General features: G+C 52.8%; 6 protein-coding genes and 2 long non-coding RNA genes across 9 annotated transcripts; 3 read left to right on the top strand and 5 right to left on the bottom strand.

Annotated features, from left to right (window-relative positions):
* The first annotated feature begins 778 nt into the window (after positions 1–778).
* Positions 779–9210, top strand: ZNF648 (zinc finger protein 648). 2 transcript variants are annotated; one of them, XM_035537174.2, is made up of 5 exons: positions 779–889; positions 2640–2713; positions 2888–3216; positions 4859–5014; positions 7077–9210. In XM_035537174.2, the coding sequence occupies exon 5, from the start codon at positions 7189–7191 to the stop codon at positions 8353–8355; it is 1167 nt and encodes a 388-aa protein (XP_035393067.1). In that variant the 5' UTR covers positions 779–889; positions 2640–2713; positions 2888–3216; positions 4859–5014; positions 7077–7188; the 3' UTR covers positions 8356–9210. The 2 variants fall into 2 exon arrangements, with proteins under 2 accessions (XP_035393067.1, XP_035393068.1); XM_035537175.2 differs by lacking the exon at positions 2888–3216 and having other exon boundaries at positions 784–889.
* A 32730-nt stretch (positions 9211–41940) lies between these two features.
* Positions 41941–43964, bottom strand: LOC118243278 (uncharacterized). The gene is made up of 3 exons (XR_004777238.2): positions 43873–43964; positions 43016–43266; positions 41941–42233 (listed from the first exon to the last, which is right to left on the bottom strand). It is a non-coding gene; the product is annotated as an uncharacterized LOC118243278 (long non-coding RNA).
* Positions 42902–46086, top strand: LOC118243279 (uncharacterized). Its single transcript, XR_004777239.2, has 3 exons — positions 42902–43051; positions 43999–44089; positions 45916–46086. It is a non-coding gene; the product is annotated as an uncharacterized LOC118243279 (long non-coding RNA).
* Positions 46087–57206: 11120 nt separating this feature from the next.
* GLUL (glutamate-ammonia ligase) lies at positions 57207–63754 on the bottom strand. Its single transcript, XM_035537176.2, has 7 exons — positions 63655–63754; positions 62393–62583; positions 61170–61331; positions 60722–60868; positions 60175–60302; positions 59813–60012; positions 57207–58883 (listed from the first exon to the last, which is right to left on the bottom strand). Exons 2-7 carry the CDS (start codon positions 62556–62558, stop codon positions 58565–58567), a joined length of 1122 nt encoding a protein of 373 aa, XP_035393069.1. The 5' UTR covers positions 62559–62583; positions 63655–63754; the 3' UTR covers positions 57207–58564.
* Positions 63755–70834: 7080 nt separating this feature from the next.
* On the top strand, positions 70835–85985 carry RGSL1 (regulator of G protein signaling like 1). The gene is made up of 21 exons (XM_050712345.1): positions 70835–70847; positions 71359–71441; positions 71692–71766; positions 72151–72280; positions 73013–73117; positions 73414–73575; positions 73749–74692; positions 75214–75276; positions 76821–77049; positions 77205–77318; positions 77717–77825; positions 78840–79033; positions 79484–79601; positions 79946–80042; positions 80446–80575; positions 81599–81779; positions 82187–82325; positions 82942–83066; positions 83239–83351; positions 85273–85351; positions 85889–85985. The coding sequence occupies exons 1-21, from the start codon at positions 70835–70837 to the stop codon at positions 85983–85985; spliced, it is 3300 nt and encodes a 1099-aa protein (XP_050568302.1).
* Positions 85986–87741: 1756 nt separating this feature from the next.
* Positions 87742–93722, bottom strand: RNASEL (ribonuclease L). The gene is made up of 7 exons (XM_035537172.2): positions 93538–93722; positions 91562–93101; positions 91088–91176; positions 90483–90673; positions 90270–90381; positions 89385–89506; positions 87742–88606 (listed from the first exon to the last, which is right to left on the bottom strand). The coding sequence occupies exons 2-7, from the start codon at positions 93078–93080 to the stop codon at positions 88471–88473; spliced, it is 2169 nt and encodes a 722-aa protein (XP_035393065.1). The 5' UTR covers positions 93081–93101; positions 93538–93722; the 3' UTR covers positions 87742–88470.
* A 5744-nt stretch (positions 93723–99466) lies between these two features.
* Positions 99467–103202, bottom strand: RGS16 (regulator of G protein signaling 16). Its single transcript, XM_035537858.1, has 5 exons — positions 103123–103202; positions 101924–102025; positions 101246–101307; positions 99926–100092; positions 99467–99667 (listed from the first exon to the last, which is right to left on the bottom strand). Exons 1-5 carry the CDS (start codon positions 103200–103202, stop codon positions 99467–99469), a joined length of 612 nt encoding a protein of 203 aa, XP_035393751.1.
* A 9553-nt stretch (positions 103203–112755) lies between these two features.
* On the bottom strand, positions 112756–126425 carry RGS8 (regulator of G protein signaling 8). Its single transcript, XM_035537800.1, has 5 exons — positions 126400–126425; positions 124414–124515; positions 123427–123491; positions 114643–114809; positions 112756–112938 (listed from the first exon to the last, which is right to left on the bottom strand). The coding sequence occupies exons 1-5, from the start codon at positions 126423–126425 to the stop codon at positions 112756–112758; spliced, it is 543 nt and encodes a 180-aa protein (XP_035393693.1).
* Positions 126426–138254: the final 11829 nt, after the last annotated feature.

Below are 138254 nucleotides of genomic sequence, written 5' to 3'. Positions count from 1 at the left end.
GTGACAGTCACACTGAGGGTGTGACGGGGTAGTGCTCTGCTTGTGACAGTCCCTGGAGGTGTGATGGGGCTGGTCCTACGCCTGCATCAGTCACACTGGGGGTGTGATGGGGCTGGTCCCCTGCCAGTGACAGTCACACTGGGGGTGTGACAAGGGCAGTGCTCTGCTTGTGACAGTCCCTGGGGGTGTGATGGGGCTGGTCCTTTGCCTATGACAGTCCCTGGGGGTGTGACAGGGGCTGGTGCCAGGCTGTGACAGTCACACTGGGGGTGTGACAGGGGTAGTGACACTACCCCTTGTGACAATCCCTGGGGGTGTGACAAGGGGAGTGCTCTGCCTGTGACAGTCTCTGGGGGTGTGACAGGGGCAGTGCTCTGCCTGTGACTGTCACACCGGGGCTGTGACGAGGCTGGTGCTGGCTGTATCAGTCAAACTGAGGGAGTAACAGGGGCCGGTCTCCGGGTGTCAGTCACGCTCGGGGAGTGACGGGGGCTGCTCCGTGGCCGTGTCACTGGCACCGACGGTGTGACAGAGCCGTCCCCGGCCGTGCCAGTCACCGGGGGGTGTGCCAGGGGCCGGACCCCGGCCACGGCCGTCCCTCCGGCGGTGTGAGGGGGCGGGCAGCCGGGAGGAGTCTATCCCCTCCTTCACCACGATTGGTGCAGCGCGCTGCCAGTCACGGATCTCCGCTCGGCGATTGGTGAACAGAGCCGTCCGTCAGGCAGCAAGGCGGGGCCTCGCACGTCAGCGGCGGGCAGCTGCCGGGGGCTGCCGATGGTCCCGGCAGAAGATGGCGGCCGCCGGCCGGCCCGGGCCCTGAGCAGCGCCGCGCCCGCTCCGCCCGCGGGGCCGAGGCCGCCGGGGGGCAGCGCCCGGCCCGGGCCGCACGGTGAGGGGCAGGGGCGGGCAGTGCGGGCATCCCCCGGGCCGGAGGAGCGAGAGGGGGGCGGTGGGACGGGATGGGGGTCCGGGGGGCCAGGGGGGGCCAGGGGCCGGCTCGCTGCGGGCCGGGCGGAGTGCCTCAGGCCCTGCGCCTTTTTGGGCCAAAAAACTTGCGGAGAGGGTACGGCTGTCTGGGCAGCGCTAAAAATAGGCGTCTGGCGCTTAATCCGGTACTCCTGGAGAAATCCCCCGGTGCTGAATGGCTGCTTGGGTAGGTAGCAAAGGCGCTCCTGGAGCAGCCTCCTAACCCAGGAGCTGTTACCACAGGAGCAAATAAGCGCAGCTCAAGGGTATCGAGATAACCGCTCGGCGGGTGCAGGGCTCTCCTCGGACCTCTTTGTGTTTGCATTTTCTGGGTTTTCGCAGCTAAACGTGTAAGTACACGGGACACGGGCCGATAACAGCTATATGATTCATCCCCCCTAAAGCCCCAGCCCAGAGGGGTGTCCTTGCACATGCACCGTCTGCACGGCACCGCGGAGGGCTCCTGCGTGCCCAGAACTTGATCGGAGTTGTCAGGAGTTGAGCTGGGGATGTTAGCTAAGTCAGATGAATTTTGCATAGAGGTTTGCTGATAGTCCAGATCAGTACGTGCAAAGGAAAAGGGAAGTTTGAGAACCCAGAGCACGCCCGAAAGGCTGTGACTTGCCTAGCAGGCTTTTTGCAGTCCTCACCTAGTTTCCTTCAGCTAGTTGTACCCTGGTGCTTACAGCGTGACTCCGGATTTTGTAACAGTACCTGACGTTGGCTGTAGTTAGGAGTTGTTTTCTAGTTAGGAGTTGTTTTCTCAACACGTTCGCTTATCTGAATGCCTTGTTTATGGGATGATAGTTGTCTGGGACCCCAAGACCTGGAAGGCCCTGGAGAGCTTTGCAGAAAAGCCTTATGTGTCTTTAGATGGCTAGAGGTAGGGGAATGATTCCTTGCGCTGGGTCATATGAGAGAGGACAGCATCAGATCCTGAACCTTCCTTGAACTGTGCTCAGCAGGATACTGTCGGAGCGTTGGCTGTGCTTGTTCCCTTTCTGTAGCTGTAGCATGTGTTATAACCAGCTCTGGGAGGAGAGAGCTGCCCCCTTCCCCTTGATTAGGGCTTATTTTGCCGTGCTGCAATAAATCATCGAGGCTGATGGAAAATGCTTGGAATGTAGAATTTAATGAAATCACGTGCTCGTAAGTACAACGTATGAAGTAGGAGGCAAGATATGTTTCAAATACCTCATTATTAGGAGTAAAATTTAAAAAATACACAGAACTTGATAAAGCCAACTATATTAGTCTGAAAACCAACATGCATGTGATAAGATCTCTGAACTTCATTTTTCATTTTGTTCTTTTTATTTAGGTTAAAAAGGTTAGCAGAGTGGCCTGCTCTTCATTACTGAAAGCAAGAGGCTAGTGTGGGGACTGTGCTCATGATTTGCATGAGTGTATTGACACTTATGTGGGTGCAAGTCTTGGGGTGTGTAAATGCTGGCTGTGTTACCCTGACATAGAAGCCCTTTTCTGTCTTGTCTCAGAGCAACAACAGGAAAAAGTATAGTGAATAGAGTTGTCCTGGGTCCTCGGTCTAACCCGTGAGTTACCATTTGGAGTGTTCTGTGTTGTGTATTACTCCTAAAGTATTTTGAACTAAATTGATATCTTAAATCCTAGCTTTGCCTGGCAGATAATGAAATTCTTGTTTATTTTCTAAGGAATCTGACCTGGAAGAAGCCAGCCATGAAAGGTCACGGGAATTTGTACTGCCTGTCTCCACAATTACTAGCAAGTAAGCACTCTGTGATCCTATAGGCTGGAGGTGGACTTGGTTTCTGTTAGTGACAATTCTCACACAGGTGGGGAACACTTGGGTGATTCCAGACAGCCCTCAGATTTGGTGGGCTGCAAATCCAGCCTCCAGCTGGAGGTGGAGGAAAATTACTCACCACCATCTTACTCCTAGGTGCATTCCTGCTGGACCATCAATTTGAGAAGTTCATATAGAACTGCAGTCTGAAGAAGAGGAGACCTTTAAAACTTGCCACCAGAAACAGAATTCAGCCACCCCTGGGGTTTTTGACACCTCCAGTACCAACTTAGACCTGCAGCGTGAAGATAAAGATTTAGAGCGCCGTTCCTCTGAACGCTCAGAGGAACCTCAAGGAGGGAGAAGCAAGGATGATGCAAGCATCATTCTTATTAATGCTTTTGGGGAGGAGGACCTGGAACCCATCTCTAGAGATGCTTTGACTTACAGGAGAAAGAAATTCAATGCCTCTTTCCAGGATGCAAGTGAGTTGCAGGAACCCAAGCAGATTCACCTTGTGGAAAACCCGTATCAATGTTGGTAGCAAGCAGTTCTTCCTTACTGCAAATTTACAAATGCACATATTCATTGTAGTGTCAGGCCACATGAGTGTCCAGGGTGTGACAAGGGTTTCATTGGCACGGCTAGTATCTGGAGGCAGCTATTCAATGTGCACAAGATAGAGCATCCAAAGATTTCAGGAACTGGTGTGGCTGGGAACCCTTGGTCTCAGGTACACAGGACCCAGGAGGATGAGGCCAATGTCTATCAGCAATATTCAGATGACCGTAAACCTGGAGAAGAATGTAAACATACAGAAAATTGCCCCAATGTGTGGCAAAGGTTTCCATGAACCTAATGTGCTTTCCAAGCACAAGGTGATCTACTGGCAAGAGAAGCCTTACAAATGTCAGGCGTGTGGGAAGTCCTTTGTCCAACTACTCAGGTTGAAACAACACCATAAAATCACTTAGGGGAGCGCTTCTTGTATTGCAAGGAGTGTAGAGGGCCGTCCACCTGGCTGGCGTCACTCCAGTACCACCATACTGGAGGAAGCCCTACTTGAGTGCTTACTGCTCTTGAGACTGCACTGAGTCAGGTTCTCTGAGGAGGAGTGAGTGTATGCACAAAAGGAAAACACCGTAGCTTCCACAACACCATGCACTGCTGGCTTTCTGTTTTTCTTCTGATCTAAGTGGAATTTGTCCTCTGAAAAGTTCTGCTCATAAATACCTGTGCAAAAAGGTCTGTCCCCAGTTGCCATCTCTGAGAATGGCCAGTGTAACTGTAACTCGATGACTGGATGTTCTGCGGAGACTCCGTGGTCCCTTCAAGGGAGACCAGCGTTTGCTGGCATTATTGCCATTCTGTGGCACCTGTGGGAGGAAGTGCTTCCACTGCCATTGTGTCAGGTTGAAGTCAAAACAGATGTGCGGTTGTGGGATGTGATCAGTGCTAGCTAGACTCATCTGGGGCACCTCTGCTTGTAGGACTGACCCATTAAATTAGAGCTTTTGTGCATGCGTGGTCTCCAAGTTGTGGTGCTCTCTGGCTTGTCACCACCCTCCGATGCTGGTTTTGCAGAAGTCTCGCTGGTAGGCTGCACAGCCCGCTTGGCCAGAACCACTCATCATCCCTTCTTTCCATGCATCCCCTCATGTTTTAATGTATCAGTTGTAAGAACACATGATTGGTGTGCATATCAGTTTTAGGTTTTGAACAGAAAATGACCGTTTATCACCTGCACCCCACACAGACATGCTTGCTGTTGGTCCCATACATGCTTGTGTATTGCTAGAGTTTTCCTAATGAATACTGATGAATGAAGGGATGTGTTAGGGACAGTGAAGAGGCACGTGACTTTGTGTGTCGTGGGTCTAGGTGGAAGAAAGTCTTTGCTGTGCCCAACTGCTGCATTACAATAAGAAATGTCAAAGATTTTAAATTCAGAAAAAATGCTTGTTTAAAAAAAAACTCGTGAGTTTTTTTCCTAGTTTGTGAGAGTTGAAATGACAGCTCTTTCTCTGCAAGATTCTCACAGCAAAACTTAAATGCCATATTTCCATGCTAATAATGTACACTCCTGTTTGGTTTTAACTTCATCTCTCCATTTGCTGTTATTTGTAGATACCCGTTCTGAAAACCTGTGAGCTTTGTTAAGAAGATCCACCAAGACAGCTGTCCAATGTTCAACATAACTGCAATGCTGAAAGCAGGAGCAATCTCTGCAAAGTTACGCAGTGATGCTGGAGAGTGATGATGACTGCAGGAAGCACCGCACCGGTCAGTATAACTGGGGGAGGAATGCAGAGTGCTGGGGGACTGGGTCAGGGACCGCTGGGTGTAGTGGAAGAGAAGCTGTTGGGAGGTTAATGATGGGGCTTCATGGGGACTGCAGTTTGGACTCCTTGTGTTCAACAATTAGTCTAATGATGCTAATGCAAGAAAGGAGTTGTGGGAATGAAATGTGCAGACATGGAGTACGTACAGAGCTGCAGAAAAATGAGTAGAATTTGGGAAGTGGTGGTGGACAAATGGTGAAATTTTCTGCTTCAAATTGGTGGCTTATCAGCTGTGAAGGAGGGAGGAAAGGAATCTGAGAATGCCTGGGGACTGCTGTTGTCCCGTGGCTTTGAAAAAGGTAGATGGGATCCTAGGATGTGTCAAACGACTGCCATTAAGAGTAAGGAAATAGTGCCTGGTAGTGGAAGGCCTGGTGAGACATCACAGAGAACTCCATGTGCAGATCTGGGTGTTCAGGCTGAAGAAAAAACTCATTCAAACAGGAAATGAGGCACAGAAGTCAGGGAGGTGGCCAGAACCTTACAAGCACAGAGCCTGTTTCTTCTAACAAACCAAAGCCTGGAATCAAATCCAATCGCTGCTGAACTTCTGTGGAAAGATGAGCGGTTACCGTTGGCGGGGGGTAATCGTGAGCTCCCTGATAGCCCTGGGGCTGTTCCTCTGGCTGCTCTTGCAGCTCCAAGCAGCAAAGCCACGCGGGGGGTACTTGGGGGGCACCCTGCCACCAGCTGCTGTGGGCCTGGGTACACTGTGACTGTGCTGCCAGCATGGGGCCAAGCCGAGCCCAGGCTTTGATGAGGAGCCCCACAGGTAGTGAGCAGGGTGGGGAAAAGTGCGGTGTTTTCATTTTGCCTTAATTTTTCTTTTTTTTTTTTTTTTTTTTTCAAACCTGCATCATGATTTAAATATTTCCCCCCTGTGGAAACCAGACAGGCACGGTCAGGGAGCCTTATTAAGCCAAGCAGCGCCAGCCTGCTTTGAAAAGTTCTTCGACAAAGGAAATAGCGAATCGGTGACTCAACTAGGGATCTGAAGGTGTGCCACTGGCGATGCTCGGCATCTTGTAGGGAGTGAGGAATAGTTCCTGTTTTCATGCAAGTAGTATTAAATTAGTGGGAACAGTTGAAGTTGGTGGGTGAGTTGAGCCGTTCTGTTCCAGGCAGTGACTAATGAAGACGACCAATTCAGGCTTGTTTTCTGCATCACAGTAGAAGAAAGCGCAGTTTGTGTCTCAAATGAAACCGGCCTTTCTGAGATCTGAATGAGACCTTTCACTTAAAGCACATTGCTATACTGCCTTTATAACTATTTAAGCATGCTGAAACTAAATAGCCAAGCTTTATATTTGTGTGCACGTCAGTACAGAATTGTATGCGTGCATACATATGTGCTTACGTGGATTTGTGGGGGTATATATGTGCTTGTGTTCAGGGAAGTCTTACCCAGACAAAAGCAGCCATGAGGAAGTGAAGAAACAGTGAGAGTGCAGGGAATATGAAAAATGGGTGTTAACGAGAAAGCGGGGGTCAGGGACAACCAAGGGAGTCATCAGGATGGGAAAAAAATGTGCTTTCTGAGGTTAGATTAGCAATCCAATGCAAACACGTTTTTAAACCAGGTGATTGAAAGCTCCCTGTGGAGCTGCTGTCATCAAAGGGTGCTGGGACAAATCTAGAAAACCTTGCAAATCCACAGCTTGGTATGGCATAAATGAAAACATCTTCCTCACAAGACAGTTTGTGACTCATGCATTTTGGACCAATTACCTTTGCATATATTCACATTCTCTGTTAGCAAGGTCAGTTTGCAAGAGGAGGCTGAATTGTGACAGAGGATTTAACCTTATTAAACATAGTCTGTGTGTATTCTACATGCTGAGTGTACATATTTTACATCTATAATAGTAGATGATTGTTTTTCTCCTTCCACATAAATGATTGCCTGTCCCATTCTTTTAATAAAAAAAAAATATTTACTGTGTTAACTTTACCTTCTGTTAATACCAGAAAATCACTGTTGAAATGGGTCTTTTATTTTCAAGGGAGGACTGTAAGAAGAGCTGAGAATGAGATGGACTTACCATGAAAGACTTGACTCTCTTGGCATACGCATCATCAACGAGCTGCAGGTGAACGCAGTGTACACATCAGAGGATGGATGTGAAGGTGGACTGGGGCTCTGAGAGGAACACTTGTGACACAGGTGAGAAGCAGTCAAATTATTCCAGAAAGACCACTGAGGAGGTGGGCCACAAACCTAACCTTCAGGAGGAGGTAGACATGAATTACTCAGAGACATCCAGTCCTTGTTGCAACTCTGCTGGACTGCCAGGTAAGCAGGAGCTTCCAACGGAGTTGCAGAGTGAAGACAAGGAAACCTATGAGACCTGCTACCAGAAACGAGGTGAGAGCACAGCTGGGATATTTGTCCCCTCCAGTACCAACTTTGACCTGCAGTGTGAAGATAAAGATGCAGAGCGCTGTTCCTCCGAGCGCTCCAAGAAGCCACGGAGAAGAGCGCGTGGTGATAATGAAAATGCCATTCTTGGTGGTGTGTTTGATGAGGATGTGGAACCCATCTCTGGAGAAGCTTTGCCATATCGGTGCAAGAAGTGTGGTGCCTCTTTCCAGGGTATGAGCGAGCTGCAGGAACATAAGCAAACTCACCTCGTGGAAAACTCCTATCGTTGTCCTGTCTGTGCCAAAGAGTTCTTCCGCGCAGCCAATTTGCGAATGCACAAGCTGATCCATTCTAGTGACAGGCCGCACAAATGTCCGGAGTGCGACAAGGGTTTCATTCGCACGGCTGATGTCTGGAGGCATCTACGCAACGTGCACAAGATAGAGCGCTCCATGGTGATTTTGGGAAATGGCATGGCTAGGAACCCCTGGTCGATTGTGCACCGTAACCAGCAGACTGTTGAGTACACCGACCAGCCTTGTGCAGAGAACCACAAGGCTGAGGAAGAAGACTGTAAGCCTTATGCCTGTCCGACGTGCGGCAAAGGTTTCGATAAGCCTAACCTGCTTTCCAAACACAAGGTGATCCACCGGCAAGAGAAGCCCTATAAGTGTCAGGAATGTGGCATGGCGTTTGTGCAGCTGCTCAGACTGAAAAGACACCAGCAGACTCACTCCGGGGAGCGCCCCTTCTACTGCGAGGAGTGCGGAGGGACGTTCACCCGGCTGGCATCGCTCCAGCGCCACCAGCGCATCCACACCGGGGAAAAACCCTACTCCTGCGACTACTGTGGTCACTCCTTCACTGAGTCGGGTACCCTCCGGAGGCACGAGCGCACGCACAAACTGGACAAATCGTAATTCTTAGTTCGTTTGTGGCTGCGGTCTCCTTTGGTTGCTTCTTAACCTGAACGAGGCCTGTTAAAGAGGCCTGGGGAAAGCACTCCACTGCATGCACTACAGCCAGTCTGGACCCACTTGAGCGAGGAGCTCAGGAACTTGTGCTGGTAGAGCTTGCACTTACTGGCTTTAAACTGTCTTTGCGTGAATAAATAGCTAAATTACCACTGAGTAACAAAATGTGAGACTTGTGAAGACTGAAATAGCTCACATGTGCCGGCACTGTGTCACCACTGTGAATCGGAGATGCGTCTGCTTGAGCTTTTTGCAAGGATGCATGGGCTATGAAACTTCTCTCTGCAGTCTTGGTCACTGGACAGATTGGCCCTGCCCTCTCGAGTGTGATGGCTCCTTGGCACTGGGTCTGGAGATCTGTTGTTGCAGGTCTTTGCTAAGCTGTAACAGTCCATGGTTGTCCTTGCATCCTCCTTGCATTCTGCGGAGTTTTTCTTTCCATTATGTATTTTTATTTGGAGGGGAAGTATCATGTTGGTTATTTTTAAAAAAAACAAACAAAAAACCTACCCACAAAACTGTTCCTTAATAAACTAAACACTTTATCAGCTGTATTTCATAAATGTTTCGATCCAAGGGAGTACCAGTCCCTTATGCACCTTTGTGTTATTGGTTGAATGACCGTTAATAATGAAGAGAGTTCTATTTTCGTTATGACAGTGCATGTTCTTGGGGTGAGGGATTTGAATTCATTTATATTTATGATGGAACTGTGCGCTCTGTATCTGTCCAGCTGAGTACTACAGTAGCAAAAGTTCGAGAACACAAAAATTAAAAGAGCAGGAGAAAGACCCAAATTAAGTCACCTTTGCTACTTGTTGCATAGGAATCTTTTCCTAAATGTTATTTCCTAAACATTTTTGGACATAAGGAAGCTTCTCCTAACAAAACCATCGTTTTGTGCTGTGTCTGTGTACTACTCAAAGTGTGTGCTAGACTCTTCACCTTGATTTAGATTCAAATGATCAGTGAAGAACAATTTCCTTAGAAACTAGGCAGGCAGAGTCGAGCAGATGTTGCCAAATACCCCAGGACTATAACGTTGAAAGAGGTATGTATTGACACGTTATGGCAGTGGGGTTTTTAACTTTGAAACGTAATTATGGCACTTAAAGTAGTCTATTGTTGAACACTTTGGTAGAAGCATCCAGTTTGTCCTTAAGTGACAGCCCAAATTTCCTTTCTGTGTCAGAAAGCTTTGCTTCCTTCCCCTGCCAGCTGCTGTAATTTCACTAGTTTCCATCTAATGCATTCTGCCTTTTCAGCAGGAGGCTGTGCAGCAGGGTGAAAGTAAAACTTCAGGGTAATATACCTTTGCATTTACTACCAGGCTATTTCATGTAAAGAACTGATGTGCCATTTGTTTGCATATTTCATGGAGTAAAAATGACTGACGTTCCCCTGGATTTTGGTGCAGGTGTGAAGTCCAAGTTCCACGTTTCTGAACTTGGGCTACCTGTGATGCTGTTTGAGGGGTGCTGACTGTTTAGTTGAGCAGGAGAGTTACAGTCATGGTTTCTGTAGAGTAAACCACCACCCTCTGCAACACTTTAGCTTGGTTGTGAACGGGAGACTAATTCTCCCAGTCTCACTAGTGGATCATTATAATTTCATTCCTCAAAGGAGTCTCCGGATAAGGGCTCTGATCTGCATTTCAGGTCTTAGGGATGTGTTATGCTGTCTCTGAAGTGATGTAACACAGATACCTGTGCTGGGATGGATCTGGACCCTGGGTACCATTTGCATTTACTACAGGTGCGAGAGAGACTTCTCCCACCTCCCCCCTGCAGGTAGTTCCAGTATCAAAGGGCTTTTCAGAGAGACTCTCAGCAAAGGGCCTTATCTGAGGGCTGCTTTGTCTCTGTAAGAGGAAAGATCTTCACACAGAGAAAGTTCTGGCTAAAAGGCAATAGTGGGTAAATGGTCTGCAGAGAGAGGTCTGTTCTGGAGGAACCACGCTGTTCGACATAATCTGGAGTGACCCAGAGAGAGGGAGGATAGCAAGGTGACAGAGCTACCCTAGAAGCTGTCATGCACTCAGTTTGCACCCTCGTCCTCTAAACCCGTTTTTAAGGTGTCAGCTACAGTCTCCCTTTTTCAGCATCCTCCTCTCCCTTGGGTATGCAGTACTCTTGCCGTAGGGGGTTTTAATATCCAATTAAGCTGCACCAGTATGCACACCTTTATGTTGTGTGACTGTTCTGCTTAGACAGCTGCTGTAATTAGGAACATCTAGTTATTCTGCTGATTGGGATTAGCAATTGGTGGGATTTGTACCTGGAAAAGCGTAATGGTGAAAGTGTTTTGAACAAAGGCCTGTTTAATGGGAAAAGTAAATGGCTGGTAAAATGGAAACTACTAGGCTTAACTAAAAGGTTATTAAAAAGATACTTGCCTGGAAGGTTGACTTGGATGTGTGAAGAGAGTAATTAAAATGTACAATGGTTTCTGGGAAAAGTCTCTTGGACCCTCTTCAAAGAAACTTCCACAAACTCCTGCAGAAGCTACAGGAAATCCCTTGCAACCTAATTTAGCCCAGAGATCGTCACTTCTCCGGTTTACATTTTTAATGTGAAGGTTTGGAAATCTCTCCCAGGCGCTGACCTGCTCTCAGTGTCAACGTGAGTTGCAGGTAGACTACAACAGGCATAGCCGGTCGCGATGGTGATCAAAATACACCTTGTCTGCCCTGCAGCCCCTGGCCAGTCCTTGCCCTCCCTCTGCAATGCTCTTTTCTTTGTTGACAAAGGTGTTGTGTGGTAAGGAGGCCTGTGCTTGTGGAATGAAATCCAGCAGTGGCTTTATGCCTTTGCCAGCTCTTGAAGTGCATTCAGTACCAGGAGCAGCTGTGGCTGTAGGTGGGTGTCGCAGCCTCGCACAAAGGAAAGGCTGCTGTAGTACAGTCTTCTGCTCCTCTGCGTGCCATCTTCCTCCTCTCACAGCTTGCCTTCGAGTGTGGAGGAGTCTGAAGCAGCAACCTTTGATGTAAGCAGGGAGCGCTAAGCAATCCATCATTTGTCAATTAATCTGAGCAAGGGGGATTGAAATCTCGGGAGCTGGCAGCTCTAATTTAACGTGAGGCTTCGTCACGTGGTGATCTGCCTCTGATCTTGTCAAGTTCCTGGTGGCGTAAGGAGCCCCCACTGCGGCTTTCCCGTTCGCAGACTGAAAACAAGCAGAGGCAGAGATCTCACCGACAGAACAGCAGATGAATAGCATTTCACTAGTATCATACGCTGGAAGCAGAAGGGAAAAGTGGAGGTTTTATTGTGGAGACTCCAGTTGTGTTGGATACTCGAGAAGTCAAAAATTCATGCCTCTGCACAAGGTTAGAGCCATCTTAAAAGCAACCACTGAATGGGAAGTAGCCCGTGCAGCAGGTAGTATGGATCTCTGCAGGTTTACAGAGTGCATCCCCCCTGTAAATTCACCATAGGGTGGCTGTGCCTCTGAAAGTTGCTTTCCAACGGAGAGTGTGCTGAAATTAATGTGCTTGTGCAGTTCACGTAATGGCTTTCCTCTTGTTTATCTGCCAGAAGAAAACATCGGCACCATCAACTCCCCTGCGCAGTAAGGGTTTTATCTGAATTGTTGCTTGCACGCTTCAGGTCAGAAAGCAGGAGTTGGGTCCGTTTCTGCACAAGCCACCAGCACCCATCTTGTTGGCTGCAAGGACTCGTTAAGAAGCAAGTCCCTGGGCTCGGAGCCATGCACAGGTAACAGCAAGGTAGTCTGGCTGTCGACTTGCCTGACCTTTCTTGAGGGACTTCTTGGGAAAATCGCTGGTATTTGTGTCTCAGTACTTGCATTTAAAAAGCTCTTGGGCCAGTTGTAGCTAGATTTCATATTTATACCTCACTTATTTAAGAAGTCTGGCTGTGCAAAACATTTTGCCCCAGGAAGCTGAAAAAAGGCAGCCTTTTTATGTTGAGTCTGCTGGTGCCGAGTGCAGTGGGCTGGGGATGTTTTTCACCCGTGGCAGTGTGCTTTGGGTGCTTCTCGGAGCGCTTTGGGGTTGGGGGATGCATTTCCTGAGCACAGAGATGGTTAGCTGGTCCTGTCTTCTCACTCACATCAGCTCCTGGTCACACTGCAGCATCGTGCAAGTACATTGCAAGTGGTACGTGGAGGAAGGTACGTGGGGAAGGCTTGTGCTTGTGGTCCCACAGGTGAAACCCCTGCTGAGACAAAGCTGCCTGCACACTGTCTGCGAAGCCTCCCTCCAGCCTTGTGCACCGTATTCCGAAACTAGGGATACCTGCAGGCTTGAGCTGAGGCCCAGGAAGACATCTGTGAGTAGATGCAAGACCTCAGGTCCTGCTTCACTTCTGGCCGTGTGCAGATGCACACCCATTGCCTGCAGTTACAGACACTGAAATGTGCTGTGTCTCTACAAATACCCGGATTTGCTCAACGCCACTGCGGCACACGTGAGCTAAAGCACAAGAGATTTTGTTTTAGATGTGGCAAATGAGTAAATAGAGAGTATTTACTTTCCAGGGTATTCACTTGAGATATAACAGCAGCTTTAAAATAGCTCCAGGACTAGGGATTTTGTGTGAACACAGAGTATCCCCGATTTTAAGTACATTATTTTCTTCTCTGTTCACATATAGCATTACGCAGCATCCACTTTGTAATAGACAGTAATCGCTGCGAGACTGAAAGACAAAACTGGGCTTCCCCCCCAAGGCTGGCCAGTCACTGGCAGTTAAAATACTTTCATACTGCAAGCACGTTTATTCTAAGCATGTTTATGTATCAGTTGCAGATATATTTAAGTGCATTCAACAGCACAGCATGGCCAGGTGGTCTGGGACCAGGGCTCAGCTCTGCAGCAGGTTTTTACCACGGTGAAGGACGGAATAAAAAATCGTGGTGTTCTGCACAGCTCAGATGGTGCTTCCTCTTAGAGGGTGTGTAATATTGGCAGTGATGTTTTTCCAAAGCTCTGACCCACCAAGGAAGCAATGTCAAAGACCTCTGCTCCTCTCCAAACTGGAAATGAGGAGAGTGCTTTTTAGATGTGCTTCCTGAAACTGATGTGCTTTCTTGGCCCAACTGAGATAGAAGACAAACAGCTCTGAGCAAGAAAAGGCCTGGCTTGACCTGTTTTATTCATACTCTTAGAAAGGAGAAGCAAATTTGGGGGGGTTTTAGCAACTTTCATTGGAGAACCTTGCTGAGTGCACTGTGCACTCTCCTGTCTTTTGATCTGACTTTCTTTTTAATTCACAGGTAGCTGTAATTGCATTTTTGCTCCTCTATCCTTGAGGAAGAGTTTTAAGTGACTTCCCTGCCACATATTGTAAAGATTTTGCTGGCTGACTGGGTACAGGCCTGTAAAACATGACCAGCACCCCTAACAGCGGCAGTGTTTGGAGTCAGCATAGCATGCACCTTCCTTACTCTTCCAGACTAGATCCCAAACCCTTCCTAGAAGAGCCTCACACTGGAGGTTGGACGAGCTGAAGCACAGCACTACCAATGCTGGAGCAGCTTACACCCACTGTGGTTCTGGGTTTTATCCTTGTGGGGCAAGGGGCTGCTCATCCTAAAACCACAGTGAGCACTGTGTTCCTTTTCAGAAGGTTAAGCAGTCAGTCTTCTGTGCAGGAGACTAAAATCTTGGGATGGTCGAACTCGGGGAACGTCAGAAACTTCCCTATGCTGCTGTTGTCTCCTGCAAATGAACCTGGAACATGGAGTTCACATGAGAAGCATCGTGGACTTGGCTCCTGATGAGGCTGGCTCATGTGGGGCTTGCATCGGCACATGGTGAGCAGGCACTTAATAAACACCACTTTTTTCTTCTAGCTGATGAAACAGGTGGAAGGGGCTTTTTCTCACATGTGCCAGGCTCTGAGCCCTTCCAGTGAATAGCTGGGCAGAGGAATCTGGCTGGCAAAATGCTTTTTTTGTGTGTGTGTCACCAAACAGATAAACCAGTTGTTGACCACTAGATATCTCTGCCATCATCTGGAACACCCCTGGGTTCCAGCATCTGGGGAGGCAGCAATAGCTGCCAATTAATTATCAAAAGAGAAGGAATTAAAAAAGTCAAAAATGCTTCTTGCCCTTTTGTTCTTTACAACAGGCTGGTGAGAACAGGATGTTCCCAGCAGTAACTTTTAATTATTTCACCACTGCACATCTCTCTTATTCTGCAAGTTAGAAATGTCAGTTTAATTTTCTTTTAATTGCCTCAGCTCTCAGGTACTTGAGAAAAGCCATTTTTACCAACTGGCTGGTCCCTGTTCGTGGCCTGAGAGCAGCTCACTGCTGCGCAAACACTCAGAGCATTTCTGCTTTGGGAAGGGGCTGTCCTGGGAGGAGAGCGAAGAGCGTAAATGCCTTGCTTGTAATGACCTTATCCAGCGTGTTCTCGGTGAAAGGAAAGGGTTGTGGTTTGCAGTGCTCAGCTCGGGGGCAGACAGATTTTGGGCTTCAGTGTGATTTTCTTCACCCATTTCTGCACGGAATTGAAACCTGGGACGTGGCCATCTCCAAACATGTTCCTGGAGCTGCTGCCTGGGCTCACTGCGGTGTCCTTGGTCCCACTGGCTGGCCAAGGTGGGGACGTGGTGGCTCCCCACGGCTGGGCTGGCTGCAGAGGCTCACCAGCAGCTCCAGTTTCCTGGCCACGCTGTAGGCCTTGATGATGGTGAAGGTCTGGCAGAAGATTTCACTTTTCTGGCATGGCACATCCCTGGGTGTTCCTCCTCTGGGCCATTGCACTTGGGTGCCAGGCCACATCTCTCACCGTGCTTCACCAGGCTATTCCCCAGGCTGCTGCGGTTGCTCTCCTCGGTTTCTCCCTCATCGGTGTTGCCATCCTCCTCTCCAGGCAGCACATGCTGGCTCCCCTTCTTCTCCAAGCTCCTCCTGGGCCAGGAGCTGGTGCCTTGCCATGCTCCACCTGTGCAGCAGGCACGGACATTGCTAAAGATCGCGGCTAGGAGCTGTTGCTGAGCAGAAGCTGGGGATGGTTTAAAAACCAGAGGGCAAGAGAGAGACACTGGAAGAGATCCGTGAAATGGGAGCCAGCCTCAGCTCATCATGGCGTCAGGAGCAGCATCGCTGGGGCCAGCGTGGTCCCCTGGTGAGCCGGCATTGCCGTGCCCCCTCCAGCCACACTGGGTGTTTTGGGGGGTCCCTCCCCATGCACAGCTCCCTGCCTAAGGCAGGCACGCTGCTATGGCCAGCTGAAAAGAAGAAGAACTATTGCAGAAGGAAAAGGTAACGCTGATGAGCATCCTTTCCCTTTCAGCCCCTTGAAAGAAGGGCTGAGCATGTAGTCAGGGAAAAATACAGCAGCCTGTCCTCCCTGCTCCCGTCTGTGAGCAACGTGCTCCGGGCTCATTTCTAACTGCAGCAGAGCTTTGTGCTGAAGATGCAGCCAGAGAAAAGCCTTGTGAGATGCCATATACTAAAAAAGCCCAATGCCTGCACCCTGGGTGGGAAAGCAGCAATTTAAGAAGACATCACAAGATCCCAGGGCTGTATCTCGCAGTTTACAATCCTGCAGCAAAACTGTTGTGGCTGTTCTGCTGGTGCAGCAGTGCTGCTTTGTTGTTTGTTTGCCTCTTCCTCCTTCTTGAAATCAGTCCCAATCCCAGCCGTGGTCTGGGCTGCTTTCCCCAGCTCGTGGTTTGGGGATGGCAGAGGAGACGTACGGCCTTGCAGTGTTTTCCTGGTCTCTCCCTGGGGGAACCTAACTCAGCGTGTGTGAGGATGAAGCTGAAGTCTGTTTTGTGTGGCCCGCCTGCAACACTCACTTAAAACCTGCTCTCCTTTTCTCCTTACATGAAGCGGAGTTGTAGCAGTTGGGGCAAAGAAGAGTTTGGATGGGTGTCAGGGAAGGATCAGTGACAGCTTCAGGGTGCAGCTTCCCATTCGGAGGAGCCTGACGTGTTACAGGGAGCAGAGGAGCCCTGCTCTGCCTGTCAGCACAATGAGGCAGCGCCATTCTGTAAGGCAGGATATGCGGCAAGGAGCCAGGACCCGAAGTGCCGGGGGAGCTCCAGAGATGGGCTGAAGCCCTCATTCTGCAGAACACAGGTGAGAGCATTCGTTTATTTGTGAAGCCCTCCCTTTTCCCTTGTGGTCTGCTCTGAGATCTAGGTGTTTGCACTGGTTACCAGCCTTGGGCTGTGGACAAAAAACGCATTGCATGCCTGGAGAGGTGCACAGAGAGGCAAGGGGAGCCCAAATAATACCTTGTCCCAGCTGATCCCGGGCACATGGAGGGCACAGAGGAGATGGGAACCAAAATTCCAGGCTCAGAGGGGCCACCCCAGGAGATCCCACTTACAAAGTGCACAGCTTAAATGCTTTTAAGAGGTATAGCTGGAAACCCAATCCCTTCGCCGTAGGTGAAGCTTCCAAACTGCAGGTAATTAATTACCCTGTTCTCCCTTTGAGGGCTTCTTTTGTTTTGTTTTTAGGCTGTAGAGACAATACGTAGATGCTCAAAAGTTTGAAATAAATCAGTGTCTCTTGTTTGGCTGTGAGTTACAAGGGAAGAAAAAAAAAAAAAAAAAAACAGAGAAAAAAGCCCAACACCTTTATCAGGCAGAGGGGGACAGAGGGGCTTGGTGGCACCCAGAGCATGGGTCACCAGGGCAGCACTCGGTGCTAGGGTCTCGCTCTGAGGAGGCTCAGGGCACTGATTTGTCTCCAAAGCAGCATTTATTTCATCCAGATCAATTTCTGAAATATTTTGGAAGCCATTTATTGCCCATAAAACAGGCTCTACAGTGACATTTCGCCACTGACCACCACGGGGTGACACCAGGCTGCAGGTACGCTACCCACCGGGGTGCTGGCGCTTTGCTTGACTCTGAAGATGTTTTATTTTTACTTTTCAGTGCAAAACCAGCACAAAGCGCCCCAGGTTAAAAAACCAACCCCCCCTGGGAGGAGCAGCAGCACGGGTACCCGACCTGCAGGCATTTACCGGCGTGTCCTGGCCGGCAGCGGGCAGCAGGTGGCATTGTCGCCCTGCGAGAGCTGCGGGCTGCGCTGGTGGCTGGGGACAGGGGCGGTGTGACCCCCCCCTTGGCAGAAGCCACAGCTGGCGACAGGGGCGATGTGACCCCCCCCCCGCCTTGGTAGAAGCCACCAAGGCTCAAGCAGCGCTGGGGGCCGGTAGGGATGCTCCGTGGCCCCCCCGCTGCTCCATGTGGGGACCAGGGTGAGCAAGGGGGCAGCAGGGGCACCTCCTTTCTGCCTGTTCCCCTTCCCAACCCCCTTTCCTGCCCGCTCATCCACTTGAAGTAGCCCCAAAACAGCCCCAGGTGTCTTCCCAGCTGGATTTGGACAGCTGGGGAAACTGAGGCAGGGAGCACTATGCCTGGGAAAGGGCACTGGAGGCACCACGGGGCTGGTGTCCCCCACTCCATGTCCCCCTCCCCGGGGCCACAGGGCACCCCCAAGCCGTACCCCAGGGACTTTGCGCGGCTGCGCTCCCTATCTGATGGGAAGCCAGCCAAAACCAAAGCGGTTTCTCCTCTTTTCTCCGAGCAGCTCCGTCGCATCTTTTATCAGGCAGGGCTGCTGAGCTCAGGGAAATGGGAGCTGTCTGCGGCCGGGGCAGGATCCCGAGGAGCAGCTGTAGGATTTGCTCATTCCCCCGGGATAACAGCATGCCTACGGCTGCATCGGTGGCACGGGGCCTCCCTGCGTGCAGGCAGCAGCTTCTGGGTGCCATCACCACCCACTGCGGGCAACGGCAGCAGCCAGGGCGCCTGACCACTGGTGATGTGATGAAGAGGCCAGCTGGTGTTGGGAAATAATTTTTGAGCTGCTAGGAGCTTTTCTGTGGGTCCCCTTGGCTTCCCCATGGCTAAAACGTGTGCCATCTCGGCTTGGGGCTGCGCTATTCCCAGGGAGAGGGGCACTGAATGTGGGCTGTCCACTGCTCCCTGCTCACAAGTGCTTCAAAAAGTGGCATAAGGAACTGAAAAATAATTAATTTCTTCCAGCTGAGAGCTGCTGATCCAGCACTTCTGCTTTACAGCGGCTGTGAGATAAGAAGAAGATGCAGTGTGGCACTCATCATGGCCAGGTATCTCCTGATTAGTGCAATTCAGTGATAGCGGCTGTGCACTCTCAGCAGGCTGGGGACACAGGTGGGGGTTAGCGAAGGGTGTGTGGGTCATGGAAAGGGGGCTGGCACCTTGCGGCTGCCCTGTCCCCAGCCCTGAGCTAAGGGATGTGGGCACTTCAGAAGGTGCTGGTTGTAGGATCAGGTCTGTGTGCCATATCTTGAGCCTTATTTCTTCCTCTTGGGAGAATTTGTGTGGCTCTGATTTCTTTTTTTTCTTGTTAGGCTGGGACTTCAGGCCCCCACCTTGGTGCTGAGGGACTGGTGCCTCTACCAGGGCAGTCCCAGAGTGGGGTCAGCACCAGCAGAACAGCCCCAGCACCAAACACCGTGCTTTACCCAGCAGTGCAATGTCCCAGCAGGGGAGGCTTTGCAGCAGGGACCCCCTGGGAAAAGGGCATCTCCAAACGGGGAAATCTGGGGGGGATCAATGAGATGTTTCTATATCGGGCATGCAGAAAACAAGGCAGAGGGAAAGAGGCACAGCCCCACAGGTGAATGCATTGCTCATGGAGGCTGTGGATATCCCTGCGTTGCTGCTGTGTGTCCAAGGCTGATACCTCCATGAAGGTGCTCGAGTGGGAGAGATCAGAGTGAGCGAGGAGGTCCTGAGACAGGCTCTGAGTTGATGCCATGTGTGATTTCATGTGCTGTTCGTTTAATTTTTCATGCATTTTTAGCCCTTTGCCAAGACACTTGGCTCGGCAGCACCAGCAGCTGGGGTGCGGTGTGAAGGCACGAAGTGGCTGCGGGGTGCAGGGGCTGGAAGGTACAGGAAAAGCCATGGCTGGAAGTGGGGTGGAAGGAAACCCTGCTTTGGCATCGAGTGCAGAACTGAGCCAGATCCTTCACCGCTTGCTCTGTGTCCTGATCGTGCACAAGTCCTGGAAAAAATCTCAGAGAGGGGAAAACAATGAACCCACGAATGCACTGCATGCTGTCAGTGACCTTCCCTGCAGCAGAGATAAGGAATATGCAGGCTTTGCAGTCGGGGAAGGAGCCCGTTTCATCCCAGCAGCAGATGATGCCTATCTCCTGGACATTGCCTGTGCCACGTAAACCTGCTGGGGGCCAGATTGCTGCCAGCGTTATAAACCTCGATCGTTCTCTGGATGCCGGTAGGCCTTATCTCTTCCAAGGAGTCTTATTAACAGGGAGTGGACTTTGCCACCAGTATTGTGTTATAGAAACCTTCCTCAAGGTTCTTCACAGCCAAACAAACTGGGGAGGGTTTGAGAGGATGGAGGAAAGGAAAAACGAAGCGGTTTCTTCTAATGCCACCCTGGGTGGGCACTGCTCCGGGAGCAGCTGCAGCTTAGGCTCACACTGACCCCCTGCTTGCAGGGCTGTACCTTGGCAAAGGAGAACATCACGAGGGCCCTTCCTGGGTCTTTGATGAATTAATGTCCATCTCTGTGCTCCCAGGGAGTCATTCACTGGCGGCCTGGGAAGGGAAAGGTCCCCATTTCATGCCCCATCTGTGTGTGAGGACAGGGCGGCCCTGCAGCCTGCCCTCCCCATGCAGCTTCAGGAAAAAGCAGCACGTTTCTCTTGTGCTCGCTGCGTGGGATGGAGAGTGCTGCTTAAACCCGGCAGCGTGCACGGTACAGGGCGCTGAGGGACCACGGAGGGTCGTGGAGACGCCTCGGTCCCTCCAGGTGACCTCAAAGGCCTGGCGGGGAGGCCGGAGCCCTGAAGGCCTGTCAGGGAGGCTGTAGGCCCAGCAGCCATGCTCAGAGATCTGCAAAGCTTTGTGCTGCTCCGTCCCATGTCCCCCTCAGCAGAGGGCACTGCGTGTCCGTGCACAGCCCTCCCGGCCACGAGGGGATGTCCTCTCCATGGCTGGAGCAGGCATGGACCAGCTCCCTGCCCAGCAGCCCTCTCCCCCTGCTCCCCAAGAGCCCCCGGCTCGGGGCGATGGAAAGCTCGGGGCCGGTGACGGGAAGGAGGAGGCGCCCGCTGCAGTGGCTGGCAAATTTAGATCAAACGGCAGGAAATCCGCTCTCGGCCATGCAGGAGGGCCGTGCTTGGAAAGCGCCGGTCTGGCAGGAGGTCGTCCAAGACAAACAGGGAGCTGCCTGACGGGGCGGCCCAGCTGGCCAGCAGGATGGGCGAGCGCTGGGGAGCTGGGAAGGCGAAGCTGTAAAAGCAGCTCGGCTTCGTGCCTTGCTGCCGTCACTGCAGGTGGTCAGGGAGGAGCTCCTGCCCTGCCTGCCGTGTGCAGGATGGTGCCCCTGCCCATCACCACCCCCTGAAGCGGTCTGCTGGGTTTTTTGTACGTCAGAACAAGATATTTGTCAGAGAGGCATCAGCATGGGCCCGTGTCCTCCTTGGTGGGAGCCTGTGTTTGGGGACAGGCTTTGGGCTCTTCCTGTGGGAATGTTTATGTACAGATGTAAAGCTAACCATCCCAAAGGGGAAGCCCGGAAGTATCTGCTCCCCAAAGTGAGCAGGCAGCCAGGAGCTACCTCTATCTTTGCTGTATCACAGCCAGCTTTGATGCGGCAGTGACTTGTCCTCGGTGGAGGTCTCTTTGGCCACAGAGGCAGAGAACAGTCTCGTGAGTGCTCCTGGAGGCATGTCCTTCTGGCTTTCACAGGGCAGGGAGGGAGAGTGACAGAACTGGGGAGTGTTTCCTCTCCAGTGTCTGTGCTGGTTGAAACCTGGGCTTGTCCAAGCACTCCGGGAACCTGCCCAAGAGTTCACTTCTTCACTGAAACCTTATCAAGAGAGTGAAAGTGATCGTCCAGGCTTGCTGTCCTCAGGAGATAGCCTGCTTGGGGCTTTCCAACACGCTGCAATCAGCGGCTGCCCTCTGACAGCAGTGAAGATAAAGGCTCCTGCTCAGGGAAGCTCCCTCCTCCTCCCCTTGAGGTTGGTGTGCTGTGGCATGGCCAGATGCTCAGTCTCCAGCAGAGGCTGCCGGGGCTCAGCTTGCTCCCTCCAGCTCCCTGCTGGACACAGGAAGGGGAGAGGAAGGGGAGAGGTCCTCAGGTGGGTCCAGCTGGCGGCCAGGAGGCTGCTCCAAACTGAGATAAGGGCCTGTGGCTGTGCCAGCCCACCAGATGGAAGCGGAGGTGAGCTCCAGCGAGCTCTGGACTGTGTCCGTCCTGCAGGAGCTGGGCTCGCCAGCTTGCCGTTGGGATGCAGCCTGGGAGGCTTTCCTCAGATGAAGTGTTGGGAAAAGTCCTTGGCTGCTGGGCTCACAGGGATTGCACAGCCCTCGGGCTGATGAATGTAGACGAGACCTCTGCTCGCCACTGGCAGTCGGCTGGTGTGAGTGCTTCCAGAAGGCAATTGTTCTGTGCCTTGCAAACAGGTTGGGGTTGGGTTATTTAGTGCCCGTCGGTCCCCTTAGGAGCCTGCCTCAGGGACCTTCCTTCTCAATTGTTAGCAGTCTTCCACCGACTTCCAGCACAAACGCATCCGCGGCCGGCTTTTTGCTCATTTGTTCTGGAGCCAGAGGCCAGTGCTGGCACAAACAGCCCTTCTCCCTGCCCGTGCTCCTCGATGTTGATTTGAAATAGTCTTTCTTTGGCCTTGGATTTCAGAGGGATGCGTTTCAAAACCAGAAATAAATGGGCTTGAAATATTTCCCATAATTTTTGCAAGATCTTGACCCTCTGATAGCAAGATTAGAGTAAAGATAACAGGAAAATCAGCATTCAGGCTAGAACCACTGTTGTTAAGTAGACAACCCAGCAAAGCCAGTACTTCTTGTTTACAATTGAACTCATGAATTTTTAGATATTAATGTATGAAGGATTGAGTAAACAACCATTGTGCCTCTAAGGAATGAGTCCCAGGCTGTCCTGAGCTGGAATACTTTGTACTTTCCTGATTGCCTTCCAAGAATTTCAAATTACTTTGTAGCAGAAAAACAAGCCTGCTTCACGAGACGTGTGCGAGCTTCTCGGGGCAGCCTTAATTCATCCGGGCTGTGATGTTTTTGGGGCAGAGCTGTGCATCAGGGCACGGGACACTGAGCATGGAGGTAAGGTGAGGACGACGCATGGACAACAAACCGTAGCAGAGCCAGCCAGGATCTCCTTTCAGGAGTATCTGGGTTGCTCTCGGGCTTGGGTGCACAAGAGCAGCCCCAACGACCAGGTGACAGGGATGTGTGGCCACGGCATGTCCCCAGTGCCGTGCCGAGCTCTCCAGGAGGCTGCAGCCCGTGTTACGCACCCACAGGCTCTCCGGGCTTACCGGAGCATTTCTGAGCATGGTGACCCTGACCACAGGCTGTGGTGTGCTTGCAAATTGCCCCATGTTTCTGGGTTTCCTATGCGATTGCTCTTCAGGAGCAGCTAGCCCATTTTCTTCAACCAAAAATAATGCTTGGGATTGGAGACCAGAGCGATTTAATGTCCCTGCCCCTCCTGCACTGCCCCAGTGCCATTTGCTTAACGTTTGTACTCCTGTCAGTGCAGTCCTGTCCCAGCATCGTGGCCACGCTTTGGCAGAGTGGGCTTGATGGGTCCCTCGCTACCTGGGTCGTGCTTGGGTATGGTTTCAAAGTCAGCAGCCTGGAGCTGTGGAAAGAGTCATGAATTCGGGTTACCAAACCATCTGCTGGCTGCATTTTGAAAAGCAATTAAAGCAAAATTGTTTCCAGCCCTTCTGTTTGCAAGATGTAGTTTAAAGAGAGCTAGCCAAGCCAGGATTTGCCTGATCCTGCCACAGCTCCAAGTACCAGTTAATTTGCTCTGATACCTATGGTGTGAGGCGATGAAAGCCCTACCGAGGAAGCGTGCAGGTAAGGGGCTGTTAGCAGAGAGGCTCCAATGGCATGAAACCCATGGAACCCGTTTTGGTTATTGTATTTATTGCTTTTAATCAGAAATCGTTAAATAGGGTAAAAAGTGTAGGGCGCAAGAACCCTTCTGTAGGGTGGAGGATGGCAGGGAGGGGACTGCATCGAGATGCCCCTACAGAGATGCCCTGGCCCCCATGGGACCCAGACCCTGCGTCCAACATGCAGGAGTGGCTGCTCAGTGCTTCCCTGATCCCAAGCCCCTTGGCTTTACCTTCTCTTGGACACTGAAGCTGGTCCCCTATGGGGACAGTTTGCCTTGGTGGCACTGGTGCCCAGCCTCTTGTGACTGCTCCTGCAGTGCTCTGGGTGGAAGACGGAGAGAAGAGGTGAGGTCTGATGTTATGGAGGTATTTTTTGGGCTGAAGCATTTCTTTTTTTCCATCAGGAGAAGGCAGCAGCCTCAGCGCTGGGCCTTGACGGATCGTGGGGTGGCCTGTGGGGTGGCACGGTGGTGGCTTGTGGTGTTGTGGGATCCCATCATCACTAATGGGCATGACCAGCTGAACTTAGCCTGGGGAGAGGCTGTGTATCAAGGGGAAAATAACCTCAACAGGCTCACAGTGAGGCAGGAGAGGGGGCTTTCTTGGCTGGCGGAGTGGGATGCTGCTTGGTTTGCAAGAAAAGAAGAAAAGAGCCCCAAGAACAGGGCCGAGCTGAGCCGGCTGCTTATGCAAGAGCTGGCAGCGGGGCCGGCCGCACCGAAAGCCAGCGGGTGCCAGCGGGGCGCGAGCGGCTCCGCGTCCTCCTGTTTGCTCAGCAGCTTTCGTGTGGCGGGGGAGCGGGGCGAGGGCGCGAGATTCCTGCACACTGAACTCCTCTGTTCCTCTCGGCGGGGTAAACAGGACACGAAACAAAGCCCCGAGCCAGTGCTCGCCTCCGAGGTAGTGCCCTGCCAGCCCCCCGGGGTGCACGGCGGTGATGGGGCCACGCTCGGCTCCTCCAGGGGGTTTCTGGATGCTGGTGCTGTGGATGGATGGATGAGGGTTGTCCACGGGTGAGGAGCCAGCAGGAAAAAGGGGGGTGAAACACCCCAGAAAGCGTGGGCAGGGATTAGACAACCAGGCCAGCATGTAGGAGAGCTGGGGACGGGTGCTCCTGCTGTGAGTGCGGGCACCGTGCAGATGCCGACCAGGTTGGGTGCCCCCTGCAAAGGGTTTCACCATGCCCCAGGGGGACCGAGCCCCATCCTATGTGCCATGGGGTGCAGCAGAGCGAGGAGGGAATGAACGCTGCCCCTCTCTGCAATGAGCTCCCTGCACGGGGTGTCACTGCTCTCGGAAAGCCGTGCTGCTTTATTTGCAATTCCCCCTCAAGAGTGGTTTCCGGGCTCCCTTGTCCCCATGCGAGATGCCTGTCAGTGACAGAGGGTGATGGGGCTGACCTCAGCCCTTTCCCAACGCAGTATTAGCTAATCCGGCTCCCCAGGGACGCAGCTGTGGGGCTGGGCCCCCGCCAGCCCGAGCCTGTGCCAGCTCCCCTCCATTTCCACAGAGCCACGATTGCACCACCGCAGCCTTGTGCAGGGCAAGGTGAGAAGGCAGGGAGCAAACACTCGCTCTTCCAAACACTTCTGAGAGTTTCCTTTCAAGAAGGGTTTGAACCAAAGGCTCCCGTAGCTACCTTGAAGTCACTCGGTAGGGGAAAAGCACTGGCCAAGCGCAGGGCAGCAGCAAAGCTGGTGGAGAATGCTATCGCTGCTGCAGCAGCAGGATGGGAAGGTGTTTTGATGCCACACTCTGTCCTGCCTGTCCTCTCCGCAGGATGCTGTGGGCGCATTATCCCCAGCGCCCTGCCCAGCCCTGCCTCGCTCCTCGCAGCGCCTCGTGCAGTGGCACCGCTGACTTCTGCCCCCCAAAGGAAGAGGTCTTCTGCTCTGAAAGTTGTTTTCCTTGCCGTGACCTGGGGGCTGCATGCCGTGCCCATGAAAACCTGTTGGAAATGCAGAGGTAGGAAGGGCAGGTGCTGCCTGATAAAAAGCTGGGCTGGGGTGGCCTTCGGGTTTCTCTTTTTGCTTGGAAATGGGAAGAAGGAGCCCGTGGATGGAGCTGAGCCTCTGGTGGAGCTGTACATGGGCTGGGGGGCATGGGGGGCTCTGGCTGTGCTGGTGTGGGGCAGGGGAAGGACATGAGGGGTTGTGGAGCAGCGTGCCCAGGCTGCAGGCAGCAGCAGGTGCTGCTCCTGCGGGTACCGAGCTCCTCCAGACCCATCAGGATCTCGGTGTGGGGAGCCAAACCCCAGGGCTGCTTATCCAAACCTCTCAGCCTGGGGCTGGCGAGAGCCAGCTTTCTCATAGGATTCCCACCCTGGGCTTGATGGGTTGGAAATACTGCAAGAGCAGCCCTTTTTCTGTTTCCTCCCCCCCTCCCCCCCGGTGTTTGTGTCTTCTTTCCACTTCCATCCCTGGCCAAGGCGAGCGGTGCCAAGGCACAAGAGGCAGGCACACCCACGGGGGGCTGAGCACCCTGCACCCGTGGGAAAAGGGGGGGGCAGAAGGAAAACCCCACGGCCGGCAGCAAGGAGGAGGTTTGCTGGCTGTCCCCGTGCTTGTCCCTACCTGGGCAGGGGTGTCCCTGCGGGGAGCGGGGTGGTGACCGCAGGATGCCAAACCACGGGGATGCAGCAAAGGATGCAGGAGCGTGCCGGGGGTCTGGTGGCTCAGCCCCCCCCTTCACCCCGCTTTGAGGCGCAATATGGTCACAAGCTGCGCTAGCAGGAAGGGATCAAGCACTCCAAAGCAGCGCGGGATCAAAGCTTTCTAAACACTCAGGGCATTTGGCCCGGGAGGTTTTGTTCCGTCTATTTATAGCAGTGGGGCCAACCGAGTTCAGAGTTGGAGGCAAACTTTTCCAAAGCTGGGGGACGTTTGGAGCGGGGAGGGGGGAAAGGGAGCTCGGCCAGGCCCGTCTCCAGCACGCGTTGACTCCTTCCCTTAGGTATGCGTTGCTCTCCATGACACACCAACAACAAGCCCGCATAGCAGCGCCTGGCCGAGGCTGCAGAGATTGAAGCAAAAATGTGAATTGGCTGGGAACGGGAACATGAAATAGAGAGTTTCCAAACAGCAAAGCCATGGCGTTTGAAAGTGAAAATGGTTTCCCTACCAGCATGTTTCTGCCCTCGGGTCAACATCCTTCAATTATGAATATACTGGTATTGTTTTCCAGGGGAAAGCTGGTGATGATTTCAGGGCAAAAAAGAGAGAGAGGGCTTCCTGAAGCGTGTGCCATGCTTAGAAATGGAGGGGAGGGGTCTTCTAAATCTTCAAGGTGACACTTCAGTGGTGTAACCAAAGAACATGTTGTTTTTCTGTGCTACTCCCTGTAGACAAAGCCAAGCAAACAAGCCCACGAGCCCTGATGTGAATTTGTGCCACGGTCACACCACTGCCCTTGCAGGGCACGCAGGCAGGAGCTGGGATTTTCTTGCATCCACCAAGTGAATGGTGCTAGCAATGTTTCACAGAGAGGGGCACGAGCAGCACGCTTTGGATACACAAAACAGCTTTTGCATGCCTAGACCCACTCTCCTGCTGTTAAGGCTCACTACAGGTTATAAAAATATCTCGCTAATTACCAGTAGCTTCCTAGCACACTGCCAAATCTCCACTGCTCTGTGGGAGCAGCATCTCCGAGCTCGCTCCTCCATGAGGAAAGGGTGCAATTAGGCTTGCAGGTAATTATAACCAGCGTATCTAGGGGATGGCTTGAGGAAAGCGGGTTTGGCAGCCAGGTGGTGTCCAGCCCAGGTGGACGATGCTGTGCTCTCCTGGCCAGGGTGGTGCGGGGGTTTGGCACGCTGCTGTGGGTTGCAGGAGCTGGGTGCTACATAACCGTGTTAGTGAGGCACACAAGTGTACCACGTGTGTGCCTCGGGTTGTTTTCAGAGAGAGGAATGCCACAGCTGGAAGGATTCCTTCCATCTCTGCCACCAGAGCAGCTCTCTGGAGGCAGAGGATGCCCACCCTTGCTGGGGATGGTTGGGCTGCGCTGGGGAAGCCAAAGTGTTCTCCTTCAGGAAAAGCTGTAAGAGCTATGGTGGGTTTTTAGAGGGAATTGGATGACCTGGAGGGTGGGAGCAATGACAGTGATACAGAGCTCAGTGGTGTAAAACAAGTCTTTGAGCTTGAGGAGCAAGAACGTACGATAAGATAGGACTTGACATTGTCTGAAGGTGGCAGAGAAGAGCCTTGGACTATCCACGGATCTCGCAGTGACTGTGAGCCACTGCCTGAATGCCATCATGTGAAAGGCGGATGCACTTTTAGGGGACTCTCATTACAAGGCTTCTCCATTGACATCAAAACCTTCAGGGCAAGCCCTGCCAAGACCTCTGCTGGAGCAGCGGGTACAGACCTTCCCCCAGAAGATCATCCTCCAGATGATCATCCTTCAGATGGTCTTCATCCTCCTACAGATCTTCCTGCCCCCAGGAAACGTGGGGCTGGAACGAGCGCATGGCCAACCAACTGACCTGGTTGCTGGTTGTCCTTCCCCACCGTAGCTCTCCAGCTTAGCAGCAGCAGGCTCTGAGCCTGGTTTCCACCCCTACCAAGCAGAATAAAATGTTCTTTTTTCCTCCTAATGATGGTGATGAGCGTTCACCTCTCACTCTGTACGTGTCCTTGCTCTGAAAGACCGTCCTTGTGCTTGGTGCTGGTGTTCCCAGCTCTGGGCTTGGGAAGGGTGCACCAGCCAACTGGACAGTCCTCCGTTCTGCAATTAACAGACAAAATGCCCACCACTGTGGCTGGAAAGAGGTTTTAATTAAAATCCCTTGGTATTGGCCCTGGCCGGACTGTGGAGTGAACAGGAGGAGGGCAGAAGGCCTGGGTCATGTCTTGGGTCACCCCAGCAGAGCATCCCTGAGCTGGGGCTGAAGACAAGGCCTGGTTTTTAATTGTGTGCTTTTTTCTCTTTTCTTTTTCCTTGGGTGACCTGCCCAGTGGACATTTGCAAGCTGATAGGAGCACAGATACTGCCAACCGACAGTTGGGACAGGTCCACAGGTCATTTGAGTCCTAATGAGGAACCGTGAATAGAAGCTCACATCACACTCAAGGGAAAAACACCTCGCCCTCTTCTCTAATGAGCACGGCTCTCAAAATCCCTTTGTCTTGGACTTTGCTTGGCTTGCAGAGATGCCCGGGGCCATGTCTTCCAGGCTGCCATCACCTTCCCTGCCTCCCCTTCCAGGGCCGCCAGGACAGTGCCTCACTGTGCTTGGTGGCCAGGGAGGACTCGCAGTGGCCCTGCAGGGTGAGAGAAGTACGGGGCTGGTGGGGGTCACAGAATCACAGACCAGTTTGGGTCTGAGGCACCTTAAGACCACCTAGTTCCAGCCCCCAAAGTCCCATTCGGTTTGGCCTTGGGCACCTCCAGGGATGGGGATACCCCCAGGTGAATATTCCCTCCGTGCACTTGCCCGTGACATGGTGGACATGAGCTGCAGGTGCTGCTTGGAGCGGGTGTCTGCTCCCCTGGGAAAATTCAACAACAAAATCCCCCAACAAAACTCACGCAGACATCACCCGAAAACCCCCGGGGAAGCTGGAAGCAGGACAGGGTCCTGTGTCACCCCGCTGGCTTCCACAGTAGCCAGCCCCCGGGCCTGTTTGTTCCCGCTGCTCAGGACAGTGATGGATTTTCTGGCCTGCATGCTAACGAGCAAGCAGAATTAAGAAATAACAGCAGCTGAATGGGTGCCAGCCCCACAGCTTGTCACTCAAAGGCCAACACCAGGGTCTCACCATCCCGTGTTACCCATCAACACGGCATCGGGGTTGCTCCAAACGTTGCATCAAAATATATTTTCTGAAAACTCAGGCTGCTAAAGTAACTTTTAGGGGTGAAAGCCCCCCTCATTTTCATGATCCAGGCCTGGACTCCTGTGCAGTTCCTTCAGCACGACACAGACGTTGACCAGTGGTGCCCAGAGCCGGCCCTCGTGCAGCAGGATGGAGCGGACATCGGGCACCGTGAGTGGGGAGAGGGTTGTCCTTTTTGCTTGGTCTCTGGCCTAGAGAAATCAGTGGGGTTTTACACGTAGAAGAATAAAATCAATCCTTTCCTGCTGCCACTTCAGTTTCTCTCCCCTGCTTTGGGGTATAATTTGGGGTGTAAAATCCTAGGAGATTCTCAGCATGCACTGCTGAAGGAGGAGATGGCACCGGGACGAACCAAGGCTCGTGGCTTCAGCCGGCCCCACAGGACAGGTGAGCAGTTGGCGGGTGGATTTGGGGTGGATTGTGCCACACACAGCACCACGTGTCCTCCTGTCCCTCTGCTGCCTGGGGATGTGGCACGGAGGAGGACAGCACAGGACCCCAGTGCAGATGTCCAGCAGGGCACGCTGCCCCAGTGCCAGACCCCGGCTTCGCCGGCCGCTGCCATCCACGCGGGCATCAAGGCAGACCCAGCTTTGGGGATGAAATGTTGGGGCAGCAGCAGGGGGACTTTTTCCTCTTCCCCTAGAAAAATGCCATTTTTGACACCAAAGTGTAGCAGACAAAGGGGTTGGCCGTGCTTTTCCCCTCCCTTTCAAACCCCTTTCTGCACGGTGACATTTTCCACTTCCAAACCCTGCTCTTTTATTTCCCCCCCCCCTTTCCTTTTCCCCTCCTATTTCCCCTCCCTCCCCCAGAGCCCCCCCGGGGGCAGCCCCTGCCCTGGCTGGGTGCCCACAGCAGCTCTTCTGGGACAATGGGGACATTCAGCCGGGCACCTCGCAGCGAAGAACAACCCTGGAGGGAGAGCGGGACCCCCCCCCCCCCCCGCCGCCATCCCCGTCCCCCCATCGCCTCCCCCAAATGGCAGCACGGGAAGAAACAAAGCGGCTGACGCCGTGTCCCAGCGCGCTGGCGGAGGCGAACTGGAATCCAGCACCACAAAACGAGCCCTGTGCACGCTCCACTCGCGACGCAGGCGCACGGGTGTCCCGGCCCCCCCTCCCTCCCTCCATCCCCCCCAAAATCTCCAAATCTGCCCGGTAACACCAGAGCGGGCTCCCTTTTTTCCCCAGGCCCTGGCCAATGTGCGTGCTGCCAAGGCGGCGTCGCAGGGAACGGCATGTTTTCTTTCCCTGCTCCCTTTCTTCCTCCCGAGCCGCTTGTTTTTCTGCAGGGACGGAGGTGGGGGGGGCACAGGGCTCAGCTCGGAGGCTGCCCCCGCTTTTGCACACGCGTCGTTTCCCGAAAAAAAATATAAACAACAAAAAATATATATATTTCAAGGAAGCCTTGTTTTTCATCACAGGCAGATCGGAGATTTTTTTAGGAGCTGGATAAAGGAAGGAGGGGGGATAAGAGCAAAGAAAGCAGGGCTTCACCCTCCCCAGGTCCGACCAGATATTTTCTGAAAAGCCCCTGGTTGTTTTCCACCCCCCCAGCTCCTCTGTTTTTCCTCTCCTCGCTTGCAGCAGCTGCTGCGTTTGCTGGAGGCTGGGCTGCTGTAAATCAAGCCGTGCCGAGGCGCCGGGAAGTGGTTTTATAGCGGCTGCTGGTGGGGCTCCAGCCCTCCCCAAAGTGCCCCGGGAGCAGCCGGTGTCGGTGCAGGGCAGGGCACCGAGCACGCGGGGTGGCAAGGACGGTCACCCCATCGTGTCCCTATGTGCTGTGCTACAGCCTGAGCCCCCCAAACCGTGGCTTTCCATAGGTGCCTCAGATTCAGAGGATAATGGCAAGGTGAAAAATAATAATTAAATACGGTTTGGGGTTTTCTGGCTTGTCTGTGGGTGATTTTGCCAAGGAGGGTGTCAGCGGGCAAAGCGTGAGCTGTGCTTAGAGCGCAGCGGGGTTGGGACGGGGAGCATCAGGTCCCGGTGCCTACCCCTGACAGAAATACAGGTTTTTGGCTCTGTGGCCAACTTGTGGCCAACTTGCCCCACGCTGCCTGCTCACACGCACGGTTTCTCCAGGTCGCAGCAACCGATGAGAGCCAGAAGCTGGAGCCGGAGGAGCTCTGTGTGCTCAGCAGCAGGTTCGCATCCTGCTGCTTGTCCCAGCAGCGGGGGAAACTGCAGGGCAGGAGATGGATTGTGCCAGTCTTTGGGAGATGTCTGCAAGAGCCTGGCGAGGGCACGATGTCCCCGTGGTGAGCTCCACCCCAGGGAGAGGCCGAGCCCAGGGCTGCTTGCACAAACTGTTTGTGCAGGGTGAGGAAAGCCACGGAGCAGCTCGGGACGTCCCGTGGCAGCTGCCCTGCGTCAGCTGCCAGCTGGGCCGTGCTGGGTCTGCACCCAGGCGGTACTTCTAGAAAGAGTTTTTGGGTCTTTTGCTCCTGTATTGTCTGTTTCTCAGCATCTGCCCCTCTCCTTCAGTCCACCGAGTTATATCGGGATGCGAAGCAGCTGAAAAACACACGTGGTGAGCAGCTAACCAGCACCACTGGTCGCCTCCTGGCCCTGCACACCTCCAGCATGGATGCAGAGGAAGACACAGGCTTTGGGTCGGCGTGGTTGCAGGAGGAATAAAGATGCACGCAGCGACACCGCTGCTCCGGGTGCCCGTGGGTGCGGAGCTGGGCAGAGGGCAGGTGCTGGGCGCCCAGGGCTGGTTATGGCATTCGACAGGGAAAGTGTTCTTCCCTGTTATCTGCTCACTCAGACTCCCATGGGAAGTGGGATACAGGCACGGTGTGTAGGGGATCCTATAGGATACCATGGTACAGGATACAGGCATGGTGTGTAGGGGATCCTAGAGGACAGAGGCACGGTTTACAGCTAGCTGTAGCAAACATCAGGCGAACCACCAGCTCAAGGGCTGAATTTCATATGGTACGTGTCACGAGCTGCAGTGGGAGGAAATGGGCTGGTTTTGCCCAAATTTAAAGTAGAAAGAGGAGGATTTCATGGGTTACGACCAGGCTTAGCAGCAGGCTGGGGGCAGCAGGGGCTCTGGAGCAGCGTGTCCCACCTGCTGGGCACTGCCCAGCCCAGAGCTGGGTCCCTCACTGTGTGCCAGGGGATGTCTGGAGCACCGGGGGTGACCTTCGCATCACGTCTCAGACCTCCAAGGAGATTTCCCTCGCAGAGCGACTCGGTTTTCTTTGCGGCAGAGATAATCCTCCCCTCCTCCCCCTGCCAAATGCCCTGGCGTTGCACCAAATAGCAAAGCCGACATGAAATACACCCTCGTTTCCCGGGCCTCCTCTTCCCAGGCGTCCTGCAGCAAAGAGGAGCGGCGGAGCATCTGCTTTTCTGGCTGCAGCCCTCTTCCAGGGCCGGGTCTTTGTGTCTCTTCGGAGCTTTGAAACCCTTTCAGGCAAGGAGCAGCCACGGCCTTGGACGAGGGGGCACAGCCATGGCTCTGCTGCACCTTCCCTGCACCAGCTCTTCATCTTGAGGTGGCCTCACCTTCCTCACACACCGTCTGATCCAAGGGGGGAACGCAGGGGATTTATTAAATCCGTCAGAAGACAGATTTAGAGGCTGCAGGGCATGGCTAGTCAGGAGGAAATTATTTCGAGGGAGGCTGGTATTTTTTCCAGCCTCGGTGTCTCGTGCTGCCCATTCCTTCGCACTTCATTAAGCTGCTCCAGCCCCAGCCACGGCAGCAGGAGCTGTAAATCACCACCACGGGCCCTGTGGCCCCCACCCCTCCCGACTGCCACCTTTTGCCACGGACACTCGGACACGAGCCAGCCCGAGCAGGGATCAGAGAGGAGAAATAAGATTTACAGGGGGGTGAATCTGGGAATGGCGCTGGACGGGACTCAGGTGGGAGTTACAGCTCTGGTTATGTGGCAGGGCATATTCCAGGGGTCGGATACCGTGTCTGGGTGTCAAAGTGCAAAGAGGTGAGAAGGCTGGCATGTGGATGTGCACGCAAACGTATTTATTGCCTCTCCGGGGCTGCCTTACGTTTAAAATTTATGGTGCAGCCTCTCTTCCAGCAGCGCTTCCAGGACCCAGCACTGGTTTCCAGGACCGCGGGGATGACTCTGGCAATTGGCATGCAGAGGGTTGCTCCTCGGCCCCCTCCGCCTGGGGTGAGCTTTTCCTCTGATCCCCGCTGCTCGCATCCCTCCTGCTCGCCTGCTGCATGCTGCAAAGCTGGCCTGGCGCTGAGCTTGGATGTTTTCTTCCAAATGAAGCTTCCTACAGTAGTAAAAAACAAAACAAAACAAAACAAAACAAACAAACAAAAAAAAAAAAAACAAGGGAAACGTGTTTTGTGTTGCAGCCAAGAATTATCCATGCCCCGTGGCTCTGCCCCATGCACGTGGTTACCTATGCAGGTGTGGCAAAGCCCCCGGCCCCATCCAGCCCCAGGTACCCTCTGCTCCAAGTCTCCTTTGCACGTTTCCACTCTCACACCCCCAAGGGAAGCCCCAAAGCCCCCCAAAAGCTGATGAATTCAGGTGGTCAGGCTCACCCCCTTTGCCTACATGCCAAGGAAGGCCGAATGCTCCAGCTCCTTAGGGCAGACACTCCCCGTTGCTGTGCAATGCAACTCTCCTGGCAGCCAAGGGCTTCCCCATCTTTCTTCTTCCCACTCCTCATGGGCACTAATCCTCCCCAGCACGTGGGTGTATCACCCACAGAAACGGGCGAGCGAGGCTCTTCGGAGGGCCCTCGGTGGCAGGGGGACGGTTCTGCCTGGAAAACAGCTGCTGCTGAAGGTTCCCCTGCTGCTTTGCTCTGCCTGGGGCTACGAGCCCTCTGTTTCCAGCAGAAAAAAATAAATAAAGAGGCTTTGAAATGTGCCTTTGCAACCCCTTTGTCCCCCTCCTGGTGCCATCCGTATGGTTTCACATCGGCGACACAACCCCCCTGGGCAGGGCTGTCTGATGCTGACCATCCTCTTCCTCGCTCACTATCCATGGCCAGCTCGTCTGATGGATGACAACGATTTTATTTAACCAGGTTAGGGGACTATTACTGTTTTTTACATGTTTTTCCAGGGCAGGAGCATCCAGTGGCATCGCCAAGGGCTCCTTTGGCAGAGCCGACAGGGAGCCCAGCTCCCCAAATGGCGCGGGAGAGCTGGAGAGCTGTGCTGAACTGGTGCGGGGAGCAGGCCTTCAGCCCTTCTGCCTGAAGAGGGGGCAGTTCGCACGGCCATCGCTCCCACCGGCCTAGAAAATGGGAAAAAAGAAACCTTCAAAGCAGCTTATTACATCTCTGGCGCCTTTGGGGCTGGAGCCCTTTTGGAGACAGGAGCCCTTTTCTGCTACAGCACTGCTAATAAGGAATAACCCAAGCGGTAGCTTGCTGGCAAGCTTTGCACAAGCAGGTGCAGAGCCCCGTGCACGCCCCAGCCCCACGGCAAGCTCAGCACCCCAGGGCACCCCGTGCACCCCCATTGGGTAGGGGCCCGCAGGCAGCTCCGTGCATCCCTCCCCTTGCACCAAAGCCGGTGTCATCCCCAGGACACCTCTGCTGAGCCCAGAGGGTGCGCGCACAAAGGTCCTCATTAGCTGGGGAAAAAGACGTGGAAAGGCATTAAAAAATTTAGCACCTGCTCCAGGATCTCCAAAGCCGAAGCTGAGAAACCACACTGCAGGTTTGGATGAATAAAAATAAACCATGCTCCCGTGCAAGTCTCTGGAGGAGCTGGGCTTGGAGCACAGATGCGCTGCGAACTGGCTGGCTGCTAGGTTTTAGTGCATGGCCAGACACATCCCTGTGCTGGGCAGCCTGTCCCAAAGATGTGACGTTGCAAAAGGAAACCTGCCCAGAGGCAAAAATGAATCAGGCTGTGCAATGGTGGAGGCACAGGCCCTATCCTCCAGGCACGTGGAGCTCCTTTCCTGCAGCCCAGCACCTGGGGATGCCTGGGCATCCTCCAGCCCCGCTGCACGGGGCATGGCAGGGACTGAGGGAATAACGAGGTGCTGAAAATAAGGAAGCAGCAGGCGGAAAATAAATCACTCGCAGGAGCCCAGGGTTGGGAGCTGCGTCGGGAGGCTCTGGCTGGCTACGCCCTGATTTGTGGTCTGACCTCGGCCGCGCTGATTGAACTGCTCGGGCCCTGGCTTGGCTGGCTGGAAAACTGAGAGGAATAAAAAGCCGGATGGCTAGGCTGAGCCCGGAGTTTTCTTCTGCAGATAAATTGCCAGGAGGTGAGGAAATTGGCTGTGCGCTCAAACAGCCTGTCCTGGTGGGACGGCCATAGGGAGGGAGCTGGAGGCATCCGCTGGAGGATGCTCACACTCCAGAAGGTGCCTGTATCTACCTCTCACAGCAAAGATTTTATCTCGAGGCACCTCTGGCACCTGCCATGCTTCTTTGGGGGGACCCCAAGTGATGAAGGTCTTATTAAAGTTCACGGGGATGGAGCAATAACCGCACCCTGCTCTCTCTCATTTTTTCCACAGCCCCCAGCAGCAGGAGCAGGTTACTTCTGCTTCTGTTCCCATCTCTGGCCTTTCTGTGGCTGAAACAGTAAAAACAAATGGAGAGCTGTACGCTGAGGAACGGCGTGGATGCAAGAAGCAGAAAAAAAAATCCTCTGTTATATATAAAAAGACATATATAAATGCTCATTTAGTGTTTGCCTGGATGCCTGCCAGAGCTGCATCTGCTCTTCAGACGGTCGAGTGCAAGACCACTATCTGGCTATTAGATGAGAAGAATTTCAACAATTTTTGGCACGTGCAGGGAGAGGGGGTGGGTACCTTTCTGGAGAGCCTTTCTGCACCTAAGCTCACATCCACTGAACGTTATGTGAAAGCTACCAGGACATGCATTGTTATTTCTATTTTCTAGTGCTTTCCAAAGCTTGCACCATTTCGCATGTCGAGCACCATGGCCAAACCAAGCGAGCAGCAGCTACCACGAGGTGGGCTCATGTCCTTGGCCTCGTGCTGAGGGCACTTTGGTGAGCCTCTGCAAACATGCCCGGTGTGCATTTCTTGGAGAAAACCTTCAGGTTTCACCTTCACCTTATTGCCAAGTGTTTGCAGGGATGGGAAAACAAAATGTTAAAAAAGAAAAATCCTAAATGTTGTTTCACCACCACGCCAAGCAGGTACACGTGTAGCTTTTCATTGCAGTGTGCTCAGGCTAGTTTAAACAGAGTTACCTGACTGATATATGCTCGTGTGCCTCCTGCTTCATGTTCAAGAAGAGAATAAAATATCTTTAGTTTTGGTTTTCACATGAAATTTCAGGGATATTTTCTTCTTTCATGTACTTGTAGTTTCCCAAGAGTTTTTCACTCTGGAAAGCAAAGCTCAAAAGGACTCTTGGGCTGTGGGCAAGACACCCTCAAAAGCCCTTTAAAAGCCCACAAGGCTGTATTGTGCAGAGCCTAAAATGCTACCCCTGGTGCCCCACAGCACCAGCTCAGCAAATTAGGATTTTTGTGGTGAACTGCCTCAGGAAGCCCTCGGGACACCGCCAGCTCACCTCTCTCCATGGGCTGGCAGAGCCCTTGGCATCTCTTTCTCCCTTGTTCCTTTCCATCTCTCTCCATAACCTCTTCAGAGAGCTTAAAGCCATTTATTCGAAGCCAGGGAGGGAGAAATACAATTAGCAGGGCAGAGATTTATCTCCTGCAAGGCCCCCAGCAAGCACCGTGTCTGCTGAAACAAAAACCTCCATTCGTATCGCTCCCATAATTGCATGAGCAGCCCCGGATCCGGGGATGAAGCATGGCCATTCCCAAGGAGTCACCTTCGTCGTGATGGGTCGTGCTGCTGCGTCCATGCTTGGTTTGCTACGCCCAAGGCTCATGGGGCAGGATGGACCCCAGAAGCTGGGGAAAAGACCCAAAAATGGGCTTTTTCATTAGATCCATCCCGGAAAAAGGCACGGGGTTGCTGAGCAGAGCTATCTCAGCTTTGAGGCGGGATGTTCGTCTGCAGTGCCTGGGATGGGAGCAGGGAACTGGGAGGGGAACGCGTCCTGCTGTGCCCCGCTGGGTGCTTGTGTCGTGTGTTAAACTGCATGGAAAACACGGTGTAAAACACAAAATAGTGCTTAATTAGGAGGCTCCCAAGCCCTGCTGCGCTCAGGTTTGGCCTGAGCTAGGGAACAGAGATGGAAGGGGGATATAGCAAGCAGTAAAACATAATCTGGGGATTACAGGCAGCAATTAGCACAGCTCACATCACCCCATGCTCCTCGCCTGTGGGCTTGGGGAGCAGGGCGAGCACCTCCGGAACCAAGCTCCCCAGCTTTGGGCAGGATCCATCCCCTGGGCTTGTGCCGTGCTGGGATGCTGGCAGCACGTTGGCATTGCCGTTCCTTAAGGAAATTCACACAGCAGAGCCTGGAGGACTCCAAGAAGTGCTGGCCATGACCTGCGAGCAGGGGGAGAGGTGCTGGGGGCCGGGATGGAGCAGGAGTTGCACCATGCCCACCCGCCCAGCCCTGCCCTCGCCAGGGGGAGCGGGCACGTTGCGGGCAGCTTTTCAGAGCTGAGAATTAATTACAGGGAGCGCTTGCCTGCCAAGGAGGTGTCAGGAGGCAGCGAGCAACGTGCATTTCCCGGCCCCTGTGAGCCTGTTTTCCGAGGAAGACAGCTCGCATGATAAATCAGCACAGAGGTTTCGCAAACAGGCTGGGCTGAGCTGACCCCCTCGGACAGCTAATCCTGCATTTCTCAAAGTCTGGGCCGCTTCCCAGCGAGCCGTGTCCAGGAGAGGGCAGGGCTGGCCACGGCCGCGCAGGGCAGCAGGCATTTCGGGAGCCGGCTGCTGCCAGGATTTCCAGCCAAGGTCAGCAGAGAGTTTCACCTTTTTCCTTCTTGCTTCGGGAGCAGAACCCCTTGCGAAGCCTTCAGGCTGCGCAGTTTGTTCCTTGTCCTGGTGCTGAGCCATCGCCCAGGCTTTTCCATGTGTGCCCTGGAGAACACACCTGACGTTGACAGAGGGATCGTTTGCGAGAGGAGCTGCCCTTCCAGGAACAGGGGCAGAGCTCTGGCTGCTGTTTTGCAACGGGCTCTGCCCCTTGGCGGGGATGCTGGAGCCTCACCAAGCAGCGAGGGAGCAGCAGGGCTGGTGGAAGCCCACCTTGGTGCATCCCCAGCAGCTCTCCCCTGGCCAGACCGAAGGCAGGAGATGCAAGAAGTGCCCTCTCCACGGGGAAATGCACTGGGCAGCTCAGCAAGCGCCTGCTCGACCACGAGAGATGGAGAAAGCAGCTGGGGAGGAAGAGTGGGAGCTGAGGAGGGGCCGGAGGAGCGGCCGGGTGGGAGATGACGACCAGCGCATGGACAACCAGAGCGTGGGGACACTTTCTGAGCATTGCTTTCTCCCGAAACAACACCCTTCCCTTACCCCCTCCAGTGACTCCCCTGGCCTTGCCCTGGCCGCAGCCCCTGTTAATGTTTAACCCCCCCGGACAGGACAGCGGGCTGGGGCCGCCACAAGGGAGGTGTCACCCGGAGGTGTTGTCACAGGGGGGGACACCTCCTGGCACCGGTGGGGGGACCTGCGTGCCCGCTGCCATCAGCGTGCACCTCCGTAAGCCTCCGGGCTGAGCCAGGGCCAAGCAGCTTTGCCTGGGGCACGCGAGGGCAGGTGGCCACGAGCCACACGGGGCTGGTCCCAAGGCAGCTGCTGGCTTCAGCCCCCCCCGGGAGGGTCACAGCCGAGCCACGGGGTGATGCATGGCACGAGCTGTGGGGTGCTCGGGGCCGGGGTTCGTCCAGCGGGGGGAAAAATACAGGTTCCTTGTAAGCAAACAGAGCTGGACTTTATTGCCTTCAAAATGCAACCAGCACAAACAGAGGCAAAAGTGCAAACACTGATAATGCCCAGAACATTTCGAGCTGTGCAAACAAACCAGGGGTGGAGGGGGGGGGGTGTTGAAACGAGGGGGTGATGGGGAGCAAGTGAGGGATTTCTGCGATGCTGAGCCAGGGCTGGGGGGTGGAGGCAGCCCCCGTGCAGCCAGGACAGATGCACTGCATGCACCTTGTGCACCCCAGCAGCTCGCTCTGCCTCTCCCATCCCAGCCATCCGAAGTGGTGATCCCTATGTCGTGCCATATATCCTGGCCTTTCCCTGCCAGCTCCTTGCCCGGTGCCCCCAAGCCCCGTGCCTAGCACCTGTGCTCCTCGGGGCACGTTTTGCAGAGCACCCTGTGCCGTGCACGGGAGGCTCAGCTGGCGCCGACGGCCACCAGAGCACCGTAGGTGGGGATTAAGGTCCTCAAAGGACGTTCAGCTGTCGGCCTCCTAGGATTTAGGATTACCCAGCAAATGGGGAAAAGTCGGCCACTGCAAAGTGGGTCAAAAGAAAAAAGGGAGAGACCGTGGGCTGATCCCCGGAGAGCCAGGGAGGGTGCACGGTGCTGAGCCTTCATTTCAGCCCAGTCACTGTGTCCCCAGCCCTGCACGGATGGATTACCTCCTTCTGCGGCTGTCTGACCGACTTGTCCCTAAGCCAGCTGGGGGGGGGGGGGGGGGGGGGGACACGACTTTTCTTATCAAACCCACGTCCCGCCCCTATTTTCACCCAGGCAGTAAGACCCGAATACTGGGGGGGATTTGTTTCTTTGCTGGACCTACCTGAAATCAGCCAGTTTTGCGTGCTGTTGCAGAAGGGGCAGGCAAACGCCGTGGTGACACTGGCTTCTGGAAGGCTTGAGAAAACAGGCTAGAGCAGAGCACATAAACCAGCAAAAGAGACATACTGGGGTGCATTCTCTTGGTTTCGGACAAAACGATTTATTTGTTTTTAATCTAAACCTTCCTTTGCCTCTGCTCCTAACGTTGCAGTCTCTCCTGAGTGAGGATTTGGGAGATTGTCCCAGTTTGCCTCAGTTTGCTGGTAGGGGAGGCCAGCGTGGGAGTTCCCAGCTGCAGAAGAGAGGTGCTACACATCCCAGGTGACACCAACGGTAATTTCGTCCCGGCGTGGCTTGTTGATACCCCTAATACTAGAGCCCAGAAGATCAGAGTCTCATGTCTCAGGCAGGGGAGCAGCCAGACAGAACACATAAAACCAACAGTGCCCAAATTTTCAGGGGGCTTGGTTCAGCCCAGCTGCGCCCCCGGACCACCTGAGCCCCCCGACATTGCAGAGGATGCGAGGGGTGCTCGATGCCGTCGGGTTTTCAAAGCAAGCCCAGCTGTACCCACCCCTCGGGGCACTGCGAGCTGTCAGGCTAAAAATTCACAGCTCCCCGGAGAGCAGGGAAGCTATTTTAGTGGCTCCAACACTGTAGCAGCCCAAATTATTTCCTGAAGCCTGCATCAAGCTATTCAGGCATCTGGCTGTGCAGGTATGAGGCAGCTCGCTCAGCACTGCTGCTCTGTGATCATTTTGCTGTTTTCCCACATTTACATTTCTTCTCTTTGCTACCAGGATGCAGGGAAATTATTTTTTTTTTCTAGTTCAGCATGGGGAAAAAAAAAGGATTTTGTGTGTGTGTTATGTATTTGTGGCACCCGTGTGCCCATCCTGGCCTTGGAGCACAAAACAAACTCACCTGTAGCGATGACTGCATGCACCCAGCTTTTGGGCAGAAAGTCCTGCAGAAGGTAACACTCGTGCCTGGCTTACCTCGGGAAGAAAACCGCCACGTTGCTGCCCATGCAGCCCGTCTGAGCATGCTTGGGTTTCCTCCGAGGGCAGCTCAGTGCCCTCTGCCCAGTGCCAGCCCCACGGCGGGGTCAGGCGGCCGCATCACGCGCCCGAGCATCGCTGCCGGCTGGCACTCGGCAGCTGCTCCCCGCGGGTGCCAACAAATCCGAGCCTTTGTGCCGAGTCGCTCCCCCCCTTGCCTCCTGTTAATGGCCCCTTTCTGTGCCCTGGGAACGTGATCCTGCATCATCCCGTCCCGCTGCAAACCCCAGCACTGCTGGGTGCACATCCAACCTGGCCAGAGCCTTGGGTTTGGTAGCAGAGCCAAATTTTGGGTTGCTCGGTGGCGGTGTGTTCAGAAAGGTCCCTGCGGCTGATGGGCAATCCTTCTGCATTTGGCTTCCACCAAAACGGGCATTATTGAATCACTGCAGAAGCATCTCCCCATGGCACGCGTTTGGCGACCAAAGAGCCAAGTGGGCACAGGGAGCAGCCGTGCACAACTTTGGGCATCCCAGCACGAGGGCTGGAGCAGGACTGCTATTTGGACGCTGTCCGGGAACACTAAACACCTAGCCAAGCTGTTGTTCTTGTTTGTTATTCAGCGTTAAGGAAATCTGCACCATTCTCCTGTCATCCTCCCCATCCCGGAGGATAATTGATGCTAACGTCATTTCTTTCTGGTCCAGCTGCCAGGCTCGGGAACAGATGTTTTATTGTTCGAGCCGAGCACAAAACAAAAACCAACCCCAAAAGCAACAAAACCCAGCTAATTTGTGCTTGCGGTGAGGTTAGCCGCAGCTTCCTCTCCCCAGAAACACTCAGAGAGGGAACGACAGCCCCAGAGAAGCCCCAGACCTCCAGGAGAGGCAAGATTTATACCCCCAGCACAGATTCGTGCTGGTATTGCCAAGGAGGACCACAGAGCAAGGATGCACATCCTTAAGCATCTTTGGGAAGCTACCACCAGGCAAGCTGTGGAGCAAGTGGAAAATGCTGCACTGGCTGCCAAAAAGAGATGTATTCAAAAAAAAATTGCTTAAAAAAAAAAAAATCCTACCCAAACCAACCCTCAGGTGAATGGATATTTAATATTCATGTTCTCTGTGGCACGAGCGCCCCTAAACGTAAGAGTGTTACTTCTCCCATGCAGTAGAAGTGGGAAATGCTGGTACCTGTCACTCGAAGCGGGGAGGAAGGGCACAGCTCTCTCCTTGCTGCTCCTGCAGATGGTTTTGCCGTAGGTGAGAGCTGGCCCACGAAACAAAAGGCTCCAAAAGGCAAATTGCTCGGGTGCTCTTCCCTATACGGCCAGGGCAGGAGGCACGGGGCTGCTGGTGAAGCTGACGTGAGCATCTTTTGACACCTCCCGGTGTGTGCCACATGCCTGTCATTGCTGCTGGCAGCATATTGGGTTTTCTCCCTGTGCCACGAGAGGGAGGTGGTATGGATCTGGTCCTTTTAATTCAGCTGGGTGAGCATCAAGGCTAGTGAGTCACTGCGTCCCCTCCTTCGCCTGGTGGCAGCTGCCCCAGCTCCCAGCACCTTCCCACCTCTGTCCCACGGCTAGGCTGCCACATATTCCCTGCGGAGGGATGCTGAGGGGGTCTCTGAAGCCTTCAGGGTGTTAAAAATCTGCAGGGACAGCCCGCTTTGGGGAAGCTTTGGGTGCTCCAGAGCTGCCCCACTTCTCCAAGAAGCCCACGGCGAGCTCCGTAGGTGCGCAGAGGCTGTATGTACATGTGCACAGCTGAAGCAGACAGCTTTGTGAGCCCCAGCAGCCAGGCAGGAGCTGCTTTCAGCGGTGATTCAAGCACTGGGACGGCCGCCTGCCTGAGTCACTCGCCGTCCAGCCCCAGCCCTAGCGGGATGTGTCACGTCGGTGCTGGTGACGAGGTCTGTGCACAGCCAGTGGTGTCACACCGCTGGCCACGCATCCTTCCCGCATCACACCCCAGTGATGCTGGCACCCAAAAGCCTCCCCACAGCCCACGAGCACCCTGCCACTCGGGCTGCAGCCAGCAAAAAGTGCCAGTGCTCTGCCCAAAACCCTCGCAGCCCACGTGGCTCTCAGCAGAGAGACAAGAGACCTTAGGCGAATTGCATCAGCAAGCCCTGAGATGCCTTCAGGAGATGTGCTGGCCAGCTTTAACCCCCCTGCATCCCCCTCTGCTAGCTTTCTGCCCTTCCCAGCTTTTGACTCACCATGCTGCCGACTCATCGGTCCCTCCAGCGAGCACGGTACGCTCTGGCCTTCTCCTTGACGTCCCCGAGGTCCCCACCCCTCCCCGGGACGGGGTGACGATGTTTCGGCACCCGGAGCGTGGCCCCCACCTCTGTGCCCCAAGACACTTGAGCCCCGGCTCAGCTGCTGGCTCTCGGAGGAGCGGGATGGGGACACGGAGCTGCGGGCTGGAATTTCACTTGCCGCGGGGACCTCGTGCCTGCGGCGCACTCTAAAAATACAAATAAAGCGGCGGGTGGTGAGAAACCCACCCTGCTCCTGCGGAGGGTTGGCCAGCCCCTGCCCGCTGCTCCTGCAGCAAAGAAATCAAGCTGAGGGCTTAAAAAAATTGGCCTGATCCTATCCTTCCCCAGTGTGAGCTGAAGAATATAGCTGGAAATCCACAGCTGCTGTCTGAAATCCTCCTCTCCCGTGGCTGGGACAGGCTGTGCCGCCCAGCCTGTGCGCTCCATCTGTGCCCAGCCAGTTTTATTTTTGGGGGGTCCCCCTCGTGCTCCCTGCTTTGCTCAGCCAGAGCAGCCAAGCTCGCCCACCCCTGCCAAAACGGGTTCCCCCATCGCCCCACGCCCCACATCCCAGCACATGGCACCCCGTGCCCTGACACCCCGAGGAGCCGCCAAGGTCCCCGGGCGGGGAGCAGCTAACGCAGGGCGCCGATCGAGTTACAGGCCAGCTATTGTATCATGTTTACTCGCTCCCCGCCGCATATCCTGTGCTCGGAGGATTCCTGGAAGCGGGAGCCCATGTCGCACCCTCCCTGCCCTACAAACACGCCGGCTGTGCCGAAAGCAGATCCCCGCACGTGACCGTGGCCGACCTCATCCCTCCTCCTCCTCCTGGCTGCACGCTTATCGCTCCGGGCTCCAGCACAGGGCTGGCTCCATCTCTTTTTATTGCTGATTCTTTTCCCTGCCTTGCCTTCCCGTCTCTTAATTCAAAGCAGAAAGGGTGACTCCGGCAGAAGCGAGGCGAGGGAGCTGGAAGAGCCCAGCCCACGCTGCTGGTCGAGCCCTGCCCTGGGATGAATCAAGGATGTGAGTCAGGGGCGAGCCCCGAGTGGCACCGACAGCCCTGGGGTCTGTGGGGTCAGAGGATGCTGCAATGTGTCCCCTTGCTGCGCCAGGATCATGTTGTTGGAGGAAGGCTGCCGGTGGGCATCACTCCCGGGGAGGCCCTGAAAAAAGCAGCAACTTTCATTTCTCCCTCTCCTGCATCCCTGTTACCCTCCAAGCGTCGCTGCTGGAGGGAGGAAAGGTCCTGGGAAAGGCTGTCCCAGCCAGGAACTGCACTTTGTGCTTCCATTTTGAGACCCACCTCCTCCAGCCTTAATGCTGGCACAGGATGAGGCCCCTCTCCAGCCTGCCATCCCCAAGCCCCTCTGTGGTCACAGGGGGAGGACGCTGGGTGCTTACAGATGCTGCTCAGAGGGATCCTCAGCCTTACCCTGTGCCCTTCTGGATGGGCATCACGTAGCCAGCAGCGAGCAGCAGGGTCCTGCCCGCAGCATCACCCCTTTGCAGGGCACACGAAGGCTTTGTGTGTCTGCATCTTCCTATTTTTATTCAAGATCTGTTTTTAAGACAGGCTGTTAACTATCCTGAGTTGACCCCAAGGTTTCCCTTGGTTGTATTTACACGTGCAGGAAGCCAAATCTCTCAAAGACTTGTGCACGTGTCTGACATGAGGCACCTGCACCTCTCCTCCATGGCAGGGGAAGCAGCTACAGGCCAAAAGTTAACCCACACCCGCTGAGTCCTGCCTGCGGTGGGCATCAGTCCCATGGGAAAAGGAAACCAAGCACTTGTGCTACCCAGTGAAAAACCCCGTTTGGGCAAGAAAATTTCAGGAGGCAATGGGCTGATCTGCAGCGTGCCTGCCCTGCTCAGGGCTGCCCTGGCACAGCGATGATTTGGGAGGACACCCGTGTGGATGCGTGCATGTGAGTTCTCTGGACACTCACTTTTAGCATAAGCTTGGTCTCTCCCATCACATCTGCGTGCTCCTGCCCTCTTCCTTCACCCACCGTCCCTCCCACCTCCCCTTAAGCACAAATCCACGCGTAAGCCCAGGCACGAGCCCCGTTAGCAGCCAGGCTCCTGTCAGCACCCACTATCTCCTGTCCTCAGCGAACTGCTCAAAAATAACAGCGGGGGGGACATTGCTCAGCTGTGGGCATTTTCCATGGGTTTAGCACAGCCAGACTGGGTCATAAGGCTGCTTTGGGCAAGATAATAATCCTCTCCTCGATTCCCAGCACCGTGGAGATGGAACCGCTCCATCCCAGCTCATCCCAGGTCCCACATCGGGGTGCTGAGCTTTGGCTGAGCACCAGGAGAAAGCTTCCAGACCCCTCTGTCCTGTTTTGGGGTGCTTTTTGGGGTGCTCCCCTCCCATCCAGCTGGGGACCGAGCGCGCCGCCTCATTGTGCCGGGGCAGGGAGGGTTTCGCTGGCGGTATTATTCCTAGCTGGCCCAGAGTCCAGGCAAAACAAAAGCTCCTTCCTTGCCAAAAGGAGGGCTGGTGAAAGGCAGCCACTGCAGATGAGGGCTGGGCTGTTTTCTGGGCTTCCGAACTCTACATTTGGGTGTTTAAATTTAGCCCTAGATGGGAATTTTGCAGACGTGAGCTCTTCTGGTCAGCCGGCAGCGCGGCCAGCACCGACAGGAGCTTTTGCCACGGGCTGTGCCCAGCAAGTGCCCTTCCTTCCCGGGCAGACCCCTGGCCGCCCACCAGAAACCACCCAGACGTGCTGGGGGAACCGCGATGGCTGCACAGGGCAGCCCGTTTTGGGATAATCTGGGGTTTTTTTGGCCACCTTGAGACAAAGGAAGACGCCTGCAAATTTTTCTCTCCGCTTTAGGCAGATGACCAGCCTGGCCACAGAGGACGCTCCAGAACCGGCGGGGATGTCAGGGGATGATGGAGGCACTAGCAATGCCTTGTGTCGCCTACTTTTTGCTTGAAAGTCTTGATGGCTTTGGCCTCATGCACTCCAGTCCTTCAGGCTGCCCATCCTTGCCCTGGGAAGGGAGCCAAGCCCCACGCTTGCATTTTATCACCCTTATTGTCTCTCGTTCTCCCAGAGCATGGTAAATGGCTTCCACGAAAAAGTCTTGCTCACAGTGTTTCTCCCGTCTGCATTCAGACCCCCAGATAAGATGGATGCTCCTTTTTCCCCCATGTACATGATCTACACAGCCACGTTTCCATAGTGCTTGACCTCGCACCTCGGATGCTGGGCACAGTCCCACGCTTACCCCAGGCTGCCCAGCTCCGTAGCCCCTGCTTGAGTTGGCCACTGGAGCCAAAGCAGCCAAATAAGAAATCAGGAGGAATGCTGTTTATTTGCTGGACTTCTGCAAACAATTAATATGACCTTGTCCTTTGGATGAACCTGGTTTGATAAGGATCCTATTCGTATTCCAGTGATTCCTCAAGAACAGAAAGTTGAGTGCAAGCAAGCAATCCAGCTCCTGTCTGCTCTGTGCCTGCAGGCTCCTGCCCCTGGGCAAAGAGAGAGGCTCCCAGCTTTCACATTTTTTTTTTGCATAAATCCAGTGGTGCATGCGAATTACCCTATAAATGAGGAGGGAAGGACAGGGAACGGTGTGGAACTGCTCCTACACAACATGGCACGAGAGCATTTCATACATCATTTCTCCTGCAACTGCCTTCCCCAGAAATCCAGACCCATCATGTTCAGACCTGATGTATGTGGCCACCGACTGGCTGCTAAATGCTAGACAGTTGTAGCCAATTCCTTTATACCCCCAAATTAGAATACAAGGATAATGCAAACAGCCTAATGCCCAAAACTATGTCCTATTAAAACTGGGGGGAAGCTGATCCTCTCCACACACAGCTCCCTAGGGATGAGATGGGTTTCACTGCTCTGCGGCAGGATTCAAATGCTACAAGAATGCTGCACAGAAAGCTTTTGAGCCCAGCAAGTCTCTAGGAGACACAAAAGTAGCTTTGTCGACAGTCTATCAGCCCTCTTTTTCTTAAACAGCAATTCTGATTCAAAGATAAATACACAACGCACGCAGAACTATGTGCTTCTCTCTAGGAAGGAATCTGCGAGGACACACGGCCATGCACGGGCTGGGAACGGCAGCAACACAGCCAGCTCTGCTTTGAGAAACTTCTCATGATGAGGGGAACCCCGTGCCACTGTAAGGATTCACTGAGTTGCTTAAAATTTTGCTCTGCTAAATTTGTGGCCCGTCAAGAAACAGGGATGTAAGGAAGGTGCTGCCTACTGCATGGGAGTATCTTAACACAGTCTCATAATCAAGCTTAGATGCTCTGCTGAAGTGTTGATTGATCCTGAAGAGCCTTGAATGAAGTTTAACTCTCTTTAAATCAATTCCGTTGTTCCTAAAATACCCACCTTTTCCCTGAGAAAAGGTTCTGGTCACTCAGAACACCCATGGGGAGCAGAGCTGAGTTTCATGGGGTCTTTGCCCCATAGAGACTTTGTGATGTTCCTCCAGGGTGGGCTGGGCTTGGAGACGGATTTGATAACCAAGCAACACTACTAAATCCACTACTAAATCCACTACTAAATCCACTACTAAATCCACTACTAAACCCAAAAGGAAAATTAGCAAGCTATGGCCCTAACAAGAACATTTTGCAAACTCAGTCTTCATTGCCCAAAGTCACGTCTTTGCTTTAGGCTCCCAGGAATCCCTGATATTTCTGCAAAGGCTTATTTGGCCTCGGCCAAAGGAATGTGGTTTTGGACTCAAGCTCCTCGGGGTCAAACCCTGTTCTCTGGCTGCAAAGTGCCACCCCCTCGCACTTCTGTGTGGTTGTGTAAATATATAAGGCAACTCACTGGGTTTTTAGCACCCTACTGATTTATAATCAGGTGTGCACGAGAGCAGACCTTCCTGGGTCAAATCAAAGAAAAAAAATAGAAGACAATAGAGGTGATTTTTGTGCTTTAAACACTTCACATGCAGAGAGGTGACCCTAGCTCCCCTGCATACCTTGCTGCATAGGTCACGGTAGGCATCCCACCAGCAAGGATGCGAGCAGGGACTGGTGGGGAGGACAGCCCTGCATCGCCAATCCCCCCACCGGCAGCTCGTGTTGCCAGGGCCTTCAGGTCTGAACCTTTGGAAATTAGGTAAAAGGTCTGAACGCTTTTTTCCTACCCTCCCAGCAGCCCCTGGCCTAGCACAAGCCCTCTTCCTGCTGGGCGCGTGAGGGAAGCAGCCGGGATGAAGGATTAACTCTCACCGTCCCAGGGGTTTTCCAAATACATGGAAAGAGATACATCCGAAGGACTGATGGATCCCCTCCAGCCCCCGAAATAGGGATGGATTTTAAGTGGATTTCATTCTGGAGGACAGAGCTGCTTCAAAATCCCATGGGATGGGATTTTTGCATCCCAGGTAGAACTAAGCATCCCTATGCTGAGGAGCAACCTAGACCTGGAAGGGCTCAATGTGCCCCTTCTGGAGCAGTGCCAGCAACCCAGACACCCACCCGTGATGCCCCTGGGCACGTGAGCGTGCCCTTCAGCTGGGAGTGGAGGCAGCTGTGCGCTGGGCAAGGTCGGCACGCCGGTGACAGAGGCAGCTCCACGCTGGCATCACACCCACCCGCTGCCCACCCACGTGCTGACGCTCGCCCCGTCCCGGGAGGCAATGCATCATCACCCACTCACCCCACGGCCACGCATCCCTCCCCACCAGGACCACCCGTGGATGCTGCTTGAGAAGCCCCCATCCTGCTGGACCCATCTGTGTGCCCCACGGCTGTGTTTCGGGGCTGGGGAGCTCTGCGCAGCCAGCCTCCCCCAAACCTCGTGACAGCACGGCCGGCATCTCGCTGGCACGGGTTCAGGAAGCTCGGCAGGGCAGGGGAAGCACAACAAAAGGCCCTTTGTTTCTCCTGCCTGGTCCCAGCCCCGCTGTCGCACCTCCCAGGTGGGGTCACCTTTCCACGGAAAAGCCTCCAGCGGAGCAGGGGAGCTGGGAGCGATCCAGGCAGGATGCAGCCCCAGGGATCCAGCCCAGGGCAGGGTCCTGTCGCCATCCCTGCCCATCTCCCACCCAGTGTGCCCCTTTCCCAGAGCCGTGGAGCTGAGAGCTGTGCAAAGCACTGCATGTGCTCTATCTTCTCGCTTTAAGCCCTGTTTACATGGGAAAGCCACGAGGAATAGGCTTAAAGGTGTCAAGCACTTGGAGTTTGCAGGGAATTGAATTACCTCCTACCGAGACAGCTAGGAAAACCCCAAATTGCTGCTGACACAGCTGCTTCTCCATGTCTGAGATGGAGCCACAAACCTCCCAGCCAAGCACAGACCAGGAGCAGAGCACCTGGTTTGGTGCTGGCTGTGTCTCTGCTTGCACGCTGCTTGTTTTCTTTCCTCTCCTGACAAACTCTGCCTTGCCCGGAGCCTGACACCAGCCCCGCGGCCACAGCAGTGCCAGCACTGATCAGAAAACATGGTCTGTCTGCCTGCGGGGATCCCACTGAGAAATAAATCTCCCCAGATGGGCCAGATGTAGCTACAGCAAAAAAGAGGACCACTTGGAGAATATCATCGTGTTCTTTGCTCTCTTGGCTCCCCGCGTGGAGAGAGCCCACCCTGGGAAAAAATGCCCTTGGCTACTAAACATCTGCAACTCCTATAAAACATCAGCTGGGGGCATTAAAAAGGAAAGTGGGTGCCCAGCAGGGGGGACTGCACTGCCCAAGTTCTGCTTGGCTGCTTTTGGCAGCTGGGAAGCTGGGAGCTGGGCTTGCCTGGCAGCTCACACCTCTGCCGCCACCACGAGCTCCCGGCTGTCCCCGTCCCCTCCCCGTGCCCAGGGGAGCAGCAGGAGCCAAGCCGGGACCCGGCGGGGTCGTGCACCGGGTGCTGCTCCCACCCCAGGCTTTGCTGCTGAACCATGCTAGCAAAAAAAAAAATCATTTTCCTTGCAAGCTGTCTGCCACTTCAATATATTTGAGATGCTAGAAGCACGCATCCCATGCCCCAACTCCTTTTGCTTTTAAATAATGCCGACTTCAAGACGTGCTGTTAGGAGGAGCTGGAGCAAGGGCTGGATGCTGAGTGCAGGCACGGGTTAAGAGCCGCAGCGTGGAGCCGTCTGCTTGCTGCATCGGCTCCGGCAGTGGGCGAGAGGCTTCTTACAGACGGCTGTGCTTCCCTGTCCTGCCCACAAAGTTAATCATTTCTCCGCTCCGCTGACGACAGACTGCAGGAACATGCTCATGCTCTGCCTAGCCTCGTTACTCAGCGCTTCCTGGTCCTCCTCCTCCTCCTGTGACCAAAGGCAAGGGCTTCGACGGGGCAGCAACCTGGGCTGGTTGACCACGCAGCATCCCGCCTGAAGTGCCGTGCAGCGACAGCCATGCACAGCCCCCTTTAGCTCCCAGCACCAATAATCGTGCTATGTGGTGGCAGGCAATTAAACGGCATCTCTTTTCCCCCTGGGGTGAGCAAAACAATATTCCTCCCTGTCTGTGCAAGAGCAAAACGATGGGAAGGATGCAGGGTGGAGTAAAAATTAATGAGGTGTCTCCCCCTCTTTCGATTCTCTCTTGCCACATAAGGTTTAATGGTTGGAACGCAATCTGAGATCAGCAGATGTCAACAGAGCGGAAAAAGCGCGCCCATGCAAATGAATTACAAGCCCAGCACACCCAGCCGAACCTAGAGATGGAGCAGAAGTGTGCAAGGCAGTAAACCCTGTGCAGCTCCTAGGAGAGCTGGACCAAATCAGACAGAAGAAGCCATCCCTGGGCACAATTCACTCACCAGGAAGGCATGCTTGTGGAGCACAAGAAGGGACAGCTACTCCTGCTACCTCCGCCGTGAGCGGGCACAAGCCACCACTATTTCCATTCTCCTGGAGTGAGCATGGAGGTGCAAAGCCGGGAAAAAGCTCTGAGGGTAGCAGGATGCCCAGAAGAGGGCCAACACCTCCTCAGGACACAGGTGCCCCGTGGCGGAGACAGCCCAGGGAACGGTGAGGGCATGGGGCAGTGCTTACATGGGGGGCAGCCACACAGGGCAGATGCCCGCAGGCAGCAGTGCCCACGGAGCAGCTCCTGCCTGAGATGAGGAGAAGGACCAGCAGCACCCACAGACACATCTGCTCCCACTTTCTCTGCTTTCTGTGCTGCTGACGTTCAAAACAAGCACGCTTATTGCATGCTTCAGAGGACTGTCCAGCAGTGAGAGCTCAGAGATCTCCTTGCACAACCAAAATCCCACCCAGCACAGCCCAGCTCCTCGCCCTCCTCCTCCAGCAGACACCAGTAACATCATACATGACTATTCCTGTGCAAAGAGCACCTCTCCTCCCCAGAAACCCCCAAAGAACCATGTCACCAGACTGGGAGCCCAGTTCAAAGCTGGTACACAGCACCTCAGCACCGAGGCCAAGCAGAATTGCACCAATTTCCACCAGCTGTAGGTCTGGCCCAGCTTAGCTGAGAACACTTGATCTCTTCCCAAAACGCTGCCAGCTGGTTGAAATACAGCTGCTGCTTAAATAGCACCCACAGAAAATCAAAAAAAAAAAAAAAAAAAAAAAAAAAAGCCTTCCATTATTTACAACAAAGGGGAAAAAAGACAAGTATTGCAGCATTTGCTTTAGATTTCGTTTGAGCATTTTCCACCGGGTGCCAGCAAGATCTGCAGACTTCTGCAGAGCCTGCTTGGCATCACTACCTTGGTTGTGCTGAGCCTTTCCAAAACCCCAACCTTTGCAGAGATTTCTGTTTTACTGAGACCAGCAGAAGACCCGCATTGCAATGACATGATCCCCTCCAGCTCGAGCAACCCCAGCAAGCCCAGGCTGCCTCTTGGCAAGACGCAACATGGACAACCGCTGGCTTTTGTTTGGAGAGGACCACGTAGGCTCGTGCCTGCCCATGCAGAGGCTCACACTGCTCCTAATCTCTTAATGAGATATTTCCCCCCAGGTCTCCAGCCCACAGTGGCAGTGTCGCTCGCTGAGCACTGGCACAGTTGTTTGCCAGAAGGGAAGGCATCCATGCCGCAGTGAAAGCATTTTAAAGAGCGGATGGAGACCTTGCCAGGAGAGCCAGCCACATGGAGAGGTGGAAAAAATGGAGCCAGTTAATCACCCCGCATGTGTTATCTGTCCGGATGGAAAACAGTCTGAAAATATCTTGTATTTCAGGGCAAGCGCATAGTTTTTGGCGATTCAGCCAGCTGAAGCCCTGGCCTCTGAGCTCCTGAGTCGGACTGAGCCCTGCTCCAGGCCCAGCTGTTGCAGGGCAGCTTCCCAAACGGTGCCAGCACCCCGACAGCACTGCCTGGGCATGGCTGCCCAACCTTCAGCTTGATGTGTGGCTCAGGGCCCCCAGCCAAGGAGAGGAGTTGAGCACAGCACCTTCTGGGGGTGAAGCAATGGTTGGTCCTAGCATTTGAAGGGCACCAAGTACCTGCACGTCTCTGTGCTCTCCAGAATCCCACAGGTTCAGTTCAGAGGGGGAGGAGGACCCTACTTGCTCCCTTTCCCGCTGTTTTAGGCTTTTTGGCCAAGATCTGGATCAGGGCAGAAGCAGCTGAGCCATTCCACCAGCTGCTCAGCATCTCCACAAGCCATGAGGATGGGCTACAGCCATCCAGCTTGTGCTGAGGAGTAAGCAGCCCAGACCTGGATCTGATTATTAATTCTCACTTTAACAGCATGTTTAGCACTGGTGAAAGCTGCCAGCAAAAACTCTGGAGTCTTACCCACCCACGAGACCTGAAAACACACGGCAAGGCATGACTGCTGTCAGCTTCAACCCAAGGAGAAGTGGGCCTTTTCTTCTGAACTTGGGTGGCCCATGCCTGGTGCTGAAGCTCATCAGTCCTGAGTGCAGGGGCTGAAGGAGCTGGCTCAGGCTGACGGGGAGCCCACGAGCACCCTGCCAAGCACCCACTGCTGTCCTGCACCCTTCAACCACCTGGGTGCAGGATCTCCAGGGCTCCCCAGGTTGTAGCAACATAGAATGAGCTGGGCTGGGAGGGACCATTAAAGGTCATGTAATTCCAACCATCCTGCCTTGGGCAGGGACATCTCTTGCTGGATCAGATTGCCCAAAGCCCCATCCAACCTGGCCTTGGTTTGACTAGGGTAGAAAGTCCTCTTGCAGATGTGGCACCCTTGGGGGACAGTCAGTGGTGGGACAGCGTGGAGGAGCAGTCAGCAGCACCAGCGTGGCCTTCCCCAGGCTCTGCACCCTACCTGCTCAGCGTGCAGTCCCTCATGCCGCTGTATTTTGGCCTAGAGCTGTAGAAGTCTCCACTTCCATTTTCTCCCCCTCGAGCCTTTAAGAACAAGCATAACCGAAGCCACAGGGCATGGAGAGTTCAACAAGCACAGCGGGAGAGGAAGGTCCCAAGGCGTGGTGTGCAAGCCCGGGCCAACCTCCCCAAGCAGCCAAGGACCAGGCTTGCGGAGAGGAGCGGTGGGCACAGCCTGTTGACAAAGGGAACGACGGCTCCGCACCAACGAGCTGGCTCCTGGTGGGGGATTAGAAACCTGGGCACAGCCCTCCCGTTCCTCCCCGCAACCCGGCTGTGGCTGGAGGCAGGGATTAGGCCCAGTGGCAGAGGAATGCGGCTCCTTCCCGCTGCGGCCTCCAAGTTGGCACCGCGTCCCTGCTCAAGACGCGGCTTACATAATGCAGCTTATGAAAGCAAAATAGCCCGGCCATGCCAGCCTGTGGGCAGGCCAGGATGGGGAGGAAAAAAGGGGAAAAAATAAATATACAGAAAGCCTGCGCAGCCCCCTTGCACTGCTGTCCCTGCAGGTGCAACTCTCTTGCACCATCTCAGCAAGGAAGGGAGGAAAAGAGCAGAGAGGGAGAAGGCATAAGAGAGGAAACGGCCCCAGTCCTCCAGCAAGGATGAAGATCTGCAGTCCTGGTGTTCCTTCTGGAGTCTCTGGACATGGCTTTCCCCCCCAGTTTCCTGAACTGTTTCTCCCCAGCCAGGCAGGCTCCCATTGAGGCCAACCCAGGAGTGCTCTGTGTGCAAGGCCCCTGCTTTGTTTTCAAACCCTCAGCAAGTCCAGCCCACCATGAGTTCCTCGGGAGCCTGGGTGCTGGTGGGGAGCTCCAAGGAGTGGCTCGGGGATGGGGTAATTCGGCCATTAATAGCTCTGCCAGCAACCGTCTTCACTAACTTGTGTGCATCTTCCCTTTCACCTCACCTCACGAGTTTCATGGTTACTGACAACATGTCCACCTGCACCCTCTGTCATTTTTCAGCACCAGAGCAAGACAGGCAGAGCTAAGCCAAATCTTGTGTGGCAGCAGGAGAGCGGATGCCTCGCTATATACAAGCGAGGGCTGCTGGCCAAAGGATGCTGAAGCGCTGGTCCTCAAATTGTCATCCAACTCTTCCCAGCTGCAGAAGCACGTGGGCTGATACACACAGCCAGCTTTGGATCAGCCATCGCCCCAACACAGATGATCCACTGGCTGTGTTACATACAGGCCTAGATGTCCCAGGAGCCTCATGGAGAAACCTCATGCGGGTTCGGAGCAGCTCTCAAGAGCAAGAAGCTTTTGTAGGTCATAAGCTTTAGGTTTTCAGCAAAGCGAGAATCTGGGCTTGGACTGCCCAGTTCAAACTGGGGGAATCTTTGCATTGAGTCCTTGGCCAAGGAGGCAGGAACATGGCAGAGCCTCTGGGTTTTAGGGGCTAATCCTCAAGAAGCACCCAGCCCCAGATTTCATTCCATCCAAAGACATGGCCAGGCACCTCCAGGCAGCTGGGAGAGGCACTGACCCACATCATCTCCACTAGGGAAGCAGGAGACCCTGGAAGTGCTTCAGAGCAGACAGCAGCAGGGCTGGGGCTGCCCAGAGCCCTCCTCCACATGTTCTCCTCAAAGTCCTTCATGCAGGAGCAGGGCACAGTCCCTGAGCACCCAGCTCTAGGGCAGAGCAGATCCACAAGGAGCGAACCAAGATCACCATTTCCTCATGACCAAGTGACGCCCTTGGGCACCCAGATGGGTTGCGCCAGCTCCATGACCCAGTGACTAACAGGCCCCATGATCCACGTGAGCTTGGGAAAGCTGTTCTCTCTGTGCCTCAAATCCTACAGATTGGCCCCTTTATCAGTAAACAAACAGGGTCAGGGGTCAGCCTAAAAGCCACAGGAGCCAGCAGGGTGAAACCCCCTTCCTGGAACACCACACCGCCCTGGAGGAGCTGCAGGAGGCATCTCAAGGGAGCAAGGCAGGGCTGCTCTGATAGCACCAGGCTCAAGCACAGGTAGAGGATCTTTTACTCCAGCTTAGCAAAAAGGATAATCTAGAGAGATCAAATAGGTCCACTAAAATGCAAAAGGAAAAAAAGAGGGGGGTAAGGAGGACAGGGACTGGTGTGAGCAGCATCAGGGCACACTGAAATTGTGAAAGGGCAGAAGAAACCCAAACAGACACTCCTGATTCATGAGGCGGCTTTTCAGGAGGGAAAAAAAGACCTTGCTTACTCACCGTAATTGGGTTACTAGAACCTTGTGCTAAATGATGCTGTGAGGGTAATCTTGGTTAGCTCATTTGCTGCAGGCTGTATTTGAAGAGAGTTGTGGCTAATCTGATTTTGATTGCCTTAAAATTCAGTTATAGGGAACCAAGGGAAAAGCGTGGCATGTGAGCAGATGTATTAATCGTTTTGGAGCAGGCTTGTCTCATAAGCTGGCATTTGATTAAAAGGGAATGCACTTCAAAAAGCTGGTGCTATTTTTGGCTGCCTTGTTTGAGAGCAGTCGGTGGTTCCTGACACCCTGATGCGCCCAGCAAGCCCTTTGGGACTGATACCTGCATTTTCCTGTATTTGGTGAACCTTTCTGTATAATTGTTCACATTTTAAGGGTGTGTGTATAAACACAGAAAAGGGATTCACTTCCTCCTGGGAGGTTTAGATTAAAAGCCAAAATGTTTTATATAAATACATAAACAGTAAACTCAGCTTCTGAAGATTTCAGTCGCAATTTGCAAGAGCCCCACAGTCTAAAGAGGAAGCCTTTCTACCACACATAGTTGGGAAAGGGCATTTAGGTGGCTGCAAAGCAGGCTCAGCAAAGAGGCTTTAGGCAGAAAGTCAGAAAGAAGTGTCTAGAGGAAAGGAAGGATTTTTCCTTCTAATTCATTATAGCCTTTTTTACATATATTTTCCATAATCATCTGAAAACGCTCATTGTTTCAGCCCTGTTCTCAGCTGGGTAATTGTGAAGGGAGTGGATAAAATGCTTCCTCAGCTGAGAACAAGAGGTGCAATTAAGCATCAACCACCTGTCCTAAGTTTATGTTCAAGGCAAGGGGAGGAGCACAGGGCTGAATCCCATTCCCATCACCATACACCCACAGCCCTGTGCTATGGGATGCTGGGGCACAGAGAGTGTAATCTGGGGCCTTGGTGAAGAAGGTGCTGCCTTGAATCTTCCCCAGAAGGGTGATGCAGAAGACAACTTGGCCCACAAAAATACAACAGCAGAAACAGCCTCACCAGCCCAGCAGGATGCTTGTGTGTGGTTAAGGCATGGTTAAGGATGGGAGCTGTTAAAGTATCCACTCCTGAAGAAAGTACCCTGCAGGGAGCTAGAGAGTAGTGCCATAGGCTAAATAAAGGACTCTGGGAGCACCATGACACGTTTCTGCTACCTCGCTTGCTTTTGTAAATGCACAGTTTTATACCAGAGGTGTATTAGCAGTATCTCCTCCATGCAAAGAATGGGAAAGGGCCTTCCACCACCCAGCCCTCTTTTTTCCAAGAATTTTGCTGCAATTTTACTTTCCGTGGGATTCCTAGGTCCTGTGGAATGTGTGTGGAGGCAGCTGGGGAGGCATACAGACACCTGTGCTTATCACATAGTACAGATGCTCACAAGCCCCAACCCTTTCCCATACCTTTCCCATACCAAGAGAACCCCCTCCAGTCAGGGCTGGACCACCACCCACCACAGGATCAATGGCCACCTAAAAAAAAGCATTTTCTGGAGAGCCTGCATGGATTCAGACCACCCTCTCCTCCCCCCAAAATACCCACCCCATAAATGAGAAGCCAAAACCCACCCTGTGTCAGGGTGAAGTTACCTTTAAGCGCAGACAACACACATACAAAAGAAGGCGCCAGGAAGATGCACAGAAAGGAGGAAGCCAGAATTAATATTTTGATCTTTTTTTTCCTTTTTTAATTATAAAAAACTATTCGGAGGAAGTCCAAATGCAACGGAATATAACTGGCACCATCTAAGTGTAAAATCCCGGACCATTTGAAGCCGCCGGCAGGAGCTGGGAGGGACTGGTCACCTCTCCCTCCTCCCAGCCACCAACCACCACAGCCGACGGCAGTGGCCCGAGAGCCAGGACACAACAGTGACATCGACAGTCTCCGTAAAACCACTCAGTTTTAGAAACTAAGCACATTATTGGAAAAAAAAAAAAGTAATCTAAAACTTGTTTTTCTTTATCAAAAGCCCTGCTTTAGTGACATGCTGACCCCACTGGTAAGGGTGAAGCACCCATGGCTCTGTCCAGAACACGGTTAAGTTGACCAGCCAACTCCTAGTTCGGAACGCCTTCCTCATGCTCATCTACATGCACGTGAGCGCTTTGCAGATGCTCGAGTTACAGTGACAAACATTTCTGTGGGCTTCCCAGCCCTGGGAACCACCTCCTGCAAACTCCACTCGCGTGAGGCTTCGCCACTGAGCCCTCCAAGCTCCCCCTCAGTCCTCCCTGCAGGCCCTCTGACAGCATCACCAGGAGCTCTGCCTGCTCTAGTGGCCATCATCTTTTTCTTCTTCTTAAAGAAAAAAAAACTTTCATATATATTTTTTTTGTTTGTTTTTATATTTAAATAGAAAAATACTACTTCACTCTGTGTTATGAGCAGGAGATCGGTTGACTTCCAGTGACAGAACAAGTTCTCCTAAATGCTCCTATGCCGAGCTTGATGCCAGAAGATTCCTAGAAATCTGAAAGTGTGGCAAGAGGTCACAGATGTCCGCACCGCACCACATGGACAGGAGGGAGCTGGGCTCCACCACAGCTCCTGCCTGCCCTTCTCTGCAGAAGGGCACCAAGCTTTGGGAACCATTGGCCTGCAGAGAGCTAGCGCTGGGGCTGGCACCCAAATTTGGCTCCTGGGGAACTCGGCTATAGGTTTCACTTTCCACTTGTCTGCTGGCTTAGCGTGTGTGCGGTCTGTCCCTGGAAGCCACTGGATCCCATCAGATGTACAGATGAATTAGACAAAAAAAAAAAAAACAACAAAAACAGTGGTTAAAAATTCTCTAACACCCTCTCCTTCTCTCGCCTTTTGAAGAGTCAATGACAAACAGACATTGATAAAACTAAAATTTGCCCTCCTCCCCCACCTCAAGACAACAAGAGTTACTGAGACACGAAATGTGTTATCTTGTACCCTCAGGATTACATCTAGAAGGGAAGTTTAGGGGTGTGGGAAGCGCAGGGGGAAGGCGGTGTCTGTGGGCACAAGTCTGCTTAGTTCTTGTACTCAAAAGGCTCGTCCCCGGTTTCGTTGAGGAGACATGTGCGGACCAGGGCCTCTGTCACAGCGTAAGGATCACAGTTGGCAGAAGGCCGGCGGTCCTCGAAGTAGCCCTTCTTCTCATGGCCCACGTTCCTGGGGATGCGGATGCTGGCGCCGCGGTTGGCCACGCCAGCTGAGAACTCATGGATGTTGGACGTCTCGTGGAAGCCTGTCAGGCGCCTGGCGTTGTCCAGCCCCCCCTTGGGGTCGTAGGCACGGATGTGGTACTGGTGGCGCTTGCTCAGCTTCTCAATGGCCTCTTCAATGTGCCTGTGAATGGAGCGGGGAGGGTTCAGTGAGATGGGGGATACGAGCTGAGCCACTCGCCTGCTGCATCCAAGCGGCAACATGTTCATCCCTCTCCCCGAGCCACTTCACGATGAGGTGTATCAGCCCCCTACAGCTCACTTTTCTGACCATCTCAACTGGGGGCTTCTCTCCCCTCCTCCTTCTGACCTGGGTTGTTCTTGGAAAAGGAACCTTGCAGGCTGAGAGTGTCCCCTGGGAGTGCTGGGTGTGGGGCAGCATTGGCTTAACCCATATCCAAATTACACGGGCTGCATCACCGCCAGGGAACCTGCTCTCAGAGGGAAGATCTCTCAACCCAAGTTTTTATTAGGGAAGCTGATGTTGGTTTGTTATCTCAGGGCACCAGGGAGATTAAAGCAAGACAGCCCAGCTGCCCAGAGAAAACCTTCACAGAGCTCCACCATGGTCCAGTGCCACGAGGTCTCTGCCCACACTCTGCATGCCAGCCTCACATGGGAACTCAGGTTTTACATTTCCAGAATCGTCATGTTTAAACCAAACATGTCACTTGCTTCCAGCCTGGCCTGGACAGAAGCAAATGGTCTCTTTCATGAATAAGAAATGTCTTTGTTAAGTTTGTTTGTTTACAGCACTGACAGATGAAGAGCTGTTACAAACTGCTGCACCCTGTCCACCCGTGCTTCCATCAGCACTGACGGAGCCGAACTGCTGGTTCCATTTCCCACCCAGCACCAGCAGGAGTGTGACATTACACAAAAAAAATAAAAACAAACAAACAACAGTGAAATCCAGAAGAAAGGCTAATGCAGAATGCCAAGCACCACAGTGATGTCTCCCAGGCAGTCAAAAGCTCTGCAAAAAGCTTGCTGCTACCAAGCCCAGCTTGTGCCTAGCAAAGGGATGCTACCAGCACATCTCAAAAAACTTACTTGAGACCTCCGTCTTCTCTCATGTTCTTGGTGCTGAAGTTGGTGTGACAGCCAGCCCCATTCCAGTTCCCAGGGATGGGTTTGGGATCGAAGGACACGATGACACCAAAGTCTTCACACACCCGATGGAGGATGAAGCGTGCAATCCAGAGGTGATCCCCCATCTCAATCCCTTCACATGGCCCTACCTGGAACTCCCACTGCAGGAAGGAAGAGTCGTGCTCAGTGGTGCAGAGACTTTCATGGTCAGACACTTCCCACCCCCTTACGCTCAGATCATTGGCAAACACCAAGCAGCAAAAGCTCCTGTTGCACTTGATTTTTCTGCACTATCTCCTCCCACAAGGCACCTACAAATTTACCTGGGCTGGCATTACTTCTGCATTGGTTCCTCCAATTTTCACGCCAGCATAAAGGCACGCTCGGTAGTGGGCCTCCACAATGTCTCTGCCATAGGCTTTGTCTGCCCCTACACCACAGTAGTACGGACCTGCAACAGCACAGATGAAAAGCAAGAGGAATGTGAGCTTCCAGAAGGAAAAAAGGCTCAAATTCAGGGAAGAACAAGGCTCAGCATCTGTTTTTCACAGAAGACCGCTAGCAGAGCAAGTCCCTCTGACAGCCTGGGCTTGTGCTTTGTCATGCTGGGCAAGAGTTTAAATCGCCCATAGACCAGCAAGTTGAACAGCACATTTGGATGAGGCCAGTCATCATTTTTGCCTTTCCATAACAATTCTAATTTCCTAGATTAGCTTTTGACACTATCCTGCTTGCCACTGTCCTTTCAGCCCTTGAAAGGCCTCCAATCTCTCAGCTCACTAGAAACATAAGCTGAATCACAACGACTGCAGCTCAAGCACGGCGGTGAATGCTCCTGCCTTGTCCCAGTGCTGACTCCTAAAAGGTTACCTTGGGGTCCAGGGAAGCCATTGGAAGGCCAGCCAAACGGATGTCCATCTGTCCCCAGAAGTGTGTACTCTTGCTCCATCCCAAACCAGGGGTGCTGGTTGGACACCATATCCATAATCCGCCTACAGGTGTGCCGGAGATTTGTCTCTACAATGGAAAAGCAGCAAAAGGCTTTTTAGGCTCTCCACTGCCATTCCCCATTCCTACTTTATCTACAGTCTGAGTCTCAGCAGCACTGGTGGAGAGGAGAAGCCCAGGACCAATATTCCATTCGAATCTCCACCACCAGCACTTTGTTTGCTTTTTATTTCCAGGGTAGGGATTATTTTTGACTGGCATGAGACTGAAGGACACCAACCACACTTGGGTAGGTCTTCCCTTTTCCACCCCCACCTTCTACCAGCTCCCCCTCCCCAGAAACACCACCTCCACCAGAAGGTCCATTCACCTGCAGACTGGCGGTTGTACTTGAAGACTTCGCAGAGAACTAGTTTGTTGGGATCCTTGCGAAAAGGGTCCCGAAACATGGCAGCAGGTCGCAGGTACATGTCACTGTTGGAGCCTTCGGCTTGGAAGGTGCTGGAGCCATCGAAATTCCACTCGGGGAGATCTGGGGAGAAGCAGCAACCACTGTGAGCCAGGGTCCACCATCACCAGGAACTCAAACTCCCTGCTGCCCTTCAGTATCATGGAGGTGCAACTGCCTATAGGCAATGAGCCCACAGTAGGTTTCACCCTGGCTCAGCTGCTTTAGTTCCAAATGGAAAAAAAATAAAAAAAGAAAAACAAGTAAGAAATGGGGGAGGGCAACTCCCCAGCTCTGCAGCCACCCTGAGAAACACGAGTTGCTGGGCTGCTGGCCAAGCCCCAGCCAGCAGGGCAGCGCTGTGGCTGTTTCCCACCTCCCAGCCGCCACAGAGATGAGCAGGGCACCCAGGCTGCTTACACACGGGGCGCTTGGGGACAGGGGGAGAGCGAGTCCCATAGGGTGCCGCACAGGCTGAGTCTTGTACAGAGGAGAGACCTGGTGCACTGCTCGCCAGGTCAAAGCACAGCGGGAGCAGCAGTGAACTCTACCCGGGCTATGTTATCTCCTCTATATCCTGGGGGGAGAAAGTGGGAGGATGGGAAGCACAAAGATTTCAAAGGAGCTGTGCCAACCACTCCCTTAGAGGGAAAAGGGGAAAAAAAAAAAAAGAAAAAGATAATTCTGCTCAGTCACACACAGTATTTTCATTTCATAACTGTCTCCAGCCAGCTCCATGGCAACCTGGGGAAAATCCTAATGCTATTATTGTGTAAGCTGGGACTGTTTGTTCTGAGGGACACAAGCTCTTAATTACACCGGATAGCTCCATTCTTTCCCCTCCACTTTCTTCTGCCAAACTACTTCCGGCCAAAACGAGTACTAGAGAGTCAATGGGGCTGCGGATCCCCTGCCAACAGCCCCCTCCACCGCGGGTACAACGCCAGGGCTGGGCACCCAACCCCTGCCATCGCGCTTCAACGCCACATCTGGAGCTGGGAACGTCCCCCCGGGGCATCCAGGGCAGGAGGAGACAGGGGGAGGATGAGGAGAGGCATCTTCATCTCCTGCCCGCGCTTCCTCCCCAGCCATCCTTCCAGCCCAAAAAGGGAGAACGGCATCCTTGGGGATCCCGCACCTCTCACCTTCAAGGCTCTTGGGCTCGTGGTCCAGCGTGCGGGTTTTGCAGCGGAGGTGCTCCCCCGTCCCATCGATCCAGATGTACATGGCCTGGACCTTCTCCCCCTGCGGCAGCTTCATGTACATGTGCTTGATGGCTTTGCTCAGGTGGGAGCTCGCCGAGGTGGCCATGGCTGCAGACCGGACGAGGGAGTTCCTGCAGGGAAGATGCAAAAGCCAACCCCAAGCGTGAGCCTCTCCCTTGTGCTCCCAGGTTTTTCCACACTCTGTTCCCAGAGGAAACTCAACCACAGTGCTGGCTGAGGTCTCCTGTGGTCCTGTGCCACCCCGTGCTCCAGGCAGAAAACCCAGCAGCTCACACCAGCACGATGCTCTGATGCTTTCCAAGTATCCCATAAAATAACCAACCTCCTGCCCACATCCTGTCCTGGCAGGATTCTTATCCACCAAGCGACAGCCTTCGAAACTGTGTCTCCGCCAGGTGTGAACTTTTTAACCTGTTAAACACGTCCGTGCTCACCGCTGCTCTGGAGCGGGGCTAATGCGCAGGGAGGCTTAGCTGGGGCTTTCTTAACGTGCTTGCTTCAGCACGGAGGGCTTGCCAGCCCCAGCTGCCTTCCCAGATCAGCTGGTCTGAAGTTATACAAGGCTCGTCCGGGGCGAGGGAAAGCAACAAGCCCTGCACACCCGTGTCTGGGCTGCGATGGGGAGCCCAGAGGGGCTCTGGTCTGGGGGCCAGCCCAGCCTTTCCACCAGCCCCTGTGTGCCAGGACCGCTCGTGTTTGCAAGGAGGGGAGGACTGGCAACACAAACAACATAAAAATTCAAAACAAGTTGGGAAGTCCGTGCTGAGAGCCTCTCAAAATTCAAGCCTCCCCAGGCGCTCTGCAGGGGCTGCCCGGACTGTGCCTCCCCAGCGAGACCCCTAATTTGGGGGGCTCCTCACCTCCAAGAGATGAGACGCGAGCATCACATCTCTCTCTTTGCAGCTGCTGCTGTTTAAGCAAGCAGAGAGCGAGCCTCGCAGGAAGAAAGGCAAAAAAAAAAAAAAAAAAAAAAAAAGACAGCCAAGAGATTGTTTTGAAGACAAAACTCGAGCTGCCCCTTGTCCTCCTCCCCCCGTCCCGGGAGCGAAGCAGGAATTTCCCCCTGGGATATCAGCCGGCAAAACAAAGCGGCCGAGCACCGCGGCCCTCCCCGGCCCCGGGACCCCCCCCTTCCCCTCCCCAGAGAGGTTTATTTTTTTTATTTATTTTTTTATTTTTACCTGGGCTCGGCTGCGGGCAGGGGCTCGGCGCGGGGCTCCCACGCTCGGCTCCCGGGGGCCGCGCCCGGCGCCGCTTTATGGAGCCGCAGCGCCGGCCCCGCAGCACTGATTGGGCACGGGGAAGCGGGGCCGGGGGCAGGCCGGGGCCGGGGATGGGGCTGGGAGGAGGAGGGAGCTGGCAAACGAGCCGGGGCAGGGGGAAAAACAAGCTCAGCGCCCCCCTGGGCTGCTCTGTCTTTTTTTTTTTTTTTTTTTTTTTTTTTTGGGGGGGGGGGGGGGCGGGGTGGTGGCGAAAGGGAAAACGAGCCCCGTCTTCCCGGCCGCTGTTGTTTTTCCTTCCCCTTTTTGCTGCCCTCCCCCGAGAAAGTTAAGCCCTCTTGTCAGGCACTTCTCGGCAAGCAGCAGCAGCGGGAGCGAATCCAGGGCTTTCCGCAGCAGTTTACATTAGCGGCTGCCTCTGCATAACTCGCAGGCATGGAAATGAGTCGCCCTGGGTAAACAGGGCGAGCAGGGAAAGGGGGAGAGGGGAACGGAGCCCCCCCGCCAGCACTGGGTTGGGGGGTGCCTTTTGGGGTGGGGGGATTGGCCTCGCCTGCAGGATGCCCCTCCGGTGCCTGGACTTAACAGCCTGGCCCCTCGCCGCAGAGCACTGGCACACGAAGGAGGAGAAATTCCCCAACCCCACCATGGGTCTGGGAGCGCCCACTTGGCTGCCCGGTATTTTTCGGCCCCGGGAGCTCGTTTTCAATCCCATCCCCACTCGTGCTCAGCCCTCCACACACCCCAGCGTGGGCTCACGGGGCAGGACAGCGATGCCAGCGCGTGCAGGAGCCGCCACGCATGTACATGCGAGTACCAGGCCAAGCACACGCCACCCGCACGCCTGCCTCGGGGCAGCCCCACACCACCGCCAGCACCACAATTTGCTGTTTCTCAAGAAGCCCGACTCTCCTTGCCACCACAGCCCCCCTTGTGAACACACAACCTCCGCACAGCCACAGGCTGGGGACAAAGTGGCCTGGGAGAGCCGGATCCTCAGCCAGGAGGAGGTGTAACTGCTGGCTAAGGACTCGCCTTGATTTATTGCCCACCTTGAGAGCCAGGTCCCCTCCCTCCCCACGGGGAAACCCAGCTCAGTCTTCACCACCACCTTGCAGCACCTACAAGCTGTGTTAACCCCCCAGGGCTGGCCAGGAGCGTGGAGAAATTCAGGTGCTTGTCACCTCCTCACATAGCTCAGGCGAAGCAGCGCCTCAAAGCCTTACAGCAACTGCTTTCCCCCAATACCCAGCGCATGAAGAGGTTTCCATACAGAAAGGTCTTGGATCAGATACACAGCCCTTTTGGGGGTGAAAAGGGGGCACCAACATCAGCTCCAGGAGGGGGACAAGGTGTCCCTCCTGCAGCCCCAGGCAGGGCAGAGCCGGGTCTCCCATGCCGGGTGTCCCACCAGGGGATATCTCCCTCCCTGCCCAGCCCTCATTTCACCCCCTGGTCCTTCCCCCACGCTTTGCCCCCCGTGTCACCCCACAGGCCTGAATGCTGAGAAACCCAAAACCATGCCCAGCCTTTTGCCCTGGGCTCGTGGGGTAGGTTTGTTTAACGGGGACGCTGCCAGCTCTGACTTTTCGGAGACGTGCTACAGCTCCCAGCAGCTTTGGCCACCACGGCTGGCCGCACAGAAGCCCAGGGCACCCATGGGTGCCTGTCCCTGGGTGGCTCAGCCCCAGATGTTTATGGGGGGGGCGAGCAGCAGCCATGTGCTGCGGGGCCAGCGCCCTCTCCCGGGAAGAAGACCAGGGAGAAGCGGCCCCTGCCTGCTCCATGCTGCTTGTTTACCGCCTGCCTTCCCCTCCTCCCCTTGCGCGCTGTGGTTATGGGTTTGTTCTTTTTTTTTTTTTTTTTTCCTTTTTTTTTTCGGGGGGAAGCACAGCTCGGGCTGCGCCTTGGCCCAGCTGCGTGCTCCAGTGACCCTTATTGTCATCAGCATCCAGGCAGACAAAAAACCCTCGCCGGGGAGCGGGACGAGGCGCGGTGCCAACAGGTGACACCTCCCAAGGGTGGGTTGCCATCGGCCTTCAAAGCGCCCCCGCTCCGCGCGCCTGGCGAGCCTGCTGAAGACAATGCAGCGCTCCAGGGGCTCGCCCCGGCTGGCACGTGTTTTTCTCCCTTCCTACCATTAATCCGTGGGAACACCTTTATGCGCCCGCCGTGACACTTCCCTCCGGCTGGGTCCGTATCCTGCGAGGACTGCCAGGGCTGAAAAATGCCTGGCGAGCTCTGAGGGTCGGTCACGCTGGACTTTGCAGCCTTCTGCCTGTAAGGCAGCGGTGCAAACCCAAAGGGAGGTCCCTGATCTCCCCCTAAGAGGGTTGGGGACCGGGATGCTCGAGCCTCAAGCAGCTGGCATGGGACATGCCCTCTCTGATGTGGACCTGCCCAGCATCTCTTTTCCCATCCTCCATGCTCACGAATTTGGGAATGCCTTAAAGTGCAGCACTGTCACACCACAGGGAAAAGAAAAAAAAATAATAATAAACAAAAAAGAGGGGATTCAAGGGTTAAAAAGGCAGAAACTGAAATTTCCCCATGATTTGGGGACAGGGACCCCTCCCCAGCTGCCCGAGGGAGCACAGGACTGGAGGGGGGCCCCTTCGGGCAGGGCTCACTGCACACCCTGCAGCAAAGGGCTGGCCCCAACAGATTGGAAACCAGGTCCGCTAAGCACAGGTACCCATTTGCCTTTCACGTACACCAAACACATTTCTTAAATCCAAATTCATCATTTCTTTAAGATACAGATGTCTCACAGGGAGGAGGAGTGGTCCATTTTGTTGTGACCGCTTAGATCCTAGAAGGAGGCCTGATGCACCCAAAACGTCCCAGCCTCTTGCAGTGGCAGGAGGAGGGCGAGAAGAACATCTCCCACCTGTGCCCAACAGCTCAGACATTCCCCAATTAGATCTACTGCCTTCAGACCACCCTGTGAAACCACTGTGTGCTGCGTGGTCACATGTAGGGCACAACCAAAATGCACCCAAGTGAGACCAGGGACCAGCCAGATGTCCTAGCAACATGTCACCTCCACCTGCTTTCCCAAATTATTCCCCTAGCCATGCTGAGGGCTGGTGGGGGGACCTGCTCCCACGTGGCCACGACCTCATTGCCACCATCCCTGGGACCTGCACACCCTAGAGGGACTCACGGGGCTGGAAACGCAACCCTTTACCCACGGATTAACAAACCCAAGACCTCAGCGAGACAAACAACTGCTTAATTAATTAACTAACACGTTGCCCTCAAACAGCGGTCACCCGGTGAGGATGGGGAGCTCACCATGGTGCCAGGGGACTGACCTTGTGCGAGCAGCGGTGGCCAACCGGTCTCCCCGGGAGGGTGGCAGGAGGCTGACGAAACCCCCCGGGGCAGGGAGGCGGTAGCTGCTCGCCCGATAAGCAAGCAAACATTGCAGGCTCCGCAGCAGCCCCATGTTCCCTTTGAAGATGCTGCCAGGGTCAAGGGTAGCCAAGGGGTGGTGACCAGAGGGCTTTCCAAGGCAGAGAGAGCTGGCGATTACCTGGGCTGCGCGGAAGGGCGATTTGGAAAAGCAGATTAACAAAAACGTGCAGAGGCAGATGCAAAAAATAAACAAAAAGAAAAAAGAAAAAAACTCCCTCCCCAGGCAGCTCAGCTGCAATAGGCACCGATGACGCATTTAGGGGAAGAAGGGCCTTGGAAATGCAGCAGCCAGGAGGGCCTTGTGCACAACCCCACAGTTGCTCGCGCTTCCCTGTCCGGCCCTTTCTGCCCCATATCCTCAGGAGGCTCTTTGCAAAAGGGGCACGGAGCATTCCCTGCTCACGGCTCATCCTGCTGCAAGCCCAGCACCTACCTGCAGGCTCTGCCCTCCTTGCATGCAGACCCTCAGCGGCAGCCCAGCGCCTCCGGCGAGCCGGGCACGGCGCTGCAAAGCACGTGCTCTTCCTTCAAGCGCAGCCAGGGGAAGCTGGAAGAGGAGAACGTTATGGGCAGGCAGGATCGGGGATTTGAGACCTAGAAATTGCTTGGCTCTCCTTGCTCTGCACAAGGGTGGAGAATATCCCAGGGAGCGCTCAGCGCATGCCTTTCCCTTGCAGTTGGAAATTGGTCACAGTGTGTATTGGCAATTTTTTTTCTTTTCTTTTTCTTATTTTTTTCTGTTCTTTCCTTTTTTTTTCTTTATTAGTGCAGTTCATGCTGCTAAATGCACTCCCAGCTAGGTCAGGGCCACATTAACCATGGCTGGCAGATTAACTTGAGCCTAATACACATTACAGCTTTGTAAGAAGGAATGCAGAAATCCTCAAAGTGCTGCCCAAGTGCGTACAGTGGCCAGATCAGGGCCTGGTGCTGTGCATTATTCAAGGCAGTTGCAATACTGTCTGGGCACCTTCCGCATAGGTGACCTGCATCCCTCCAGCCCCAGCACGTGCCTCACCTGGAAAGCAGACACGTGCAGGATTACGAGCGGTTTTGCTCAAGCTGAAGAAGGGACCAGCGAAGGCAAAGCTTGCTGCAGGGGCCGTCAGGTGCAGTGGGTCAGAGCCCGGCCTCTGCGGTATATCCCGAGCAAGGAAACCACAGTCAGATGGCAATAGGCTCAAAAATACTTCTAAGTAGCGTAAGGGAATACCAGAGGTGTCCTTGCCAAGCAAGAAGAAGTTTTACACGACCAGGAGACAGAGCATGAAAATTACATTTTAAAAAAATAGCCTAATGTATTCAAGAAATAAAATAATTATTAGAGCTGAACTGCTGTAACTGAGACTTCATGCAATTAGTTTTCAGGTGCTACGAGCCCAGAAGGATCTGACCCATTGCTGATGCAGTCTTTGAGGTGTCCTACAATGTTTATATGAGAACACATGCATGGAAGGGGAAGAAAAAAAAAAGTTTTTCCCCCCAGATCTCACTCTGTGCATAGGACACAATGACAGCCAGCAGGTTTTAAAACCTGGCACTGCTGCAGGATGCTTGCACCACTGCCCCGTGCTGGAGCTTCTCGGCTTGGAGGGGCTGCAGACCTGAGACCGAAAGCAGAGCAGAGCAGCGTGGGGTTGCCCTGGATCTAGGGGGTGCTGCAGCACCTAAAGGGGAGCTTTGTGAGGCTGTGAGCCCACAGGGCAGCTCAGGCTGGTCCCACAGGCACCGAGGTCCTGGTGACCCCATGGCCAGGCAGCCTTGGATCTTGCCTCCGTAGCGAGCCGTGCCAGCTTGTGCCGGGCAAGGACGAGAGCCCTGGCCACGTTCCCCTCTGCCAGCACAGGCGCATGAGGCTTCCCGGAGAGTGCTGGTGGAGGTGGCCTCAGGTCTGCCGAGGGTGGGCTGCTCCCCGGGGCATAGCAGGGGCTGGGTGGGTCAGGAGCGAAGCCCTGCTGACGTGGTTGGTGTTGCAACCCTGCCCTTATCTTTGTACAAAGAGCGCGGCCGCCCCGAGCTGCTCCATGAGCTCCCTTATAAATCGGGGCTCTCCTCACATCTTCCTTTTTTTTTCTTCTTCTTTTTTTTTTTTTTAATAGCCACACAGCTCAAGCGAATGCCTTTTGCAAGGCGCCATTGCAATGAAACGGACGGAGCAGATGTGCCCACGTGCACCAAGCAAATCCTCATCTGGGCCCCATCCTGCCACACCACTGTCTCATTTTAGGTAAAGACTTTGTGGAAACGGTCCCATGCATTTCTGTGGTAACCGTGCCAACCTGGTCCTGCTCAGGGCCCCGGTCCTTTCTCGGCAGAAAGCAGCACAGCCCCGCTGGGGTCAGCTCAGAGCCAGGGCGGTGTGAGCAGAGCTCCGCCAGCCTCCGAGGATCTCATTGGGCATTTGTTCAGTTACCAACTGGAAAATACACATTTCTGACTGCTGCAACCTTTTCCCAAGGACTTTTGAGCCTGTCATGTGTGACAGCCGTGCCAGCTCATCCTTAACCCCTCCTTGTCTCTCGGGCTTAGCAGCACCGACGCTTACGAATTTGTGATGGATACTGCTCCTCTCCAGGGTCTACTGAAACTCCTTCACGCAGCTTTTCCCGGCACCACTGTCTCCTGTGCTCACCTGCCGGAACAAACAGACACTGCTCACAGCTCACCCTTCCCCACATCATTTTGGGGAGGGCTGGGTTTCACCATAACACTTGGCTGACGTGCCCCTGTGGCCCCCCAGCCCTGACCGAAGGAAGGGGATGGTGCCTCCCCAGGGGGCTGTGCTCGGAGCTGTCACCTCCCCAGGGGACAAGCATGCGGGGACGGTCTGGGTGCAATCTCTAACATGTTTTCCCCATTCTCCATCGCGTCCCTCCTGGCTTGGTATGGCCCTCCTTATCCTGCCTGCGCAGGGTTGTGGAGCGATGCACAAAGAGGCGAGCTCACTCGCTCAGGATGGCGGTGTCCCCAGGGTCCCCAAGCGCCAGCCCCACAAGTATCCAGCCCCACAAGTAACCAGCGGTGCCCCCTGCCCCGGGCTGAGGGCGGTGGGACATTGCAAGCCCCCTGCCCTCCTCGTGGCCGCGGAGCCGTGTCCCCACTGGGGACAGTGTCGCATTCCTGGTGTGGCAGCGCCACCTGGTGAGGTGGCCCCGCCGCCGGGGAGCTGCCCCCCGGGGGCTGCGCTCAGCCTTGGGGACAGCAAGGGGAGGTGGCCGGGGGGCCACCAAAGTCCCCCCGCTCCCTCCGGGGGGGTTTGTCCACCGCCACCTCCTCCTGCTGACCTGCCGGGACCAGGTGGTCTTCCAGAGTGCCACCTCAGTGCTTTTTTCGTTTTCCTCGTCCTTGGAGGGGCTCCAAAATTGGGGATCTGAGGCCCAAGCCCACCGACGCCAGACGGCTGACGAGGAACCCGGGGTTGCTCCGTCCAACACGACCATAGCGGGGTCTCCTACAAAGTGTCGGGCGCCGCCCGGGCACGGGAACAGGTACCCGAGCGGGGAGAGGGGAAGGACATCATTTTGGGATTGCCCCAGTGCATTGGCAGGGCTGGCACCCAGAAACGCCACGTGTCTCTAGGGGACAGCAAAGCCTGAGCTGTGGGGCTGTGCCAAGGGCCTTGTGGTCCCCAGGAGCACTGCGTGTCCCCGAGGGTCAGCGCTTGGACGAGTGTGTCACAGGCACCGTGGCGCTCTGGAACGCGTCCCCGGGATACAGCAACATGACGGCCACCGGTGAGTGACCTTGGCTGGAGGCTTCGGGCCCTCCAAGCACACCCTGAAGGGGACAACACGGGAGGGAAAAGCAGCATCCCTTAGCCTGGGTCCTCCCTGGGACACAGCTGTGCCCTCACGCAGGTGGTGCCTGTCCTCCCCTCACACCCAGATCTTTCAGAAAGAAGCAAAACCTCTCAGGACAGGGGACTGCTGATGCTGCCTGCTAGTTTGGAGGAAATGCCATGGCATTCATGCCCAGCCTCCCCAAACCACAAACCCTTGGTATGTAGGAAGAGGCCACTCAAGTTTTCCAGGCCCCCCGTGCAGCTGGACTGAGTGCTTTCCGACTGCCCTGTGTCGACAGCCCACAGCACAAGGGCACAGGGGGACCCCAGTGCACAAGTCCCACCCAATATCACATTTTTCTGAGAGCTGTTCTGGCCCAGCTCTTCCCTCTTCTCATCTTTTGGTTCCCATCCATCTTTCGGCAGCACAAAGCCCACACAACTTTCTCTTCTCCCCCCTGCAGCAACCATAGCCTCTACGGACATGGGGCTGCTGCTGAGAGATGAAGTTTTTGTCGACTTTTTCAACACGTTTCTGAATCTTCCTGTAAGTCTGCTCCCTAGAGGCCGGGGCCTTTCTGAGCTTTTCTCAGGTGAACTTTTGGGTTCTGTGTTAGAAAAATTGGGACGACACCATACTTCGGTTGTCAAGCCAGGGAAAGCTGAGGACTTCAGCTCAGAGGAGATGGAGACAGAGGGATGAAGAGGAAGATGGTGCCTCCTCTGCAGTGGGGACAGGCTCTGGGCTCCCCCACCACCCTGCATCCCTTCCAGCTCTCCCCTTCCTTTTCATGCAGGTGTTTGGCCAGACGCCCCTTTACACCAGCAGCACGGGGCAGTGGGACCTCTGGCCAGAGCTGCCCAGCCACCTGGTGAGAAAACATCCCCTGTGAGGAGAGAGGAGGGTGAGGAGGAGGGAGGAAGGGCGCCGGGCTGGGAAGGAGATGGTTCCTCATTGCCGAGGCTGTTGTTCATGCAGCCAGGGGGGTGATTTCAAACCAGGCTTCACTTGGCTTTTGAGCCCCAGGAGGAGCATAAGCCATGGAAAGTCAGGGCTCTGGGAAAGCAGGCAGGGGGAAAGGGGGTGAGGCAGCAGGGATGGCACGGGGGTGGCACAGGCAGCAGGGATGGCATGGGGATGGCTCGCACTGCTCTCTGGCAAACCCCATAGCACGGGCCCCTTACTCACCCCAATTCCCCCACACGAGCCGGCTCCTCGCTCCCAGCCTGATCCTCTCCTGGGGGTTGCGCTGCAGGATGCCAGCCCCCCGGCTTTGCTGGCCTGGCTGGCGAAGCACCGCCTGCCTCACTTCTGCAGATCCAGCCTCTGCCTCCACCTCGTCCTCTGCCAGAAGCTCCTGGGTTTCGTGCGGTCGGAGGAAGCAGGTGAGTCATTGTGGCAGGCACGGGGAAAGGGAGCGGGGCTTCCTCTCGCCCGGTGCCTGCTGAGCACGGCACTGGGTTGGAAAGGCAATGCACGCCCCGTTTTTGGGGTCACAGCAAATCCCAGGCAGGATTTCCATAAAACAAATGAGGTTTCACCCCTCAGCCGTGCTCCTGTTTGTACAGGCTCGCTGCCTCCGTGGGGTTGAGCTGGAATAGCTGCTTAGCAGCAGCTGCAGGGTTTGTAAAAGCAGTGCGTGGGTGAAGCCGGGCTGGAGAGCAGCTTTAGATCCAGGAAAGGGGTCCTGGCGTTTTGGGTTTGCTGCTGTGCAGGATGCACAGAGTTCTCATTTTGGGTTATGCACCTCATTCAGGGCATCCTACACTGGGAAAATCATAAAATCATAGAATCGTGCAAGTTGGAAAAGACACTAAAGATCAAACGCAACCATCAGCCTGGCCTACCAAGTCCCACCACTAACCCATATCCCTTAGTACCACAAAATACCCCGCAAACCTACAAAATAACCTGCTAGCTTATGCCCTGGTCTGTCCCGACAGCACCAAGAGTGAACTGTGCTCGGTTTGCCCCCATATGAGCCCCCCCAGACCAGCAACATCGTGAGGCACGGCCACTGGGAAGAACGCTATGGCAGCTGGAATGCAGGCTTTCATTTCAGAAAAAATAAGCGATTTATCAAGGCTCCTGTGCTCTGCTCTCTCTCTCTCCGACAGAGAAACTGCTGAACTGGCGGAGCGCGGACCGGTGGCTGCTGGAGAAGTGCATCAGCGGCAGCCAGGGCATGTGGCGCTTCCGAGCCTCCACGCAGGGAACGGCAGGTGGGCACGGGGTGCTGCCCGGCCCCTCCGCAGCCCGCCACGGGCGTGCTGTCCTGCAGGGCACCGGCACAGAGCCCGGGGCGTGGGTGAGCACCGGTGGGACGCGAGATCCTGCTCTGGGAGATGAGACAGCAGCAGAGCCCAGCTTGCACAGCCCTGGATCTTCTCCACGATTTCGTCTCACTTTATCCAGGGCATCTTCCCAGCTTTCTCTTAAGTCATGGGCAAAGCAGCTCGCCAGCAGGCTCTCAGAGTAATACCAAGCCCTTCACGTCAGTCTCTTGTCTGATCCATAGGGGAGGAATTGACCAACTTCTGGCTCAGCACCGAAAGGCTACTGGGGCTCGACGAGTCGGACGCAGCACAGCAGGACCTCTACCTGTCCCTTCTCCACAGGCTGAAAGCCACCCACCTGCGCGAAGGCTCCAGCGTCCTCACCCTCTGCAGCACCCTCGCTGGTAAGGACAGGAGCTGGTGACAACTGGTGACCTTCCGGGGGGTGGCCTGTTCCTGGCTGCTCCCAGGTGGAGATGGGATGCCAAGAGCAGCTGTGCTTGACTGGGCATCTCCCCTGGCACCACCAGGTCTGGATGGAGCTGCCCCTTCATCGTCATCCCCTTCATCATTTCAGGGTCATCACGCAAAGTCAGGCACGTCGGGTCCATCGGCACCCGGAGGGAGATGCTAGTCAAGATGCAGCAACGGGCCCTGTTTATAATTCAGAGTTACTGGCTCCCTAAATTCTTCATCCAGTGCAAGATGGGCATGGAAGAAGAGAAGTCGTGTTGGCCTCTGCTGCAGGAATACCGGGAGCGGTTGGCGCAGGGCACCATGCAGGAGCCCCTGGGCGTTTCGGACGATCTCTTCACAATGCACGTTACAAAGAGCCAAGACTCGTCAAGGCCCTACTGCAGCAAGAAGGCCAAAGAGGAGATCTGGGCTCTTGTCAAGGAGGGAAGAGACACCCCAGAAGCGAAGACAAGCTTTCAGACACAACCAGAGAGGCAGCCAGGGCCAGCTGGGAGCGTGAAGGGATCGCAGCTGGGTAAGGAGGCTTTGGGACTGGGTCCTGCAAACGCTGCCTTTGGGGGCAAAGGGGGAGCAACCTCTCCCAAAAGACCTAGACCCAAGGCAGAGCTGGCCTTCTATCTGGAGGACCTCTGTGAAGAGAAAGTCCTCTCTAGCCTGCGTTCCTCTGCACCTCTCGCCAAGCTGCCAACCCCAAAAAGGCCGGCCAAGACCCTGCGCTTCCTCCCCTGGGCCCTCAGCGCAGACAGCTGTGCAGGACGGCCCTTCAGGGACTTCTTGAAGTGCCAGGGACAGACCACGGAGACTCGTCTCCTGGACCTGTGGCACGACCTGGAGGAATTTCTGCCTGTGGTGCTGGACCCCAGCAGAGAAAACAGTTTCTCCCTGCGCCATTTGATCGCGGACAGGATACGCAAGACCTACCTGGAGGAGAGCGCCATCCAGCAGCTTCCCCTGGTGGCGAGGACTCTGCAGGGCCTGCGGAACCACCTGGCTTCTGGGGAGTTCACCCCCTGGATATTCAGAGCCCAGAAAGAGATTTGCAAGGTACAGGGCAGCAGTGGTCGGGTGGGGAGGTACCGCTGGCCTTCACAGCCTGGGCATGTTTAGAAAGAGAGGTATTTGGAAAATGAGGATGAAGAGAGACCAGGGAGGACAGAACTTATGGTCACAAGTCGGCTTGTACTGGAAGCAGTGACCGAGACATGTCAGGCCAGCGGAGAGGAGCATTCCCATGGGTTTGTCGTGCCGAGGAGCAGAGGCAAGCATTTAGCAGCTGGTGGTCTCGGCTAGATGCACGTGCCACAGGGATCACGGGACAGCAGCTGGCCCTTTGCATCTGAGTCACTGCTTCCAGCACAACAGGATTAAAGCACATTTTTAAAGCACGTTTACAACCCAAGCACTTCTGGGCAATCTCTGAGCAGCCCAAGGGGCCAGCCCCTGCGTGCAACCCCCAGCAAAGCTGTCCTGGGCATCTCGGTGGGGCGTAACCTGCCCATGGGGGTGCCAGTTTCTGGTGGGAAACATGAGCACCAGCTGAGGCAGCCACCTCTGCTCCTCCCCAGGTCCTCTGCGTCTTCTATGAGAAATTTCTGGCTGACGATGACAAGACCTTCCTCCAGTTTATGGTAAGGGGGATGCACGGGGGCCATGTGCATCCTCAAGGGGTGTGCAAGCACCGGTTGGGATGGAAAAAGGTGGTGAGAGGGAGGAGAGAAGCCCAGTGTTAGCTGCAGTTGTCCAGCAGCAGCCCACAGGTCAGCCTTTGAGCCACGACCCAGCCCAGAAGCAGGGAGAGATTTAAAAGCGATTGTCCAGGGCAGGCATGGGTGAAGCCAGCAGCAAGTTGTGCAAAACACTTCTGGGAATTAATTCTCCCCCTTTTTTCCTGGTTCACAACAAATACTGCTATTAATCTGACTCATGGGCAGCCACAAATGTGTACGTCCCTGTTCCAGCATGAGCGGTGCCTGGCCAGCATGCTGGGGAAGAGGGCGTGCAGCCTTTTGGCCTCTGATTCAACCGCACTCAAGTTTTCCACATGTTTCTTTCCACTGTGTAAAGCCGTGCTTTAAGACAGCAGAGTCACACGAGCACTCATATTCCCAGCAGCAGAAATCCCATGTTTCTCAATGCCTTCCACCAGGAAGCCTTGCAGAGAGAAACTTCAGAGCATCCTGCCTGTTTGGGTCCCTTGCACAACCCACACAGGCAATTTTGCTTACCACAACTAATGTCTTCAGTCTGACCACTAGGATTTTCCCCAGATTGCAATGTAAATTCATCAGCTGGTCCCAGAAATGATTAGGACAGGCTGCCAGGGGCAGTGCCCCAAAGACCTGGCTCACAGAGATGTCAGCACCGCAGTCAGCAAGAGCCGAGCTCTTATGGAGCAGTAGGTTGGCAGCTGTCAGCTCCTGACCCTGCTCGTTAAATGCTCTTGGTTGTAACTTAATTAGCTGCCCAGGTTTCTAAGCATCCCTTGTCAGGGAAATTACCTTTCAGAGCACACGCCTGGCTCGGGAGTGCAATTAGCACTTCAGCAGGTTCCGAGGCCTTGCCCTCCACAGGCACCATCCCCTAAGCCAAACTCATCCCGACCCTCACGGCACTGATGTCAGAGGAGCCGCTCGGGAGCTTGGCGGGGTTATTTTTGGTGCTTGCTCTCAGCAGCATGCAACTCGGTCAGCAGACAGCCTGTCTGGCCCTGCTGCTCGGCCAGTCGTGCAGGCTGGTGGGGAGCCAAAACCTGCAGGAGGGTCTCAGCGGGATAGCGGGAGGCACTCCTGGGATACCGGCCAGAGCCAGTCCCAGGACAGCAGCCAGCAGAAAAGACACATGAGCTTAACCTGTCTGCCCATGACACCTCCAGAGCTGTTTTCGGCCCTCCTGGCTGGATGTTGACCCCTTTAGGAAAGCTGCTGCCTTTGGCTGCCAAGCCATTGCCAGGGTGAGCTGAGGGACCTGCTGCACTGTCCCAGCTCTGGCCACAGAGCCAGCTTTAGGAACAGGATGGACAGGTCCCAAGCTGATGCTGAGCTTTGTGCTCACATAGATTTCTTCCCGAGATCTAACTTGGATAGGTTTGTACCCCCAGAAATGTGCAGCTGGCCTGCTGGGTGCAGCTCCTCCGACGGGGTGTAAGGGATGCTCTGTGCTCTTCTTGCTGCAGTCTCCGCAGAGCGATGTCCCAGCACCCAAGGTGCAAGGACATGCTGTCAGGAAAGAGCAGTGTTTCCTCCTGTCTGAGCGGATAAACGAATCCTTGAAGCTGAGCCAGGCCTTGCATGGCACGAGCAACTTGGAAGGCCTCTCCTCCGAGCACTGGCGAGCCTTGGCCACTCAGCACCTCCAGCAAGGGGGCTCCATCCAGGCAGAGACGGATCTGGTGAGCATGGCCGGTAAGAAATGCAGCATCCCAGGGATAGCATGGGAACAGGACAGAGAAGGGGAAAGGCAAGGCAAGGAGCGGTCACAACACAGCACTCGGTACGTGCTGAGGGGCTGACACAGCCTGCAGGAACGAACCCCGGATCTGTCCCCTCTTCTCTGCCAGATGCAGACTCCCAGAAGATGACATCAAATGAGCCGGCCGCTCAGAAAGCCCAGCTGGCTGTGGATAGCCCAAGCAAGGATAATGAGATTTTGTCTCCCAAAAGCCCACCGCTTGGTGAGTCCAGCCCGTGCAGACTAGAAGCAGGGCAAGCTCCCAGTCAGTGCTCCTTTAGGGTACCGGAGGAGCAGGGACCTTCCCTGTTTGCATCCCAGTATCAGGAAAACATCTCCAGAAGGAGAGAGAGGTGTCACCCCCCTGAAAGGCATGCCTTTGGGGGTGTTAATCCAGGCTGGGAGCACTTCTCTGAAGCAGATGCTGAGGAGATCAAACCATGTGAGGGCAAAGGGCTCCTACAGCATGCAGTGTCCCCAAGCTGGGCTCACCACGCAGCTATCATCAGGGTGGATCTGGAGGCAGCCTGGGCTTCTCCGGGGTCCCCTGCCCTAAGGACAGCTGTGAGCAGGCTCTAGCGGTCACCCAAGGATGGAGCCAACACTGTTCTGTTCCCACAGCCGCTGACCTCGAGAACAAAAAGAAGAGGACTGCTCCCGGGAGAAAAACCAAATCGAGTGCCACAAAGGTCACCTCTGTCATGGTAGAGAAGCCAGCTAAAAGACCCAGGTTGGCATTTCACAGCACAAGGCTTTGCTTTTTTTTTTTTTTTTTTTTTTTTTTTTTTTGCTATTTGCAGTCTTTAAGGAAACAGGGCTTTTCCCACTGCTTTCCCATAGTGTCTCCGTAGTGTCCCAGTAATCTCCTGGATTTGTCATTGGGCTCACTCAGATATAAACATGGGTGGCCCTTGGGTCTGAAGTGTAGAGTGACCTAGACAGAGGGAAAGAAATATTTTTTTTTCTCCCAACCCCATAATCTGAATTTATTCCTCACGTCTTGTGCACTTTGACCTCAGTTGCTCCCTGGCACATCACCTGCACTACAGCTAGGCAGCTCTCAGACCCCAAACCAGTGCTTAAAATCACTGTGACCATGCTTAAATCTGTCCTCACTGACCATGAGGATGTCCATGTGGAGTCCGACCCTCCTGGGAGTTCTCCAGACAACAGCCCTGACAGCTCCACATCAGGATATAAATGTTAACCAGGACATGACTGGGAGCAGCTCTTATTATTTATTTTGAAAGTCAGTCTCAGGAGCCACATTTAGACAACAAACATATTTGACCCAGTCCAACAACCTTCAAATAAGGGCTTGCTAACCTTGTAAAGGACCCAAATCCCAGTCTGCTCCCAGCTGCGGTTTTTCCAAAGTTCTGCTCAATCTCTTCAATGATACGTAGGGGAGCACAACCTCCTCCTCCTCCCACCAGTCCTTCCAGGTGCTTCCATCCTTACCTGCCTCCCTCCCCTGGTGTCTGCAGAGCTGTCCTGCTCCATTTGCAGGTTCTGAGGTCTCCAGCAGAGACCTTAAGTCCTGCCTCCTTCTTATCTCCTTAGAAAAAGCCTCCTCTTCAGGCTGAGACCAAGTTCTTTCCTGGCCCATCTGCTTCACAGCCCCCCCGGCACCACTGACCCGTGTGTTTCCAGCTCTTTAGGTGCCTCTGGTTGGAGAAGCAGGCTATTTTCCAGGTGGGAGGCAGCACAGAGGTCACATCTCCTGGTGTCTCCTCTGCTGCAGGCACTTTGTGAAGGTGCTGCACAACCCTGCCCACCTGCACTACTTCAGGCAGTTCCTCGAGGAGCGCAACGCAGATGAACCTCTGCGTTTCTGGATGGCCATGGAGAAGCTAGTCGCAGAGCCCAATGCCAAGATGAAGAGCGCCCTCATTAGCAGCATCGTCAGAAATTATTTCCACGGTGACATCCCAGCTGGTAGGCACCCTCCCACCCTGCACTTTACTCCAGCCATGATGAAGGCTTCTTTTCCCTGACCTGGTTGCAGATTTTAGATCCTCTTGCAGGGACTTGCCAATCCTCCTTTCCCTGCCCAGTGTTTGCTGAGGTCTTCCACCGCCACGTATTTCTAGGAAGGTGCTCTACTTCTGTGGCAGGATCTCCTGGCCAAGACCTGCAACCTGCAGTTCCTGCGGTGGCAGAAATAGCCCTTCCCTACCTCATCTCCTTCAAATGCTCTTGGAGTACCAGTTTCACTTCCAAAATATGCAATTAGCACAGCATAGAAAGGAAAAGAGATGAGTACCAGATTCTGGGGCAGGCAGAGATGGGACAGGGTGCCACTTGCAGATGCGAGGGTAGGAAGAGCTGTCATGGTGGCTCAGGGATGGCTGCTAGCAGCAGGTAATGACCATGTGTCTCTTCCAGAGGAACACCTGGACTGCCACTCTTCTATCATCAAAGAAATCAGGGATGCTGAAGTAGTCACACCCTTCATGTTGATGACAGCCCAGGTCTTTGTCCAGAAAGCAATGGAAAAACGATGGTAAGAACCGGGCTCAGGCTGACTCCTAGCTCCAGTAGTTACACAGCCATCCCTGGGAACACCAGGTGACAGACAGCAACTGCTACAAACCTACTGCCCTGTGGGCTGACAACGCGTGCATCCAAATCCCAACCAGACCCTCACCCCAGCAAAACTGCCATTGCAGCTGCCGAGGCGCTTCCAGCCCCCCATCCCTTTCTCCATCCTCCTCCAGGACCAGGATTCCTGCGGGACCCTAACCACGGGGCCATCCCCTCTCAGCTGCTCCCCATCCCATCCACCAAACCACTGCCCTGCTCGTGCATCTGGCCACCTCTGATGCTCTCTGATCTCCCATCTGGCAGGTTTAAGGAGTACCAGGATCTGTTTCCCCCGAGTGACACACCCAAGTCTAACCTTCGTTTGCGGCATGGGATGGGGAACTTCACGACAGACAGCCTGGTAAGGAAAGAGCCTCCCTGCTGGGGTGTTGTCTAGGAAAGAAAGAGGGGAGATACTGTGGGTCAAGAGGTGCTTAAATAAATGGGGCGAAGGGGGTCAGAATTGGGGCACTCCTGGAGGATTGCAAAAAGCAAACAAGATAAAGCCTTGTTCTTACAAGGTCTGGAGTCCTGCTCCATGCAGAATTCATCACATTTAGTCAGGAGTGGCTAAGCAATTCACACTACCACCCCAGGAAAACACAGAAATGCCAAAAAATAAAAAGCAAAGATGATGAATCCCATGGCCAAGCCTGGGCTCTGGTGCTCCAGCAGGTCTCTGTCTGGGAGCAAAGCCCACAGCCAGGGGCTGGCTCCCCAGGACTGTGCCACCAGCTGAGCCGGGCTGTGCTGCATCTCTGCAGAGGTGGGCCTGGTTTGCCATCCACGACATCGTCAAGAGCATCTGCAAGTTCCATCGGGAGATGAACAGCGACAAGTGCCGCATGGAGTTCGAGAGCTTTCTGCGGAAGGAAAGAGAAAATGAGGAGGAAAGTAAGGCTGGAGTCCTGCCACCCCGCTCTTCTCTCCCCAGGACAGTCCCAGCTTTAGGGGAGGTAAATGGAGGAAGCCTGTGGCTCCTCAGCCAACCCCATGTGCTGAACACCAGGTGGTCTCTGCTGGAGGTATTTAGAGAGCTGGTGATGCAGGTGTTTCAGGATGCCAAATATCGTGTGCAGAAATCTTGGGTGATGAGGCACAGAACTCTGCACAAGCAACACAGACATATACATACTCATGCCATGGCTGGTTTTCTGGTGCCTAGTCTCCACCTGCTGCCCCTTGGTTCTCTGCTAAGCCCGTGCAATAATTATGGTGAATCACTCTCAAAGCAGCAATGTAAAGGCAACAGTTTGCAGGCCTTCCACAAAAGCAGGAGGCACTAAAAGAAGCTAAGGTGAGATAGGCCAAAAATACACAAAAGGAAGTGATTTTCCATGCATCAGGGAGCTGACCTACAAAGGACAGAGCCGGTTCAGCTTCAGGAGGAGGCTGGAAAAGCCAGTAGCAATCATTGAAATTGCTGGATATACAGGAAGCCCACCTAGATCAGGAAACCCCTAGAAACAAAAGCATCTGGAAGTTGGGGAATATTGTACATTGGGGAAATAACTGTTATTTTACCTTTCTTTCTCCCTTGTAATCCACTTGTGGCCTCTGTTGGAGACAGGATAACAGCTAGGCAGACTTTGACCTAACCTACCGTGGCCATCCCCTATGAAAACAATGAACAAAAGCACTCCGTGAGTGCAAGGAGGAGGATAGATGGGTGGAGGAGGTCAGTGACCTAAGGGAAAAGCACACTGGGTGGATCTGAATTCCCTGGGGAGCCCTACAGGCTGCAGGAAGGCTGTAGTCCACATAGGTTGAAAGGCCCTCAAGCAAATTCCTCGCACGCAAGAAAAGCAAGCAAAGGTTAGGGGAGGGAACCGGGTATAGTTCAGCATCAGATGCCCAGCCGGCCTCAAAACCAGCGCTGGGAGAAGCAGGACCCAAACATCTCATCCCCTCTCCCAGACCTGCCCGCCACCTCGGTGCACAGCAGCAGCACCATGAGCATGTTCCGCTCCCACGCCGTCTCCAGCAGCTCCCTGCAGGACAAGGACGTGGCTCTGGTGAAACGCCAGCTCTTTAACAACCAGCTCATTACCGTCAACTTCCTCGTCGATGACCTCCGCTTTTATCTGGAGATCGACAAGTAAGTGGCCTTTCCTCGGGCACTCAGGTGCCAGCAGTCTGCCTTGGCCCAGGCCCTCCCTGAGGGTGGTGCCCATCCCTCGGTAAGGGACAAAGCCTTCCCTCAGTAAGGGACAAAGCCACCCACAGCTTCTTCACACACCGGTGGCTCTTCTGCCACCCCAAAACCCCCTCAGCACCTCTGTGCCAGGCTGGGATCTGGACACCACACTGCAGCATGAGATGACCAAAGCCTGTTCACTGTCTACAGTGAGCCTGCTGGTGGTTACCCACCCTGTTTAACTGTCCCACACCACTTAGATTTTTATTTTTTTTTGTGGCCCAGTAAATACGTAGCCAAGCAGGAACAAGCCTGCCTAGTATCAAGGCACTTGTCTCAGAGCAAGACCTGCAGGTGTGCTTTTGCAGGTTTTCCAGGCTGGCTGATTCGGCCGAAGCTTTGGCAGCCCGTGACATGCGCTCAGAAAAGGAAGTCGCCTTTCTCAAAAGGAAAGCTGCCATCATCAGCAAGCTCTTCCTGAACTCCGACATCCCCCCTAAACTGCGGGTAAGGTGCTGGCACCCACCCGGGAAACCTGGAGAGGCTGCTGGCTGATCATTGCTGAAGACCATCACATTGCAGCCGTGAGGAAAGAAACCAGACAGGGGTTGGGTGTGCTCCAGCCAAGCATGCTCTGAACCTTCAGGACATGCTCTGGAGCTTGGGGAGCTCCGCGTGGGCTCCATGGGAGCTGATCTGTCACCAGACCCACGCTAGCACTTGACCCGTACCTGTTAAGAACAAGCATAAGGGCATGGAGATGGTGAAATCCCCTTCCTGCTGGAGAGACAATGGGACTGAAGCACCAGGATGGGTGCTACAGTCCAAATCAGTCCTTTCAGTCTCCACAGGTCAAAGTCACCACTATCCCTCCACAACGTGCCCACCTCTTCCCCTAGAGTAGCTGTGGCTCTGCTCATCTTCCCTTTGGAAAGCACAGTGTTTTTCAAAAAAATCCAGGGGGGATCCAGCCCCTATATTCAGGACAGTCAGCCAGGACTTCAGTAGCATCTCTTCTTAGAGACGTTTGAAATGCCAGGGGGGTTAGGGAGAGGGATGTGCCACCAGGAGTGCTACAAACCTACAAACTGCTCTGGCTAAGCACGGTCTCTTCCATGGCCAGGTGAACATCTCTGAAGATGACAGAGACCTAATCTGGAGCCTGTCTTCCAAAGGGTTGCTGAACCGCCTCCTCTACCACAGGGCCAAGGTCACCCTCCTCCCCGTCCTGATACACTTCTGGAAAAGGTACCTGTCCCCTCCCTCCGAGGCGGCAGAGGCTGTACAGGTGCCAGCCTCTTTCTCCGGCCACCTGGCTCCTCTGGCACAAAGAAAACACAGATGAGACCCTCCCCAGGAGCTCAGCTGTAGACATCTGCTTGGGGGTTTGACGTCCCTGACTCGAGAGATTCTCACACAGGTTCTGCAACTGGAAGGTGATGAAGAGCTTTCGGGTCTCCACAGTGGAGAGGGAGCCAGCCTCGTTGCCCAGTATAAAAGCCTGTTCCGAAGTATCTGACATCTACAATCCAAGTAAGATGAGTGCCTGTCCCCCTGCTCCACGTTTGCCCTGTCTCACTGTCCCAACACAGCCAGCTGACCAAGGCTGGGGCTACACCAGCACCCTGTGGTGTGCTCTGCTGCTTCGCCCAGCTTCAAGGACTACATGGAGCAAACCTTGTTAAAACCATTCCTTCCACTCAAATCCAGTCAAAATCACCCAGTGGATTTTTTTAGAAATTTCTTTGGGGATTAGAGAAGTGGGGGCAGAGAGTTCATAAGCAAAGAGCTGTTGCATGAAGTCTTGGTTTTTGAAGGAAATAAGTTAAAAATACCCCATATACACGCTAAAACAGAAATTAAAGCAACTAATCCTTGGGTTACAAGTCAGATGTGAGCAGGAAAAAGAAAAGAGACTGGCCAGAACTGTGCAGGCAAGCACCAGGCTTAGTGGCATTACAAGGAGGATGCTTTGAACATCAGGAATGGAGAAAAGGTTTCATGAGGATGCGAGGTGACACTCACTAGGATATCTCTAGGGAAAAAAATTCTTTTCCCCTCATCCACTTATTTAGTTTCAATATACTAAACACTAAACTGTGAAAAACACAAAGAAAGCGCTGTTAAGTGCTGTCACTCTGCCTGACATGCCTGGCTCCTTGACTGAATATTCATTTGGAAATTGTCTAATTGATTTTTGATTAGAGGGGAAACCAAAATAGGCACGTACTAATCTTGCTTTGACGGCCGAGTGGGTGTCAGCAACGCAGCGTTCTGCTCCCGGTAATTTATCACTGTCAAGTTCTGGTTAAAATCAGCACGGCTGGAGGTTTTTTGATGCGAACAGGCAGGTGCTTGAGCTACAGCTCAGCAGCCGAGCCGGGGTTGCAGACCCTGTGCTGCTGCCTTCCTCCCTCGCTGCACCTTCCCAGCCATGTCTGCTAGCTCAGACCTCGGGGTTTTGTACGTCGCTGCAGACCCTTGCTGTGGTCTCCCTGCTGAGGTGCACAGCCAGCTGTTGACCCAGGAGGGAGGCTAAGGCAAGCCAGAAATCATATTATTCCTGAGACAACTTCCCCACTTACCATCCAGGCTAGTGAACAGAGTTATCCCTGCCTTCCCCACTGTGCTCCCAGGGCCTTCTCAAACAGAGCTGCAAAACCTTGTTGCTGCTGACCTCCCAAAGACGGGGACCAAACCTAACCCACCACGTTCTCTGCTAGCAGCAAGCCAGAAGCAGCATGTTGCACAGGAGCTGCCTGCTGTGTCAGCTGGGGCAAAAGCAAGTGTTTGCCAAGGTCTCCATGAAAGCGAAGGGGACACACTGACATTGACCCTACAAGGAACATCCTCAGTGCAACTCCTCTCCCCCAGACACAGCTCCCTGTAGTGCCTGCCTCTTTGCAGGGATGAATATCATGGGGAGAGATGTGCCTTCTCAGCTCTGTGTCATTTCTCCTGCCCTATCCCCCATTCAGCCCGGTGGGGTAGGGATGGACACTGGCACACCCCGCTGCAGGGCTGAAGCTGTCCCAGCTCCAGCTGCTGATGAGGAGCAAAGCAAAGTGACACACAACCCCCAGAGAGCTGCTGCTTCTGACTGTGCTCATGCCTTTGCCACCTTCTGCTCGGAACATTTTCTGCACCTCATCGCACTTTCATCAACAAACTTTATCTAATGATTTGCTTTGCTGACCTTCAGAGCTTGCTTTTCTGCTGGGAAGAATTGGGTGTGCTGCCTTAAAATTGCTAAGCAAGATACCTGCAATCCCCAGGAGAGCCCTCCTGTCGCCCACGTCTTGCTTTTGCCATATTTTGGTTATTACTTTGCTGTGCAGACAGAGGGTGCTGGGCTGGCCGCCTGTCGCCAGGCGTCACTGCGGCACTGCCCTCGGGCTCTGCACAAGCCCGGTGGGACTCCAAGGGGACATTTCTCTTCTCCCCTCCTCCCCAGGCAATCACGTTGTCATCGTGTTCACGCTCCTGGGAGGGATCCGCATCCTGCTGCCACAGTCCCAGAAGAAAAAGGAGCTGCAAAAGGAGCTGCTGGAGGAGCAGAGGGGTGAGCTGGTGCCGTGAGGGTTCCTGCTCCCGACAGCAGCTCCAGCTGCTGGGGTGAGAGCCCAGCTTTAGGGCTCCCCACGTCAGCCACGATGGGGAGTTTGTGCCTGTTGCTTTTCTCAGACTTCAAAGAACCATGAGAAACAGTCTCCCACTCAGCAAGCCTGTAGGGCTACCTGCAGGGCAGGTAACTGGCTGCAGGGGCAGCCCACCCCCCAGCCCCCAACTAGCACCAAGGATGGGGTCCCAGAGCAAGGAGGCATTTCCCTCCCTCGCTGCCCTCCCCGAGCTTGTGCCACAGATGCCAGCAGCTCCACCTCAAAGCGGCTGCTGCTGCCCCTGGATGGGCTGTTTCCAGCCCCAGCTCTCTGCAATCTCTCCCAGTAACACACACACAGAGTCTCCAGTTGCTGAATGTCCCCGTGCCCTAAGCACAGCCCCGTTCACACCATTCACCCACGCATCCATCAGCAGCAGCCGCTGATGCAGAGCTTCTCCCTTCTGCACAGGCTCAGGGGGAAGGACAGATACCCCAGCACCCTGTCCACGCTGAGCAGGGCAAGGAGGTGCTCCAAGGAAGCTGAGCAGCCAGGACACGCCACGTAGGCTGCACTTAATCTGCAATAAGACCAAAAAAATAAAGAAACCGACGGCATCCTCCAGCCTGCCTGATAACACAACACCGGTGGTGGCTTGCAGGGACGTGCCACAAGGCGCATTGCCACCTGAGGAGACACCCATGCCACACAGCAGCCTCCTTCCCCTTGTTTATCTTAAAAAACCTGTGTTGCCCATGGCTGAGACCCAGTAGCTAAATAAATCACATCAGGTGTCCAGCAGGACAACACTTTGATGTCTTCCCCAAGAAATGTGGGAGGTACATTTTGCTGGAGGGGCTCAGCTGTCCCCAGGGTGGTGAGGTGGTGCCCGTCTTGCCAGAGCCTGTTTTCCTGCCCTCCCCAGAGCCAGCTCATGCCTGATTTGGGATTTTGGCTTTTTCATTATTATTTTAATCAATATCCAGTGCACCTGTCTTTCCCAAGCACTAACCAAACCCGACTGAACACCTTCACTTTCCTGCCTGACGGGAAGGAAGAGCGGCTCTGCCGTGCCACCAGGAAGCTGCAAAATTCCCCAGCGTACTTTGGACATGATTTCATTGAAGAATAGCCCAGGACCTTTAGCACGCCTTGCTTCTCACAGCTTCCACCCCTGCAAGCTCTGCCATGTAACTTGAAATCTATTTTTAGCTATGCTTTAACCCTCGAATCCTAGAAGGCTGCATCCTGGCAACAGCACAGGTGTATTTAAGGCAGGAGATAACATTTCCTATTTGTCCATTATGATTATCAACACTTGGCTTCTGCAGAATCAAACAAGCCAACCCAAAGTCCAACATTTCTGTAAGTGAGGGGCTTCCCGTTGCCAGCTGCAAAACCAGCCAGCTCCTCAAAACTTGATTCTGCAACTTGGTTTTGCCCCAAGCCTCCAGCCCCAAAGCTAGCTGCGTTTTCACGTGCCTTGCACTAGCACTTCAGCCCTAAAGGCACTGTCCCTGTAGTGTAATCCCAGCTGAACCTCGTCCTCAGAAGGATTCACGGATGTGGGGCCTCTGGTTTAGGCACCCTGGAGTGCTCTCCACTTCCAGGGAGGGCTTTTCACAGCCTTTCAGAGCTACCAAGTCACAGCCCTTTGGTACCATGGCAGGGTGATGCAAGAGGGCACAAAGGTTGCGGCAGACTGGAAACGTGGAATTTTTGTAAGACACTGTAGGAGCCCAGCCCATGGCCTCACCTCATGCACCCTGCTCCCAGAGGGCTGAGCCCCAGGCACACATCTCTAGGTGTCCTCCTGCTTCCTGTCCATGAGAAAGATGGGGAGATGAAAGAAACAGCAGGGAAGATAGGGGAAAAAAATCAAGACAGTGGCAAGAGGAACCAGCATGGGCCAGAGCGCATTTTCCAGGACACACACACAAGGTGCACAGCAGCCTGCAGTCAGGCTCACACACAGCCCTGCCTGCTGGTTTGCAGCTGCATAAAAATGTAAGCACACACAGCTAAAGGGATGCAGAGCTCCGTGATGCATTCTGACAGCCACTCGCTTGTCAATGAGGCAGGTCAAACACATCCACTCTGAGTTCTGCACACATGTAAGCACTGAGGCTCATCTTTGCACATCTGCTCATCCATGAGATCCTCACCCTCACTCCACAGGAGTAAAACAAAGTAAAAAAAAAAAAAATCCACTATCCAGCCCATTTCACAAGGGACTGTACACTTCCAAGGAGAGGAAGCCTTCAGCACCCAGCAGAGCTCTGGACTGCCTTCCTCTCTCAGGTAGAGATGGGGACCTCATTCATAAATGTGTAGGAAACATTTTTCCAAATTTATTCCCAGTTTGGTTCTGCATAGACTAATAGAAAGAACAACAATCAGTTAAAAAAAAAACACACTAAAAATCCTTTCAACAGCTGGAAAACTGCTGGCAGAGAAACAAACAAGCCCTTGGGCCATCAGGATGCCACCAGGCTCCAGAAATGCGTTTGTGCTGCTCAGCCCCAGTAGCAGAGCTCCAGGCTGCTGCATATGAACAGCAGGGCCAGGCACCAACAGCATCTCTGCTTCTGGCTGCTGTGTTCAAGGAGTGGAAGGAGGGAATTCATGTCTCAACAGGGGTACAAGGGTGGCTCATAAGTGCCATCTGTAGAGCTCCCTGCTAGGAAACTCCTTCATCAGAGTCCCTGGTTGGAAATACTTGGGAATACTTGGAAATACTCCTGCCTCTTGCATGGATTGGGAATATGGGGTCTGTCCCAAATCTTCTTGCTCTCTGTAAGAATCAGGGAGATGGGGACAGGGAATCACAGGGGACCTGGGCTGGCACTCAGCCTGCCTCTTTGCCCAAGCCCTTGTCCTTACACCAACCACTTCTTCCAAAGCACCTTTCATTTCTCCATGTTCTGTACCTGCAAGTGCTCTCTCCCATCTCTTTACCCAATTTCTTCAACTCTTTTTTCAGCTGAAGAAATAGGGAATAAAAGGAGGCAGAGCAAGTGGGGATTAGCCATGCGATGTGAGGCAACAGCCTCTTACAGAGGAGGGTCCTGAATGTCTACGAAGTGGCTGTATTTGGGATGCCGGCGTAAACAGTTGTAGACATAAATGGTCAGTGCTGGAAAATGCTTCAGGAAATACTCAGCATAGTCCCCTGTTATTTCATCGATCCTGAAACAGAACAAAAATGAAGCTTTTAGAGCACGCCCAGGGAGTCCAGTATGCCCTGGTTCCTCCCTTACATAGAAAAAGCCATTCCAGAGGCTGATAAAGCAGGAAGATTTCCTACAAATCCTTGAGCTGTAACTTTTCCCTTCCCCAAGTTCCGGGCTCCATCTTTTTGCCACTTCTCCAGCACCTCTATCTGCCTAGTTCCACCTGTACCTTCACAGAAAAGCTGTGCTGGCCACCGGCCTCAGTGAAACCACAGCTCGGGGTTAACACCACCACGTCACGGGGACCGCCGACCACAGGGGTAAGATGCCCGTGATTGCAGAGGGTTGGAGAGTCAGGCCCTCCTAGCAGGACCTCCTGACCCATTCGGAGCACCTCAGCACAGTAACCATCAGCCCTTTGAAAACAGCAGCGTGGTAGACAAGGAGGCTTCTCAAAGATGAGATATAAAGATACAGTCCCTCATCACAGAACAAGTCTGGGAGTCAGATTTTGTTTCAAAACCTCAAGTCTAGTCCTGTGAGCAAACTTTACTCTTACCCTCAGGAGGGGCGTTCTGAGGACTGATCAGACTGCTAGCTGCCAGGACACAATCTCTCCCACACCACTGCTAGAGGAGACAGCCTAACAAATTGTGTTTTAAGGGACTTCTCCCACATCCTGGCTACGTCCTCCCTTCTGAAGAACATTTTGCTCTCAAAGTGACCGACTCTCGCAGATTCCTAGGGGGCCCCAGCAACACAGGTGTCGCAGGCGCAAAGATGCAAACATCTACCTTTTATTGGGGTGTTCATCCAGGTTTCTGATGAGCCTCAGAAGGTCTGTGACATCGTTTTTATAACAGAACTTTTTTCCATAACTGGATTTTTCCATGTTACGCAGAACCTCTGGATGAATCTGAAAAAAGCTGACAGGTTATTCCCTACCTTTCCCCACCATGGAAGTAGCACACACGCCTCCACTTATCACAACTGCTGCCTTCCTGCAGAGGCATCATCTTGCGTGGATAAGTCTTGTGACACTTCAAAGTAGGTTTGCCAGCATGAGCAGAAGACTTCACTCCACAGGACACATACCGTGCAAACCCCTGACTCTGCAAAGGGCTTCCTCTCCTGCCTTGTCAATGCAGGACGTTATATTAGGACTGCCAACATGGCATGGCAGATTTCCATGCATGTCTGGAGGACGGGACCATTGAGGGACACTCAGGCTGCCCTGCTGAACCACGCCTGCCAGATCTCACACTATGCACAACGCCTTTCCAGGATGCTACCTGCAAAACCAGGTCCAATTTCACTGCTTTTGAGCCAAAGCAAACGCTTTTGCCAGAAACTTGCTGGCAACAAGGGCCAAAGGTTCCTGTCTTAGGGGTCACCAATAAGTACCCTTGAAGGTTTGCCCTTAAACCACTATCCCCAACTACGAGGATGGATGCCTTACGTTTGTATAGGAGTGCACTGCATGAACACCACCACTTATTTTGATCTGGGAAGTCAAAGGGTCTGTGCAGACACTGCACCTCTATATTCTGTGGTTGTATCTGCATGGGGCTAGTTTTTCCTCCTTATGGATGTTAGGCAGAGCCTGTGAAATGCTCAGGGAAAGCTTCTGCTGGATAGCTAGCACAAGCCTCACATTGATCCAAAGAGAAGATGCTTACCTCCTCAGTCCAGCATGGGTAAGGACTACAAGTATTAAGAGCTTTAAAAGGACCTTTATTCCTTTGGTGATCCTTGATTTTATTCCAGATACTCTTCAGGAGGTTGAACCTGCTGTGGAACAAGAAGCTTTGTTAGCTGCATCAGAACATCGCTGTCTCCAGCACCACAGGCAAATCCCATACCAAGAACGTTCCTTTACTCCCAGGACTTACGTCTGTTTGCTCCAGAAATAGGGGTGTTTGCTCAGACCCTCCCATCCCTGGTCATCGTGAGAGGTCAGGCGCTCTAGAAGGTCCAGAGCCTCCTCGTAATCTGGGGAGTTTGCATCCAAATCCTCGATACTGACTTCACAAAGGGATTTCCTACCCCCTGCTAAGACATACAGCACAAGCCTGCTGAGGTCCTGCAAGGAAACACATCACTGCTGACACCCAAGACGCATGAAGCTTCTTACCAAAGGGAAAAAGTGGGAGCAATGTTTCTAAATGAGCAGAATGCACGTGTAGACACGCACCTATAGGCGTGCACAAGTACACAAACACAGACGGGAACCCTGAAGCTGTGTGCACAAAGACAGAGGGGTCAGGCACTGTAATCCTGCTCCCGAGGTATCTGGGGAGGTCCCAGCACCAGCCACAGCCTTGCATCCTAATCACTGCCATTCTCACGTGGGGTTTGCTCTTCTATGGGCTTGCCCAAAAACCAATGAGTCTTCTAGCTGAGGATGCACAAAGGCTTCCCCTAGGATTCACAGTGAAAGAAGATATCAGAAGTAGCCAAAATTTGAAAGCATTTATTGATTTGGAGTTACCATTACCTCTAAGTCTGAGCTTATAAGTTCCTTTTTGCCTTCAATCAAGTCTCTGTTGTTATCAAAATCCGCCAAGTAAATTTTGCCAGCTAAATCTGAGGAAATAAGAGAAAATATCAACAAGTGATGGCAGAGAACCTTAATGCAAGTTTGTCACCGCGTTCTGTATGGGGCCCTTCTTTAGAAGACATCCCTGGAAAGACTTGCTGTGAGTTGAGCTACCCACAAAGCCCTGGCAAGGCAGGCAGATCTAATGAGGCATGTCAAGCTGATCTATTCGCTCCCCCAGGACTGTCTGGCAGCCCACCTGTACTTACCCAAAGAGAACAAATGCCACAGACATCCCATTCTGCATAAAGATACCTGCAGTGGTGTTTCATACCTGACCTGGGGCAGGGGCTGTTAGAGAGCTACGAGGCACCTTCTCTAAACTATAGGCAACAGGAAAGCGAAACAAAAATAGTGAGAAAACAAAACAACCTATCAAGAAGTTGCTGGGATGCAGAGCCCGGTGAGCAAACCCAAGGGAGTGCAGCTCCCTCACTGCCTGGAAGATCATCTTCAGGATGCCCTTGTAATCCTTTTCATCTTCTGGATCCTGCAGATGTTCTTCAAGGTTTTTCTCCCAGAGAGGGAAGCACAAGTACATGTAGCCTCTTTCCTTCTCAAACTGGAAGAGCTTCAGTAGATGTTCGCAGTCACCACACTGGTCGAGGAATTCCTTCTCTTCGCTACCCTCTGCACTGAGGAGTATTCTTACTGCCACTTCTGTCCCACCGTAGAGCCCCAGGTAGATGCCACCCCAGGAGGTGCTCTGAATTCTCTGACGGACATACTGAAATACCTTTAGTTTGCCAATCATGGGCCGATATATTTTATGAAGGCTTTGCAGCTGGCTCCTCCAGCGTTTGCTCTTTGGCTCCCAGTTTTCGTAGCTTGCTGGGACATACTTGGCATTGTACTTGCGAAGAAGACGTTGCATTTTATTAGCATAGTTCCTATTTGCGATAGCAATAAGTTCCCCAATGTCAGTCCTTGCTCCTTTTTCACACAACACCTCTGCAATGTCATAATCATTTTTTTCCACAGCCACCATCAGTGCTGTTTTGCCGTCCTCATCTGCATCATCAATATTTATTTCATCCTTGTCCAAGAAAGCTTTCACCAAACACGGGATCTGCATTTCAACAGCTAGGATGAGGGCAGTTTTCCCACTTTCATCTTTGCATCTGACATTAACACCACAGTCCAGCAGAAAATGGACTATAGAGATAACCTCAGATGTTTTCCTCTCACGGACCTTGAGGGCATGGATCAAGGCATTTCTGTCTTCATTGTCACAAATGTTCAGATCAGCCCCCATCTCTTGGACAAGGGTTTTTACAATTGAGAAGTGGCCCCTCCTACAGGCATCCATCAGCGCGGTCCTACCCCCTTTGTTCAGTTTCTTCTTCTCCTCACTGGTTACCCTCCTCATATTCACGTCTGCCCCTTTGCTATGCAGGTATCTCAGGGCTTCCTCGTTCCCGTACCAAGCAGCCTCCATGAAAGCTGTGAAGCCGTTGTTGTCACGATCATTGATATCAACCCCATAACCAAAAAGGAGCTCCAGGATTTCCACGCTTCCCACGATCGCTGCCGCAGTAAAGGCGGTGGCACCGTTGTCCTTCCTGGCGTGTGGACACGCACCCCTGTCCAGCAGGAGCTGGACCAGGTCCTTGTCCCCAGTCTGCACGGCGCTCTGCAGCGGTGTCCAGCCGCTGCCCACTTTGGAGTTCACGTCTGCCCCTTCCGCCAGCAGCTCCAGCACCTTTTCTCTTTCAAAGTTTCTCAGGGCAGCGTTTAGCTCAGAGGCGAGGCCATCTGCAGCCTCCATGCTGGGCGAGGTGGCTGCCTCCTGCACCCCGGGGCAGGCTCGCTGTGGGTTACCTGGTATTTCGGTGGTGTTATCGGGAGAACACAGCAGGCAGGCAGAAACCGGCATTTGCATACGCGACATGCAGAACCGTGCGTAACGTATCTAAACAAATCAGAAAAGGGGCAGAGCAGCTTTAACTAAGAAGCGTAAATTCACAGTACTGTAACCCTTGGGAAAGGCAGACATCTTATTTTCGCATAGTTTCATCTCCCCGCCTCCCCCAAACCACAAAGCAGCAAACAAATACCGTATTTCGCTGATTTAGTTACTCCTGAGAAACACAGTGCATCTAACTCTCATGCCTTTTGCTGTATGCAGACAAATAAATTGTTGCTTTCAGAGGACCCAAAGCACCCCGCTCTCTCCTTGAAGCTGGGGGGTCCACAAGGCAGAGCTAGGTGTGGGCGGGAGCAAAGGAGAAGGCACGAGGGCTCTCCAGAGCACAGCAGGTGGCACCGGGCTGGAAAAGCAGCACAGCATCCCCCCGGCACGGCCAGGGGCTGCAGACAGCAGGGGACACACGGATGCTCTCACCTACCTCGGACCACCGCCGGCACAGAGAACCTGCAAGAACTGGAGAGGGAAAGGGGTGGAGGCGAAGGCGTCCGAGGCGGAGGTTTACGTTTGTTCTGCCCCTTTTTCTGCTTCTGCTTCCTCCTACCAAGAGGCAGAGCTGCAGACACCCTGCCCAAGGAAGCACGAAGGGCTGGTTCCCTCCCACTGGCCTGCAGCCAGACACGGCTGCGCACTGGCTGACACGCAAAGTCACACAGGGCCACCAACCCCAGGCAGGAGGGGAGAGCGAACCCTGCCCCGCTGCAAACCCAACAGCAGCTTAAAGCAACTCCAAAGCCAGGGAGCAGCTTTTCCCAGCAGCATTGCAAGCACAATTTCTCCTCCCACCATACAGAGCAGTGCCTGGGAACATTTCATCCGCTTGTGGGGAGGGCTGGGGTTTTTGGCGGGGAGGGAAGGGGTGTTTGGGGACATTTCAGCACAGGAGAGAGGCTTGCAAACCCTCTCTCAGCAGCGTTTCAGAAGCAGAAAGCACAGAGATGTTAAATGCACCAGTACAGGTCTTTGGTCGAAGCTTTTCCACACCTTTTGGTAAATCCATCCTCATGGCCAAACCAGCCGAGCTCCTGGATCTCGCCCAGACAATCACCGTGCCCCAGCTCCGTACCCGAGCTGTGCTGGAAGCAGGCAGCTGCCCCCTGCATCCTTTTGGTGCCTCTCACCCCAGCATCACCTTTTGTATTTTCCTCCTCTCCTACAACAGCCCCCAAGATAGCCTGCCGGACACCGAGCACAGCTTCTTCTCCTCTTCCCCTAAGGGAACAGAATTTTAGGTGACTATGGACAACTGTCGTGGCCCTGTTGTTCACAGGCTGTAGGCCAGCAGGTGGGTGCATTGCAAGGATTGTGAGGCCAGCTGTCCAACGATGACACCACCCTCTCCAACCAGAGCAGAGTTTGGGCTCTTGTCCAGTGACTTTGTTGTGTTCCCAGTATGCCAGTGTGTTTTGTTGCCGAAGATCGTTATTTTGGATGTCTTTCGTGTAGCTGCAGTGGTAATTTAAGGCTCAGAATCACCTTCTGAAGAGCCACCTTTGACTCATAGCGGGGATGTGTTGCAGTCCTTTGACCCATGCAACCTGTGATTAAAAAATCCAGGTAACAATACATAACACCAACACCACCTAAGCAGAAAAAAAAAAAAAAGTTCCCATCAGGAAGCTGATTTAAAGTAGCTCCCTATCTTATGGTGGAAGGATGGAAGGCAGCCAGTTCTGACAGACATGCCATCAGAAATGGCTCCCAAAAAATAAATCTGTAAATACAACTGCAGGCAAGGCAGAAGAACAGACTCAGGATGCCTTCCAGACAAACAAACAGCTTTGTGGTGACCACACTGCAAACGCTGTGCGGCACGACAGTAGTTAGGGTAGCATCAGGATAACGGAAATGAGAAGCCAAATTAAGGACAGGGAAGCCTCTCGCTTGAGGGATGACTGTGATCAGCCAAGGGACAGGAAGAGGGACGGCCACCAAGTTATAAGGAGCTGCTGCTCTCACCTGCTGTGATTTACCTTCTCCCTCTGGTCTCAGGGAAGGAAAACATTGCAAAAGTCACACCACCACAGCAGGCTGTGCCCCAGTACCCTGCAGCCCATCACTACAGGGCTTTTCCCAACTTTTCCTGCAGCTGGGCCAGCACAAAGCCAGAAGCAAGGTGCTTGCAGCCATCAGGCAGAATTGTTGTGCATCTGTACGCCAGCAAATCAGGGCTTCCCCAGAGCAAAGCATGGTTTTCCCCAGGTTTTTTTTTTCCCCAGCAAAGCTGCGTTTCCCCATCTCTCCTCCCTGATCCAAATTGCTTTTGCACAACAATAAGTTTAAGTGCAACTGGGCAATTTTTGGGGAATAGAAAGGTCTCAGAGGCTTTTTAAAGCATAGGAGCTTCTGCAGAGTGCTTGCTTACCCCCTGCAAGACAGGGGCTCAGGAGATGACCCTCCTCATCCTCCGTGCTGATGGATATTCACCCATGTCGCAACCCTCCCTTGAGGCAGCATCCACGCACTGGCTACCACCCACAAAACCATGAGCTGAATCATGACAATAAAAACTGCCTGCCAAAGTTAAAATAATTTTTAAAAGAAACTATGAATAGTAGGATGGTTTTTTTTTTTTTTTTTGTTCATGTTCCTTGTGCTTGCTTCCTTATTATATTTCTAAATGGGAATAACCCGGGGCTTATATACTTGGCCACGCTGCTGGGGCTTGCTAGAACACAGCCCTGGAAAATAGCCTGCGGAAGGATGTGACACAAGCCTTTGTGGGGACAGCTAGGAACACAGGAGCATTGACCAAGATTCATTTTGCAGTGGAGCATTGTTACACTTTTCACCTGCATTTGCCGGCCTTTTGGGCTGCTGCTCAACCCTGACCAGCACAAAAAGGTCAGCACATCCAACAGCAAGAGCAGACTCAAGAAGATGTAAGGGCAACATCCAGGTGTGCAGAGACCCCACCAAGCAGGGCACCATCCCCAGTACCTGGGCAAGAAGAGCAGAGCAGCTCCTCAAAAGGCATCCACAATCACCCAAAAAGATGTCACAGTAGCCACCATGCAACTACCTGAGCTTAAATGCATTTTCCCAGCTGGAGGTGGTTCCCAGCAGTGCTTCTCCCAGCTGTTTCTCATCCCGTGCCCTTCCCCGCAGGTTGTGCCCAGATTACAGCACATCAGAGCTGGCTTGGAGCACGGGGTTGCAGAGCTCAGCTGTGTGCTCAACACCCCTGCAATGCCAGGAAGCAGCAATATTGCCTTTCACTTTGTATCATGAGGCACTGTGGGGGCAGGAATCCTTGCACGCAGCAGGGCAGGGTTGGAAAACTTGGCATTTAGTTGTGCGTGTATGGGGAAGGGAGGTAAGCCGTAAGGAAACCCATCACATGGGATTTTTGGAGCTTTAGGAGAAGGCAGCAGGCTGGGAATTAGTGCAGTGCAGCTGCTCCCTCCCCATCAGCTGGCGCAGAGGCTGGCAAAGCACTGTGACACAGCTTGCAGTATGTGCAATACCTCAGTGCATCCCCTCTGCCGGTGAGCTTCCTTAAACAAAAATAAAAATCAAGCAACATTTTATAACATTTATTTGCAGACTGTCTTTTAAAAAATACATACTGGATGAACACATGCAATGACACATCAGTTTGCCCCCACGTGTGCACACAGAGAGCATCTGCACACCAACATGTGCTGCCTGCCCAAATACATGCCTTCACAGGGTCCCACACATATGTAGCTGCACAGTGAGAATACAAGCGTGCAAACATGCTTGGAGCACGGTGCTGCTCAGGGCAATATCTCTTGAAACCCTCGGAGCAAGCCATGTCTCAGGCACGCTGCTGATTGCTTTCCACGCAGTAAATCCCCACGCAGCCCAGCTCATGGAAACTCAGCCCCACAGCAAGTATGGGCCGCGCCTGGGGGCAGCGCCTGCCTTGGCTCCCCACATCTGAAATCTTCCCTTCTGCTTCCAAACTCACTGCCTCCACCCTGGGAAACTTCGGCTGTGGTTTATGGGAGACTTCAGCTCCTGGTTCTCAAGGCAGGTCTGCGGTTTGTTTGTTTTTTTTTTCCCAAGGCTTTAAAGGTTTTGTTATATTAGCACGGGGTTTTGACAGCAATCACAGAGGACATGCTGGACGCAAGCAGGGCTTCTCTGGTTTTGTCAATGGAGTTTTCTCTCCGTGAAATGAAAAGAGCTGCAAAGGAGATGCTCCAGTGCCAGCTGTAAAGGTCTCAGTGCTACCACCAAGACCAAAATGCAGTCTGGGCCATTTTGGCTCACAGGGCACCAAGAGTGGACACAGCCCCAGATTTCCTCCTAAAGAAATCTCAAAAATATTTTAATTCTTGGCTAAGTATTTTTATCACCTTTTTTGTTTGGCCAATCTGAATATTTTTGAATGTTAAATCATGTTTAAATTAATTTCAAGGTGTGCAAGATTTATTTATTTTTTAAATTATTTTTTTAGTCAGACCCTGCAGTTAAAAAGAATGTAATTTTGTTTCTGCCTGATTCAGTGCTGCTTCGGTGCTCTCACTGAGTCATTCTTGCTGGATAATTTAAATACATCCTGGCTACCTTTCACCTCATTTCTTCCTTCTCAAATAAAAGATAAAATGGGCAGTTTAATCTATCTTCCTCCATTTAGGTGGGTGGCAACTGTAGGGTACAGGTCTGGGAAGAGCTTGTGTATTTTTGCACACCTGGGCTGGCTTTCACCTGGGGCAGCAGCACCTCCGAGATACACCGCCCCAAAGCATCCCAGACCTGAGAGGCAGCAAGAGCTGCACCGGGGGTAGGATGGTTTATGACACTCCCTCTAATGCCAGGTGCTTCCCCCTGGAAAATAATTCACTCGTTGGCGGAATTAATGCTAAATCTAATGTTATTTATGACAGTGAGTCAAAGCATCCTTCACGTGAACCCTCCTGTGCTTAAAAGTCAACCGTGTCCTACTGATATTAAATGGGTATTGTGAACTGCAGTCCTGAAAACGCACTCAGAAAAGGGTGAGCGATATAAACAGTACTAAACACGTTGGCAATTAATATATTCAGAACTTAACTCTTGCTTGCAATCCTTTGGTGAACTGCTCATTTCTCTCCAATGAGCCAAATGCCGAGAGGAAGTTTTACTCTTCTCAAGTTTCCCCTTTGCCTTTCTGTGTTTCTCACACTGCAAGTTTTAAAGTGACCGTAAACATGCCTCAAGCCATGCACCGCCAGCAGCTTTCCTTATGTTGTGTGCTTTGTAACCCCCTGCAATCAGAATGCAAAAATAAATTAAAAGCCCACAATCAAACATGGTGTCACAGCATTGTCCTCTTTACAATTTATTTTGTCATGACAATGTTATATTAGTAACAAAAATGGACCTTTGTGCATCATTTACCTCAGTAACACAACGAAGGTGGTTCCAGTTGTAAAAATAAATAATAAATAGCAAAACATCTTAAATGGCCCTGCAAATGCAGCCGGGACCCACCAAGACTCAGAGGTAGAATTGGGAAGAGTCAGAAAAAAACATCCCCAAACTGGTTCTTGGAAGTCCTTGGCTGCAGACCGGTTTGCCAGCCAAAGAAACACCAGACACAACTGCAAATCAGGGGAAAACCCCATTTTTTCTCTCCCACGTGTTTACAAACTAAGTTTTCAACACTCAAAGTGCCTGTTCTACATCGCTATTCTCTGCATAGGACAAGCTGCTAGCCCGTGTGCTGAGATGCTGGTCACAGAGCTCTATTTAAGGGGAAAAAATAAAAATAAAAATAAAAAGGAAATAGAATGAACTGCAAAGCATCCTTTTATGGCCATCAATGGTCCTCCATGCTCTCAGGAAACCTCAGACCCTGCTAGCAGTCCGCCACTCGCAGCTCTCCCCGCTGCTATTCGCGTACCTTGCTCCGTGGTCGTGCTACAAAATCCATTTTTCTTCTTGAAGTTATTATACAGAAGCCGTGGGAGGCATGCTAAGTGGGGCAATATCTAAAATAAATTAATTTACAAGCTCCTCGGAGCAAGGGATGTGTGCATGCTTCGAGCAGTGCTCTTCTCATAAATACGTTATCGTAATAACAATGCTAAAATAAATAATAACGATAATAAAAAGTTATGCGTGTGACCTAAGACCAGGTGCAACCTGCGGGTCAAACAGCTTAAGCGAGGGATAACAACGTCACCGCGAGGCCTGTGCTGTCCCCTGGCCTCGCAACTCGAGGCCCGCCGCTCGCAGGCCCCGCGGGCGGCCCCGGTGGCGGTGGCGGCGGTGGGGTGGAAGGCTTCTCTTCACGGCAGCTTCAGCAGAAGCGCTTGAGGTGCCGGGCACCCTGCCGAAATGGCAGGGCTTCCCCTCCCGGCCTCCCTCCTGAAGGTGGATTCGGGCACGGGCGCGGGTCAGGTGTGTAAGCGCTTGCTGGTGCCGCGGCTGGCGGCCTGCTTGGTCATGTCCTGGTAGGAGGCGGACTTGAGGAAGCGGGGGTAGGAGTCCTTCTCCATCAGGGTGCGGGTCTTCGCCTGGGCTTCGTTGAAGCAAGCGGAGGTGGCCCCCGAGAGGTTCTTTCTGGTGATCTCCCTGGTTTCGTGGTCGATGTTCACCTGCAGGGAAGGAGAGCCCACAAACGTTAGCTTGGCGTTAACCTCCCTCCCACACTATCTTCTCCAAGCGAGGGTGAAGACACTCCCAAACCTTTATATCCCTTCATTTTGGGGTGCCACATTTGGTTAGAAAGCTCCCGTGAATCAGGGCAAATCTTCCCATTGAGCTGAGAGAGCACTTAACAAACCCCCCAGGGATATTTTACCCCTTCCCCTTTCTGTTCAGCACCACCTCGCAGAGGCAGGAATGGCTCTCACCTCCCTGGGCGCCTCGCTTTGGACGAACTCCTCAAAGATCCTGTTGGCCTTGGAGGCCAGCTTGGTTTTCGACCGGGTCTTTTTGAAGTCCTCGCAGGCCAGCCAGAAGTCCAGGTTCTCCTCGCTGAACTCTGTCTTGAGGAAGGTGTGGAAGGCGGTCACCCCGTCTGGACAGAGGAGACAGAAGTGGTGAGTGGGGATGAAGGAGATGAAGGGGACGAAGGAGATGAAGGGGATGAAGGGGACAAAGGCACTCAGGAGGTAACGGGGCTCCTGGATGCGGCACTGCCTAACCAGCCTCTCCCCGGGAGACCAGGCTGTGGCATCTGCGGGTTTCCTTTCCCTCCGGACAAATTCCACCCTGTGAGCCTCTGCTAATTGGCCTCGAGACTCCAATAAAATCCTTTCCCACAGACAAGTTTTATTTATCTGACCTTTCTGTAATGAGTCTTCAGAGTGTTTTCTCTACAGCTTCGGAAAAGAGCTAATTCTACCGATGGAGAAATCCACTGAGGTATGAGTACGCCTGCAGGAACCGAGCAGCAATGGCTTTGTTTTTATTTCTCGGCTGAGATTTAGGGGGAACGAGTTGCTCTGTAGCATGGAAGAGTGCCTGCAGCAGGAGAGCCATGTCTCTATTGCGTTACAAAGCTGCAGATGCTTGCTAACCTTCACAGCGCGTAATAGATGCTGGAAAAAATATGCCTGGCCCCAGACTAGCACTGAAGAAGGACTATCTGTTGCCGTGGAATAACTTTAAGGTAGACAACTGCTTCTTTATTCAGATTTGGTCCCCTTGCTGGGCACCAACAACACCTTACAGGACCCTTGTGCATCACCAGATGTACAGTGAATTTTGGAGGGGAAAATGGATGCGTGCAGTTCAGTAAAGCAGCTGGATGCTTTCTCCCAGCGTAAGAGCCATCCCCAGAGGAACAGGACAGGCAGACAGAGGGCAGCAATGTTTTCCGAGCAAATAAAGCCTGCGTGAAGGTGGCTGCACCAGCAGCAGGCATGCTGGGGATGGCTGGGGATGGCACGGTGACCCCACCTGAAGGTACACACCACCAGCTCACCATGTCCACCCTGCTGCTCCCGGCCCAAGAAGCTGTGAGACAGCGTTCGTGCCCCCCAGAAAGCACCCGGCCAGGAGGAAAGGGTGAAGTCTGGCTGAGTGTCAGCTCTGCCAGGGCAGGGAGGGCACCTGCTGAATTTCTAACACATCTAGATCGAGGAGGAGACCAGGTCTCCTCGCACACTGACTCCAGGCATATGTCCTACGCACTCTCATCAAGGGGAGAAAAGAAAAACCCTACTCACTTTTACTCTTCAGGAGCTGATCGAAGGATTCCCTCCACTCGAGCACCTCTCGTGAGGAGTCTCTGGAAAAGACAAAGGACGTGAGGCTTGCCGTCTTGCCGGCGAAGGACGGGAGCGCTTCATTAAAGCAGTTCATGATGAGACAGTGCAAGAAGGGAGGCAGCGGCACCCGGCGGGACACCACAGCGAGACCCCAGTATCCATTACCTGTGGGCCCTCTTTCCTTTTTCTTTTTCCCTTTCTTTTTCCTTCCCCGATGGCTCCCCAGACCTCAGCTCCATAGCGCAGCTGTGGCCAGGCGGTCTTTAGAGGATGCTCAGAGGAGCCCTTTTTCCTGGTGCCAGCCCAGCAGAGCTTCTCAGCACGAAGGCGCCTTGCCTCCAGCAGCAAGATTTAGTGTTTTGTTTCCAGTGCTGTCCGCATTCCCTGGGGGACCCAGGCACTGGTTTGAGAAACCAGTGCCTGTGGGAGCCTCTGGCTTTTCCTGCTTGATGCTGAGTCCCCGCTCCGCCTAATGGCAGAGCATCAGCCCCCAGTCTGGCTTTATAACTGGTGGAGCTGGGACACGATCCGCCCCGCTGCCTGCTGGGGTGGGACCGCGGGGACGAGCAGCATTGCATCCTCCCTTCTGCACAGATGGGCAGAGCATCCCCCAGGAGAGCCCCCAACTTGCCTTACCTCTGCCTGGAGCCCAGCTGCAGCTTGCCGGCCGCCCCGATCCGTTGTGCCAGCTCTGGTTTGTGGAGCAGGATCCCCAGGCGGCTCTTGAGTTCCTTGGCTCTGGCAGGGAGGAAGGGGAGAGGTGAGAATGTGGGGACGTGGGACCGCCACCACCATCCCCTCTCGCTCCTTCACCTCCTTTCTCACCTTCTGCCATGTGCAATAAAACAATCCCCAAATTGCTTTTTCCTCTCCCTGGCAACCAGGCTCAGCAACGCATTAAGCCAGGGGAAGGCGTCCTCCTGCTCGCCTCCCAGGTAGCACCAGGTGCGTGCATGGGGCAGAGCTGCAGCCCTGGTGGCCCCCCCGGCTCCGCAGCCCCCTCAGGAGCATTAACCAACAAACCCGGCTCCTTCTCCGCCCTCCCAGCCACGCAACGCTGCTCTCAGCACACTGGGAAAATGACAGCGGTCGCTTTCATCTCGGCAGAGGGGGAGCATCTCCTGCTGTGCTGCTGCTGCAGCTGCTCCCCTGTTTGGAGGGAGCTGCCATGCTGTGGAGGTGGTGGTGGCACCGTCCATCTACCCCATGCCTTCAAGAGCCAGAGAGAGTGGTGGCAGCACAGCTCCTGTGCCACCTCGGAGCCAGACACACCCCTGCCGGGCATCTCTGCGGCAATAGGGCGGGAGCTGCTGCTTCCCCGGCTCCTCTCCCTTGGGTGCCCCCGAGGCAGCGCACAGCCCCACTGCTATTTGTGTGCTGCAGCTCCTGCAGGCATCCCAAGGCACCCAGACAAAAATAAGCATTTAAATGTCAAGGCAGCGGCGTGGGGCTTCGTAGCCATGTTTGGCAGGATGTCACTGAGCACTGACAAAAATAGTGCCGCTGCCAACCTGGAGCGAGCTCTGCGAAGACGGAGGCAGCAAAACAAACCTCGTGCGTCTGCACACAGCGACACGGGGCAGCCCTGCCCAGCCTCCATCCCCTCTGCACGTTTTAGCTTCTGCGTCCCCTCCAGGGGAGCCTCACAGCTGCAGCCACAGCACATCACGCTGCCTTCCCTGGCTGCGTGTTTCTCTGCAGGCTGCACCCAGATTTCTAACAAAACACCACCACAGCCACAACGGTGGAGGCTGGCCCAGCTGTTCCGACGTTAGGATCATCTTTTCCAGCTAATCCTCTGCTTCCCAGCCCTGCGGCATGGCAAAGCCCCTTACCTTTCCAGGCAAGTGATGGGAAGCGCGGCAACCCCTCGGCACATGCTGAGAGCTGGGCACCGAGGCATCCAGCAGCTCATCAGCTCCTTGGGGCAGCACCTGCGCCGCTGCTGCCGCTGCCGTGTGCTGGAGAAGCGGCGAGGAGCTGTGTTTATATGGGGTGGGAGGGCTGGGAGGGTACCCAGCACCACGCCGGCCTCCAGCCAACCAAAAGCTGCTCCGGCAGCCAGCGCGGAAGATAACGGCTTGGGTAGGTGCTCAGGGAGGGGGGCGGGAGGCTCGTCCTTGAGCATCGCAGTCAGAACTGCTTCCTCGATAAGAGGAAAAAACAGACTCGCTTCCACCGACGTGCGGAGCCTGCTGAGTAACCGCGGGCACGCAGCCGGGGTCGGCGAAGGGGGGACAAGGCAATTAGTCAGCGCAATCCCGACGGCTGGTGACTTCAAACCCTCCGCACTGCGTGGCCAAGGCTGGCATCACCGCAGCAGGAGGGTCCCCCGGGGCTGGCGGCGGGGACGAGGGCCCTGGCACGCTCTGCAGGCCCCGCTGCAGCTCCCCAAGCACCCCGCTGCAGCCGAGGCGCTGCGAGCAGAGCAGAGGGGAGCGATGTTCCTGCCACGTCTGCAGCTGGATAAACGGGGGCTGATGTTTGCTGGTGTGTCTTCGTCATAAATATTCTGCTGGGGCTGCGGTGGGAGAAGGGGAGGGGGAGTGCCTCAGTGAAAGACTGAGTAAAGTGTGGGGAAACACCTGATAAAGGGGCATCCTACCTAGAACCAGAGGTGGAAAGAGTAGAAAGAGACTAAAAGCAGGAGAGAGGATGGAAACAATGGAAACTCCTCGTCCCTTTCCTTCCTCCCCGCTCATCCCTGGCTATCACCAGCCCAGGTGATAAAACCTTTTTAAACCTAAAGGAAAAGATTCAACCAAAGGCTGCATCTTGGCACCAAGGTTGCTCAGCCAGAGGATGCACAAAGCTGTAGGAAATTGTGCCCAGGCAATGGGGTCACGGGATCGGGCTGTTCCCGCAGAGTCCTCCCCGTCAAGGCCAGGTTTTTTCACTCTCACAGTTTTTTCACTCTCCCCTTCAAGGGGTAAGGGAGGTTTGAGGATGGGCAGCTCTCCAGCATGGGATGTAGTCATTGCAATATTTTCTACTGCAGAGCTCTTCGTTCAGGTTATGCAATCGCCTCTGAGCCCAGCTACGTATGTGTACTCAGATGTCTTTATTCTGCTCTGTATCTAATTTAATTACGTGCTTCCTGTCTCATTTAGCTTAGCGGCCTCCCGCGGCTCCAGCCCGGTGTCTGCGTTATCAGCCCTTGTTTTGGAACACCCAAACCCGGCTGTGTCGCAACGCCTGGGCTGTGCTCCCTTCCCGTACACGTGCCGCAGCACCGCCGGCACGAAGCCCACCGCCCGCCCATGGACCAGCCCAGCCCCTCGCATCGCCAGCACCGTCCTCGTGGGATTTGGTCTCCCCAGGGAGGTCCTGGCAGCCCCAGCTGGGTGCACTGGGGCCCTGGGTGCTTGGGAGAAGGTGGGATGTGCAGGTGCTGGAGGCTCTGGCAATGGGAGAGCCGCATCCGCAGCCCTGGAGCTTGCAGGGATGGAGCTGCTGGCCTCACAGGTGGAAGCAAAGCACAAAAGCTTGTCACCGCTGTCATTTCTGGGTTAGGGATACAAAAAGAGGAAAATAAAGTCTTTATCCCCAGCGCCACGTAAAAAGGGCCCCCAAAGCCCCGTGAAGCTCTGTGAGCTGCTGCGGGGATTTCTGGTGCCCTTATTTCAGTGCAGCAGGAGTTAGAGTTTGGGGAGGAAACACTCACGGGAGGAGCAGGAGCCCAGCTGCCTTTTGGTGGGGGCTGTACCGAGCTCAGCTCTGCTTTTAAGAGCCTCTCCCCACCCCCATTTACCTGCAGAGATTTTTTTCCAGAAAAGACACGAAAGAAGGAAGAGGAGCCACGGTAAATTGGGAGCAGATCTTGGGCATGGGAGACCGGGAGCAGAGGGGGAGAGAGGCAGAAGAGGAACTGCAAATTTATACGGGGTGATGGGATAAAGGGGAGGATGCAGCAAGGGATGGGAAGGGAGGCAGGGGAGCAGGAGAGGAAGAGCGTGCATCCCTCACCCCCCGACAGCGAGCCCCTGCCCCGGTCCCGGGGCGTTGGATAGATTCCCGGCAAAAGAGCACGCTACCCTCGCATGGAGCACCAGAGGAAATAGCTGCTCTGGAAATCTGGAGCAGTGCGGAAAGAGATTATTGAAATTAAAAATAATAATAATAAATTAGAATTACAAATGAGGTTTTCAAGGGGCAGCTGTTACCCACTCTGCTCACACGCTCGCTTTCTGAAGCGCCAGAGCACATCTGCGCAGGGAGAGGTATCTGACAGCAGGTATTTTTAATTTTCTCTTTCCGTTCCCAGCACCTGCTCTTTAAAGCCACTGAAGAGCAAGGAAAAAAAAAAAAAAAGGCAATAGCTAAATATATCCTGAGAGGAGAGACAGAGCAGCACTAATGGCAGATTCTCCCCTTGGATGCATGCAAATTGTTTTGGCTCAGAGACAGGCTTAGAGGGAAAGAAGCTGCAGATAAAACGAAAAACAATAAAAGAAGAGAATTAGGGCAAAAAAAAGGGGGGGGTGAGATAGGAAGAAGACAGAGGGACTGATAAATTTCACTGCAGTGACTCCCAGAGAAAAACAAGCTCATTTAGGTTTCTTTTTTAGATGAAGAAGCAATCCTGCGGGGGCCGTGTAACAAACGCTCACCTTCGGCAGGGAGGAGAGCACCGGGGCCAGGTCCCTGCCTGCTCCCACTTGCCAGACCTCGGGGATGCTCTGCGTGCCCCCAGTGCTTCCCACGTAAGCCTTTCCTCGGGGGGAAAAGGTTCCCCTGGCTCCAGACCTGCTGAACCTCTTCTCGCCAATCCCTCCCCAGTTGATCCCCCAGGACCGCTCAAACTGGGAGCTCCCTTTTTGGGGAGCGCCTGCTCTGCATCCTTTCCCTCGGGCAGGAGCTTTTTTTCGTGCTTGGCAATGAGGCAGAGCAACCTGCAGGACAGCAGGACGTGTCCCCTGGCCCCTCTCTGCAGGCAGGGAGAGCAGTGTTTGGTTTTCCTTCCTCCCTCGAGCGAGGCTGAACAAACAGCGACCGACCGCTGCGGTACGAGCCCTTTCCGTCCGGGAAGGGCCTGCAGATGGATGGGTGCTTTCTGCAGGGATCCGGTTCAGGGCAGCAGGCAATTTGTCTGCTGCTTACGCCTCCCATCCGCGCTGCCTTCCTCGCGGAGCCAAGGGATCCGTCACTGCTCTCCAGGCTGCCTTCTCCCTGGAGTTCCTTCATCCATTCCCTCAGCAGTTGTTTGAGGAGGCAACCCTCCGTCCCCGGGTACAACCCATGCCCAGTTCCCTCCCCGTGAAGGAACAAGAGCTCGACCCTCAGCTTTCCCGGACACGCAGGCACAAGGCGGGTGCTTCTCAGGCTGTTTATTTCGCGTCCTCGCGGTCTCTATACAATGAAGGTGAGCGACACTTTACAACGCGGTGACGTGACTCGGGGGTGTCATCGCCGGTCCGGCAGCTGATGTGGCTGAGGAGCTTCTCCAGCCTCGTTAGGGGAAGGTGAGCCTAGCAAACGAGCAGCTAATGAGGAAGGGAAGGCAAAGTGAAGCCGAGCCCATGCCCTCCCCAAGGGAAGGAATCAGACTGAACCACCTGCGTGTCCTGCCCAAACTGCTCCTGTTATCTTGCGGCACCAGCAGCACCCAGACACCGCGGAGGCAGCTACAGCATCAGGACTTTAAATAATTTTTAAATAATTAAAATAAAAACGTGGCATAGGGAACATCTTCCAAGAGCTGGTCTTTTACCCAGGTACCTGGTGGCTCAGTTCTGACTTCACCCCGTGCGCTAACTCCCTCCCACCTCTCTTCTAAGCCACCCACGATCACGTTTCTCAAGGAACAAAGACATCTTGAACTGCACCTTACTCAGGACCGATTATCAGATGGGGCCCTCGATGCCCCTTCCTGCCATCCCACAGGAGACGGAGGTGCCAGAGAGCTTGGAGAAACATCTGAACTGTGTGTGTCTCATTCGTTTTGCTTGTAGAGGAAGGGGATGAGAGGTTATGCAAGGATGAGATACATCAATCGCGGAGTTTAAAGAAGGGGGATCCACCCCAGGGCATGCATGTACGCTGCTCTTTCATCACCAGTATCCCACAGAGGGCTGCATAAACACCCCAAAAAGCCTCCTCCACCCCCAGTCCTTTTTAGCTGGTGGCTGTGGGCATCCATAGGGCAACGCGAAGGCATTTCTCTTAGGACACCACCATTATCTATGCTGCAGACTCAGAGCCAAGCTGCTCCTGACTGTCGTGCTGTAGATCCAGGCAGGGCCAGGCACCGCAGGGCTGCAGGGCAGTGCTGTACCTCCAGACACAGGAGCTGCTCCCTCCATCAGGCCAGGCTAAGAACAGCCCAGAGCGGAGCAGCGAGGAGGTCCTGCCCTCCAGCACCAGCCTGGGTACTGCTGGCCAGCTGGAGCTGCAAACTGGGAGCTGTGGGGCCACTGGGGACAAGTGATTGACACCGTGCCTGGTCCCCTGCCTCCGTGGTATGCCAGGTCCCTCCAGAAGCAGGCACTGCCTTTGCTCCTGTGCCTTTTTGCCAGAAATGTTCTGGTTTTTTTCAGTACTAAGCTCACCCCCTTCTGCCACCTCCCTCCCATGCACTCAGCTCCCCGAACTCCACTTGAGTTTACCGGAGCATCAAATCCCAGATGCAGCCTTCCAGTAAAACCAAGAGGAGGCACAGAGCAAAATGACTGACTTCACTAAGCAAATACAAGGCGCACACCTTTATTTACCCTATTTTTTTTTAATCAGGAAGCTAAAAGGAAGCACAGCTGCGACCCTGCCGAGGCAGCTCCGACTCCGTGCCCGAGCGCGCGGCGCAGAGCACAGCTGCCGTCTCACCTAGCCAGCCCCTGCCGCAAGCACAGCACGTGGAGCACGAATGGAGGACAAAGACACGACACTGGGGACAAGCCGAGCCTCTGCAAAGCCCAAGGGGTGCACGGTAAAGAAAAGCACTCTCTGGTCTGGCAACGACACTGACGTTAATTCCAGCTCTGTGATAAAACACTTCAGTGCCAGAGAAAACACAGTACCAAGGAACAAGACAACTGCAGCAGCCCCAGGAAGGAAAGATGGCGCATAAATTAGGTGAAGCATTTTCTTCTTATATAATGGGCAAGGAATAGCTACTAGGAGCAACGGTAGGAGGTATGTAGGAGGGAGATGGCAAGACAAGAGTCTGGGGAAGGAAAAGGAAAAGAAGGACGGACAGACGCCTGGGGACAGAGGGCATGCAGCCAGGAGGGCAGGGGAGGCTGTGAGAGACCAGGGCTCAAGCAGTGCTGGTGGAGGGAAAGGCTGGCATGGACAGGAGTGCTTCAGGGAGGTGAAGATGAGGAAGAGGAGGGACGTCCCACATGGACAGGACTGAGAAGGAGAGAGGGGTTTGGAGGGAGAAGGAGGAGGCCCACGGTGGGGGAGAGTTTGCAGGGACAAGCGAGAGGCACTCCAGGACTGGCATGAGGTATGCTTTGCTATTGCTCTGAATGCTGTAAACATTTTGGTTTTGTGTCTATCAGTGAACATTCAGTTCAGTTTGATACGTGTGCTCTTATGGGTAATTGGAAGCCTAGCAGAATTTTACATCTCCTATTACTAGTCAAACTTACACAAGAGGCAAACACAACACCACTAAAATCTCGTTTTATGTCATTTATGCCTAATTCTCCTATTTTAACATGCACATCTACGTCTCGGAATAGCTTCTCTAGTAGGAGACACTAAGTAACGTATACATGAATTCACATGCACTCTCACCCACCCACACCCACGTACACACACACACCTCCTTCCCTCCTGTGCTCAGACCAGCAGGACTTTGCCCCTCACGCTTTCCCAGCGTGGAGGGCAGGGACCCATCGGTACATTAACAAGTACAATAAAACGATGGAAATAATCCCAAACCTGGCCAAAGCAGGAGAAGGAAACTCAAAGCAGATTTGGGTTCCGCATCTGCTTCTGGACTTAATGACGCCTGAAGTTTACGGAGTAGGGAAAAGCAATTTGTAAAATTCTTCTTCTCTTTTGCTGTCAAAGGACTTAAGAGCTGGCTGGATACACGCCAGCAAAAACACAGAATAAAAAGAGCTGAGTGAAACATTTTTTTTCCTCTCTTCATACGACGGCAATCTCTGACATTACTTGAAGTGGGAGCACGTTTTTGGAGGTGTGTGCTTGTGGAGAGGGAAAATGGGGTTTGTAAGTTCTGAATATCCCTTTCACATCAGTAAGAGATGAATCAAAGATAGGATATTTGTCCTCGATGGGGATTAGTCATCACTCAGTGCTTTCCGAAGCTTTGGCTCTGTCATTATTTCCTTCATCAGTCCCTGGTTTAAGAGGAAGAGATATAAGTTGCCTATTTTAATTCACTTCAGCCTGACATTTGACATAAAAGAAGCAACTGGTGCCAATTTCTTATTAAAATAATAATAATAAATTACTTTAAATAACTAGGCTGCTTTCCTGCAAGAGAGGCAAACTGTAAGAGCAGGAACAAAAATAACTGTGATAGATTCATGTGCTTCAGACAACACCTTTGCTCCACTGTATGCTCTAGGACATTTCCTGTCAGGGATATTATCTGGCATCAATTTAAGGGGCAAAACACTTATCCTATACCAGCCGGCAGGAATACAGTTCCTGCCAGCAGTGCCACTTCTGAATGTGCCTGCTCAAAGCAATTCCCCAGACAGATGGAGGAAAGAGAGGAGCTTGGTTTTTACAGAGTTTTTGGCTACTTTGAAGCTTTTTGATGAATTCTGGCACAAACTAAAAGGATGCCAACACCGACTCTGGAGGAGCCTGTCGGGAGATGTTACCTACTGAGCTTTCTGGAGTCACACTCTGAACAGGACCAGCCTTTGTAGCCATCAGGGAAGCCTGGGAATTGTCCTCACTTCTGATTTTCTTTTCCTTGTCCTCATTCCTAGACAAAAACATCTCGTTCTGCTGTTTCCTGATCTCCTGGTTGTCCCTGTGACCCTCTCAGCAATGGGTGCCTGCAGGGCGTGTGCTGAAAAGCCTCCGCTGGGATGTGGCAGCTGGCACTAGAGGTCAGCATCATCCAAGCCCACTCAGAAGATGTACCAGTAGCTTTAAGAGAAACACCCTAGGGCAGTTAAGATGGCCATCTTCCTCCTCTTTAACAGCAGTAAGTACATTAAAAGCAGAATTACAGCAAAATCTGAAGCCCACCTTCCTTTCCCTGCAGACATTGCTCGTTGCTCCCACCTTCAAACAGGCAGCAAGTAAGTTTGCACGAAGCTGCCACGGTGAAATTTGCACAGTGATGTTCAGGCTTTGGGCTCTGACCCCTGCATTACGGACCTCATGCATCTCATCAACAGTTTCAAAAGTCGAGGGGCTGTGCTGCCAAGTCCGAGCGTGGCCGCAGGATGCCACATCTCCCACCATGCTCACGTTTCCTGGCAGGGGCAGAGGACTCCCAGAAACATTGGTCTGGGACCCCAGAGCACGCTGCTCCTTCTGTCCTTAGTGAAAGTTAACTTAAGATGATCTTTGCCTACAAAACTACAAGAGAATTCTAGAGTTGACCAGCCAGGTACTGAAAAGCAGGTTTCCCTGTTGAACAGAAATTCTGCTTTTGTACTGTATTTAGAATTTAGTGTCTTAGAGACCACAAGAACATACCTCCAGAACAAAACAAACACACTCATCATCCCTATCATAATCCTACACCTATCCATCCTAACACCCTGCACAGCAGCCTTACAAAAAGCCTCAAAACCTGCTAATGTAGGGACAGTAACTTCTAATATCCAAGCAGACCTTTTGTATCTTGTTCCAAACACTATGCATAGCTTCAGAATTCAGACTACTCAGTTTACACCAGATTACGTTTATATCTTTACCACCAGCTATCTGATGTATCAAACCTACCCACCACTATAAACTAGAACATAGGTTTACCAACCTCTGATCTGTGGATGACTCCAAGGAGAGAAGGAAAAGATCCATGAGGCCCCTTTCCAGACCTTCCTAAAACTAAGAAAACAGACCTCTGGTCTGCAGACTTAAACCCACAGACAATCCACTTCCCCTCTAGAAAATATCGCAAGAACCTGACAGCTGATAAACTGGGAAAGCGATGCTGCAGAAATTCAGATGGTAAGAATTACTGCACAGCACAGAGGTGGTGTTACACAACTGACATCTGCACAGAGCCTTCTCCTGCAGCTGGTTATCCAGGCTGTGGGAATAGGGCCAAAGCACACTTTGCACACCACTTCGCGCCCGGACACTCGTCCTGCTCACCGCATGCTTCCCTGCACCCTGTTTTTAAGCAAGCACCATGCAGCGGGGTCTGTGCCTTTAGTATTTCTTTACATTGCATTGAACCCACAGTGGACAATCGGTAGGTAACAACAACAGTCAATAATCAGTAAATAAAAAAAATAAGGTTGTGTTTTCACATTACCTCTCCCTGCCATGCGCTGGTGAAGTACTATGATGAGAAACGATACCTGACACGGCAGATGGATCTTGTGCTTTTCTTACACCTCAGCACGGGGCAGATGGGACATCCATTCTCCCAACTCTTTCCCGACAGCTGGCAGTTCGTTCCCGAGAAGCCACTGAGGTCATTAAAGTCTCTGGCGGCCAAAAGCCTCTTTGTGTGAAGTTTTGGTACGATGCCTAGCACAACGAAGCCTAACAGTGACTGGGGTCCTGAGGCTGAGCTATAGTACACATAAATAATATCACTGAAAAACAATCATTTGCACTAGAAGACCAGGTCTAGCAAGGGCTTTTGGGGTTACCTTCCTGATGAGAAAAACTCAGCTCCTTGACAGTCACACAAAAATAGCATCTAGTGTCCACCCCTGGAAGAAAAGCAGTCAAGGGCATGGAGGGGCTGTGACAGGTCAGCTGCTGTGGCATCATGAGGTGTGCAACCAAAATGGAAGGGTGAGCTGAGTTTGCTGATGGCTTCCACTGTGGGAAGCAGCAAGAATCGTGTGCCTTTGTCTTCTCACTCCCACCCTCTCTCCCTCCTCACAGCCTCAGGATCCAGACCCCAGCAGCCAGTGTGGGGGATGGTGCTTTGGATCGTACTTGGCTACACAAGTTTCAGAGCTGCCCTTAGGGCCCTTCCAAACACAGGGGATAGGTGAGAGCCAGGGAGGTGTCTGGAAGGATGGGAAGGTGCAGAGACATTATTTACAGACAAACCAACGCAGTAATTTCAAAGGAAACCTGCCTTCCCAACAGATGACCCCATGACTAGAGAGGATAGGGTTTTGTGCTAGAGAGAGGCAACAACTGCAAGATGCTACTGCTAACCAAAACGCACAGAGACTCGAAAAGTCCTAATTCCACATTCAGATCACACTCTGGAAGCCTCTTCTTCCTCTCCTCCCTCTTTTCTCATCCCCACTGCTTTTAACACCAAGAAAGTTTCACATTTAGACATGGGTTGTTGCTGTTGTAGGAAGCACATGGTTTCTGAGGGCCCCACTGCTGTTTTAGCTGAGCCTCCTCTGGGTTTGAGATAGCAGGTCTGTGTAAATTTTGGATCTCAGGAACCTGGGATAAGAGTCTTTTTCCATCAGGCTGTGCACCTTCCCCTGAGCTTGGTCAAAGCAAGAGAGGGAGGGCTCCTGCATGTTTCTTCTCGTCAGCTCCCGAGTCTGGAAGTCTATGTTCACCTAGGAAAAGCAGCAGAAAAGAGTTTGGTACTGAGTGACTGGTTTGCTTGCTTAAAACGGCATGTTTCATCTCAGTGACAGGACCAAGCACCTACTCTCAGCCATGCCTAAACAGTGCCCCTAACTCTGTGGGGTTTAGTAATCCAGAGTTATAAATCCTGTCCCAAACTTGGAGAAGCTGAACTAGATTTATAATGATCTGAGCAATTCTGAAATCAAGTTACTTTTATTCAGGCTCTCAAGCATGGATTTACACAGCAAATCTTCTAAAAATGTTAACTTGGCTTAACATACCTTTTCTCCTGTTGACCAAGTTTCTTCTATTCCCTTTTTCTTCACTACACGCCCAATAGAAGGGTGAGTGAACTTTTAGCGGGGTTTAAACTATCAGTATATTCTTATTAAATGTTTTTAAACTATGTTGTTACAGAATAAATTGTTTGATTTTTCCCATAACAGCTTGATGTTACCATATCTTCAGTAGGGACTTGAAAAAACAAACAGTCCTCATGTTATGACTGCAGCATGTTTGCAAAGCCAACAATACGCATTTTCCTGTTCTCTCTCCCTTGCAAACAGTTAGCGTTTGTTAGGGTTATTGTTTAAAACCTGTCTGTTAAGATGTTATTTGTCATTATTACCCCAGTGTCCAAACTTAAAGCTGTCTAGAAAGTAAAGCTGTCTGCCTTAACCCAGACAACAGCAAAATATAGATTAGCTCTCGATGTCACTTAAAGGTCATTTCACATTCTAGCATGACAACAGGAACAAATTTTAGGGAAGACTCCATCCAACCTGCACTTGTATTTCTAATGCAACTTCAGTCCTGCAGTCCTGAAAATCTCACCCAGCTTTTATGAATATCAGCACACGGTGTTCACCGAGGGCACTGGGGATTGAAGTGCACCCTGAGATGCCCACACCACTTGGTGCTTGACAATGGCTTACAATAATAGCCTTGCTAGCTCAAAGATGGAGTGGGGGCAGCCCTCTTAGAGGGATCCCCTTGCAGGCACCTTTATCATGACAAGCACCCGTGCTATCAAGCAAGAGAAGTGCTGTGGGAAAGCAGGTGCAGCAAGCACTCTCCTGGTTGCGTTATTAATACAGTAGCACAGCACAACATCACGACACAGGATCTGACAGTCACATCAGCCTGTCAGTACTTTAAAGAGGACTTAACAATTCCAGGCTTCAGGTTGTGACTGCGTTTTTTGTTCACCTCTGAGTTATTGCTCGCATCTTTCAGGAGCTCTAATTGAGTTTGGAGTTAGTCAGCAGATAAACACTCTTCCCTGGAGAGTCAACAAGTTAGTCATTCGTGGGATGCTCTTAGACAAAATGTCCTGGGAGAAATGAGCCCAATAGCCTGTTTGGGGATTGACAGTAAATGAGAGGTTCAATGTGAAAAACTCCTAGGAAGCTGGTGGAGGCTAGGAAATGTGGGTTGCAGTTGCCAGTGAACTCACTGGCTATGACTAATTTAGTATCATCAAAGTAGTTACCCTCACCAGGGGATGAGTCACTGCAAGCAGAGGCAGCAGGAGCAGGCAGGATGGAGTTCCCGTAACAGGAAGCATTCTCCTCGCCATCACCTCCGGGAGGGAAGGAAGGAAGAGCTCCCTGACCCCCCGTGTAGGGGAGCTGGACCTGTTCCCCGCGCCAGAAGGATGCTCTGCCTGCCCGAGGTGCTGGCCTACCAACCTCTCGAGGAGCCTGCACGTCGATGAACTCCTCAAAGATCCGCTGGGCCTTGGATGCCAGTTTGGCTGCTGAGCGGGTCTTCTTGAAGTCCTCGCAGGCGAGCCAGAACTCGAGGTTTTCCTCGCTGAACTCTGTCTTCAGGAAAGCGCGGAAAGCGGCCAGCCCATCTGCAAGGGAGATGAGGGGAGTTACAATGGAAGGAAAAAGAGGGCAGGGAGCAGTTTTGTAGGCATCCCCCCATCTGTCTACTAGAGGCCATTCAATTTTTCTCACAGGCTATGTGACAGCACAGTCCCTGATCCCAGGACTTATTCATAACTTACACTGTTACATCAGCTGGAGTCTCACGAGCTGCCATGAGACCAAACGTTCTTTGCTGCTATTTTGAAAAATATTTTTTGCCAGCTAACATGAAAAGGTTTTCTTTGGGACTGGGATAGCTAGCCTTTGAAAAATTCCTCTTGAAATCATCAGGCTCCAATGATACAGTCTCTTTGCCACACCGTCTTTTGCATATTAATGTCCCACTTTGTAATGTCCTATCCATTTAAGAAAAGCCTTTAATAAAACATAGCGCCTGTGGACTTGTCTCCTATGCTTTCTGTCACTTTGCTTTACTGCCTTGTGACATATTTTTAGTTATTACTTATACAGAGGAAGGATCTTGGAGAGCCTAACTGTTATAGCTACAATAAAGGGGAAAAGGAGAGGACACAGCGTAATTACTACTTGTCTAGTCAGTGGTAAAAGTGTTCTTATCACTTGCTAATGCTTAGCAATTGTGACATTTCAGTAATGTAATCTGAGTCAGCCGGGACAGATTAGAAATATGGAAAGATTTATTAGGCAATATGTGCTCTTAAACCCCTGCCTGGGTGTATTTATGGACACAGCTATTGTTTTTTATTTCCTTTCCCTGAATGGCACAAGCAGAGTTGAAATAGCTGAAGGTTTTACACATGCCCTTTCTCCTTTCCTGAGCCTAGGGATAAATTTGGCTCCTAATTCTACTTCTTCCAGTAACATGTTTCTAACTTTTCCCGCTCTCTTTCTATAGGGTCTCAGCGTTTGTAGCTCATAACTGGAAACCTCCCTGGTCGGCATTAGCTACTTACTTCCAAGTAAGCGCCTAAAAATACTGACAGAACTGGGAATGCGCTCAGCAAGGTCAGACTCGATGAAAGAATGTGCAACTGCACAGCAGAGATGGACAAAGGATTGCAGGACTTGAACTCCTCCTGCAATGCTGTAAAATGTGGGCTCCACCTGCCCCCTTTCTTCTATGGGAGGTCTTGGCAGCGCTGCCTTTCCTCCTCCCTGCCATGGCCAGGAGCACAGGACCAGGGAAGGAGCCTGAGGGGTGATATCTGCTGCTTGGGGCACGTCATCTTCAAGGCAGGCAGTGGCTGGCCAGGTCAAAAGACCCATCACAAACTCCCTTACAGCTTTGTCCTTGTTTTCTTGCCTACACCAGGTATGTGAGGAGAAGCAACAATACAAGTCCCCTTTTTCTCCTGATCTTATTTCTGCTCCTCTCTTGTATCAGATGATGGCTGAGGATAGTGAGGTATTTTTCAGTTCTAGGTCCTGAGCCTCAGCCCTAAGAAATTGCCCCATGTGTTGAACAGCAACTAACAGTCCTGCTTCTGGCTGCACATAAGTTAATGGAGATATCTGGCTGCCCTGACTCTCAAAGGGAATGACAAACAAGATATTAGGCCAGGTAGGACCAAACTCCAGGCTAATACTCTCCACTTCAGGCTTCTCAAAGCTCCTTCACTGACGGGCTTGGCAATGCTAACTGCTCCATCAGCACTCTGCATTGCAAAGAGCTGTCGTGGCACAGCAATCAGCAGCTAGAAGAGGAATGTTTCCATCTCAGCTACCCTAGTTTCTTTTTGTCAGCCCCAGGAGGGCAAGGAATGAACGAATGGCAGTATCACTCCAAGTCATCCTGGTGCCCCTTGGTTAATGCACTTGTAGAAAGAGATGATGGGGGTTTTGGACTGTTACTGCGGGCAAAGCCAGGGCTCTTGCCCAAGAGCACTGCAGAGCAGCTAATAGTGCAAATTGTAGGTTCAAGACGGGGGCAACAAGGCAACATTAGCCCTCGAGAAGTCTGCAGAACAGAGCTCCAGAGGCATCTCTGGGAGCCGAGTGCCTGTCAGGATCACGCTGCCCCCGGCTGCTTGGAGCATCTGCATGGGCAGATAAACGTGGCACAAGAGAGAATGTTTTAGGGCTCGTTTCCTTCAGGAAACATAGGAATCCAGGAGACACAAGGATGCTTCAAAGCCTATGTTCCCTCCCTATTTAATGTCGACAAAATTCATAAGGATTTTGTGGATGACTTGAGAAGAGAGCAGGGAGCCCTTACGAGAAGAAACGGAGAGGACATCACAGTCGACTGACAATTTCAGAAAGGAGAAAGTATGGAAGGGAAAATGCAGCAGTTCCCTGAGATGTATGCCATTTGGTATGTCACTGGCTCGTAGGATGTTTGGTGTTTATTATTCAGGCACCCAAATACACTGTTATGACAACACAATCTCAGCTGTATGTCCTGGAGGAGATCTTGCTTCCCTGTCCTGATCTTCCCCCATCGCCTTTCCTCTCCAACAGCTCCCAGAGCCCCAGCACTGACAGAGGATCACTTGCCAAAAATAGCAGCTGTACATGGCAAATATAATATCTGCAGAATGTAATATCTGCTAAAACAAGTGGACTTCGTGATTGATGAGATGAGAAAGGCCTTTGCTTCAGCCCTGCCCCAGAGAGCAGCCATGGCAGCTGGGACCAGGAGGTTTCCACATGCTCTGCCTCCCGCTCTTATGTCAATCAGCCCCTTTTTATCTCGAAGTAAGTTTAGACAGACGATATATAAATAATAGTATCTGGCTGTTCTCCACTTTTTTTATATATATTTCTGTCATCTCCTCCCACAGCCTTAGGGAAGCTGGAAAGGATCAAGCCAGACCTGCGAGGACCTTGCAGAGGAGGCCTTGGATGCAGGAGAGGTCATCCTCAACTTGAGGCTGCCTCGCTCTCCGCAGATTCGCCCTTAGCCTTTGACTCTCTGCCAGCGTTTACAGCTGGGGCTGGCAGTCAGAGTTCAGCCTCGGAGATGGAAGCCCAGATGACCGCATAGCAGTAAATCGCTGCCAGGCTGCCCACGAGCTTATCGTGGAACAATGACAGATCTAATGGAAAGGGCAGGAGGGCAACGAGGTGGGGGACTGGCACCACCTGAGCTGGAATATGACCTGGATGTTGACTTTAATGTCCTGTACATGAAGACTACCAAGGAAGCAAACCTCACAAATGACAGGCATTTCAAAGCTCATCCCACCCAACTGTACAGCTTTTTTTTTTTTTCTTTCCCACCAGCAGGAAGCAACCAGCACTAGATTGCAGCACAACATGAACAGGAGTGCATCACCAGCAGGGTCAGCCTCTTGAAATAGCCTAGAAGATGCATGGAGCACCTGAGAAATGCAAGTCCAATGGGATGTTTTGCAGAAAAAGCACGGAGATGAAAAGCTGGATTAGAATTCGTCGTGATGGTAGTGAAGCACTGGAACAGGCCGCCCAGAGAAGTTGTGGATGTCCCATTCCTGGAAGTGTTCAAAGCCAGGTTAGACACTGCTTTGGGCAACCTGGTCTACTGAAAGATGTCCCTGTCCATGGAAGGAGGCCAGAAGTAGATGGCCTTTAAAGATCTCTCACAACCCAAGCCATTCTCTGATTCTGTGGTATCTTTAGAGATCTCGTGGGATATCCCCAAAACACACAGCTGAAAGGCATGGCTGCTCAAGAAACAGACACAGTGGTGTAAATGTACAGCCCTTCAATACAGCTGTTGGATACTTACTCAGGAATTTGACTCAAAAGAGTGGTGAGTCTTGCTTGAAGCCAACGGATTATATTACTTTCAACAGGGCAGATAGGATGATGGCAAAGAAATAGAGCTCTTCTACCTGGGTGTCAGGAGTCAAAAAGAGGAGCAGAAGAACATTTGCTTTACAGTTTTGCAGTGTAAATAAAAGCCTTAAAAGGACCAGGCTCTGCTCTCTAGAGCAGCTAAAATTAAATTTGTGATTTAGATGGGAACTACCAGGCAGATCAACAACTACATGAGGTCTCAGATATTCCTGAAACCCCACTCAGATGTTATCCTTTGGGCTGTGAAGAGTGGTTTCTTTGCAGAAAGAAAAGCCATGGAGGAAGGGACTTAACTGGCTTGCACAAAATAAAGTACAAATCTTAACTAAATCAGGCGTCAGCAACGTGAGGAAGAGCTGAGATTAATAGCTTAAATCATTCAGGCAGACAGTTTAATAACCAAGGATCTAGCCACTGTCAGAGTAAGAAAGCTATCAACAATCATTTATTTAATGCATGCATTTCACACCATCAGAGCCATCAGCACGTCATGTAGGAAATAAAGAGAGAGTCCTTATGGCTGGTAGATGGATGGATTAGCTCTGTGCAATATTTTGGGTCCAGGTCTGAAGAGACAAGGCCACAGTGTTCTGCATAGCATATGTACGTGCTCTCACTGCTGCTTAGCATTGCTTTGGTGAATGTTAGCTGCCTGTCACCAGCACAATGCTAATGCTAATGCTGTTCTGGCTTAGAAAGAACTGGGAGTAGGAAGGGATATTCCTATGCTGTGTGGGAAGAGCAGCAATGTATAGACAACAGAAGAGGAGGAAGACAATAAAATTTGGGCAGAAGAGCACAGAGATCACAAAAAAAATGTAGATGGCAAAAAAAGTCATCCTTGAGATAAAAATGGAAATTCAGCACAAAGGTTTTCCATGTCAGATGCTTCGTTGAAAACTGACTAAGGGTTGAGGACAGACTGTCCTGCCGGATTCTGGACAAATGACAAGCCATGTGTCCAGCCCCGCGAGGGATGCAGAATGAGACATGCCATTGCTTGTATTTCCCTCCGGCAGCCTGTCAAAAGGAATCTCCATCTGGCTGACCAGACTGTACCTCCTGGGCACGGGTACAGCAGGGGGATTACTCCTCTGTTACTCACACACATACGCACACACTGCGGACCACATAAAGCTCTGGTTCCCTGGGAGCCATCACTAATCCAACACTGGCACAAAACGGGAAAAGATGCCAAAATCTCGCATGTTAAAACCTCTGCTTTTGCCCCCTTAGCACCCAAGGAAGCATGCTACATACAGCCCTGCCTCTCACTTTCTCAAAACCCAGCTGCAAAGCAAGATCAAGCTCCTCTCTCCTGCTGCCTGCCATGCTCACAAGCCCTGACCCAAGGGAACACCGCTGTGCTTGGAGATACGTTTCTTGCAACGAGCTCAGACAAGGCTCCTGCTCTAAAAAGAAAGGGGACTGACTGGCTGACCCTACAGTTTCAAGTTGATTTGCTTCACCCATTAGCAAGAACGAGTCAGATATCATTGCACTGACCTACTTGCCTGGGGCTGCCAGTGAAGCTGAGCTGTGCTGTATCCTGCAATTTGGCACTGCTGCTCTATCAGGGCAAGGATGAGTGATGCTGAAGTCCCTATGCCAGTGCAAAAGGAAGGTGAGGGTGTGACTAGGAGAGCCTGAGTTGCACTGCCTTCCCTACCTGCAATCTCTTGCCAATGTCAATACAATTGTTTTTTTAAAGTGCTGGGAACTAAACAATCTGAATCGGACCGCTTTCTTTACAAAAAAGAGCACTGCCCAACCTGGGAATCTCCGGAAACATGCAGTTGCTTCAAGATCCAGGGCTTTTCAATACTCCACTCAAGGTACTGACATAAAGTAGCATGCCAGGATCAAACAGTATCTACAGAGTTCATTCAGTAAAACAATGGGGGAACAGTGGAAGGGGCGCCTAAGGGCCATCACACTTAAGGAATATTTGACAAAAATAAGCATAACATTCTCCATAGAGTTTGTGTAATGCATAATGCCTGTTCAGACCACTTCCACTTGAAGACCTTTTGGAGATTCAGGAAAATAGGAAGTGAAGGAGTAAAAGTTGTCTGTCTCTCTCATACAGCTGTTATACCCAGCTCCCAAGTCCTACTTGTGCACTGATTTTCCTGAAAGAATGGGATGATTGGAAAGAACGCCAAACCGCTGTAACGGCTGACTGAGAAGGAAAGCACCACTCAACTTCCTGAAATCAGCATCACAATCTCCCTTCTAAAAATAGACAAACTGTCCATCTAGTGAAGAAGGAATTTATGACAGATGTGTCAAGCAGAAGCGGTCTACCTGCTAATGTTAGAAACCACAGGGGAAATTCTCCATGAGCCCAGCTGGTGCTTAACCCATGCCCTGAAGCATGAATTGGAATTTTCCCTGGCTAATATTTTTCACCTGGGCAGTCATAGTGAAATTAGACTGATACAGTTCTGTCCTTCTCCTGGCACTAGAAATAGGACATTAGCTGGCACCTGTACTATAGACAGACGCAGGCAGGACATGCACTGCTTTTCTTACGCTGAAATTTTGGTCAGACACAGCACAAGAGTCCCTTACCCTCTCTAACATCAACTCATATTTACTAGCATGTTTCTGATAGCATAAATGCAGCTGGTTTATTTTCATAACAGATCTTTAACAATTCTGTGTTTTGGATGCAAGTATACATAAACGAAAACAACGATTTTACAATTCCTTCTAAGCACATATGAAGTGTATCTTTTCTCCTTTAAACCAGTGTAAAATAACACTTCTGTTTAAACAGAGCTTTCTGTATTTGCATCATTATATCCAAATGCAGGCTTTGTCTGCAGACTAGCTATTCCAGAAGCTTCAGGTCAGAGCTGATGCGATACATTCTTTTAGAAAGTGGTTTATTAAACAACAATTTTTTGCCACTGATCACCAGGCAATGTCAACATGACTGCTGAGAAGAAAAAAGAAGCTCAATTTAAATTTTAAAAATCACCTTCTGTTGCTATGAGGAATTAAATATTTCTCACGAGGTGTCAAAGAGTTCCCGGAATTACTTCCCATTCTAGAAACAGGAAAGATTCTGGTATTTCATTTATCACTTTATAAGGCTAATTTATTAATATTATATTCTTATGGATGCTGTTGGATGAAGTAATCGAAGTAAGGTTTGATTTAGCATTCCCAGCACTCAGCTGAAGAGGGAACAATCTGTATATAACTTCAGTACAGAGAGTGTGACTTCGCTGGCTTTTGTAACCAAAGCACTTTTGTTATAGTCTGTATCTAAGTAAGAGAATTCTGACCTTAATACTGTTGAAGCGGGAACAAGGGCTTGATTTTAAAGACAGAACTCCACCACTGATGTGAATATCCTGTCCTCTTCCACTTCCCATCCTCCAGGCACCCATGTCTCTTTTGTGCATTTTTCCCTTCTTGTTTTGAATTTTGACAAAAGAAATGTTCCCTCTTAGCCATACGCAGCTACATCATTTTTTTTTCCTACCGGCTGCAAGAGCAATGATCTCAACAAGATACTGCTGCTAAATTATATATTGCTTTTTACTGCCTTGGACAGCCAGCTTGTCTAAAGTTGTCATGTAATTCTCTGCCAAAACCGTTGTCATCTTAGCAGAAATCCAGAAGAACCGCACTTTTTTGAAAACAATATGATTCTACACTGGTATTTTAAAATGCAAATCCCACAAAACCTGAACCACTAAGAAAGTCAGACATTTCCATATTGCAATAAAATAGTTCACCACCCACACTGACTTCTCCCCAACCTCGATTTGCTCATTTTATTTTCGAATACAAACACCTTAACGAGCCTATACTGTGAACTTCGCAGCCTTGTTTACAATTTGTCAGCATGAATATGTTGGTGAAGCAGAATAATACAATAAAATGTTCTGAACAGAACTGATATGATTGATCTATTGAATGGAGTGAGGTGTGCTGATTATATGTTTGCATAACGTTTCTTGATGTGAAACTTTCAGGTTTGGTTCGGTAACTATAAATTAGATCCAGTTAAGTGCTACCATGCGTGATTTCTCCAGTAAGGACTGCTACAGAGCGAGGTGTTTAAGGTTACTGAGCTACATACTAGATTTTCCCCTAAAATCGATGAGACTAATCAGTCAAAAAGTCAGGAGATGGCTCTGATAATTTCAGCTGTATTGACTTGAATTAGAATATTCTGCAAGGCGATCACATCAATAGGAATGGGATGTTACGGTCTTCTCACCACTTAGGTGAAGATAAAATATTAATACCCCTGCAGTGGAGTGCTAACGAGCAGTGGCAGTGAGTGGGGTCTCAGGGGAAACCCTCCACTGCTTCCTAAGGTACACTGCTGTGCCATAGCAGTCCTGGCACAGGCTGCACCTCAGCACTGTGCAGCTGCAAAGCAGCTGGAGGCAGAGGGAAACTAGATGGTGCCACGGATCCTGAGGAGCTTTAGTGAGCTGAGAACCCATCACTGCTTGTGCAGAAAGGCAGAACCCGGGTGTACCTGCCAAGGAAGGTACGCACAGCCACAGCCTTGGAGCCCTGCCTCCAGAGGAACTGGAGAAAGCTAGAGCTGGGGCTGCTGGCTTTATCAGCTGTGACCCCACAGCCAGGAAGGGAACCCACAGAAATGCGCTCCCTCACCTTCTCACCAGAGGAGAAATCCTGCCCATGAGTTACTGTGACTGCTTCCTAGGGGGAAGTAAGCAGGTACCCAAGGGACCGCTCCTGTGCCATGCGGTGCATAATTTGTTTGCCTCAGTCATAAACAGTATTGGGGTATGGGGGGCATGAGGAGGGGGAAGAGTGGAGGATTGATAGAATTAGATCTTTACTCACATTTATGGGACAAAAGGACATCAAAGGAGTCTGCCCATCTTGTTGCTTCTTCTGTTGACAGTCTTCTGAAAGAAAGGAAGAGGCAAATTACAGACAACCCACGGCTGCTGGTCCCCTCCAGAGCTGCTTGACAAGGACACCAAAGAAGGCTGGAATTCTTACCAAACTTTGGCTATCTACAGTGTAGAGGCAAGTGAGCAAGTCACCCTGGGTTCCCTTCAGAGTCAGCAGGGAGATGCCATGGGACTTGCAGGGTTCTCCTCATCTCCTCTTCAGGTAGGTGGGTGAAATAAGCCAAATGAATCACGCCCAAAAAGGGACCGATTTTTCCTCATTGACTCTAAGCAGAGGCCCAGGGAACAAGTTCAGATGTAGACATTTACATTGTAAATGTCAAAAGTTAAGTGAAATGAAACCCACACCTGCAGCAGTGTTTGCTTCTCTCTCCTGACTTCAAGGGGAAGGTTAGACTCTTAGCTCAGATGTAAGCAGTGACTTGTGACCAGATGAATTCCATCCCACTCGTCTTAAAACAGGGCTCTGGATTGTCTGAAGTACCTACTTCAAGTGCTGTGCAAACTGATTCAGGACATTTTGGTAGCGTTTAATACCAAGACTTCACTAAGGAGGACTGTGACCTGAAATTGCTGCTCACCTCGTGTACAAAGTCAACTGCTCAGACTTTGATTTGCGATGACAGAGGGATATATTATGTTCTCAAATATGTGCAGACGTATCCCATGTACAGCAGCTGGGACAGTGTGCATGTCCTATCTTACAGAAGAGCTTGTATCAATGATGCAGGCATTTTCCAGTATCGTTCCTGCTCTGTCAGGTTTTGTGTTTTCCTCCCTTCCTTGCGGCTAAAAAGAACTATGCAAAGCTCAGACAGCATACAGTGAAAGGTGGGTAGTACTAGAGGGGGTGGTGGGCAGGGAGGGGAAGGACAGAAGTGAGGATGGGGTGGGATGCTGCAGCTATACTCACTTCAAAGCCCGGTTGGGCTTGTCCGGAAGAATAGCTGTGAAATCATTATATGAGTCTGATTTGTGAGACAGGCAGCCCAGGCGAGTCCTCATCCCTCTGTTCCTGTGGTCGATGTGGGGGAGCAGGGGTGTGAGCAGGGGAAAACCAAAGAAGACGATTAAAAGTCTAGCCAGAGTGGCAAAACAGACACAAGAAAAAAAACCTCCTCAGCAGCTCTGCGCCTAATCAGACCTGTGACCCTGGCTCCCTCATCTGCAGAACGGACTCTGAAGCATCTCCAGTAAGATGCTAAGCAGATGCTAAGGATGGACACAGCACCAGAGCAGCTGAAAGCTCGCCCACACCAGTCACTCGGCTGATCTGACTGGCAAAAATGTTTGAAAGGCTGCACTTTGGGACAGTTTCTTGTAAAGATCTGCTCTCGGCAGGAGTGGGAAGACAGCAAAGGGGAGAATTACCAGTCGCCACAATCCAGCCACACCAGAACAGCACAAATACCGGTGCTTGAGGGCAGGAGGGGCTGGAGGAAGAGAGGGAGCAAGGCACCTGCAAGGTGAGCCTGCGCTGCAGAGCCACGAGACCCCAGCCAGGATCCCGGGCAGCTCCTTTAGACTCAGCGTTACATAAGCAGGCTAAAGCTGCCTCTTCCGTGACAGGTTTATCCATGCAGAAAATGGCCTTATTGCTTTTCCCTCTGAATTTCAAAGCGGTCCCAGAGCCTTTGGTGCTCCGCAGGCCCCTCGCCTCCTCACCAGCCCCTTCCCAGGCCAGCGCCGCAGCATCGCTCGTTACATAACGCCGGGACAGGGAGGACGGGGAAGGAGAGGAAACACAAAGGGAGAGGGAGATGTCACACACACGTTGCACTGGCCTGGCATTGTCTCCTCTCAAAAACATATAGATGCCGATTAACGGTTTGACACGGTGTCCAGCAGGGCACAGCCTGTTACTTGCCTCTCCAGCCTAAGGGCATCGCTTCTGCCACATTTCCCCCATGTCGAATGAGGCCGCTCTCTCCTCCTGACCACAGGAGGACAATTCAGCGACTGAGTCTGCACTTCTCAGCTGCTGCACCCGCTTCTGAGCCAGAGGAAGCCCTTCGCTGAGCCCTGCTGCCAAACAGAAGCCACACACTTTCTGTGGCTGCAGAGGGAAGCACAGGATTTTTCCCCTTCCATATGCAGTCCTTGCAGAACACTTCAGCACCGGCAACCGAGCCAATCTCTAGCATGCCTGTTTCCCCCTTCTCCTCCCGCCCTTCAGAGGGTTTCTATTATTGCACATTTTAATGTAATCTTAAAGCAAATTAAATGTTAATTAAATGCAAGGAGTGTCTCCCTGGCACAGCACAGGCAACTCACGGAATTTATCGAGCACAAAAACCTGGAGATTTTTAGTGGCAGGAATTGTTGCACAGCCTCAAAAAACGGACCCATGACCGGTGGGCTCAGGATGCTGCACTGCCTAAACTTCCAGCATCAGTGCAGATATACTGTATGCAAAGTGTCGCATTCCTAGCTGAGCCTGCTGGACCTGCTGACTCAAACTGACACCAAGCCCGCTATCGGATCTTTCTGGTACCTTTCTGATACCTCCTGCCCCCAACCTTTATCCTCCCTCAGCTGTTTGTTCGAGCAAGCTCACGAATTTCTCAGCAAGAGGTGTGACACGCATTGCTGCAATGCTGCTCAGATTTCTCTCTGATGCCTGAGATCAAGGGACTGCAGCAGGGAATCACAGCGTACGGGAGACAGAGATGCTGCGCCACAAGCAAGGAGCTTGTCTCTCACGGAACACCGATCTCTGGGTCATGGCTTCCAAGACAGGACACAGGAGAAAGAGAGGGAAAATCTGGGTCTGCGGGAGGTGGAGAGGCAAGGGAAGGAGGGAAGAGGGGATGGTACAGCGAGCCGAAAGGCTCACTGGACGAGGTAGACAGCGACAGGATGGGCAGGGGTGAGGAATGCAGCGTGTCTTTTCAGTTACCTCCGTGGGATCAGTAAGGCAGCCATTCAGGCATCCAGTTATAGTTAACCCCTTAACTGGCTGGCTTGGAGAGCAGTCAGGGCTGTTTGCAGGAGATAGGAGTGCGGGAAGGAGGGATTTACTGTTTCATGTCCTGGCACTTAAAAATATACCAAAGAATCCTCTGCAAAAAAAGGAGGGCCAGTTGTTCTCAACCCATTTGATCCTCGCTTCCTAGCGTGGAAGGTTGATTTTCCAATGGAAGACGTTCAGAGTTGAGAGATGATCACAGAGAAGAGACAGCATTTCCTTCTAAAACCAGGACAGCAGGTTAAGTCCAGCTTCAGGTCTAAAGTGACTTGAGTTTGGCGTCACAGCTCACCACGGAGCAGCAGGACTCGGCATTATCGCGCTCATCATTCAACACCTCTGAAGGTCTCTCCTCAACAGGCAGAGCTTCTGGACTGACCTCGCTAAGAAGACCAAACTACCTCTTGTCCCTGTCCCTCCAGGTCATGGCTGATGTTACCGGCCATCACGGAAAAGCTGGCACTGCAAATAAAATAAGAGGAGGACTTCACGCGTCTGCTGGTCCTTGCACCATCACAGGCTCAAGCACTCACACAAAAATAACTGAAAGAAAACATCTCCTCTTCCAGGCGGTGGCAGCCTGCGGGAAGTTACAAAGGGGGTGCACGGTCTGCAACGGGGAGGGAGGGAAGGATGAACGGACAGAGGGGGTGGCAGGGTCCCTGGGAGCCTTGGCACACAGCCCACTGGTTAAACAAATCTCCCATCAGAGTGAAGGCGAGGTCCACACCTGCCAGGAAACCGAGGGGACAGAGAGCAGGACCGAGCTGCCTGTATAGTGAGCAAAGTGCAAAGGTTTCCTGTTTGCCAGGACAAGGCCGAGCTCCAGATAACCTCCGTGTCCTCTTGCCCAGAGGGAACAACTGAGGAAGTGGCAAAGGAGTTGATGAGAGCAGAGACTGTGTGCAAAGGAGCCAGGACCCCGTTCCGCTTGGGCCTGAGGAGATCCCAAAGCTTGGGCTGCCCAACACAACGTCCCTTTTAAAACCTGATTACATTAAAAACGCACAAAGCCTCTCCCCAACTAAATTAATGGAACTGGGATTGCACTACATGCCAGTGAGTGCATTTTCTTAATCCCTGCCCTGACCGGCTGCTTCGATGCGCTTTAACTGAAATCAATCCTTGGTAATTCCTTAAGCCCCTTTAAATTTCCTCGTTAACAGTCTCACCCACATGCGGGGCCACAGCACAGGATCTCCTGGAGTCCCTCAGCCCCTCTTCCCCACCATCACTCTGAAATGACAGCTGGAAGCGGAGCTGGGTGCCCGCTGGGTGCCCTCTCTCTCCCTCGCCGTCTCCTCGAGCAGCATGCTTTTTGGGGTCCTGTTACAAAACAGCTTTCTGCTCGCCTCCGCTCCCACCCGCTCGCCAGCCCACACAACACAACCTGCGCAGCTGAGCAGCACCGAACTTCCCTGTGCTCCCAAAGTCTGCCTGACTTCAGGGATGCCGAGACCTACATTTGCCACAAAGACAACCGCACGGCTAGGCTGACATGCCCACGGATATTTCCTTTGATTGCAAATAAAGCCAGTCAATTATGGCTTTATGAACATAATCTGTAGCATGTGGTAAAGGCATCCCAGTGGGGGTCCGTGGTGCCGGGTTTTTCTGCCCCACACTCCATCACTTGCCCTACCTCCCCCCCCTGCGAAAGGACCCTGGGTCAAGGAGAATTGCCGGTCTCATCATGGACGTGCTTTGGGGTTTCTCCTTAGGAGACAAAGGAAGGGGGTGCAATTACGACAATCAAATTATCAACCCCCCCCAGGAGATCACCTGAGCAAAGCAGCCATCCCAATGGAAAAAATTAGCAGCACAAAAAAGAAACAAAACCACAACAACAACCCCCAAGGGGCTTCGAGAGATTAAGTCCATCCATTCACATGCAGAGAAAGCCAGATAAACCCGAACACCGAGGCACTGCAGCCAGACAGACACAGGGAAAAGATACTCACTGCCGTTGACCTGTCCTCTCTGCCGGTGGGTCTTTGCCAACACCGTGGTCACAGAGGCTCTGGGGAGAGAACAGAGCAGTCTCTTCAGAGACAACCCCCAGCACGGGGTGAAAGTCACACTCCGACACACCTCCCCTCCCCAGCTCTCCCCGGGTGGCAGCAGCAGCAGGGCTGGGAGCACAGCTCCGTCTCACATCCAGCGAGGGCTAAAAAAGCAGCCTCACCCGGCAGGCTGGGGCTCAGCTCTGCTGCGGAGCCGGCTCGCTGGCGGCACTGCCGAGGAGCCCACCTGATCAGCACGTTTCGCTGCATCCCTCCTCGCCCGCCGCCCCGCTAACCTGGCCGCGGATCTCCCCGGCCCCTCGAGATGGGCGACAGCTCGGCACGGGTGGCGGGTGCCAAGCGCTGGCTGGGAGCATCTGGGGGTGGGTGGGGGGATGCCTGCGAACGCTCTTCGCCGTTGTCACCCTCGGTATGTTGGAAGAAAGCAGCCGCCTGCGTCGGTTTAATCAGCTCCTCTGAGGTTTAGGGGAGGTTACTGCCCTCGGATCACAGATCGTCAGGAGTTACTAGACAGAAGGGACTGGGGAGTTTAATTAAAGAGCCCCGGTGTCAGCAGGGTCAAATGAAATCGTTAACGGGCAAGGGAGAGCCGTATTGCAGGGCATGGGAAACAGAAACCCACCCGGCTCGTCAGGGATGCGACTGACCCCTCGTCTCCCCTGATGTGCGCAGCCCCACTGGCCCCCTGCCGTGGTTTGGACCTCCCGTGGTTTGCTCACCCCACAGCACAAGCTCCCATTCCCTCTCCTCTCCTGCACCCCCACCTCAACCAGCAGAGGAGGTATATGGGGTTCTCAGCGCACCCCAGTGGGACTTCCGCGGGAACCTAGCCCCCAGCACACGTGGTGGGGCAGCAGCACGACCCCAGATCCGGGCTTGGCTCAGCCACCAGAACCCCAACACAGGTGCCGTGCAGGCTGTGCAAGCACCCAGGTGCACCCCAGGCTCACCAAGGGCACAAGCCACTGCTCGTTTTGATCCTGCTGGAGTTGGCCACTGCCTGGGACAGGGGCACCAGGGGAAAAAAAAGTGGCTGCAGTTACACCAGTCACTATTTGTCTCATTGCTCTCCTGCCTTTTTCCTAGAAACCCATAGCCACCCACCTCTCCTCTGCTAAAGCGGTGCTGGGCCTGACATCCTTGTGCTACTAACAGGGAACATGTCTTGAGGTAGCACATTACCACCAGCAACAGCCCTGGGGAAAGAGTCCTGCAGAACTTACTATGAAAACACGGGGATTAGTAGTGCTGCAGGAGTGATCCCAGCTCTCTGACCCGGATCCCCTCCTTCACAACTCAACCTGGCAAGGAAATAATTGCCTTGCTCTCACCCTGCCATCGCAAAGCCCAGGTCATCCTGACTTGGGTTAATCACGTCTCTGGTTACGAGGAGACAAGCATTCAAAAATAAAAAATAAAAATGCAGCGGCTGATACAATCTCCTCTCAGCCAAGGTCAAAGGTTGAGGTCCATCCTATGCCTCTGGTACAACAGGCTGGTTTGTTCAAGTTAAATAACAATCAGCTTCAGCCCTTGCCCCAAACCCAAGCCAAATTTAATACAACATCACCAAGGGTTCAGCTCCGAGCATGTCATTTCTGTTTTAATGCCCTTCCGCACTCCCAGGTTCTCTCTGGGCAACTGCAGGATGTCACAAGTGACACGGGCTGCAGCACCTCCAGGACATTAGTGGGGTGGAAGAGTGGAAGAGGCCAAGAAATGAGGGCTCCTGCTTGTTGTCCTCCTACGCCAGTTTTACACGTTGCTGTCTCACAGTCACCACCAGTATGGGCAGGGACCCCAGCCCCTATTTCTCCAGGCTGTCAGCACCCCCTTTTCGTGAGCTCAGTGAGGTCCTGGAGCAACCCACAAACAGCTCTGCAAAACACCATTTTTCTTTTACTTTCCTGGGCTGGGATGGAGTTAATAGAGAACGGAGTGAGTGAGTTGTGTTGACACAGGCACTATGGGAAATGTAATTAAATTGCAGATAAAGAGAACTGTATTTTACAGGGTAATATTTTAGAAAGCTTCTGTGAGATAGAAAAGGTTTATAGCAAATTCCTTCTAAAATGGCCCTCATATTTCTGACTACTCTGTACCTTCTATTTAAAACCTTTTAATAAAATAACTCATTTTGATATTAGGTTTGAATCCCATCCAAAATTTTAAATCTCTAAAAAATACCTTAAAGCAATTTCCTCGTGACCCGCTAACAGCAGACACAAACACATGCGGCACTGGAACTGTTGCCTGTCACTGGACAGGGTGGAAGGAAATTTGCCAGCCTGTTCCCCGGACAATAACATCACCTCCAGGGTCCTTCTCACCCTATTATTTTTAACTGCCTCCCTGCCTATTACGTGTGTTTTGTCCGTGCCCCTACTGATTATCATTTGAGCAGTTTTTACCCCAAAACTTCTTCCTGACCAAACATCTCCACTGGTTTCACTCGGTCCCAGCTTCTGCCACCCAACTGCTACAGTTGCATAGCCTGAAGACATCCGTTCCTTCCAGTACGGCTGCCCAAACATCTGAGATACCCAGCCAGCCCAGCTGGTAGCTGTGTGGTTTCTGCCACCCCCCCCAGGGAGGAGAACACTCCCCAGGGCTGGTAGCTGACCTCCCTTCTCACTTTGGGGCTACGACATCAGAGAGCAGCTACACTGACTACCTTACTTGCTTGGCTGACATCTCCGATGGGCTTGCCTTGAATAAACTCCTTTACCTTGACATTTAAGCAGACTACTCTCTATCTTCTCACTCTTGCTCTGTGCCTCTCTGGGATTCCATTATTTTATGCTTAACTAGCTGTCGTGCTGGGCCTGTCGCTTCCACTCCTCATTTCTGACTTCAAGGCCTTGTCATCTTTACAGCAACCCATGCCACAAGGCATTGAACTTCTTTGGGACTGTGTTTGCTCTTACTTTGTGACCTTCCCTGGTCTTGTGCCAGCATCTCTCTTTCCTCACACTGTAAGGCAAGGAGCTTGTTTTAGGGTGTGCTTCATGGCTTGCGAGTCCAAGTGGTTTTAGCCTGGCATCAAGAATGTGTTTCTTCAGACTGCTGTGACATATACCCCCACAGCTGAGTTCATTTTTTGGTTGGTTAAGTAAGATTCTGTTGCTTGTGACCTCTCTGGAAAGAGCTCTGTGATGAAGGATCTGTGACTGACCAAGTACGTGGGGCTAGCCACTTCCCTGCAGCAGTCACTGCCTCAGGAATGCAGGTGATCTGCATGCTGCAGAGCCTGCCTTTGGCTCAACCATAAGCCTCAGCCTTGGTCGACTTCTGCTGCAACCCAGGGGAGCTTTGGTTTGGTTTTGCCTTTTTTTTTTGTGTGTGTGGTTGTTTTGCTGGAGGACTGGAACGAACTACTGCTCTTGCCATGGAGTTAAAATCCTGCAAAACCACTTGTGACACAAAGCATCATTTGGTCTCCTCTGACACCCACAAATTCCAAATTTATTCAAAAGCCAGGCTGGTACCTATGTGGGCCCAAGCCCAAGGTAATTCAAATTAGTAATTAATTTGCCTCCAGAGCGTGCTGTTTCCACCACTGTTTACAATGAAAGCTGTTAACGTTAAAAGTAGTTAGTAACTGACAGCTAACACGCAATGCTCTGCTCACCGTCAGGCTGCCTGCCTGTTTTAGGATCCAGGGTAAAACACACTTGGTGCAGTACAAGGTGATTGGCTGGGCAAAAGAGAATTATAACTGATCTCAACAGCTTCCTAAACCGCAAAACAAATCACAGACTATCTTACTTATTAAAAGAATCACAAGAGCAGCTTTCCCTTCCAAAAAGAAGCTCCCATAGCATCAGGAAACACACAAAAAGCAAAAATTTAAGGGTTTTTTTTTTTCTGTTCACCTTAAGCCTCATATCATTCTCCACATCAGCCCTGGCAGGCAGGAAATCCTGAAAGGTTAAACAAGGAGAGCTTGAGTTTCAGGGGCAGGTGGGGAATCCATGCAGCTGATATCCTGGATAGGAGGGGGCATTGACAAAAAAAGCCACTTCTCATGCAGTAACGAGGCAGGGCAGGAGATAGGAGACACCCACTGAGTTGAATTCCCCTTGAAAATAAAAGGCTGTTTAAAAATAAAAACGAGTTACATAAAGCGTGCTCCGTTGTTCTGTCTCTGGCTTAGCTCGAGAGAATGGCAGCTATTTCAATTCTCCCCCGTGTCAATGATAAAAGTTGGACATGTGTGCAGCGCTCGGGTGTTGCGATGGCTGCAGCAGAGCAGATGCCTCCAGTGTGAGATGGCTCTGGGCCCCGGCCGGCGTGCTCCGACTCCCTCCTCGATTCCTCCAGGCAGGTAGGATGCAAAACCAACAGCTAAGTAGTGTGGGAGGCTCCAGGCTGAGTGGGGCACTGTGCAAGACAGAAATCAAAGAATTTCCCCTTTAATGCACTTTATTACAATTCCATAATTGTTCTCCGAGGAGACACGCTCCTGTGCCCAGGAGCAGTTACACGTTAAGAAACGCGTTGGTGCCTCGGCGTGCGCTTTGGAGAGGATCCTGTTAAGTGTGGAGCAGGGAGGCAGAAAGGATTGGACTTGACAGAGCCGCTCTGTGCAGCCTTGGAGTCCTCCCAGCTTTCAGCATCGCTGCTGCTGTCAATATGGCAGTGTCTGTAACGCAGTCGGTGTGTACGGCTGGGGATCTGAGACAGATCCACCCCGACAGACAGAACTCCGCAACGATCCCCTACTGCAGATGCTCCATCCCTGGTAGGTTTTGGCTGAGGGCTGATACTTGAACACAGGCCAGGGAGCGAGTCCTACTGACAGACGGGGTTCATTTTCTGCTGAGAGATCACTCAAGGTGCTTGCAAGCAGCCTGCATTTTGCGAGCTGAACGCTCTGCCAAACTAGTCGTTTACTGAATGGTAGAAATCATCCCTGAGATCTGCGGGCTGCAGTCACAAATCCATTTATGATGGACAAGGTCTGTGATTCTTTGCTCTTATCGCTGCTGTTTCAAAGCCTCGGGCTTACAGGGCATCCAGGTCCCAGAGCAAGGATTTACTGGGGTTATCAGCCACTACACAGAGAGGCAACGTGGCACTGGGAGGTCACTGCAGCAAAACACCTGAGCACGTGCTCGACTTGAAACATGTGAGCAGTTGAATGAATACTTGCATGATGAAATACAAACAGAGTAAACTGCCCGGGTGAGCTGGGATTCCTCTCTCATCTCTGGAGGCTGCTGCTCCAGCCTTAATTAAAACATAAATGAAGCGAGTTAGATGGGCTCATCCTCTTCTCCAGCAGATGGTGGTTCTTTCATAAGAATGTCTGCTGCATCTAGCACAAATCTCCCATCAGGAGGCTGGCTGGCAATCATCACTTGTGTCCTGACAGCCCGGATAGAGATGCACGCCGCAGCGCTGCCAGTGCCTGCGCTGGTCAGGCCCTAAGGACTGGGCAACGTCTCCAGAGCTGCGTGGAAGGACCGCAGGGCAAAAGGCCAGACTTGTGCTGCCAGAGCAGACAGTGCTGGATTTCTGCTTCCGAGGAGCTTTGGGCTGCAGGAACAAGTAAGCCTCAGAGCAGGGTGGCACAACAGGACAGCACGGACAAGCAGAGCACAGCCCCTTACGGTCAGAGCTGAAGTACCACCCTGGCAATGTGCAGGGTCCCCAGATGGAGGAATGCAACTAGGGATGCCCAGGACTCGGTGCAGCGATAATCAGGCACAGAGAGAAGATGCCAGCACGATGGGGCCTGTGTGTTTCTTAGCTGCACTGAATGACCAGCTCATTACCAGAAAAGAGAGGGCCCTTGCCGCTGCAGTGACCTCCACGAGCTACAGCAGTCCCACAGTCAGGGCTGCAGGAAAATGAGCCCACTTACATTAACCCCAGTTCTTCCCCCACCTGCAAACACTCCTGCCATCTGCAAGTTTTTGCTCCAGCCGTTGCTCAGTGCAGTTCTCTCCCCTCCAACACATTTTCCTTTCGCTCCAATTAGTCTTATTTTTAACTAGCTCAGCCCCAGTGTTCAGCTCTGGTGTTAGTCACAATGTCACGGATACCCTGTGTGCAAACATTCAGAGGAAAAACAACCCACCATCTTAAAACACCAACAACAGCAAAGGAAAAAATTCAAACCATCTTGCAGCTACAGGCACTGGCACAGACTAACATTTTCTCCCAGCATCAAAGGCCCACCGCTAATCCAATTGAAACGGAGATCACCCCCAGAACCAGCCCTGCTCCTCGTATCAGCCCAGCCAGGGGTGGGCTGGGGGTTAAGGTAGGAAGTGCAACGCTCTCTTTCCCTGCCTGCATCCCTTTGACCATTCACAGGACGCCACAGGAGGATTAACACACCAGGAGAAGCGCTGCCCTGACATTAACAGGGGTGACATCTGAGCAGCACGTTTCCCTTCGCGCTTTGCCTGTGGAGCCATCCATCCCCACAGAAAACTGGGGCAGGAACAAGTAAAATCCCCCCTCCCAGAGCCTCATATCCAAGCGGAGAGCCACCAGGCCTTGCATCACCCCCCGAGGGAGCTGTGCTAAGGTACTCCTAGCTCTTACCTGTCCTGCAGCTGGCAGCAGGGTGGTGGCTACGTGGCTTTTGGTGCTTGAGGGACACGGCTGGTTGGGGCCCTGAGGAAGAACAGTGCCTGCAGGCTGCCACTGCATCGGGGAGGGTGAGGGAGCCAGCCTGGCCACGGTTATCTCTGGAGGAGCAGCAGCAATCCGCCACTTTCCTGGCTCCCTAGCCCTGCATCTCGTGAAAAGAACAAGAGCCAGGGGGGTGGGTTATGAAAGAGAGGGAAGGGGGAGAAGGGAGAGCTCCCTCACACATGCACACAGCCGAGCAGACAGAGGCTTGCATAGGATGGCACTGCCTGACTTGCTCTCATTATTACTGCTGGCTGGCTGCAGCCTGTGGAGAGCTCGCCAGCATCCGTTGCAGCTGGGGGCATGGTAGAGAGAAGGGACAGGGAAGAGATTAGGTCCTCACGGACCAGCAGAGCAAGAAAAACTACTGGCTTGGTACTGGGGCCTTTGTTGTCTTTGTTTGCTTTTACCTGGGAGGGAAAGGGTCCTACTTGAGAGAAGGAAATGATAGTGCCAATAGAGAGTTCAGTTTTATCTTGACTACTCCTTTCCTCCCTTGAAAATTAAAAGTCTTCAACCCCAGTCCTCCTCAACACAGTTGAAGGATGCAGTAGGACTCATCTGACCCAAAGCTGATACAGACAGCATTGCATCAAGACAGCCAGAAAGCAGGCTGCACGTACCCAAAGCACCTACATTTAAATCTTAGCCTCTGCCTATCATTCCCATTATCTGGATCATGCTAGTACAGGTCCAGAGGCATGGCAGGGGTACTGGAGGCTGTGCAGAGCTGCCTGCAGTCCCTGACGCTGTGCTGATCTGCTCCAGTGACAATCCCAAAAAGACAGGAATTCACAGATCTAGCCCTAATCATCCCTGAAGAGGATTCCACGTATTTAATAGCACGCTTTTCAAAAGCGTCATGTGCTCAGAAGTGCAGGCCAGCTTGCAGGGAAGAAAAAGCTTTGTGCCTAATGCCTCTGTCAGCTTTTGAAAAATCCCACATCTCCTCCCTTCTTCTGTCCTAGTGCCTTACCACTCTGAGGTTTTACTCGGGGTGCTCAGTTTGGCCAGAATTAAACTAAAAGAGAGGCCAGATGGTTAAGGTATTATGGCCTCCCCTGAAAACTCCCAGTCACCTGTTTATCACAGCTCCTTACTGTAAGGTTTTCAGAAAAGACACGGAGATCTCGCCACACGGCTGACTGCTAATAAAATCAGTAGGTGTGATGCATTGAATTACGAGCACAGAAAGTCTCCAATACCCTCCGCAGCAGTTAACCTGAGAGCACACCGTGCTGCCAGGTCCGTCTCTACGTGACTATATATACGTATTCTGCAGTACACCTTTAAGGCTCACCTGAGATCACACGTGTCTGCAGCAGAGCAGGACAGGACCAGGCCCTACTAAGCAAAATCCAGCACCCAAACAACGCGTGTTCAGCTGGCCTCAGGACTCTGGTGTGCAGCTCCAGGAAACGGCTCCCTCGTGGGGTTGTGCTGCCAGGTGTCAGAATATATTTCAAGTCACAGCATGCCACCAACCCTGGAACAGAAAAGGTCTCACTGAGGATCCATACCTGTGGAGGGCCTCTTCTGCCTATAGCAGCAGATGCACTGGCCCAGGGGTGATCATTTTAGGACCCGCAACCATGTCTCCTTACTTCCCCTGCAATGGAAGTAAGAAGCTGAGATCTGACACTATGCCAAAACCCTGACCACTGCCCCACCACAGACAGACCCCAGCAGCAGCAGGGCTGGACCCCTTTAGGCTGGCTGAAGAAGGGAGTCCTATCACTGGAGGACGGATTCCTGCATACCCCCCTACAGCGCTGCACATCTATACTACTTCAGCAATAAATCCAACCAGAGTCTCGGCAGACGTAAATCGGTTTTCTTACACCCCAGGGCTGGGAGATTTCTCAGTGACATCCGTTCTCTACAGGGCTGTTTTTTTCTACAGATACCGTAGCACAATCTCCCAGTGCATTTTTAGTAGGGGGGAAAAAGCCATCCTTGTGTAGGAATTAAAAAAAAAAAAAAAAAAAAAAAAGACAACCACATCTGTATTTTCTGGGTAGTGAGCAACCATCTGCTCTGTGCTCCAAAGCATGCAGCCAACCTTCCAGTCTCCAGGACACGCAGGAAGCCTCACAGCCTGCCAGGAAGGCAGACCCTCTGGCATCCTCGCAGCCACACAGCTGGGGTCTGACTTTCCCCGGGGGAAAGGACAAGGCACCTCGGATGGTGTTTGCAATGAGATGTCCAGGACTTCACAGGGTTGTGCCACTCGCAGGGGGACACTCAGCACCACCGTGAAGGCGTTGTACGGGCAGGGACCGCTTCTCCCGGTTGAGCCAGGACTCCAGCTGCATGTGAAAAATCAGATGGCTTGTTTTGTATGCATGTGAAAGCCTAAACTTAGCAGGCAAGATGTTAATTCGTAGGGAAAATAGGCCATATTTATGTAACTGTGAAAAGCTGCAGTGAAGGTTACAGATCCAATGAGAGAGGAGCATATGTACAGCGCTAACGACAAACACCGCTACTCACCCTGCTTTGTCAAGAGCTCCAGCAACTGCATATTCATCACCCTACACCCCAGAGAACCAGCTCTGAGGCCTTGCAGGCTAAGAATAGAAGTCTCATTGTGTTTTCTCCTCCGTGGCCCAGGTTTCGTCCAGGATTAGAGGCACCGGGGTGTGGAAGCCCGGCTGAACAAGCACTGCAAATGGCAGCGTCCGTCTATGCCTGCTCGCAGTGCAGAGCTCACAGCTCAGCAGGGGCGGGTAACGCTGAATAAAGGGCGAATTCATTCACAGCCATGCAGGATGGCATTAGTGCCGGGCCTCTGCTCACAGAGACATCCCCTGTGGTGGATGGGGCACTCACAAAACACGAGTCCCTTGTGCATAAACAAAACCCAGGCATCTTTCAAAGCAGGCGGCTGGAGGAATGCCATTACTGACATTAGCAGCTCCTGGATGTAAAGTCCGATGGCTTGGATCCACCGCAGAAACCCCGGTTCCTGCAGGGGCCAGACAGCTTCACTGATAGTCCACCTACCCACAACAGTTCTCTCCCCTTATACACTTACACACTGCCATACTTGAATCGTGTCATGGAATGACATGGAAATATTAACAGAGCTAGTCATTCAGGTGTTTTTCACAT

The sequence above is a fragment of the Cygnus atratus genome, chromosome 8 (assembly GCF_013377495.2).
Source record: "Cygnus atratus isolate AKBS03 ecotype Queensland, Australia chromosome 8, CAtr_DNAZoo_HiC_assembly, whole genome shotgun sequence".
Lineage (NCBI taxonomy): Eukaryota > Metazoa > Chordata > Aves > Anseriformes > Anatidae > Cygnus > Cygnus atratus.
This window is presented reverse-complemented; position numbering and strand designations above follow the sequence as displayed.

Excerpts from the sequence above, each read along its gene's own strand:
- GLUL (XM_035537176.2), bottom strand. The coding sequence starts at position 62,558 with ATGGCCACCTCGGCGAGCTCCCACCTGAGCAAAGCCATCAAGCACATG. Across the intron at positions 61,332-62,392 it reads CGAGCCCAAGAGCCTTGAAG|ATCTCCCCGAGTGGAATTTC; the intron begins GTGAGAGGTGCG and ends GCTTCTCCCCAG. Across the intron at positions 60,303-60,721 it reads TGGCTTCCCTGGACCCCAAG|GTCCGTACTACTGTGGTGTA; the intron begins GTAACCTTTTAG and ends GTGCTGTTGCAG.
- RGS16 (XM_035537858.1), bottom strand. The coding sequence starts at position 103,202 with ATGAGCTGCTGGATGCCTCGGTGCCCAGCTCTCAGCATGTGCCGAGGG. Across the intron at positions 101,308-101,923 it reads CAGCTGGGCTCCAGGCAGAG|AGACTCCTCACGAGAGGTGC; the intron begins GTAAGGCAAGTT and ends TGTCTTTTCCAG. Across the intron at positions 99,668-99,925 it reads AAAGCGAGGCGCCCAGGGAG|GTGAACATCGACCACGAAAC; the intron begins GTGAGAGCCATT and ends CCTTCCCTGCAG.
- RGSL1 (XM_050712345.1), top strand. Across the intron at positions 79,034-79,483 it reads CCACGGTGACATCCCAGCTG|AGGAACACCTGGACTGCCAC; the intron begins GTAGGCACCCTC and ends TGTCTCTTCCAG. Across the intron at positions 81,780-82,186 it reads TTTTATCTGGAGATCGACAA|GTTTTCCAGGCTGGCTGATT; the intron begins GTAAGTGGCCTT and ends GTGCTTTTGCAG.
- RNASEL (XM_035537172.2), bottom strand. The coding sequence starts at position 93,080 with ATGTCGCGTATGCAAATGCCGGTTTCTGCCTGCCTGCTGTGTTCTCCC. Across the intron at positions 90,674-91,087 it reads TTATAAGCTCAGACTTAGAG|GACCTCAGCAGGCTTGTGCT; the intron begins GTAATGGTAACT and ends GTTTCCTTGCAG. Across the intron at positions 90,382-90,482 it reads TATTTCTGGAGCAAACAGAC|CAGGTTCAACCTCCTGAAGA; the intron begins GTAAGTCCTGGG and ends CTTGTTCCACAG.
- ZNF648 (XM_035537174.2), top strand. The coding sequence starts at position 7,189 with ATGGATGTGAAGGTGGACTGGGGCTCTGAGAGGAACACTTGTGACACA.
- RGS8 (XM_035537800.1), bottom strand. The coding sequence starts at position 126,425 with ATGGCTGCCTTACTGATCCCACGGAG. Across the intron at positions 123,492-124,413 it reads AAGCCCAACCGGGCTTTGAA|AAGACTGTCAACAGAAGAAG; the intron begins GTGAGTATAGCT and ends CCTTTCTTTCAG. Across the intron at positions 114,810-123,426 it reads TGTCCTTTTGTCCCATAAAT|ATGGGCTGGCCGCTTTCCGC; the intron begins GTGAGTAAAGAT and ends TCTCCCTTGCAG.